We start from the raw sequence: 144,179 nt of genomic DNA, 5'->3' as shown, positions 1-144,179 counted from the left end.
TTGTAAGTGTGACAGTGGTAGTGCAGTATTAAAAGTGCTCTTGTAGTGGTACGACAGTAGTAGTGTAAGTAAAAGATGCTCTTGTAGTGGTAATGATAGTAGTGTAGGTAAAGGTGCTCTTATGTAGTAGTGACAGTATTGGTGTAGGTAAAGTGCTCTTATGTAGTGGTGACAGTGTTAGTGTGAAGTAAAATATGCTCTTATAGTGGTGACAGGGCAGGGTTAGGTAAAAAGGTGCTCTTGTAGTGGTAACAATGGTAGTGTTAGGTAAAAGTGCTCTTGTAGTGGTGACATGGTGGTAGTGTGGGTAAGGTGCTCTTGGCATGGTGGTGACAGGGGCAGGGGTTAGGTAAAGGTGCTCTTGTGGCTGGTGGCTTGAGTGGTGAGTGTTGAAAGCCAAAAGGTGTCCTTGCTGAGTGGTGACAGTGGTAGTGTAAGTAAAGGTGCTCTTATGAGTAGTGACAGTGGTAGTGTAGGTAAAAATTACTCTTGTAGTGGTGACAGTATTGGTGTAGGTAAGGTGCTCTTGTAATTGGTGACTTAGTGGTAGTGTGGAGTAAGAATTATGCTCTTATAGTGGTGACAGGGCAGGGGTTAGGTAAGGTGCTCTTGTAAGTGGTGACAGTAAGTAGTGTGGTAAAATTGCTCTTGTAGTAGTGACAGTGGTATTATGAAATAAAAGGTGCTCTTATAGTGGTGACGATGAAAGTGTTAAGTAAAAAGAATGCCTGTAGTGAATCAGTGGTGAGTGGCAGTAAAGGTGCTCTTGCGTGGTGACAGGGGCAGGGTTAGGTAAAGGTGCTCTTGTAAGGTGGTGACAGGGCAGGGGTTAGGTAAAGGTGCTCTTGTAGTGGTGAGCAGTGGTGAGTGTTAGAAATGGGAGTGCTCTTGTAGTGGTGATAGGAGCAGGGTTGGAGGCAAGGTGCCCTTGTAGTGGTGACAGTGGTGGTATAAGAGTAAGGTGCTCTTGTAGTGGTGACAGTGGTAGTGTAGAGGCAAGGTGCTCTTGTAGTGGTGACAGGGCAGGAGTTAGGTAAGAGTGCTCCTTGTAGTGGTGACAGTGGTAAAGTGTGGGTAAAGGTGCCCTTGTGAGTGGTGTCAGTGAGCGGGTATGAGTAAAGGTGCTCTTGTGAGTGGTGACAGTGGTAGTGTGAGTAAGGTGCTCTTGTGGTGACAGTGGTAGTATGAGTGAGACTGCTCTTGTAGTGGTGACAGGGCAGGGTTAGGTAAAGGGATGCTCTTGTAGTGGTGACGGTGGTGGTATGAGTAAAGGTGCTCTTGTAGTGGTGAGCAGTGGTAAGGTGTGGGTAAGGTGCTCTTGTAGTGGTGACAGGGCAGGGACAGGTAAAGTGCTCTTATGAGTGGTGAACCCAGTGGTGAGTGTTAAGTAAAGGTGGCTCTTGTAGTGGTGACAGTAGTAGTGTAAAAGGTGCTCTTATGGTAGGTGACAGTGGTAGTGTAGGTAGGTGCTCTTTGTAGTGGTGACAGTGGTAGTGTGAGTAAAGGTGCTCTTATGGTGGTAAGCTTGATGGCAGTGTTAGGTAAAGATGCTCTTATGGTGGTGACAATGGTAGTGTTAGGTAAAGAATGCCCACGCCTTAGGCTAGTGTGATGGCAAAGTGTAGGTAAAGGTGCCCTTGTAGTGGTGACAGTGGCAGTGTTAGTGAAGGTGCTCTTGTAGTGGTGATGACAATGTTAATTCTGGGTAAAGGGTGCCCTTGTAGTGGTGACAAGTGTGATGTAGGTAAAGATTAACGCTGTGAGTGGTGAGTAGTGGTGTGGAGTAAAGGTGCCATAGCAGTGGTGACAGTGATGCGTGTATGAGTAAAAGGTGTAGTGGTGACAGTGGCAGTGTGGGGTAAAAGTGCCCTTATGGTGTTGACATTGTTGAGTGTGAGTAAAGGAATTCTTGCATATGAGTGGTGACTTAAGTGATAGTGTGCATTAAAAGGTGTCCTTGTAGTGGTGACAGTAGTAGTGTTAAGTAAAGGTGCCCTTGTAGTGATGACAGTGGTAGTGTTACGTAAAGGTGTCCTTGTAGTGGTGACAGTAGTAGTGTTAAGTAAAGGTGTCCTTGTAGTGGTGACAGTGGTAGTGTTAAGTAAAGGTGTCCTTGTAGTGGTGACAGTGGTAGTGTTAAGTAAAGGTGCCCTTGTAGTGGTGACAGTGGTAGTGTTAAGTAAAGGTGTCCCTGTAGTGCTGACAGTAGTAGTGTTAAGTAAAGGTGTCCTTGTAGTGGTGACAGTGGTAGTGTTAAGTAAAGGTGTCCTTGTAGTGGTGACAGTGGTAGTGTTAAGTAAAGGTGCCTTTGTAGTGGTGACAGTAGTAGTGTTAAGTAAAGGTGCCCTTGTAGTGGCGACAGTAGTAGTGTTAAGTATAGGTGTCCTTGTAGTGGTGACAGTGGTAGTGTTAAGTAAAGGTTCTTTGTAGTGGTGACAGTAGTAGTGTTAAGTAAAGGTGCCCTTGTAGTGATGACAGTGGTAATGTTAAGTAAAGGTGTCCCTGTAGTGGTGACAGTAGTAGTGTTAAGTAAAGGTGTCCTTGTAGTGGTGACAGTGGTAGTGTTAAGTAAAGGTGTCCTTGTAGTGGTGACAGTAGTAGTGTTAAGTAAAGGTGTCCTTGTAGTGGTGACAATGGTAGTGTAGGAAAAGGTGCTCTTGTAGTGGTGACAGTGGTAGTGTAGGCAAAGGTGTCCTTGTAGTGGTGACAGTGATAGTGTAGGTAAAGGTGCTCTTGTAGTGGTGACAGTGGTAGTGTAGGTAAAGGAGTCCTTGTAGTGGTGACAGTGGCAGTGTAGGTAAAGGTTCCTTGTAGTGGTGACAGTGTGACTTAACCCCTCTCTCCTCCCCAACACACACACATATACTCTCTCTCTCTCTCTCTCTCTCTCTCTCTCTCTAGTAGGATTTTGTTGTTGTTGTTGTTGTATAATCATATGGTCTTAGCGGAAAGGTGATTACGCACAGATCGATCGTAGAAGTACTATTCCTTGAGTGCTTCTAGCGGCAGTCTGTGGCGGTACGACGAACGTGATTGGTTATTGTGTTGTGAGAAGATGAACGTGATTGGCCATTGTGTTGTGAGAAGATGAACGTGATTGGTTATTGTATCGGGAAGATAAACATGATTGGTCAAGTATCAGTAAAAGAATGTGAACAAGGTGTGATGGCGGCGGTGTTTACATGAGCTGATAACTCGGCTCTCTCTCCCTCGTGTACTGACAGAATCTCGTTTGAATCATCGCCACTGGTCGAAAAATGTCTCCTAGAGCCGAAAAACACGGCCATTCGTCAAAATACATCTAGTAATCATAATTTAATAGCATTGCTAGTTGTCTAAATACGCCATCTGGTGTTAGAAAACGTCTGTACGAGTATATGGTCGACACGTCAAAGAGTGAAAACAAGAGAAGGTAGAAACTCCAATTGATTCGTGCTTTTGAGTGGCCATTACTTTCCTTGCGCCAGATGTGTTCACCCACCCATGCGTCGCTCTTGTAAACACTGCTCGTGGTTTACTGTGTGTCTGCTTGTGATTGTACTGGTCTGTGTTTGAAGGTTTAACGTGTGTATTTTGATTGCATTTTATTGTATTTGAATTTATTTAGAGTAAAAATTCATGCAGCATCAGCATATATGTATAAATATTTGCTCAATGCGCAGTTCAAAGTACACATACGATTAATTTTAAACACTTAAATAAAATCCGATTTAAAATTTACCAAACATAGTAAGGGCAAGGTTCATAGGTTTAATGGTTTATTAACTTTAAACTTTTTAAAACTTTTGAGAAAAAAAATTGCGCATGATGATTCAGTGGTGCCAACGACAAGATTTCTTTCTGCAACATTCATGCGTAAACATAGCCAAGATGTACTCGGTAAACATTCATAACTTAGAAGTTTCCTCATATGTCGAGTGTTGTGGTCTTGTAAATTCCTTTGCTAGAGTAAAATAGACAATGATCGTAACCTGAAGCTTAAGACAAGTTATATGAAAGTTCTCGTACATCAAGGAACTCGTACTCAACGGTGGCAGGCGGCCATGACGAAGATGTAAACAAAACGCACCGAGAGTTTGAACCGCTATGAACGTTGTTTACACTGTTCTCCTTGCTGATATGTCGACACCTTGTATTTCCTGTAGTGTTAGTGGTATTGATTGTTAAGATGAACCTGTTAAGTTTTTTATTGTATGAAACAGAAGGAAAATATACAAATGTTTAAAATTTCTGAGAAAAGACTGTAAGGAGCCATGGTAACCTATTATGTAGCACACTAATGACAGCAGTGGGAGGTTGTATTACTTATTGTTCCGTGTACAGTTAAGATATATGTCAAGGAGTTACTTATACGTGGCGTCTCGTGCATGACGTGACTCACTGTACGTGTTTGTAGAACCTTGGCTGTTGGAAGTGTACAAATTGCTCATAACAAAGACCTGTAGATATCAATCTTAAATATTAAAAGTTATCTAATGCACAAACTGGCCTTAACCGACCTCGTGTTGTGTGTTTAGTGACCATAGATATATTTTGACAATAATAAATAGTTCTTACATCGTTTTTTAGTGTGTATTGTATAGTGTAATGAGTGATTTAATGAACGATACTAGTGTACTCTCTGTTGAAGCTTCTTAGTACATAAAGCATCATAATTAGAAGAAAAATTCCCCATCTTTGTTTCTGAAAGTTGATGTCCTTTGTGGTAACTTACAGTACACAGAGCTTCAAGGCATAAGCCCCTATTGAAGCACCATAACATAGGTCATTTGGTGGATTTGGGATAAGGTAATTTGTCTCAGTTGACTTTAGAAAAATAATCAAATGTTGACCACGACCAACAACACCTTACAGTAATTAACGCAAACCTTACCTTACCATACCTTACCTTACCTTACCTTACTTTACCTTACCTTACCTTACCTTACCTTACCTTACCTTACCTTACCATACCTTACCTTACCTTACCTTACCTTACCATACCTTACCTTACCTTACCTTACCTTACCTTACCTTACCTTACCTTACCTTACCTTACCTTACCTAAAAATAATAAGATATAATAACCTATTGTAATTAGTTGATGTACATTAAGAAAATAATTTGCCAGGTATGCAGAGTGAGGTGGTGTGTGTGTTTGTGTGTGTGTGTTTGTGCAGGAAGTGGGTGGGGCAACTTGGATGTGCGACATGCCAGGGCGAACACCAACACTGTGTGACTCCCCCAACACCACCACCAACACTGTGACTCCCTCCACCAACAACAAGGTGTGACAACCCCCCCATCCCACGGGCAGTTCCTAGCAGAGGATTGACTACCGCCCTGTTGTGTTGTAGCTTCAGGAAACACCTCTTGACCCTCCAGGCTGTAAAGGTCATAAATCGCGTCCGCTCCTTGTATCGCGTGTTTATTTTAACTGAGTTTCCGACGTAGACCTGTTTGGTTACGTTAGGTTCATCCTACACGAGAGTTATGTGGACGCAGGGACTGTCTTGCTGCACTGGTTAAAGATAATTTACTCATAAATCATCATCAACTGTTTCCACCCTCAAAAATGTAACACAAAAACTTAGATAAAAACATTCCCCTCTCGGCTCTGTTTACACTGACAATGGACGGCCGGTTTTTGGTTGTTGTGGTCATTACTGTGGAATGTACAGGTCGAGGCAAGATCAGACTCTGGCGTCTAGTACACCGCCTCACAGAATGGAAAAATCCCGCGATTTTGATGGGGGGTTCAGGCTCTGACTTATACATTACAAAATTTTTGACCAAAATATACTTTTTTCTCAGAATTTAAATTTAAGGGGTTTAACTGATTAAGTACTTTCAGAATAACACACAAACCCTAAATTACACCTTGGAAACCCATACTTGATGAGTAATTAGCATTGAAAAATGTCAGTAAAATCTTTCAAGGGTTATTTTGGCCACTAATTAATCTGCAATCGAATCGTGGACCTCATATTCATAAGCAGCAAGCTCAGGAGTACCCATACTGTGATTTTCAGCAAAATCTAATTTTTGGCCAAAAACCACCAAAAATGTAAGTCAAAGACTTACAATTTTTGTCATTTTCGGCCAAAAAAATAGATTTTGTTCAAAATCGCAGCATAGGTACTCCTGAACATGCTGATTAAGGATCTGTTAACCAAAATTTGATATCTGCATTATTATTTATTCAAATGACTTGCAAACGTAATTATTATTCAAATGACTTGCAAACGTAATTACAATTTTCTAAAAGCCATATGAACAAGTAATAATCCAGATATCAAATTTTGGTCAACAGATTCTTAAACAGCATGTTCAGGAGTACCTATGCTGAGATTTTGAACAAAATCGATTTTTTAGCCAAAAATCCTGGAAGGCATAAGACTTACAATTTTTGTCATTTTCGGCCAAAAAAATAGATTTTGTTCAAAATCGCAGCATAGGTACTCCTGAACATGCTGATTAAGGATCTGTTAACCAAAATTTGATATCTGCATTATTATTTATTCAAATGACTTGCAAACGTAATTATTATTCAAATGACTTGCAAACGTAATTACAATTTTCTAAAAGCCATTTGAACAAGTAATAATCAAGATATCAAATTTTGGTCAACAGATTCTTAAACTGCATGTTCAGGAGTACCTATACTGAGATTTTGAACAAAATCGATTTTTTAGCCAAAAATCCTGGAAGGCATAAGACTTACAATTTTTGTCATTTTCGGCCAAAAAAATAGATTTTGTTCAAAATCGCAGCATAGGTACTCCTGAACATGCTGATTAAGGATCTGTTAACCAAAATTTGATATCTGCATTATTATTTATTCAAATGACTTGCAAACGTAATTATTATTCAAATGACTTGCAAACGTAATTACAATTTTCTAAAAGCCATTTGAACAAGTAATAATCAAGATATCAAATTTTGGTCAACAGATTCTTAAACTGCATGTTCAGGAATTACCTATACTTTGAGATTTTGAACAAAATCTGCACTTAGCGCTTAAAAATCCTGTAAGGCATAAGACTTATAATTTTTCATTTTCGGCCAAAAAATTTCAAAATCTCACATAGGTACTCCTGAAGGATTATGATTGCTAACCCAAAATTTGATATCTGCATTATTATTAATCCAAATGACTTGGTAAAAAAAATTATTATTCAAATGACTTGCAAATGAACAAAAAATTTGAAAAGCCATTAGAACAAGTAATAATCCAGATATCAAATTTGTCAACAGACTTAAATTAGAATAGGAGGATTTAGCATTGAGATTTTGAAACAAAATCGATTTTTAGCCAAAATCCTGCAAGTGCATAAGACTTACATAATTTTTAGTCAGCTGGCCCAAAAAAAATTTTGTCACAAATCTTCACATAGGTACTCTGAATATGTTAGATGGTTATCTCCAGCAAACAAAATTTGATATCTGCATTATTATTTATTCAGTCGACGGTAAATGTAATGGCTTATTCAAAATGACTCTGCAAAACGTACTCAGTACCTTTTCTAAAAGCCATTTGGAACATGTAATAACTGGGTACATATAATAAATTAACAGACTCTCAAAATGTTCGAGAGCACAAATGGATTTTGAAACAACCGATTTTTTAGCCAAAAATCCTGAAGATAAGACTTGCCAATTTTATTTTCATTTTCGGCCAAAAAAATATTAGATTTTGTTCAAAATCGCGCATAGGTGCTCCCATATGCTAAGATATGATCTGTTAACGTAAAAATTTGATATCTGCATTATTATTTATTCAAATGATTTGCAACGTACTATTATTCAAATGATTTGCAAAACGTAATTACTATTTTCTAAAAAGTTTCATTTGAACAAGTAATATCTCCAGATGTCAAATTTATCAACAGATTCTAAACAACATGTTCAGAGTATCTATGCTGAGATTTTGAACAGTGTCTATTTTTAGCTGCTAAAAAACTGCAAGGGGCATTAGACTTACAATTTTTGTCATTTTCGGCCCAAAAAAATTTTGCTCAAAATCTCAAAGACAGGTTATCTTGAACATGCTGATTAAGAATCTGTTAAACAAAATTTGATATCTTATTTATTATTTATTCAAATGACTTGCAACGTGTAATTATTATTCAAATGACTTGCAAACGTAATTACAATTTTCAAAATATCGGAAATATGTAATAATCAAGATATTAATTTTGGTCAATAGATTCTAACCAAGTGTCTAGGAGTATCTACTTGAGATTTTGAACAAAATCGATTTTAAACAAAATCCTGAAGGTATAAGACTTATGTAATTTTTTATTACTTTTGGCCAAAAAAATTTAAAAATCTCAGCATAGGTACTCCTGAAGATGTGCTGATTAAGGATCGGTTAACCAAAATTTGATATCTGCATTATTATTTACTCAAATAACTTGCAACAAAATTATTATTCAAATGACTTGGTAAATTGAAATTAAAAAATTTTAAAAGCCATTAGAACAAGTAATAATCCAGATATCAAATTTGGTCATCAGATTCTGAATAGAGAATTAGGAGAGTTTATTGAGATTTTGAACAAAATTATTTTTAGCCAAAAAAAATTGGAAGGCATAAGACTTACAATTTTTGTTTATTATTTTTTGTTAGGAAGGATTGAGATTCTTAAACGTCATCTATAACCAAAAAATTTGATATCTGCATTATTATTTTCAAATGACTTGCAACGTAATTATTATTCAAATGACTTGCAAACGTAATTACTATTTTCAAAAGCCATTTGAACAAGTAATATTCCAGATGTCAAATTTTGGTCAACAGATTTAAACAACATGTTCAGAGTACTTTTGCTGAGATTTTGAACAAAATCTATTTTTAGCCAAAAATCCTGTAAGGCATTAGACTTCAATTTTTGTCATTTCGGCCTAAAATGTTAAAATTCAGCTCCTGAACATGCTGATTAAGAATCTGTTAAACAAAATTTGATATCTGCATTATTATTTATTCAAATGACTTGCAAACGTAATTATTATTCAAATGACTTGCAAACGTAGAAATAATTTTTCTAAAAGCCATTTGAACATGTAATAATCAAGATATTAAATTTTGGTCAACAGATTCTTAAACTGCATGTTCAGGAGTACCTATACTGAGATTTGAACAAAATCGATTTTTAGCCAAAATCCTGGAAGGCATAAGACTTATAATTTTTGTCATTTTCGGCCAAAATTTAAAATTAGCATAGGTACTCCTGAAGATGCTGAATATGATTGAGTACCAAAATTTGATATCTGCATTATTATTTACTCAAATAACTTGCAAACAAAATTATTATTCAAATGACTTGCAAAGAAATTAAAAATTTTAAAAGCCATTAGAACAAGTAATAATCAGATATCAAATTTGGTCAACAGATTCTTAAACAGTATGTTCAGGAGTACTCTATACTGAGATTTTGAACAAAATCTATTTTTAGCCAAAAATCCTGTAAGGCATAAGACTTATAATTTGTCATTTTCGGCCAAAAAATGAAATTGTGCTTTAGTAGGTACTTCCTTGAAAGAAGAATCTGTTAACCAAAATTTGATTTCTGCATTATATTATTATTTATTCAAATGACTTGCAACGTAATTATTATTCAAATGACTTGCAAACGTAATTTCATTATTTTCTAAAAGCCATTTGAACAAGTAATATTCCAGATATCAAAATTTTGGTCAACAGATTCTTAAACAACATGTTCAGGGAGTACCTATGCTGAGATTTTTGAACAAAATCTATTTTTTAGCTGTAAAATCCTGTAAGGTATTAGATCATTAATTTTTGTCATTTTTATTCAGTGTGGGCTTCTGTTTCAAAATTCAGTATAGGTATTCCTGAACATGTTGATTAAGAATTTCAGCAACAAAAATTTGATATCTGCATTATTATTTATTCAAATGACTTGCAAACGTAATTATTATTCAAATGACTTGCAAACGTAATTACAATTTTCTAAAAGCCATTTGAACATGTAATCAAGATATCAAATTTTGGTCATCAGATTCTAAATTGCATGTTCAGGAGTACTCTTATACTTGAGATTTTGAACAATCGATTTTTTAGCCAAAAATCCTGGAAGGCATAAGACTTATACTTGTCATTTTTATTAAAATAGATTTTGTTCAATCGTATTCTGAACATGTTGATTAAGGATCTGTTAACCAAAATTTGATATCTGCATTATTATTTATTCAAATGACTTGCAACGTAATTATTATTCAAATGACTTGCAAAACGTATCATAATTTTCTAAAAGCCATTTTGAAATAAGTAATAATCCAGATATCAAATTTGGTCAACAGATTCTAAACAGCACATGTCAGAGTGGTTTCATGAGATTTTGAAATAAAATCTATTTTTAGCCAAAATCCTATAAGGCATAAGACTTATAATTTTTGTCATTTTGGCCTGTTTCTGCTGTAATTGAAGACAGGCATTCCTGAAGATGCTGATTATGATCGGTTAACCAAAATTTGATATCTGCATTATTATTTATTCAAATGACTTGTAAACAAAAAATTATTATTCAAATGACTTGCAAATGAAATTAAAAATTTTTAAAAGTTAATAGAACAAGTAATAATCCAGATATCAAATTTTGGCTCACCAGATTCTTAAACAGTATGTTCAGATTTATACTGAGATTTTGAATAAAATTCATTTTTTTAGCTACAAAACTTGCAAGGCATTAGGACTTACAATTTTGTTTTTCATGGGTCTGTATTTTGTTTCAAAATTAGCCTTGAACATAGTTGATTACACTCTGTTAAACAAAATTCTGATATCTGCATTATTATTTATTCAAATGACTTAGTAAACGTAATTATTATTCAAATGACCTAAAAACGTAAATTACAATTTTCAAAAGTTTCATTTCGAACAAGTAATAATCAAGATATCAAATTTTGGTCATCAGATCTTAAACTGCATGTTCAGAGTACCTATACTGAGATTTTGGAAAATCAAAATTCATTTCTTTTTAGCCAATAATCCTGTAAGGTATTAGACTATTAATTTTTTGTCATTTTCGGCCAAAAAAGAATTTGTTCAAAATTAAAGATAGTACTCCTGAACATACATATCTGTTAACCAAAATTTGATTTCTGCATTATTATTTATTCAAATGACTTGTAACGTAATTATTATTCAAATGACTTGCAAACGTAATTACTATTTTCTAAAAGCCATTTGAACAAGTAATATTCCAGATATCAAATTTTGGTCAACAGATTCCAACAAATATGTTCAGAGAGCATCTATGCTGAGATTTGAACAAAATTCATTTTTTAGCCAAAAACTGTAAGGCATAAGACTTACACTTTTTATTATTGGCCTGTATTTTAAAACAAATTAAAGAGTTAGTATTCTGAATATAAGTTGATTGGCTATTCCAGTTAAACAAAATTTTGATATCTGCATTATTATCTAAATGACTTGCAACGTACTATTATTCAAATGACTTGCAAAACGTAATTAAGCAATTTTCTAAAGCCATTGAACAAGTAATAATCAAGATATCAAATTTTTGGTCAACAGATTCTTAAACTGCATGTTCAGGAGTACTATACTGAGATTTGGAACAAAAATCAATTTTTAGCCAACAATCCTGTAAGGCATTGACTTACAATTTTTGTCATTTTCGGCCTGTGGTTTGCTCAAAATCTTCGAAGATAGGATATCTGAATGATGTTGATTAAGAATTGTTAAAACAAAATTTGATATCTGTATTATTATTTATTCAAATGACTTAGTAAATTGCGGATTATTATTCAAATGACTCTGCAAACGTAATTACAATTTTCTAAAAGCCATTTGAAATGTAAGTAATAATCAAGATATCAAATTTTGTCAACAGATTCTTAAACTGCATGTTCAGGAGCACTTATACTGAGATTTTGAACAAAATTCCATTTTAGCCAAAAATCCTGTAAGGCATTAGATCTCTACAATTTTTGTCATTTCGGCTCAAAATTTTCTTGTTTCAAAATTAGTATAGTAGTTTCCTGAATGATATGATTAAGAATTCAAACCAAAATTTGATATCTGCATTATTATTTATTCAAATGACTTGCAAAAAAATTATTATTCAAATGACTTGCAAATGAAATTAAAAAATTTTAAAAGCCATTAGAACAAGTAATAATCCAGATATCAAATTTTGGTCAACAGATTCTTAAACAGTATGTTCAGGAGTACCTATACTGAGATTTTGAACAAAATCGATTTTTTAGCCAAAAATCCTGTAAGGCATAAGACTTACAATTTTTGTCATTTTCGGCCAAAAAAAAGAAATTTGTTCAAAATCTCAGCATAGGTACTCCTGAACATGCTTATTAAGAATCTGTTAACCAAAATTTGATTTCTGCATTATTATTTATTCAAATGACTTGCAAACGTAATTATTATTCAAATGACTTGCAAACGTAATTACTATTTTCTAAAAGCCATTTGAACAAGTAATATTCCAGATATCAAATTTTGGTCAACAGATTCTTAAACAACATGTTCAGGAGTACCTATGCTGAGATTTTGAACAAAATCTATTTTTTAGCCAAAAATCCTGTAAGGCATTAGACTTACAATTTTTGTCATTTTCGGCCCAAAAAAAAATTTTGCTCAAAATCTCAGCATAGGTACTCCTGAACATGCTGATTAAGAATCTGTTAAACAAAATTTGATATCTGCATTATTATTTATTCAAATGACTTGCAAACGTAATTATTATTCAAATGACTTGCAAACGTAATTACAATTTTCTAAAAGCCATTTGAACAAGTAATAATCAAGATATCAAATTTTGGTCAACAGATTCTTAAACTGCATGTTCAGGAGTACCTATACTGAGATTTTGAACAAAATCTATTTTTTAGCCAATAATCCTGTAAGGCATTAGACTTACAATTTTTGTCATTTTCGGCCCAAAAAAAAAATTTTGCTCAAAATCTCAGCATAGGTACTCCTGAACATGCTGATTAAGAATCTGTTAAACAAAATTTGATATCTGCATTATTATTTATTCAAATGACTTGCAAACGTAATTATTATTCAAATGACTTGCAAACGTAATTAAAATTTTCTAAAAGCCATTTGAACATGTAATAATCAAGATATCAAATTTTGGTCAACAGATTCTTAATCTGCATGTTCAGGAGTACCTATACTGAGATTTTGAACAAAATCTATTTTTTAGCCAAAAATCCTGTAAAGCACTAACCCTTTGAGTCACGTCCCGGGTGTCACCAGGTTAAGTGTGGTGTATTAAATGGTGTCGGGTGTATGTTGTGACTAGAATCTCTCTCTCTCTCTCTCTCTCTCTCTCCATACCTACTGTAAGTGATCACACATGCACACAAAATACTTACACATACACACACACACACAACATACCTATACACACACACTCCCACACACAAAATCTTACCTTCTGAGCAAAAGAATAAAAAATCCCTTGAAGTTATTTACCTCACATCAAAACCTAATTCACTCGAGAGGAAGGTAAACACTAACACTACTGAATCTTGTCTAATTACATTCAGGTGAGACGCTGTATTGAATCCTTGTAGAGAGAATTAGTATAATTTGATCAAGACAGCTGTGTGTGTATTCTTTATTCTACACCTGTGCTAATAACCGGAACCCAGGTGTGTGTTCTCAATATACCTTTGATTAACCCGATGAGAACGAAAGGACTAAGCCATCGTCGTCAAATCTAACTTAACTTAATCTAACCTAACCTAACCCCGAGCTGTACAATCAACTCTTTTATTACAGTAAGCTATGCATCCCGTTTTATATATAGCACTTCTTGTATAGTGAAGTTAATTTCCATCTACTTTTTATAAATAATTTAAATATGTGCCACGTACGAGTGGATAGCCTATTGTTTCAGTGCATTTCTAAATTTTGATTATATGAAAAAATATATATAGAGTGTATTCCTTCATATGAAACGAATTTCCTGTATTTCAAACGTTTCATCAGGAACAAGAACAAAAATAACACTTGCCTGGGGTTGAACAGACATAATACACATGATGACATTTTTCAATGGTAATTTCTCATCAACTATGTGTTTCCAAGGTGTGATTTAGGGTTTGTGTGTTATTCTGAAAGTACTTAATTAGTTAAACCCCTTAAATTTAAATTCTGAGAAAAAAGGATATTTTGGTAAAAAATTTTGTAAGGTTAGTGGGTGTAGTTGTGACTCAGATGTTCCTTGTTTCAGTGACTCACTGGGTAGTGGATCTCTCTCTCTCTCTCTCTCTCACACACAATGCGTAGCTCCACCCCTCAGTAATTAAATAGATGAGCTGTGTACCTCCAGTGCCCTACAGCATGATCTACTGTAACATAGGGTTAGTGTCCATTACACTGTATCGGCCCACCAAGGTTTCGGGACCAATAATTCCATTACTATGATATAATAAATCATTATAACCTAACCTGACCTGACCTGACCTGACCTAACCTAACCTAACCTAACCTAACCTAACCTAACCTAACCCATTGTTTACATATTCTTCCCCTGCCTGTTAACCCGACTCTAATTTCCTTTCAGAAACACTTAATTACTCTGTTTTGTTGTTGTTCTTAATTACTTATGATCACACAACTGATTATACTTTTAAATATGTTAATAATTCATTCTATGGTTTGATAATATTGAACATGTTTTAATTAATGACTTGTGTTGTCCCTGTGTTTATAATATACCAGTGTTGTAATGTTTGTGTGTTATTTACTGTGTTGTCCCGGCCAAGTTAACTCTTTGTTTTCAGTAACCAATACTATCTGTTATTCATCAACATTTTCCAACATTCTCTCGTCTTTTCCGACATTATACACTCTCCTCCAACACCCTGCAACACTCAGCTCATCTCCTGCAACACTCAGCTCATCTCCTGCAACACTCAGCTCATCTCCTGCAACACTCAGCTCATCTCCTGCAACACTCAGCTCATCTCCTGCAACACTCAGCTCATCTCCTGCAACATTCATATCATCTCCTGCAACACCCAGCTCATTTTCTTCATCTCTTGTTGACAGATTCTTTGGGATGACATTATCGGCGAGGCAGAAGGACTGAGGACACCAGACTGTTGCTGGAACTGTTCCATTAGATGTTACGACGGAACCAGGCGCTGCTGTTACGTGTTCCTTGTCATTCTCTTGGCTCCCTTCATCGCCTTCTGTAACGGATGCCAGTTCGCCTGTTTGGCCTTCAACGTAAGTGTCGTTAGGGTTTGGGAAGAATAGGAGGGAGAGATGGGATGGGATGAGGGATGGATGGGATGAGGGATGGATGGGATGGAAGGAATTAGGGAGGGGGGTGCGGGATGTGTGAGGGGAAAAAGATGAGAGGGAATGAAGGAAGGAAGGATGGGAGAGAAGGAAGACAGGTTAGGTTGGGTGAGCTGCATCTGATGGGTTTCTTCACCAACAGCAAGTGTGGTGTGTGGGCCCATGTCTACGTCTGTGGAAGATCAACTTTGCTACCATCAAGAAGTTCTGGGAGGCGTGTCTGTACGCTGTTTGTAGCCCCTTGTACGAGACTATCGGACTGATCTTCTCCAAGGCATACGTCCGTTATCAGAGGGTCCCAGATGGTAACCCTCCCGACACCAGCAACTTCTTCAATGTATAAACCACCTTCGGCGCTGTTGGAGGCGTGGGCTGGGGTAGAACTAGGCTAGATGAAAGACTGAAAGCCCCAAGACGAAATGGATCATCAACCACCCAGCCTGATGACTTGGACGGTGATACTGCCTGACGGATAACAAATAGAGAATAGGTGGAATTTCTGTATTTTTATTGGTTGACTGTCCTTGACTACTAACAGGTGACGAAGACTCATCACCAGTACTACGATCAACACGTTAAGTTAGGGAAGTTTAAGCCGCCAGAGAGCCTGTTGGTGATAATCATGGATAAGGACGACTTGTGCTACACCAAGACCAAACAGGATATATTATATAAAGTAGATAAGATATGTTTCGACTTGTGAGGAACACTGTCTCCCCTCTCAAGACACTCTGAGGATGCCTGTATATAATGCTACCAAACGACATTTAACTACACTATATTTTATGATAATTATATAAGGTTATATATTCTTTAATGTGATGGGTTTTTATTGTTAATTTGATCCTCCAGTATTTGTGAATATACCAAAGATATTATTTACATTATTTGGCAAGTATGTGGCAGTGCTTCGGCTGTTGTCGTCTGTAGAAGCACTGTTGTGGAATGAGGTGGTAAAGCAGAATGTTCTTACCGTCTCTTGCTGGTTGAATGTCCATTTCTTGGTGATCTTTTGCACATTCTCAAACTGCTTCTTCCACTTTTTTTACTTTGCTCTTGACTCATTCTTCTGGGATCGCTTCACTCTTTACCTTCATCGACATTCTATTAACTTCATTCCCTATAATGGAAGTAGGTGGCAAGATAGTTTCATGCATGAGAACCAAAATAATAGAATTTATATATTAATGATCTAAGAACTGCCATGCGCCATCCTCCTTTCATAATGGACTTATAAAATTACCTTGTATTTTGGTAGATGTAGATTCTAAGTGATAATTTACTTTTGAGATTTTAATAAAGGCAGTATATTATTTTATACGTAAGGGATCACTGTTTTTGTGATTAGTATTCTTGTACAAACTGGCTGTCATGTCAGATACAGAAGTGTGGCTTAGTTTGGGTGGTGACTATAGGTGACATACAATTTTCAGTCTTGTAATTTTAAAGACCAATCACATATGATAGGACAGAGAGGGTAAAGTACACCGTTGCTGTCGTGGAATATTGATGGTGAAAACTTACACACATTCAACCATACAACAACGCCAGTGTTATAAAAAAAAACCATATTGATATCTTAAATTTACCTTCAAGTGTGACACCTGATAACTACAACCTTGTGATAGGCATCTCTTTAAGCCACTAACAAAAGAACAAAATAATGTCTTTGTTTAGTACTTTGTCGGTGTACTTCGTCTGTACTGTACTGTATTTTATAGATGAATGTTACCCTGTACGACAGCACTTGTCTTACAGGAAATTTTATACAAAGTTCACAACAATTACAGTAGAAGTATTTCATTTATCAACAAGGAAAACTATTTTGAAGTAATTTTGTAGTTTATAAGTTGTAATTTTGAGATAACATAATTTATATTCAGTAGATAATTAGTATGTTGATATATATTAGTCCTTCTCCCGCCACTGTGATAAATAGTTATATACATACAGTAAACAGTAATGGATCAAGAGTCCAAGAGTTTCCCTGCCATTCATATTACAGAGGACCTCAAGGATATCAGTGACTCATATTTTCGATGCTGTTTTTAAAGTCTTTTGGAATATTGTTTTTAATAAGTGAAATGCAGCAGTAACAGTTGCATAGGTTATAGGAGACTTGTTCAATTATTACCTCATTTTGGGCAAAGATTTGTGGCACTGATGTTAAAATTTAAAGACGAATAGTTGACGGATATTCTCGTGTAACCTGATCTGTTGGGCCTCTATGTACATGACTGTATCACCAGCTTCTTCACGCCTGACTCAAGATCATCAGTGTGGGTGAGTCACTGTCATCAACAACAAGTGAGACTCAGTGTCTTATCCTAAGGTATGAGTCACTGATGTCATCTACAGTTATCAGTCTGGCCTTATCAGAAGAGAAATAATTTGACTTTCTTTGATCGTCAGTGAGGTTAGATTAGGTTTATGTCAGCCTTCAGGATGACTTGTTCAGCCGGACATCAATTTATAAAGACTTAGGGATATGAAAAACCCCTTTACGGCCTCTAAGAAGACGTTTTTCATGGCCAGGTGGGATCTCTCACTTTTTAACTAATTCACATAGAAATTTTCGACACGTTTGAGTAGAATCGATTCGATAGAAAGGTTGAACAGTGTAAGTGTTTGAGGGCTGAGATGAATCTGACTATGGCCGTTTAGGGAGCCCTGAAATCTGTGGAGGCCCCGGGGACTCTTACACCTCAGGTATGGCAGATCTCAGAGTCTTCCCCTGCAGTAAAGATCTCTGGCATCTCCAGAATGAGCGAAGAGGTCCCTGGGCCCTTCTTACCCACGGGCGTGTTAACCCCTACGGTGCTGGCGTAGGACCAAGCATAGATTGAAGTGTTTTCACGGTGTTTTATTTTGTACACACATTTGCATAATAAACTGGTCATCTCGTGAAGAAGATGTGTCATTCTCCCTTTCCTCCCCACCCTCTCTCCTTCCTTCCCACCGTCTATAATTCCTCCTCATCCTATCTTTTTCCTCCTCATCCTCTTTCCCTTTCCTTCTTACCCCCTCTTTTTCCTCCCTATCCTCTCCACCCCCTTTCTTTCCTCCTCATTCTCTCCATTGCTCCTCACCCTTTCCCCTTCCTCCCTGCCCTCGCTCCTTCCTCCTTACCCTCTTCCCTTCTTCCCCGCCTTCATCCCTCCTCCTCAATTAGCTGTCCTTAATCCAGTTAGTGTACAGATCAGCTGGTTCTACAGTCAACCGGTTCTATGCTATCAGCTAGTTCTACAGTGAGTATTACTTTGCTACCAGTGTCTGTGTGTGTGTGTGTGTGTGTTTTACATCTGTGTTAACACTAGATAGAAAAGATAAAAAATTATTTTGTCAATAGTCAATTTACAAATTCTACTTGAAAATTTTCACATTTACATGAGTAATGTATTCATGCATGTGTCTCAGGCGCTCTCAATAGATGGTTAATTGAATAAAAGCTTGTTTCTCCGTCTCTGTGGGGGCAAGAAGTCTAGAAATAAGTGCCTAGTTAACTTCCCAGTCTACAATATTATTACTAACTCAATTCTAAACAACTAATCTATATAACGTATGATGCTTCTGTTTTATATAAGAACACATCAAATGATATAGTTCCAGAATCTTTGAAAACTGAGGCCAATGAATCACTCCTTCGAACAAAGTTTATACAACTGTACCAATACTTGCTGGATCTTTCCAGGGTCAACCCCGCGCTATAAATGGACGGGCACACCGGTCACCAGCCACAACTCCTGAGAACCTGTACTGATAACTCTTGAAGCTCCAAGATGAAGGTGATCGTATGTGCTGTGTGTGTGGTGATGGTGGCAGCCATAGCTTCCGCCGGGACCACAGGAGCTGGCGGAACCACAGGAACTGCCGGGACCACAGGAACTGCCGGGAACACAGGAACTGCCGGGAACACAGGAACTGCCGGGAACACAGGAACTGGCGGGACCACAGGACCTGGCCACGACCACGACCATGAATACAACTGCACAAAGGGGGGCATCTTCTCGGACCCTGGTGAGTGGCAGTGTTTTATGAGATTTCTTGCCCTAATTCTTCTTTCCCTTTGTGGTGTTAACATAAAGTTCACTAGTATGGATTTGAGTCCCGTAGGCGTTAGGGGAGGTGTAAGATATCTGTATATTGTAGACTAAATAAACTTTTTTTCGGAAATTTAGGAACAAGTAGTTGACCACCTTTACCTTCCCTTTATTAAATTAGGTACCCATTCCCACCATGGTAGACTAGGGGCACCATCGGCACTAACCAGCTACCCCTTTATCCTGTTCTTCATCAGCTTAAACCTGACCAAATATTGTCTACTAGTACAGAATCCTTGTATGAACGGAAACCAAACTTGAGAACAATTATTATTAATACAGTATAAACTTAAATTTTGGAGTAATCTATTACAGTTTTGTATTTTCACTTATTTTGAGTTCAAGTATGCAAACGGGAAAACCCTATAGGCCTATATGCTACTAATTAAAACTTTGTGCTTGTGGAGGATCGGTAATACAGTACTAGTTAACTTGTTCAGTGTTTACAATTGTGTTTTGAATATCGACTTTCAAAATCAGTGTTACTTCTCTCTCCATTAATCAATTTCACACAATTTGTTACATCCATAATATCTGGGGTATTTATTAATTTCCTTCAAAATAATCACGCAGAGTCTTCAAACAGTTATTACGTTGATGTAACTACTGTATATTAAAAAAAAAATGAATCGTAGAGTAACTCATTATATTCCCTCCCTCCCTGCCAGCTGACAAGTGTGAAGGTTACCATGTATGTGGGTTCAACGTTTACACACAACAGATGGAACACATACGTTACATCAAGTGTAAGGTCGACATGATCTTCAACGGTCACGCATGTAAGTTCTCGACGAATTTATTGCTCGTATAGTTAAAATGTCTTGGCCAATCTTTCATGGTGTTTTAAGGAACAAATATATTAGTATTTCAAACAGTAATATTAGCTTCCGTAGCCTAGCATGATGGCCAAGTGGTATTACAGGTAAATCAGTCTGTGTACATTCTGGAAATATATTTTTTCGTGAATTTGAATTATATTTTTAAGTATGAAATATAGTTGAAATACACCAACGGGCTCATTGAATTATATAAAATTTATACTACCATGCAATAAGTACGGTGGTGTATTTCATAGATTATTTAAAAAACTAATAATTTTTGTTACAGGTGTCTCGGTTAACGTATATAACTGCCCGTACTAAGAGACCAAGATGTGAGGTAGAGGGGCAAGACCGGCCGGCATCATCAACAGTAACAAGAACACTGTACTATAGGTTAAGAACACCTCGTCCAGCTTGCCCGACCTTTGCCACCAGGACTACCAACAGTATACCTTCACCTACCACACGAGATGGAGTGTAGCGTAGCTTAACTTACATCAGTAGTTCATAATTTATCTTTGAAATTTAATTATTATATTATGGTCTGTTCCGATGTATGGAAACATCAAAAACTGAATATGTACATCGAAAAAATAATGTCATAAGAGGATAAAGAACAGATAACGTTATACCATATACAGCTCATACTCGTTATCGACCAGTAAGTATGACAAAGGTAATGTGAGGGGTGAAGTTGATTTTACACGAGGCATACTACATCACTCGGTCTGCTGAACCCGAGGTGTATGTTGTCGTTCACCATATACAGCGTTATTCTTTACTTTATAATCCTGGAATATAGTTTCTCGGTGTCTTAACATTAAACCTTACGACATTGTATACATCAGAAGCTTGCGTGAATATATAGGTATAGAATATACATCTATTTATCGTGTAGTCAAAACTGTTAACTATTAAGTAGGCACATAATTCAGTCGTATAATGGCGATGTGATTATCCGGAAGTGAATTATTTAGCAACTGATATCGCTGAATAATTCTTTTGGTATTACTGTATATCCAATAAAACATCTCATAAGGATTTGCATTTTCATTTAATTAAATCTTACAACATACCGCCCAAACTTTTTAGTTTTTAAAATAAAGGTATTTCACTCTTCATTACTATCGTTTGATGATAATAGAGATCTGAGATTTTCTTTAATGCTTTGCTGGAAATACCCGAATTAAGTCCAAAATTGTTGCAAAGAGTGCCCCCCAAAAGGAAAATTATTGCAAATAGTTTGAAAAAATATGTATCGTAAGTGCTGATCTATTATGTTGATTAGCAAAACGATAGATATAATGTAAGAAATTGGGTAAATTTTTACTTAGGACGTGAGTCCCTAGGGGTTGAACCAATATGTTTTTCCAGTGTATTTTGGTGCGTTTTAAGCGAATCTGACCTTCATTTTTGTCGGAAATTGCTTGTATCCCTCCCCAAATAATAATAGGGGCAGCGACGCCTCCAGGATCCCTCAGAAGGGCCGTTACGCCCCGCAGGACCATCCAAGGGGTGGTGGAGTTTCCAGGGGCCCACTCACAGGCGGCTGCGCCTCCAGGGACCCTCCCAAAGCTGGTGACGCACCCATGGATACTCGCAGGGACAGCACCGCCCCCAGGGAATCTCGCAGGTATCCTTCCAGGGGCGGCGGCAGAGCCGGATTTACCAATAGGCCAAGTACGCCATTGGCCTAGAGCCCACCGGTATCTGGGGGCCCACTCAAACTAATTTGTCGCGCAGCGTGCCAGCGTATAACCTTGTTTCAAGTGAACACCGAGTATTTCATTATATAATGTATTCACAACCATAAGGGCCCCTGTACAATAAGTATAGGCCCGCAGTGGTCTCCAACTGGTGGGTCATGGGGTGGTTCTCAGGTGGTCCACGGACTAGGCCCTATAGTAAAATGAAGAAAATAAGATAAAATAAGATAATAAAAAATATATATATACATTTTTTAAATGTCCGTGTCCCACCATCTATCTATCTATCTATCTATTTATCTATCTATCTATGCATACATATATACTGGAGAGAGAGAGAGAGAGAGAGAGAGAGAGTAAAGTTCAAGAAACCTTCAGCGCCTTGACGTGTGAAGGACATTGTAAGTCTTATGTCTTACAGGATTTTTGGCCAAAAAATAGATTTTGTTCAAAATCTCAGTATAGGTACTCCTGAACATGTTGATTAAAGATCTGTTAACCAAAATTTGATATCTGCATTATTACTAATTCAAATGAATTAAAATTTTTGCCATTTTCGGAGTATGGCAGTATGAAATATGATGATCTCAAAGCCGAACTGGAATTCGTTGTCAGTACCTATTCCAGTGACCTGGAAGCATCTGTTGTAGATGAGTTATTGGAATTTAAAGACATTTTGTCTTCTGAATCTGACAAGTCAGTGACAAACATCTCCACTTTGCTGAGGTTCAAAGATGGTATTTTGACAACTGCCTTTCCAAACATTAGTATCTTGGTAAGAATTTTCCTTACCATACCCATTACAAATTGTGAAGGAGAGAGGTCTTTCTCTACTCTAGGGTGAAAAATCACCTGAGGTCTACCATGGGACAAACCAGATTAAAGATCACTTTCATTATTATGCATTGAATCTGGCCTCCTACAATCCCTTGACACAAACAGTATCATTGACAAATTTTCCATGAAAAAAGTAGGAAGAAAAATTGATTATGCTTCAAGTTAATTGTATTTGTTTGATTAAAAGTAATGATGTGTCACATTGTGTTGAAATTCTTATTTCTTACATTTATTATTATGCCATAATGTAATATATATATATATATATATATATGTATATATATATATATATACTGTATATATATATATATATATATATATATATATATATATATATATATATATATATATATATATATATATATATATATATATATATATATTGATTATTGAAACATGCAACATTTCTATAAATTTGGGGGCCCACTGATGAGTTTGGCCTGGGGCTCCCAAGTAGTTAAATCCGGCCCTGGGCGGCGGCGCCCCAGGGACATTCCCAGGGACGGCGGCGCCTCCAGGGACCCTCCCATAGATGGTTGCGCCCTCAGGAATACTCCCAGGGACAGCGTCACCCACAAGGACCCTCCCAGAAGGCAGCGGCAACCCCAGGGGTTCTCACAATGGCGGCTGCATCCCCAGGGGTCCTTCCAGGGATAATGGCGCCCCCAGGGGTGTGATCATACAGATAGATAGATAGACAGATAGATAGATATTTTATTGACCACAAAAAACATGCTTTATAAATATACACAATATACATTATGGCACATGATTAAAATCTTAAATATTAGCATACGTCCAGCAATCCCATACTTAACTGTGATTGGTGGACTAAAATGTAAATCCACTGAATTACAGCCAATAGGAGAACAGAGCAATCAGTCAGCACAACACCCCAACTTATGTTTTCCTGTTGGATATTTATTCTCCTTGTCATTGTTCAGGATGCGATCATACTGGAAAAGTGATGGGCGGTGTATTTATTTAACGTCATATCTGCCAGAGTTCTAAATAGTGCAAAAAATACTACACCCAAGGGCCCTACAGGTCTGGTGTTCCCAGGAGCCCTCCTAGGGGCGGCGGCGCCCCCATGGACCATTGCAGGGGCGGCGCATCCCCAGGGACCCTCCAAGGGACGACGGCACGACCAGGAACACTCCCAGAGGCTATGGCGCCAGGCAGGGACCTTTCATGAGCGGTGACGCCCCCAGGGGTCCTGCAAAAGATGGTGGCCCTTCCAGGGCCATCCCAGGGGTGGTGGCATTCCCAGGTTCTCACTTAGGGCCAGTGCTACGCCCCGAGGGACTCTCTCAGAGGCGGTGGCGCCCCCAGGGACACCTTCAGGGTCAGCGATGCCCTTAGGGACCCTCAAGGGAAAGCGGTGCATCCAGGGGTCCTCCCAGGGGTGGTGGTGCCCCCAGGGGCCCTTCCAGGGTCATTGGTTCATCTAGCTGTTCAGCCAAAGGCTTTGGCTCCCCCAGGGGCCCTTCCAGGGGCGGTTGCGCCCCCAGGGGCTTGATCACAGTGTCGTACAGAAAGCATATGTCCAGCAAACCTAATACTTAATTGTGATTGGTGGACTAAAATGTAAATCCACTGAATTACAGCCAATAGGAGAACAGAGCAATCAGTCAGCACAACACCCCAACTTATGTTTTCCTGTTGGATATTTATTCTCCTTGTCATTGTTCAGCATGCGATCATACTGGAAAAGTGATGGGCGGTGTATTTATTTAACGTCATATCTGCCAGAGTTCTAAATAGTGCAAAAACTACTACACCCAAGGGCCCTACAGGTCTGGTGTTCCCAAAGGCCCTCCTAGGGACGGCGGCCCCCCCCCCCCCATGGACCATTGTAGGGGCGGCAGCATCCCCAGGGACCCTCCAAGGGACGACGGCACGACTAGGAACACTCCCAGAGGCTGTGGCGCCGGGCAGGGACCTTTCATGAGCGGTGTCGCCCCCAAGGATCCTACAATAGATGGTGGCCCTTGCAGGGCCGTCCCAGGGGTGGTGGCATTCCCAGGTTCCCACTTAGGGACAGTGATATGCCCCGGGGATTCTCCCAAATGCGGTGGCGCCCCCAGAGACACCTTCAGGGTCAGCGATGCCCTCAGGGACCCTCCAGGGAAAGTGGTGCACACCAGGGGTCCTCCCAGGGGTGGTGGTGCCGCTAGTGGCCCTTCCAGGGTCATTGGTTCCTCTAGTTGATCAGCCAAAGGCTTTAGCACCCCCAGGGGCAGTTGCGCCCCCACGGGCTTGATCACAGTGTCATACAGAAGGCATATGTCCAGCAATCCTAATACTTAACTGTGATTGGTGGACTAAAATGTAAATCCACTGAATTACAGCCAATAGGAGAACAGAGCAATCAGTCAGCACAACACCCCAACTTATGTTTTCCTGTTGGATATTTATTCTCCTTGTCATTGTTCAGCATGCGATCATACTGGAAAAGTGATGGGCGGTGTATATATTTAACGTCATATCTGCCAGAGTTCTAAATAGTGCAAAAACTACTACACCCAAGGGCCCTACAAGTCTGGTGTTCCCAAAGGCCATCCTAGGGACGGCGGCCCCCCCCCCCCATGGACCATTGTAGGGGCGGCAGCATCCCCAGGGACCCTCCAAGGGACGACGGCACGACTAGGAACACTCCCAGAGGCTGTGGCGCCGGGCAGGGACCTTTCATGAGCGGTGACGCCCCCAGGGGTCCTGCAAAAGATGGTGGCCCTTCCAGGGCAGTCCCAGGGGTGGTGGCATTCCCAGGTTCCCACTTAGGGACAGTGCTATGCCCCGGGGACTCTCCCAGATGCGGTGGCGCCCCCAGAGACACCTTCAGGGTCAGCGATGCCCTCAGGGACCCTCCAGGGAAAGTGGTGCACACCAGGGGTCCTCCCAGGGGTGGTGGTGCCCGCAGGGGCCCTTCCAGGGTCATTGGTTCCTCTAGTTGTTCAGCCAAAGGCTTTAGCTCCCCCAGGGGCAGTTGCGCCCCCAGGGGTTTGATCACAGTGTCATACAGAAGGCATATGTCCAGCAATCCTAATACTTAACTGTAATTGGTGGACTAAAATGTAAATCCACTGAATTACAGCCAATAGGAGAACAGAGCAATCAGTCAGCACAACACCCCAACTTATGTTTTCCTGTTGGATATTTATTCTCCTTGTCATTGTTCAGCATGCGATCATACAGGAAAAGTGATGGGCGGTGTATTTAATTAACGTCATATCTGCCAGAGTTCTAAATAGTGCAAAAACTACTACACCCAAGGGGCCTACAGGTGTGGTGTTCCCAAAGGCCCTCCTAGGGGCGGCGGTGCCCCCATGGACCATTGTAGGGGCGGCAGCATCCCCAGGGACCCACCAAGGGACGACGGCACGACAAGGAACACTCCCAGAGGCTGTGGCGCCGGGCAGGGACCTTTCATGAGCGGTGACGCTCCCAGGGGTCCTGCAAAAGATGGTGGCCCTTCCAGGGCCATCCCAGGGGTGGTGGTATTCACCGGGTTCCCACTTAGGGACAGTGCTATGCCCCGAGGGACTCTCCCAGATGCGGTGGCGGCCCCAGAGACACCTTCAGGGTCAGCGATGCCCTCAGGGACCCTCCAGGGAAAGTGGTGCACACCAGGGGTCCTCCCAGGGGTGGTGGTGCCCCCAGGGGCCCTTCCAGGGTCATTGGTTCCTCTAGTTGTTCAGCCAAAGGCTTTAGCTCCCCCAGGGGCAGTTGCGCCCCCAGGGGCTTGATCACAGTGTCATACAGAAGGCATATGTCCAGCAATCCTAATACTTAACTGTGATTGGTGGACTAAAATGTAAATCCACTGAATTACAGCCAATAGGAGAACAGAGCAATCAGTCAGCACAACACCCCAACTTATGTTTTCCTGTTGGATATTTATTCTCCTTGTCATTGTTCAGCATGCGATCATACAGGAAAAGTGATGGGCGGTGTATTTAATTAACGTCATATCTGCCAGAGTTCTAAATAGTGCAAAAACTACTACACCCAAGGGGCCTACAGGTGTGGTGTTCCCAAAGGCCCTCCTAGGGGCGGCGGCGCCCCCATGGACCATTGTAGGGGCGGCAGCATCCCCAGGGACCCACCAAGGGACGACGGCACGACAAGGAACACTCCCAGAGGCTGTGGCGCCGGGCAGGGACCTTTCATGAGCGGTGACGCCCCCAGGGGTCCTGCAAAAGATGGTGGCCCTTCCAGGGCCATCCCAGGGGTGGTGGTATTCCCAGGTTCCCACTTAGGGACAGTGCTATGCCCCGAGGGACTCTCCCAGATGCGGTGGCGGCCCCAGAGACACCTTCAGGGTCAGCGATGCCCTCAGGGACCCTCCAGGGAAAGTGGTGCACACCAGGGGTCCTTTCAGGGGTGGTGGTGCCCCCAGGGGCCCTTCCAGGGTCATTGGTTCCTCTAGTTGTTCAGCCAAAGGCTTTAGTTCCCCCAAGGGCAGTTGTGCCCCTAGGGGCTTGATCACAGTGTCATACAGAAGGCATATGTCCAGCAATCCTAATACTTAACTGTGATTGGTGGACTAAAATGTAAATCCACTGAATTACAGCCAATAGTAGAACAGAGCAATCAGTCAGCACAACACCCCAACTTATGTTTTCCTGTTGGATATTTATTCTCTTTGTCATTGTTCAGCATGCGATCATACTGGAAAAGTGATGGGCGGTGTATTTATTTAACGTCATATCTGCCAGAGTTCTAAATAGTGCAAAAACTACTACACCCAAGGGCCCTACAGGTCTGGTGTTCCCAAATGCCCTCCTAGGGCCGGCGGCGTCCCCATGGACCATTGTAGGGGCGGCAGCATCCCCAGAGACCCTCCAAGGGACGACGGCACGACCAGGAACACTCCCAGAGGCTGTGGCGCCGGCAGGGACCTTTCATGAGCGGTGACGCCCCCAGGGGTCCTGCAAAAGATGGTGGCCCTTCCAGGGCCGTCCCAGGGGTGGTGACATTCCCAGGTTCCCACTTAGCGACAGTGCTATGCACCGAGGGACTCTCCCAGATGCGGTGGCGCCCCCAGAGACACCTTCAGGGTCAGCGATGCCCTCAGGGACCCTCCAGGGAAAGTGGTGCACACCAGGGGTCCTCCCAGGGGTGGTGGTGCCCCCAGGGGCCCTTCCAGGGTCATTGGTTCCTCTAGGTGTTCAGCCAAACGCTTTGGCTCCCCCAGGGACGGTTGCACCCCCAGGGGCTTGATCACAGTGTCATACAGAAGGCATATGTCCAGCAATCCTAATACTTAACTGTGATTGGTGGACTAAAATGTAAATCCACTGAATTACAGCCAATAGGAGAACAGAGCAATCAATCAGCACAACACCCCAACTTATGTTTTCCTGTTGGATATTTATTCTCCTTGTCATTGTTCAGCATGCGATCATACTGGAAAAGTGATGGGCGGTGTATTTATTTAACGTCATATCTGCCAGAGTTCTAAATAGTGCAAAAAGTACTACACCCAAGGGCCCTACAGGTCTGGTGTTCCCAAAGGCCCTCCTAGGGGCGGCGGCGCCCCCATGGACCATTGTAGGGGCGGCAGCATCCCCAGGGACCCTCCAAGGGACGACAGCACGACCAGGAACACTCCCAGAGGCTGCGGCGCCCGGCAGGGACCTTTCATGAGCGGTGACGCCCCCAGGGGTCCTGCAAAAGATGGTGGCCCTTCCAGGGCCGTCCCAGCGGTGATGGCATTCCCAGGTTCCCACTTAGGGACAGTCCTATGCCCCGAGGGACTCTCCCAGATGCGGTGGCGCCCCCAGAGACACCTTCAGGGTCAGCGATGCCCTCAGGGACCCTCCAGGGAAAGTGGTGCACACCAGGGGTCCTCCCAGGGGTGGTGGTGCCCCCAGGGGCCCTTCCAGGGTCATTGGTTCCTCTAGTTGTTTAGCCAAAGGCTTTGGCTCCCCCAGGGACGGTTGCGCCCCCAGGGGCTTGATCTCAGTGTCATACAGAAGGCATATGTCCAGCAATCCTAATACTTAACTGTGATTGGTGGACTAAAATGTAAATTCACTGAATTACAGCCAATAGGAGAACAGAGCAATCAATCAGCACAACACCCCAACTTATGTTTTCCTGTTGGATATTTATTCTCCTTGTCATTGTTCAGCATGCGATCATACTGGAAAAGTGATGGGCGGTGTATTTATTTAACGTCATATCTGCCAGAATTCTAAATAGTGCAAAAACTACTACACCCAAGGGCCCTACAGGTCTGGTGTTCCCAAAGGCCCTCCTAGGGACGGCGGCGTCCCCATGGACCATTGTAGGGGCGGCAGCATCCCCAGGGACCCTCCAAGGGACGACGGCACGACCAGGAACACTCCCAGAGGCTGTGGCGCCGGGCAGGGACCTTTCATGAGCGGTGACGCCCCCAGGGCTCCTGCAAAATATGGTGGCCCTTCCAGGGCCGTCCCAGGGGTGGTGGCATTCCCAGGTTCCCACTTAGGGACAGTGCTATGCCCCGAGGGACTCTCCCAGATGCGGTGGCGCCCCCAGAGACACCTTCAGGGTCAGCGATGCCCTCAGGGACCCTCCACGGAAAGTGGTGAACACCAGGGGTCCTCCCAGGGGTGGTGGTGCCCCCAGGGGCCCTTCCAGGGTCATTGGTTCCTCTAGGTGTTCAGCCAAAGGCTTTGGCTCCCCCAGGGACGGTTGCACCCCCAGGGGCTTGATCACAGTGTCATACAGAAGGCATATGTCCAGCAATCCTAATACTTAACTGTGATTGGTGGACTAAAATGTAAATCCACTGAATTACAGCCAATAGGAGAACAGAGCAATCAGTCAGCACAACACCCCAACTTATGTTTTCCTGTTGGATATTTATTCTCCTTGTCATTGTTCAGCATGCGATCATACTGGAAAAGTGATGGGCGGTGTATTTATTTAACGTCATATCTGCCAGAGTTCTAAATAGTGCAAAAACTACTACACCCAAGGGCCCTACAGGTCTGGTGTTCGCAGTAGCCCTCCTAGGGGCGGCGGCGCCCCCATGGACCATTGCAGGGGCGGCCCATCCCCAGGGACCCTCCAAGGGACGACGGCACGACCAGGAACACTCCCAGAGGCTGTGGCCGGGCAGGGACCTTGGCGGTGGCCTTGGGAAAAACTCCTGCAAAATATGGTGGCCCTTCAGGGCCGTCCCAGGGTGTGGTGGCATTCCCAGGTTCCCCACTTAGGGACAGTGCTATGCCCCGAGGGACTCTCCCCAGATGCAGTGGCGCCCCAGAGACACCTTCAGGGTCAGCGATGCCCTCAGGGACCCTCCAGGGGAAAGTGGGTGCACACACCAGGGGTCCTCCCAGGGGTGGTGGTGCCCCCAGGGGCTGCTTTCAGGGTCATTGGTTCCTCTATTTGTTCAGCCAAGGCTTTTGAAACTCCCCAGGGGACGTTTGCGCCCCAGGGGCTTGATCCGCAGTGTCATACAGAAGGCATATGTCCAGCAATCCTAATGCCAACTTTGTGATTGGTGGACTAAAATGTAAATCCACTGAATTGCAGCCAATATGAAAACAGAGCAATCAGTCAGCACAACACCCCAACTTATGTTTTTCCTGTTGGATATTTATTCTCCTTGTCATAGTTCAGTATGCGTCATACTGGAAAGTGATGAAGTAGGTATATTTTATTTAACGTCGCATATCTGCCAAGAGTTCTAAATAGTGCAAAAACTACTACACCCAAGGGCCCTACAGGTCTGAATTGTTCGCAGTAACCCTCCTAGGGGCGGCGGCACCTATGGACCATTGCAGGGGCAGCCCATCCCCAGGGACCCTCAAGGGGACGACGGCACGACCAGGAACACTCCCAGAGGCTGTAGCGCCGGGCAGGGACCTTTTCATGAGCAGTGACGCCCCCAGGGGTCCTGCAAAGATGGTGGCTTCAGGGCCGTCCCAGGAGTGAGTGGCATTCCTAGGTTCCCACTTAGGGACAGTGCTATGCCCGAGGACTCTCCCAGATGCGGTGGCGCCCCCAGGGACACCTTCAGGGTCAGTGATGCCCTCCAGGGGATCTCCTCAAGGGAAAGCGGTGCATCAGGGTCCTCCACGGTGGTGGTGCCCCAGGGGCCCTTCCAGGGTCATTGGTTCCCTCTAGTGTTTCAGCCAAGGCTTTGGCTCCCCAAGGGGCCCTTCCAGGGGCAGTTGCGCCCCAGGGGCGCTGATCACAGTGTGTACAGAAGGCATATGTCCAGCAAACCTAATACTTAACTGTGATTGGTGGACAAAATGTAAATCCACTGAATTACAGCCAATAGGAGAACAGAGCAATCAGTCGGCTTCCAACACCCCAACATGTTTTCCTGTTGAATATTTTATTCTCATATCATTGTTCATCGTCATACTGGAAAAGTGATGAAGCGGTGTATTTATTTAACGTCATATCTGCCAGAGTTCTAAATAGTGCAAAACTACTACACCCAAGGGCCCTACAGGTCTGGTGACTCCCCAAATATACCCTCCTAGGGGCGGCGGCGTACCATGGACCATTGTAGGGGCGGCAGCATCCCCAGAAGGACCCTCCAAGGAGGGACGACAGCACGACCAGGAACACTCCCAGAGGCTGTGGCGCCGGGCAGGGGCCTTTCATGGCCGGTTGACGCCCCCAGGGGTCCTGCAAAGATGGTGGCCTTCAGGGCCCGTCCCAGAGATGGTGGCATTCCCAGGTTCCCACTTAGGGACAGTGCTATGCCCGAGTGACTCTCCCAAATGCGGTGGCGCCCCAGAGACACCTTCAGGGTCAGCTTGATTCCCTCAGGGACCCTCAAGGAATGTGAAGATTTTTGAGGGGTCCTCCAGGGGTGAGGTGGTGGCCCCAGGGGGGGCCTTCAGGGTCGTGGTTCCTCTAGTTGTTCAGCCAAGGCTTTGGCTCCCCCAGGGACGTTGCGCCCCAGGGGCTTGATCACAGTGTCATACAGAAGGCATATGTCCAGCAATCCCTAATACTTAACTGTGATTGGTGGACTAAAATGTAAATCCACTGAATTACAGCCAATAGGAGAACAGAGCAATCAGTCAACACAACACCCCAACTTATGTTTTCTATTTGGATATTTATACTCCTTGTCATTGTTCAGCATCGCGATCATACTGGAAAAGTGATGGGCGGTGTATGTTGTTGCGTCATATCTGCCAGAGTTCTAAATAGTGCAAAACTACTACACCCAAGGGCCCTACAGATTGGTGTTCCCAAAGGCCTCTAGGGGCTGACGCCCTATAGACCATTGTAGGGGCAGCAGCATCCCCAGGGACCCACTCAAGGGACGACAGCACGACCAGGAACACTCCCAGAGGCCTGTGGCGCCGGGCAGGGACCCCTTTCATGGCGGTGACGCCCCAGAGTCCTGCAAAAGATGGTGGCCCTTCCAGGGGCCGTCCCAGGGGTGGTGGCATTCCCAGGTTCCCACTTAGGGACAGTGCTATGCCCGAGGGACTCTCCCAAGATGCGGTGGCGCCCCCGAGACACCTTCAGGGGGTCAGCGTGCCCTCCAGCAGGGGACCCTCAGGGGAAAGTGTGGTGCACACCGGGGTCCTCGCAGGGGTGGTGGTGCCCCAGGGGCCTTCCAGGGTCGATGGTTCACTCTGGTTGTTCAGCCAAAGGCTTTAGCTCCCCAAGAGGCAGTTAAGCCCCCAGGGCTTGATCTGATGTCATACAGAAGGCATATGTCAGCAATTCTAATGCCAACTGTGATTGGTGGACTAAAATGTAAATCCACTGAATTACAGCCAATGGGAGAACAAGAGCAATCAGTCCAGCACAACACCCCAACTTATGTTTTCCTGTTGGTTGTCTTATTCTCCTTGTCATTTTTCGTATCTTTTGATCATACTGGAAAAGTGATGGGCGGTGTATTTATTTAACGTCATATCTGCCAGAGTTCTAAATGGTGCAAAAACTACTACACCCAAAGACCCTACAGGTCTGGTGTTCCCAAAGGCCCTCCTAGGGGCGGCGGCGTCTATGGACCATTGTGGGGGCGGCAGCATCCCCAGGGGACCCTCCAAGGGACAGCTGACACGACCGGAACACTCCCAGAATGTGGCGCCGTGAAGGGACCTTCCATGAGCCGGTGACGCCCCCGGGGGTCCTGCAAAATATGGTGGCCCTTCAGGGCCGTCCCAGGGGTGGTGGCATTCCCAGGTTCCCACTTAGGGACACTGCTATGCCCCGAGGACTCTCCCAGATGCGGTGGCGCCCCAGGAACTTACCTTCCCAGGGTCAGCCCGTGCCCTCAGGGACCCTCCAGGGGAGAGTAGTTGCACACCAGGGATCTCCCAGGGTGGTGAAAGGTTGCCCCAGGGGCCCTTCCAGGGTCATTGATTCCTCTATTTGTTCAGCCAAGGCTTTGGCTCCCCCCAGGGGACGTTTGCGCCCCAGGGCTTGATCACAGTGTCATACAGAAGGCATAGGTCCAGCAATCCTAATGCCAACTGTGATTGGTGGACTAAAATCATAAATCCACTGAATTACAGCCAATAGGAAAACAGAGCAATGAGTCAGCACAACACCCCAACTTATGTTTTCCTGTTGGATATTTATTCTCCTTGTCATTCTTCAGCATCTTGTTGATCATACTGGAAAGTGATGGGCGGTGTATTTATTTAACGTCATATCTGCCAGAGTTCTAAATAGTGCAAAACTACTACACCCAAGGGCCCTACAGGTCACAATTGTTCCCAGTAGCCCTCTAGGGGCGGCGGCGCCCCATGGACCATTGCAGGGGCGGCCCATCCCAGGGACCCTCAAGGGGACGACGACGCGACCAGGAACACTCCCCAGAGGCTGTGGCGCCGGGCAGGGACCTTTCATCAGCGGTGACGCCCCAGGGGTCCTGCAAAGATGGTGGCCCTTCAGGGGCCGTCCCAGGTGGTGGCATTCCTAGGTTCCCCTTAGGGACAGTGCTATGCCCGAGGACCCTCCCAGATGCGGTGGCGCCCCAGGGACACCTTCAGGGTCAGTGATGCCTCAAGGGATCCTCAAGGGAGGCGGTGCATCAGGGGTCCTCCCAGGGGTGATGGTACCCCAGGGGCCCTTCCAGGGTCGTGGTTCCTCTAGTGTTTCAGCCAAAAGGCTTTTGGCTCCCCAGGGAGGCCCTTCCAGGGCAGTTGCGCCCCCCGGGGAAAACTGATCACAGTGTGGTACAGAAAGCATGTCGAAAGCAAACCTAATACTTAACTGTGATTGGGTGGACTAAAATGTAAATCCACTGAATTACAGCCAATAGGAGAACAGAGCAATCAGTCAGCACAACACCCCAGCTTATGTGTTTTCCTGTTGGATATTTATTCTCCTTGTCATTTTCAGCATCGTCATACTGGAAAAGTGATGGGGCGGTGTATTTATTTAGCGTCATATCTGCCAGAGTTCTAAATGGTGCAAAAACTACTACACCCAAGGGCCCTACAGGTCTGGTGTTCCCCAAAGGCCCTCCTAGGGACGGCGTCCCCATGGACCATTGTAGGGGCGGCAGCATCCCAGGGACAGCCCTCAAGGGGACTGACGGCCGCGACCAGGAACACTCCCAGAGGCTGTGGCGCCGGGTAAAGGGACCTTCTATGGCGGTGACGCCCCCAGGGGTCCTGCAAAATATGGTAGCCCTTCCAGGGGCGTCCAGAAGGTAGTGGCATTCCCAGGTTCCCCACTTGGGACACTGCTATGCCCCGAGGACTCTCCCAGATGCAGTGGCGCCCCAGAGACACCTTCACGGTCACTTGTTGATGCCCTCAGGGACCCTCAGGAAGTGGTGCACACCAGGGTCCTCCCAGGGTGGTGGTGCCCCAGGGGCCCTTCCAGAAGTCGTGGTTCCTCTATTTTGTTCAGCCAAAGGCTTTGGCTCCTGCAGGGACGTTTGCGCCCCCCAGGGGCTTGATCACAGTGTCATACAGAAGGCATATGTCCAGCAATCCTAATACTTAACTGTGATTGGTGGACTAAAAATGTAAATCCACTGAATTACAGCCAATAGAGGAGAAAGCGGCAATCAGTCAGCACAACACCCCAACTTACATGTTTTCCTGTTGGATATTTGTCTCCTTGTCTCATTCTTCAGCACATCGCGATCATACTGGAAAAGTGATGGAAGTGATTGTATTTATTTAGCGTCATATCTGCCAGAGTTCTAAATAGTGCAAAAACTACTACACCCAATTTTCTAGTCTGGTGTTCCCGGTAGCCCTCCTAGGGGCAGCAGCGCCCCATGGACCATTGCAGCGGCGGCCATCCCCAGGGACCCTCAAGGGACAGCGTACGACCAGGAACACTCCAGAAGCTGTGGCGCCGGGCAGGAACTGCTTTCATCAGCGGTGACGCCCCAGGGGGTCCTGCAAGATGGTGGCCCGCTGAAGGCCGTCCCAGAAGGTAGTGGCATTCCTAAGGTTCCCACTTAGGGACAGTGCTATGCCCCCGAGGGACCCTCCAGATGCGGTGGCGCCCCAGGGGACACTTCGGGGTCAGTGATGCCCTCAGGGATCCTCAAGGGGCGGTGCATCAGGGTCCTCCAGGGGTGATGTGGTGCCCCAGGGGGCCCTTCAAGTCGTGGTTCCTCTAGTGTTTCAGCCAAGGCTTTGGCTTTAGGGGCCCTTCAGGGCAGTTGCGCCCCAGGTGCTTGATCACGGTGTGGTACAGAAGGCATATGTCCTTAAAACCTAATACTTAACTGTGATTGGTGGGCCAAAATGTAAATCCAAAATTACAGCCAATAGGAGAACAGAGCAATCAGTCAGCACAACACCCCAACTTATGTTTTCCTGTTGAATATTTATTCTCCTTACATCATTGTTCAGCATGCGATCATACTGGAAAAGTGATGGGCGGTGTATTTATTTAACATCATATCTGCCAGAGTTCTAAATAGTGCAAAACTACTACGCAAAAGGGCCCTACAGGTCTGGTGTTCCCAAATGCCACTCTAGGGGCGGCGGCGTCCCCATGGACCATTGTAGGGGGCGGCAGCATCCCCAGGGACCACTCAGGGACGGCCCGGCTTGCGACCAGGAACACTCCAGAGATGTCTGTGGCGCCGGGCGGGACTGCTAAAAGCGGCGGTGACGCCCCAGGGTCCTGCCACCAAAGATGGTGGCCCAGCCCCTGGGGGCCGTCCCGAGGTGGTGGCATTCCCAGGTTTGCCCAGGGACAGTGCTATGCCCAGTGACTCTCCCGAATCTTGGTGGCGCCCCAGAGACACCTTCAGGGGTCGATGATGCCCTTGCGCCCTCCAGGGAAAGTGGTGCACACCAGGGATCCTCCCAGGGTGGTGGTGCCCCCAGGGGGCCCTTCCAGGGTCATTGGTTCCTCTAGGTGTTCAGCCAAAGGCTTGGCTCCCCAGGGACAGTTGCACCCCAGGGGCTTGATCACAGTGTCATACAGAAGGCATATGTCAGCAATCCTAATACTTAACTGTGATTGGTGGACACAAAATATCATCCACTGAATTACAGCCAATAGGAGAACAAGAGCAATCAGTCAGCACAACACCCCAACTTATGTTTTTCCTGTTGGATATTTATTCTCCCAACTTGTCATTGTTCAGCATCGCGATCATGTACTGGAAAGAGTGATGGTAGGTGTATTTATTTAACGTCATATCTGCAGAGTTCTAAATAGATTGCAAAAACTACTACACCCAAAAGGGCCCTACAGGTCTGAATTGTTCCCAAAGCCCTCCTAGGGGCGGCGGTGCCCCATGGATCATTCTAGGGGCGGCAGCATCCCCAAGGGACCCTCAGGGACGGCGGCCGCGACCAGGAACACTCCCAGAGGCTGTGGCGCGGGCAGGGGACCTTTCATGGCGGTGACGCCCCCCAGGGGTCCTGCAAGATGGTGGCCTTGGGGCCGTCCCAGGAGTGGTGGCATTCCCAGGTTCCCACTTGGGGACAGTGCTATGCCCCGGTGACTCTCCCGGATCTTGGCGCCCCAGAACACCTTCAGGGTCGCGTGCCTCAAGGGACCCTCAGGGGAATGTGGTACACCAGGGGGTCCTCCCAGGGGTAATTGAAAAAGTGCCCCAAGGGGCCCTTCAGGGTCGTGGTTCCTCTAGTTGTTCAGCCAAGGAACTTTGGCTCCCCAGGGACGTTTCTAGCCCCAGGGGCTTGATCACAGTGTCATACAGAGAGGCATATGTCCAGCAATCCTAATACTTAACTGTGATTGGTGGACTAAAATGTAAATCCACTGAATTACAGCCAATAGGAGAACAGAGCAATCAGTCAGCACAACACCCCAACTTATGTTTTCCTGTTGGATATTTATACTCCTTGTGTCATTGTTCACCATGCGATCATACACTGGAAAAGTGATGAAGGTGTATATTTATTTAACGTCATATCTGCCAGAGTTCTAAATAGTGCAAAAACACTACTACACCCAAAGGGCCCTACAGGTCTGGTGTTCCCAAAGGAAAACCCTCCTAGGGGCGGCGGCGCCCACATAGACCATTGTAGGGGCGGCAGCATCCCCAAGGGACCACTCAAAGGGAGACGACAGCTTACGACCAGGAACACTCCCAGAGGCTGTGGCGCGGGCAGGGACCTTTCATGGCGGTGACGCCCCAGGGGTCCTGCAAAGATGGTGGCCGCTTCCAGGGCCGTCCAGGGGTGGGTGGCATTCAAGGTTCCCACTTGGGGACAGTGCTATGCCCGAGGGACTCTCCCGAATGCGGTGGCGCCCCCAGAGACACCTTCGGGTCAGCGTTGCCCCTCAGGGACCCTCCAGGGGAAAGTGAAAGGGTGCCTGGGGGTCCTCCCAGGGGTGGTGAAGGGTGCCCCAGGGGCCCCTTCAGGGTCATTGGTTCCTCCTGAATGTTCAGCCAAAGGCTTTAAGCTCCCAGGGGGCAGTTACCCCAGGGGCTTGATCACAGTGTCATACAGAAGGCATATGTCCAGCAATTCTAATACTTAACTTTGTGATTGAGGTGGACTAAAATGTAAATCCACTGAATTACAGCCAATAGGAGAACAGAGCAATCAGTCAGCACAACACCCCAACTTAGCATGTTTTCCTGTTGGATATTTTATTCTCGCTGTCATTTTCAGCATGCGATCATACTGCTGGAAAAGTGATGGGCGGTGTATTTTATTTAACGTCATATCTGCCAGAGTTCTAAATGGTGCAAAAAACTACTACACCCAAGGGCCCTACAGGTCTGGTGTTCCCAAAAGAGCCCTCCTAAGGAGACGGCAGCGTCACACATGGGGCCATTGTAGGGGCGGCAGCATCCCAGGACCCTCAAGGGACAGCCCGGCACGACCAAGGAACACTCCCAGAGGTGGCTGTAGCGCCGGGTAGGGACCTTCTGGTGAGAGTGACGCCCCCAAGGGGTCCTGCAAAATATGAGGTGGCCCTTCAGGGCCGTCCCAAGAGGTAGTGGCATTCCCGGGTTCCCACTTAGGGACACTGCTATGCCCCGAGGGGACTCTCCCAGATGCGTTGGCGCCCCCGAGACACCTTCAGGGTCAGCGATGCCCTCAGGGACCCTCCGGGAAAGTGGTGCACACCAGGGATCCTCCCAGGGGTGGTGGTGCCCCAGGGGCCCTTCCAGGTCGTGATTCCTCTATTTGTTCAGCCAAAGGCTTTGGCTCCCCCAAGGAACGTTTAGCCCCCAGGGCTTGATCACAGTGTCATACAGAAGGCATATGTGTCAGCAATCCTAATACTTAGCACTGTGATTGGTGGACTAAAATGTAAAAATCCACTGAATTACAGCCAATAGGAAAACAGAGCAATCAGTCAGCACAACACCCAACTTATGTTTTCCTGTTGGATATTTATTCTCCTTGTCATTCTTCAGCATGCGATCATACTGGAAGAGTGATGGTGATTGTATTTATTTAACGTCATATCTTGAGTTCTAAATAGTGCAAAAACTACGACACCCAAGGGGCCCTACGGGTCACGGGTGTTCCCAGTAGCCCACTCCTAGGGGGCGGGAAGCGCCCCCATGGACCGTGCAGGGGCGGCCCATCCCCAGGGACCCTCCAAGGGACGACGGCACGACCAGGAACACTCCCAGAGGTGTGGCGCCGGGCAGGGACCTTTCATCAGCGGTGACGCCCCCAGAGGGTCCTGCAAAGATGGTAACCCTTCAGGGCCGTCCCAGAAGTGAGTGGCATTCTAGGTTCCCATAGGGACAGTGCTATGCCCCGAGGGACCACTCCCAGATGCGTGGCGCCCCCGGGGACACCTTCCGGGGTCAGTGATGCCCTCAGGGATCCTCAAGGGAAGCGGTGCATCCAGGGGGGTCACTCCCGGGAGTGATGGTGCCCCAGGGGCCCTTCCAGGGTCATTGGTTCCACTAGTGTTTTCAGCCAAGGCTTTGGCTCCCCAGGGGCCTTCCGGGGGCGGTTGCCCCCAGGTGCTTGATCACAGTGTCGTGCAAGAAAGCGCTGTGTCAGCAAACTAATACTTAGCTTTGTGATTGGTGGACTAAAATGTAAATCACTGAATTACAGCCAATAGGAGAACAGAGCAATCAGTCAGCACAACACCCCAACTTATGTTTTCCTGTTGGATATTTTTTCTCCTTGTCATTGTTCAGCATGCGATCATACTGGAAAAGTGATGGGCGGTGTATGTTATTTAACGTCATATCTGCCAGAGTTCTAAATAGTGCAAAAGTACTTTACACCCAAAGGGCCCTGGGTCTGGGTGTTCCCAAAGGCCCTCCTAGGGGCAGCAGCGCCCATGGACCGTGTAGGGGCGGCAGCATCCCAGAGACCCTCCAAGGACAGCGGCACGACCAGGAACACTCCCAGAATCTGCGGCGCGGGGCGAGGGACCTTTCAAGGCCGGTGACGCCCCCAGGGGTCCTGCAAAGATGGTGGCCCTTCCAGGGCCGTCCCAGGAATGATGGCATTCCCAGGTTCCACCTAGGGACAGTGCTATGCCCCGAGGGACTCTCCCAGATGCGGTGGCGCCCTAGAGACACCTTCAGGGTCAGCGATGCCCTCAGGGACCCTCAGGGGAAAGTGGTGCACACCAGGGGTCCTCCCAGGGTGGTGGTGCCCCCCAGGGGGCCCTTCCAGGTCGTGGTTCCTCTAGTTGTTCAGCCAAAGGCTTTGGCTCCCAGGGGCAGTTAAGCCCCAGGGGCTTGATCACAGTGTCATACAGAAGGCATATGTCCAGCAATCCTAATACTTAACTGTGATTGGTGGACTAAAATGTAAATCACTGAATTACAGCCAATGGGGAGAGCAGAGCAATCAGTCAGCACAACACCCCAACATGTTTTCTGTTGGATATTTATTCTCCCTTGTCATTGTTCAGCATGCGATCATACTGGAAAAGTGATGATGGGCGGTGTATTTGTTAACGTCATATCTGCCAGAGTTCTAAATAGTGCAAAAAACTACTACACCCAAGGGGCCCTACAGGTCTGGGTGTTCCCCAAAGGCCCTCCTAAGTGGCAGCCCCATGGACCATTGCCAGGCGGCAGCATCCCCGGAGAGGACCTCAAGGGACAGCGGCGACCAGGAACACTCCAGAGGCCTGGGCGCGAGGCGGGGACCTTTCATGGCCCGGTGACGCCCCCAGGGGTCCTGCAAAGATGGTGGCCCTTCCAGGGCCGTCCCGAAGTGATGGCATTCCCAGGTTCCCACTTAGGGACACTGCTATGCCCGAGGACTCTCCCAGATGCGGTGGCGCCCCAGAGACACCTTCAGGGTCAGCGATGCCCTCAGGGACCCTCCAGGGAAAGTATGGGGTGCACACCAGGGATCCTCCCAGGGGTGGTGGTGCCCCAGGGGCCCTTCCAGGGTCATTGATTCCTCTATTTGTTCAGCCAAAGGCTTTGGCTCCCCAGGGACGTTTTAGCCCCCCAGGGCTTGATCTGATGTCATACAGAGGCATATGTCCAGCAATCCCACAATACTTAGCACTTTGTGATTGGTGGACTAAATATAAATCCACTGAATTACAGCCAATAGGAAAACAAGAGCAATCCAGTCAACTGTACCCCAACTTATGTTTTCCTGTTGGATATTTATTCTCCTTGTCATTCTTCAGCATGCGATCATACTGGAAAAGTGATGGTGTATTTGTGCGTCATATCTGCCAGGTTCTAAATAGTGCAAACTACGACACCCAAGGGCCCTACAGGTCTGGTGTTTATTAGCCCTCCCTAGGGGCGGAAGCGCCCCCCCATATGGACCGTGCAGGGGCGGCCCATCCCCAAGGGACCCTCCAGGGACGACGGCACGATGGGAACACTCCAGAGGTATTTGTGGCGCGGGCGAGACCTTTCATCAGCGGTGGCGCCCCAGGGGGTCCTGCAAAGATGGTGGCCCTTCAGGGCCGTCAGGAGTGAGGTGGCATTCCCTGGGTTCCCACTTAGGGACAGTGCTATGCCCCGAGGGACCCTCCCAGATGCAGTGGCGCCCCCAGGGGACACCTTCAGGGGTCAGTGATGCCCTCAGGGATCCTCAGGGAAAGCGGTGCATCAGGGTCCTCCAGGGGTGATGGTGCCCCAGGGGCCCTTCCAGGGTCATTGGTTCCTCTAGTGTTTCAGCCAAAGGCTTTGGCTCCCCAGGGGGCCCTTCAGGGGCGGTTCTTCCCCAGGTGTGATCACAGTGTATGCATTGCAAGAAGCATATGTCCAAGCAAACCTATGCTGCTGTGATTGTTGGTGGACTAAAATGTAAATCACTGAATTACAGCCAATAGGAGAACAAGAGCAATCAGTCAGCACAACACCCCAACTTATGTTTTCCTGTTGGATATTTTTCTCCTTTGTCATTGTTCAGCATGCGATCATACTGGAAAAGTGATGAAGCGGTGTATTTATTTTAACGTCATATCTGCCAGAGTTCTAAAATAGTGCAAAAAGTACTACACCCAAGGGGCCCTAGGTCTGGTGTTCCCAAAGGCCCTCTAAGGGCGGCAGCGCCTGGACCATTAGCCAGGGGCGGCAGCATCCCCAGGGACCCTCCAAGGGACGACAGCCGCGACCAGGAACACTCCAGAGGCTGCGGCGGGCGGGGACCTTTCCAGGCGGTGACGCCCCAGGGGTCTACAAAAGATGGTGAAGCCCCTTCAGAGGGCCGTCCAGGGGTGAGTAGCATTCCCAGGTTCCCACCTAGGGACAGTGCTATGCCCGAGGACTCTCCCAGATGCGGTGGCGCCCCTAGAGACACCTTCGGGGTCAGCGATGCCTCAGGGACCCTCCGGGGAGAAGTGGTGCACACCAGGGGTCCTCCAGGGTGGTGGGTGCCCCAAGGGGGCCCTTCCAGGGTCGTGGTTCCTCTAGTTGTTCAGCCAAAGGCTTTAGCTCCCCAGGGGCAGTTATAGCCCCAGGGGCGATCACAGTGTCATACAGAAGGCATATGTCCAGCAATCCTAATGCCAACTGTGATTGGTGGACTAAAATACTAAATCCACTGAATTACAGCCAATAGGAGAACAGAGCAATCCGGTCAGCACAACACCCAACTTATGTGTTTTCCTGTTGGATATTTATTCTCCTTGTCATTGTTCAGCATGCGATCATACTGGAAAAGTGATGAAGCGGTGTATTTATTTAGCGTCATATCTGCCAGGTTCTAAATGGTGCAAAAACTACTACACCCAAAGGGCCCTACAGGTCTGAGGTGTTCCCAAAGAAACCCTCCTAAGTGGCGCCTATGGACCATTGTAGGCGGCAGCATCCCAGGGGACCCTCAAGGGACGACGGCGCGACCGAGGAACACTCCCAGAGCTGCTGCGGCGCCGGGCAGGGACCTTTCATGGCGGTGACGCCCCAGGTCCTGCAAAGATGGTGGCCCGCTGGGGGCCGTCCCAGGAGTGATGATGGCATTCCCAGGTTCCCCTTAGGGACAGTCTATGCCCCGAGGGACTCTCCCAGATCGCAGTGGCGCCCCAGAGACACCTTCAGGGTCAGCGATGCCCTCAGGGGACCCTCCAGGGAAAGTGGTGCAGGGGTCCTCCCAGGGTGGTGGTGCCCCAGGGGCCCTTCCAGGGGTCGTGGTTCCTCCTAGTTGTTCAGCCAAAGGCTTTAGTTCCCCAGGGGCAGTTGTGCTCCTAGGGGCTTGATCCTGATGTCATACAGAGAGGCATATGTCCAGCAATCCTAATGCTTAACATGATTGGTGGACTAAAATATAAATCCACTGAATTACAGCCAATGGGAGAACAGAGCAATCGGTCAGCACAACACCCCAACTTATGTTTTCCTGTTGGATATTTATTCTCCTTGTCATTGGTCAGCATGCCGATCATACTGGAAAAGTGATGAGTGGTGTATTTATTTAACGTCATATCTGCCAGAGTTCCTAAATAGTGCAAAACTACTACACCCAAGGGCCCTACAGGTGGTGTTCCCCAAATGCCCTCCCTGAGGGGCGGCGGCGTCCCATGGACCATTGTAGGGGCAGCAGCATCCCCAGAAAGGACCCTCCAAAGGGACGACGGCTTGCGACCAGGAACACTCCCAGGGCTGTGGCGCGGGCAGGAACCTTTCATGGCGGTGGCGCCCCAGGGTCCCTGCAAAGATGGTGGCCCTTCCAGGGCCGTCCCAGAGGTGAGTGGCATTCCCAGGTTCCCACTTAGGGACAGTGCTATGCCCAGGGACTCTCCCAGATGCGGTAGCGCCCCCAGAACACCTTCAGGGGTCATTGATGCCCTCACGGACCCTCCAGGAAAGTGGTGCACACAGGGGTCCTCCAGGAGTGGTGGTGCCCCAGGGGGCCCTTTCCAGGGTCATTGGTTCCTCTAGTTGTTCAGCCAAAGGCTTTAGCTCCCCAGGGGGCGGTTGCGCCCCCGGGGGCTTGATCACAGTGTCATACAGAGGCATATGTCCAGCAATCCTAATGCCAACTGTGATTGGTGGACTAAAATCTAAATCCCATACAATTACAGCCAATAGGAGAACAGAGCAATCAGTCAGCACAACACCCCAACCCATGTTTTCCTGTTGGATATTTATTCTCCTTGTGTCATTGTTCAGCATGCGATCATACTGGAAAAGTGATAGGTGTATTGCGTCATATCTGCCAGAGTTCTAAATAGTGCAAAAACTACTACACCCAAGGGCCCTGCAGGTCTGGTGTTCCAAAGGAGGCCCTCTAAGGCGGCAGCGCCCCATATGGACCATTGTAGGGGCGGCAGCATCCCCAGGGACCCTCAAGGGGCGACGGCACAGCCAGAACACCCCCGAAGGCTGTGGCGCGGGGCAGGGACTCATGGTGACGCCCCAGGGGTCACAAAGATGGTGGCCCCTTCCAGGGCCGTCCCAGGGTGGTGGCATTCCCCGGGTTCCCACTTAGGGGACAGTGCTATGCCCGAGGGACTCTCCCAGATGCGGTGGCGCCCCCAGAGACACCTTCAGGGGTCAGCGATGCCCTCAGGGACCCTCAGGAGAAATGGTGCACCAGGGGTCCTCCAGGGGGTGAGGTGGTGCCCCCCAGGGGCCCTTCCAGGGTCATTGGTTCCTCTATGTTCAGCCAAAGGCTTTAGCTCCCCCAGGGGCACCCCCAGGGGCTTGATCACAGTGTCATACAGAAGGCATATGTCCAGCAATCCTAATACTTAACTGTGATTGGTGGACTAAAATGTAAATCCACTGAATTACAGCCAATAGGAGAACAGAGCAATCAGTCAGCACAACACCCCAACTTATGTTTTCCTGTTGGATATTTATTCTCCTTGTCATTGTTCAGCATGCGATCATACTGGAAAAGTGATGGGCGGTGTATTTATTTAACGTCATATCTGCCAGAGTTCTAAATAGTGCAAAAACTACTACACCCAAGGGCCCTACAGGTCTGGTGTTCCCAAAGGCCCTCCTAGGGGCGGCGGCGCCCCCATGGACCATTGTAGGGGCGGCAGCATCCCCAGGGACCCTCCAAGGGACGACAGCACGACCAGGAACACTCCCAGAGGCTGTGGCGCCGGGCAGGGACCTTTCATGAGCGGTGACGCCCCCAGGGGTCCTGCAAAAGATGGTGGCCCTTCCAGGGCCGTCCCAGGGGTGGTGGCATTCCCAGGTTCCCACTTAGGGACAGTGCTATGCCCCGAGGGACTCTCCCAGATGCGGTGGCGCCCCCAGAGACACCTTCAGGGTCAGCGATGCCCTCAGGGACCCTCCAGGGAAAGTGGTGCACACCAGGGGTCCTCCCAGGGGTGGTGGTGCCCCCAGGGGCCCTTCCAGGGTCATTGGTTCCTCTAGTTGTTCAGCCAAAGGCTTTAGCTCCCCCAGGGGCTTGATCAGTGTCATACAGAAGGCATATGTCCAGCAATCCTAATACTTAACTGTGATTGGTGGACTAAAATGTAAATTCACTGAATTACAGCCAATAGGAGAACAGAGCAATCAATCAGCACAACACCCCAACTTATGTTTTCCTGTTGGATATTTATTCTCCTTGTCATTGTTCAGCATGCGATCATACTGGAAAAGTGATGGGCGGTGTATTTATTTAACGTCATATCTGCCAGAATTCTAAATAGTGCAAAAACTACTACACCCAAGGGCCCTACAGGTCTGGTGTTCCCAAAGGCCCTCCTAGGGACGGCGGCGTCCCCATGGACCATTGTAGGGGCGGCAGCATCCCCAGGGACCCTCCAAGGGACGACGGCACGACCAGGAACACTCCCAGAGGCTGTGGCGCCGGGCAGGGACCTTTCATGAGCGGTGACGCCCCCAGGGCTCCTGCAAAATATGGTGGCCCTTCCAGGGCCGTCCCAGGGGTGGTGGCATTCCCAGGTTCCCACTTAGGGACAGTGCTATGCCCCGAGGGACTCTCCCAGATGCGGTGGCGCCCCCAGAGACACCTTCAGGGTCAGCGATGCCCTCAGGGACCCTCCACGGAAAGTGGTGAACACCAGGGGTCCTCCCAGGGGTGGTGGTGCCCCCAGGGGCCCTTCCAGGGTCATTGGTTCCTCTAGGTGTTCAGCCAAAGGCTTTGGCTCCCCCAGGGACGGTTGCACCCCCAGGGGCTTGATCACAGTGTCATACAGAAGGCATATGTCCAGCAATCCTAATACTTAACTGTGATTGGTGGACTAAAATGTAAATCCACTGAATTACAGCCAATAGGAGAACAGAGCAATCAGTCAGCACAACACCCCAACTTATGTTTTCCTGTTGGATATTTATTCTCCTTGTCATTGTTCAGCATGCGATCATACTGGAAAAGTGATGGGCGGTGTATTTATTTAACGTCATATCTGCCAGAGTTCTAAATAGTGCAAAAACTACTACACCCAAGGGCCCTACAGGTCTGGTGTTCCCAAAGGCCCTCCTAGGGACGGCGGCGTCCCCATGGACCATTGTAGGGGCGGCAGCATCCCCAGGGACCCTCCAAGGGACGACGGCACGACCAGGAACACTCCCAGAGGCTGTGGCGCCGGGCAGGGACCTTTCATGAGCGGTGACGCCCCCAGGGCTCCTGCAAAATATGGTGGCCCTTCCAGGGCCGTCCCAGGGGTGGTGGCATTCCCAGGTTCCCACTTAGGGACAGTGCTATGCCCCGAGGGACTCTCCCAGATGCGGTGGCGCCCCCAGAGACACCTTCAGGGTCAGCGATACCTCAGGGACCCCTCCAGGGAAAGTGGTGCCACCAGGGGTTCCTCCCAGGGTGGTGGTATTCCCCCAGGGCCTTTCCAGGTCATTGGTTCCTCTATTTGTTGGCCAAAGGCTTTGCCCCCAGGGACGTTTATATTCTCAGGGGCTTGACCACAGTGTCACAGAAGGCATATGTCCAGCAACTTATTACTTAACTGTGATTGTGACTAAATGTAAAACCACTCAATTACAGCCAATATGCGAAACAGAGCCAACTGGGTCAGCAATAACACCCCAACTTATGTTTCTTCCTGTTGATTTATTCTGTCATAGTTCAGCATGCGATCATACTGGAAAAGTGATGGGCGGTGTATTTATTTAACGTCATATCTGCCAGAGTTCTAAATAGTGCAAAAACTACTACACCCAAGGGCCCTACAGGTCTGGTGTTCGCAGTAGCCCTCCTAGGGGCGGCGGCGCCCCCATGGACCATTGCAGGGGCGGCCCATCCCCAGGGACCCTCCAAGGGACGACGGCACGACCAGGAACACTCCCAGAGGCTGTAGCCCCGGGCAGGGACCTTTCATGAGCGGTGACGCCCCCAGGGGTCCTGCAAAAGATGGTGGCCCTTCCAGGGCCGTCCCAGGGGTGGTGGCATTCCTAGGTTCCCACTTAGGGACAGTGCTATGCCCCGAGGGACTCTCCCAGATGCGGTGGCGCCCCCAGAGACACCTTCAGGGTCAGCGATGCCCTCAGGGACCCTCCAGGGAAAGTGGTGCACACCAGGGGTCCTCCCAGGGGTGGTGGTGCCCCAGGGGCCCTTCCAGGGTCATTGGTTCCTCTAGTTGTTCAGCCAAAGGCTTTAGCTCCCCCAGGGGCAGTTGCGCCCCCAGGGGCTTGATCACAGTGTCATACAGAAGGCATATGTCCAGCAATCCTAATACTTAACTGTGATTGGTGGACTAAAATGTAAATCCACTGAATTACAGCCAATAGGAGAACAGAGCAATCAGTCAGCACAACACCCCAACTTATGTTTTCCTGTTGGATATTTATTCTCCTTGTCATTGTTCAGCATGCGATCATACTGGAAAAGTGATGGGCGGTGTATTTATTTAACGTCATATCTGCCAGAGTTCTAAATAGTGCAAAAACTACTACACCCAAGGGCCCTACAGGTCTGGTGTTCCCAAAGGCCCTCCTAGGGGCGGCGGCGTCCCCATGGACCATTGTAGGGGCGGCAGCATCCCCAGGGACCCTCCAAGGGACGACGGCACGACAGGCACGAAGGAACACTCCCAGAGGCTGTGGCGCCGGGCAGGGACCTTTCATGAGCGGTGACGCCCCCAGGGGTCCTGCAAAAGATGGTGGCCCTTCCAGGGCCGTCCCAGGGGTGGTGGCATTCCCAGGTTCCCACTTAGGGACAGTGCTATGCCCCGAGGGACTCTCCCAGATGCGGTGGCGCCCCCAGAGACACCTTCAGGGTCAGCGATGCCCTCAGGGACCCTCCAGGGAAAGTGGTGCACACCAGGGGTCCTCCCAGGGGTGGTGGTGCCCCCAGGGGCCCTTCCAGGGTCATTGGTTCCTCTAGTTGTTCAGCCAAAGGCTTTAGCTCCCCCAGGGGCAGTTGCGCCCCCAGGGGCTTGATCACAGTGTCATACAGAAGGCATATGTCCAGCAATCCTAATACTTAACTGTGATTGGTGGACTAAAATGTAAATCCACTGAATTACAGCCAATAGGAGAACAGAGCAATCAGTCAGCACAACACCCCAACTTATGTTTTCCTGTTGGATATTTATTCTCCTTGTCATTGTTCAGCATGCGATCATACTGGAAAAGTGATGGGCGGTGTATTTATTTAACGTCATATCTGCCAGAGTTCTAAATAGTGCAAAAACTACTACACCCAAGGGCCCTACAGGTCTGGTGTTCCCAAAGGCCCTCCTAGGGGCGGCGGCGCCCCCATGGACCATTGTAGGGGCGGCAGCATCCCCAGGGACCCTCCAAGGGACGACGGCACGACCAGGAACACTCCCAGAGGCTGTGGCGCCGGGCAGGGACCTTTCATGAGCGGTGACGCCCCCAGGGGTCCTGCAAAAGATGGTGGCCCTTCCAGGGCCGTCCCAGGGGTGGTGGCATTCCCAGGTTCCCACTTAGGGACAGTGCTATGCCCCGAGGGACTCTCCCAGATGCGGTGGCGCCCCCAGAGACACCTTCAGGGTCAGCGATGCCCTCAGGGACCCTCCAGGGAAAGTGGTGCACACCAGGGGTCCTCCCAGGGGTGGTGGTGCCCCCAGGGGCCCTTCCAGGGTCATTGGTTCCTCTAGTTGTTCAGCCAAAGGCTTTAGCTCCCCCAGGGCAGTTGCGCCCCCAGGGGCTTGATCACAGTGTCATACAGAAGGCATATGTCCAGCAATCCTAATACTTAACTGTGATTGGTGGACTAAAATGTAAATCCACTGAATTACAGCCAATAGGAGAACAGAGCAATCAGTCAGCACAACACCCCAACTTATGTTTTCCTGTTGGATATTTATTCTCCTTGTCATTGTTCAGCATGCGATCATACTGGAAAAGTGATGGGCGGTGTATTTATTTAACGTCATATCTGCCAGAGTTCTAAATAGTGCAAAAAGTACTACACCCAAGGGCCCTACAGGTCTGGTGTTCCCAAAGGCCCTCCTAGGGGCGGCGGCGCCCCCATGGACCATTGTAGGGGCGGCAGCATCCCCAGGGACCCTCCAAGGGACGACGGCACGACCAGGAACACTCCCAGAGGCTGCGGCGCCGGGCAGGGACCTTTCATGAGCGGTGACGCCCCCAGGGGTCCTGCAAAAGATGGTGGCCCTTCCAGGGCCGTCCCAGGTGTGATGGCATTCCCAGGTTCCCACTTAGGGACAGTCCTATGCCCCGTGAGACTCTCTCAGATGCGGTGGCGCCCCCAGAGACACCTTCAGGGTCAGCGATGCCCTCAGGGACCCTCCAGGGAAAGTGGTGCACACCAGGGGTCCTCCCAGGGGTGGTGGTGCCCCCAGGGGCCCTTCCAGGGTCATTGGTTCCTCTAGTTGTTCAGCCAAAGGCTTTAGTTCCCCCAGGGGCAGTTGTGCCCCTAGGGGCTTGATCACAGTGTCATACAGAAGGCATATGTCCAGCAATCCTAATACTTAGCTGTGATTGGTGGACTAAACTGTAAATCCACTGAATTACAGCCAATAGGAGAACAGAGCAATCAGTCAGCACAACACCCCAACTTATGTTTTCCTGTTGGATATTTATTCTCCTTGTCATTGTTCAGCATGCGATCATACTAGAAAAGTGATGGGCGGTGTATTTATTTAACGTCATATCTGCCAGAGTTCTAAATAGTGCAAAAACTACTACACCCAAGGGCCCTACAGGTCTGGTGTTCCCAAAGGCCCTCCTAGGGGCGGTGGCGCCCCCATGGACCATTGTAGGGGCGGCAGCATCCCCAGGGACCCTCCAAGGGACGACGGCATGACCAGGAACACTCCCAGAGGCTGTGGAGCCAGGCAGGGACCTTTCATGAGCGGTGACACCCCCAGGGGTCCTGCAAAAGATGGTGGCCCTTCCAGGGCCATCCTAGGGGTGGTGGCATTCCCAGGTTCCCACTTAGGGACAGTGCTACGCCCCGAGGGACTTGATGTGGGTCATTAAAAATGACCCGTGCCCGGGTGGGCTAATGCCCTTAAAAAAAAAAAAAAAAAAAATAATAAATAATAATAATAATAATAAAAAATCCGAGTAATTGAAGTTATTTAAAAAGTCAAGTACGCTGTGCCCGTAAGTTTTAAATCACCTTTACCGTAGTATATATATTTTCTTAAAAATAAACACTGCAGTACTGTCAAAAACGAGAACACAGATGTGATTTAAACACGATAGGTGCCAGGCATTTCAGATAGCTTTGAATACATCGCTTTTGTTAATAACAAGCATATGTGTGCAGCTAGTTTTTTTTCGCACATTTTAATTCTGTATATTTTCCTATTAGTTCATGACTAACAGAAGACAAGATATTACTGAACCTCTGCAAATCTTCCTTACTCAAATTATTTTAATAACTATGTTAGTGATTTAATAGCCCTAATTTTAAATTTTATAATGAAAGTGGTTGACAAGATAATTTTATACTAAAAGTCATATGACATTGGCATTAATGATAACTAAAACATTGCCATTTTCATTTTTTTTTTAAATATTTACAAAGGCTGTATTTTGTATCAGTGCAATTTGTTTGGGGAAACATATGAGGATTTGACATACATATTACTAACTTTCACTGAAGCTTGCTTATCTTCAAAGATTGTGACCCTTATTTTTGGCCATGATTTGGCATTTAGGGACCAGTGTGGTGGTACACAGGATGCCAAATCCACTGAACATTTTGGTGAAGAGTTAATAAGACGAAATGCCTTTGATTCCACCCTATCTAACAGTTGGACAGAAAAAGAGCCACCCCAGATATGAGAGCAGTTCTCCAAGTTAGGACGAATGAATCCCTTACAAACTTGAACGAACTGCTCAAGGGTGAAGTAGCTACGGCATCTGTACAGCGTTCCCAGCTTTTGGGTGACAGCTTTAGCAATGTTGAGGATGTGTGGCTTCCATGACAATTAGAAGAAATGGTGAGGCCTAGCATATCTATTCAATTCAATTTCAATTGTTTATTCCTTGATAGAAGAAGCGGGATCCTAGTGCTGTCACTATGTACCCCTGTACAATAACACCAGAAGCATCTGGCAAATGTCACAAGAAAATGATTTAATTGTTTATAAAATGGAAGGATTGTAATAGGCACTGCACTGTATTGTCTTCCACTTTTATTTGGTAAAACTACAGTCTGTTTGCTGATCTATGAACGTCATGTGAAAAATCCTCACTGTATTTGAATGTGCTATGAGGAGGGGGTGATAGATATTTCTATAAGAAATTACAATTTACATCTTAGTAATATCTGTCTATATATTTCCAACATAGAAATTGAAAGTTTGCAAAATAAAATATCTTGTACATTATATACCATAATGAAATTAGACAACCATTATTAGGTTCAAAGTCACAGGTAAATTTTTTTTATTTATTTTACAAACTTTCTCTGTAGTAGAAGGATACATATTCTTACAACATATTTTATGAGTGTTGGTTTAAATACCACTATGCACTTCACATAAGTCACACAAATATTTTAAACACCCATTAACTAAATCTAATCAGGTTACATTTCATTTGATGAGATACAAGGGTAATATTACCAGATAAAAATTAGAAATGAGAAAACTAAAAAATGGGATGAAGACCTCGTGCACATAATGTGTAAGGTGCAAGTGACAGCAGCTCATAAGTGAAAGAGGTGGCGAATTACACACTTAGGGCCATCAATACACCGTACAATAGAGATGGAGACATTTATAATACATTCTGTGTTTGCTAAACAACACAGAAACTACACAACAGAGTGACGTATTTCCTAAACATTATGTTCTGCTGGTATATTTTATTTGACAATAATTTTCATACTGTATAGCACATTAAACTTTCTTCTTGGCCAGTGTAGTGTAGTTTCAGAGATTTACATAGAAATTTTAAGTTTTTTATATAAACCTGATACTAGTGAGTTGACTAGATGTTTAGACTGTATAAAAAAATAATCAGTGTACTAGCTGAAAGATCGTGTTTGGTGTAGTCAATTGCTACTAGCAAAAAGTAGTATTTATTAATGTTCACTCGTATTAATACAGGCATTCCTCGATTTCCAAAAGGATTCTGTTCCTAAACCTTTCATGAATTCATTTTTCATAAATCAACACACATTTTCCCATAGACTCCCATTATATAAGCCAAGCTATGTAAAAGAAAAGCCTTAAAATGCTACAGAACATGTTTTTAATGACAATTTTTGGAGTAAAAAAATTACTGCAAGCCAATAATAAATATAATAAGTTCATTATGTGCAGTATAGTGCAGTGCAGTGCAGTGCAGTACAGTACAGTACACTAATAACTTTATACTTACGCAACCAGATGGGAATGGAAACGGGGTGAACAGTAAGAAACGCTAAGCCAACATCATACAGTATTGCCTTAGAAATATACAGTATAATAATTACAAATTTACATAAAATCTTAATAATATGCAAGCAAAATATAAAATACTATGCACAGAGGTTTAATACCTGTAGGTACAACACAAAGAGAATGGTTCAAACAAGCACTTTAAGATACCGGTATGTCATTTACAGTAATGAAAGCTCAACTTTTATCTGTACTGTACGAGGCTTCTAGTTGTGTTTCTTCACATGTTTGTACTGTTGCTGTTTTCTTTACTCTGATTCATGATGGATAAACATTGAATAAGTTAGAATATTGGTAGAAAAAACATCTGCATTATTTTAGCATAGTGTACTATAGTCATCATTACATGGGAAAAAATTAAGAAAATAGCAAAACAACAAATAATTTTGTAACTTTGGGGATTTTGTTCATAGATCTGAGCATGGGAACACATTTTTCATAACTTAGAATATTCATAAATTGAAGCTTTGTAAATTGGGGTCTACCTGTACAGGTTACAATACTGTACTGTATTGTAATCAAAGACTTGAAATCCATTTCAACATTTGCTTGCCAGTACTCACTTAACATGCAGACTTAAATATCTGAATTTTAATCTGATGACTCAATTTACTTATGTACACACTAGACAATGTATTATTGTAGGCCTATAAAAAGATATTTTGCTCTCTGAAAGAAAAAAACAGTTTTGTAATTAAAAACAGAATTGTCATAATCATAGTTGTTTACAGTATACAAAAAAAATCAGCAATTTATCCATTTTATCTCAGGATGCATAAATGAGAACACAAACATTCATTATGGTACAGTACTGTACTGACTGGCATAAGAAACAAGAGAGGGTCAGTTGTTATGATTTGCAGGTGCTGACCATAATGAAATCCACTTAAAATAGTTTCCTTTTTAACATACAAGTGGCACTTCTGTCTATCTGTATCCACAAGTTGCTACCTATATGGCACATGTAGCTACAGCTAATATAACCATGAGTGATACACAAATATAAACATTAACTATACACTGTAAAACACTATGTGATGAAACTTCCCCAAATGTAATCACATTTATAACATAATGGAATGATTTGCATTAGGAAATCCATACTTTTTTCCACATTTTGGTTTTAAAGGACTGATGATGAGTATAGAGCTTTAAAGGTTCAGGATATAAAATTCTTATAGATATACAGAAAATGAAGACTGGTGTGTACATTTGGAATCAGTCAGTAGAAATACAAACATTATTGAAAAAATATGGAGCTTTGTTAGTGACAATGATGGTGATAGTAAAATGGTAAATGTTAAGTAATGCATTGAATGAAGGAAGAGCTGCATAATACTCGAAAATGTTATATGTATAGTGAAACATTTTATTACATAATGCAGTAGTAAGCCAGTCAATATATCTAGTTTTGAAAGATTTGGGTTTACTCTTTATTATATTATTTTATTGTGGAGGTGGTGCATCAGAGCGCTTTTCCTGGAGTATTTTAATTTCTTTTCAAATGTCATCCTATATGTATTCATATGTAATACACTTACTGACTATTTTAATTTCAGAAAATACAATCACCAAACATATGATGATGATGGGTATTAGGTTACTTCACACTAAATCCAAACAAATGATACAGTACTACAGTATTAAAATTTCTGGGTCTTGTCCATTTAACAAATTCCCCCAAAAGACTATGTATAGTTCATTTCATAATTATATAATTACATTTCACTTATTATTTTTCATGTATTTATATAATTACACATTTATTTACAGTCATGCAGTAAGGGTGTAAGAATCCCATAGTGGGTACACCTCATAAGGGCTCAGTATAACATACTTGTTTACTTGTTTCTTTCAAGTGACACCCCCTCACAGATCCCCAGCTGCTAAATGGACTACTGTCAACACTATATTTACTTAATGCAGGAACCCATCCTTAACAGTAAAGACTCTTCCATTAGTAACAGAATGACCGACATACAGTAATCAAAACATCTTAATTACTGTCCAGGTATATACCTGTACAGTACTAATCAGCCATGCCCAGAGTTTACCTTTGTCCCTAAAATTTTCATTCTAATCCATAGTTATCTAACAATAAAATTTACTGTGCTTTTTCAGTTACAGTATTATTATTATTTTTAAATACAGCATCACTGACTGTAAAGTTAATACAGTATTCATATTCCACAGAGGGGAGTGGGGGGGTATCTCATGAGTGAGGTCAGTACCTCTTATAATATAGTTTTCTTCACTGAACGTACACATTTTATCATAGAGTATGAAGTAGTAGCTCTGTATAACTTGCTTTATATGCTATAGGTACACTAGTTCTACTAAATTAATGGTAATATTAAAACATATAGAATAAGATAGTAATATATCTTAAAAAATATTTGTATTACATGAAATGTTTGAGGGATTTCATCTTATTCTAATTATACAAATATCTGAATATAAACTTTATATGACTTGTCCAATTTGCAGGAGGAAGGAGACAGCGACATGATATGCGTGACGTGGCAAGCTCTTGCCAGCCCAAGGAGAGATGACCATGCAACCATGTTCCTCTCTACCTCACAAGGAAAAATTTACCTTTCCTTTGTAAGACTGATAACATCTCGCCTGGTCACAAGTGGAGCATTTTCAATACGGATTGCTAAGATTATGCTCCATGATCCATGCTAAGAAAGTTCGAGAACAGCATTGGGTAAACATTTATGGTTTGCAGCAAGCACTAATTTTAAAAGTTATTATTTTCCTATTTTTGATACCTGTTGATTTATATCATAATTCCACTAATTTATTGCAGACCCAAGACTATCAACGAGTTAAGAGACTATCTTTACCAAGGTCCCAATATATAATAAAATAAGATATTCACAGTTCAGGTATCAGAGTATAGTTTGAATCAGAATATTAGATATGTTGCATTATATACTAGGCAGCATCTTAGACAAAAATATTAATATTATATATGTTAAACAAAAATCTTGAATAAGAATAAATGTGAAGATATTACCGTAGGTGTCAAGACCATCCAATAAATATCCAATTCTCTAGTTACTATTAAATATCAGTGATGTAGCAGCAGTTAATTTTATAAAGTGACAAGGAATTTTTCTAGAAATACGACAACAGAAGATAAGTGAACATCATCTAGTAAATACATTACTGTATACTGTTAATTATAATACACAGAAGACTATGATGCATTATACAACAATCTGATAGAGAATATGTTCAGATATCAGCTATGATGATTCAGTTTTGCAAGTATTACAATTAAGAAAATGCAAACTGTGCAGAGTCTAAACTAGAATTTTCACTTAAATTATAATAATGGACGTAAAGAGCCCCCATATATGCCTGGACATTTCTACACTACACTAGGTCCTCTTTATTTCCTCCCCCATTAAATCTAATTACCCTCCATGGCATCACTACATTAAACTCAAGAATTGTTACTTTAAGTCAAAAGTTCCTTCAATTCATTGCAAATTAACAGCTCACAACATTAGACTGTATTGGAAAAGAGGCTTAGGAGTTCCTGAATATGAGTTTTGACTACTGTATAAGTATTTGTCCTGGTACAGTATACCGTACCATATATTGTACAGTACAGTACTGAATTGGAAGCAGTCCTTAAATCAAATTGATTTTATTGTATTAATATTGTTAAGTAAATGTAAGCCACTACTCATGTCTTTCATATAGCAATTACCTTTTGTATTAAAATAATTCATTACCTACTTTAAATAACAGTTTCCAAAGAACAAGTTTATATACTGTATTGTGAATGGTCTCCCTGGAGGACAGCTTCTCTACACATACAAGTTTTAATTAATTTTTCCAACTCACCAGTTTCATATAAATTGTAAAGAATATTACAATAACACTTATTTTGGGTAATAGGAAAGATTCAAACATCACTTGCCATATGTAAAGTTTGTCACCTCAGGCCACCGCAGTCCTAAACTAGCCGACTCTTTCATGACATGCCCTATGTCTGCTAGAATGGTGATCAGTTTTACCCTTGTACCCTTCAAAATAAATTGTACAATAACAACAAGGAGTTTCAACATACAGTACTCTGTATTAAAAAATAATCAATACAGTATAACTAGAAAATATACATTTGCAAAACTTTTTGGCTTGTAAAACATTTGGCACAAAAATTACAGCCCTAAAATCTTGAAAAGACTTTTAAGTCAAAATATACCTTGCTTAAAATTCCAGGGAATTACCATCTTTTTAAGGGCATCTGTAAGTACCATCAAAAAAAAAAAAAAAATATATATATATATATATATATATATATATATATATATATATATATATATATATATATATATATATATATATATATATATATATATATATATATATATATATATATATATATATATATATATATATATATATATATATATATATATATATATATATATATATATATATATATATATATATATATATATATATCGGTATTTATAAAATAATTATTATAATGAGTACCTCCTCCCCCCCAAATAATGAATAATGGTAATCATGAACAGCAAAGAAAAAAGAAACAAGCATTCACAGTACAATACAGTACAGTAATTACACACAGGTTCAGCCAACTTTTGTCCTGCATGGCTGAATTTCAGACAACTGGACATCAACTACACCAAAACTAACTACTGTATACTACAGCACATTCATTCATTCATTAATCATGTACAATACTTGAACAGTTGTTTGGATGCAAATTAATAATGAAGTTAATTAAACTGTACTAATGCACTTGGCTATAGTCAGCAATATACGATTTGGAAAGAATAATTAAATTTTGAAAAACAAACAAAACAAAACCGTATCATTCTCTTGGTAATAGGATGGCCAATTGAGCTAACAAATGTTAATTTTGCTAAGTCACTAACTGTTATAAGAAAACCACAGTAACGTACAGTACTGGCGCAGCAAATTTAGTAATTCATTAATAAAACAGCTTAGACAAGTGATTTATGACGATGAGCCTTTGTCCAGAAATTACTTAATTTTTCTAATAAGTAATACCCCTGTCATATGTGTTCATTATCCTTATCTTATAATTATCATATTTAAATATTTTTCTTCCATAATTTTAAGTCACCTGACAGGACTAAACTTCATCTATCCAAGCTACTATATTGAGAAATTATTCTTACAGCACAGGACTATGTTGCTTTCAACTGTGAAATTGTAATTTTAATGTTTTCTTTAACATGGTGTATATTACTGTGCATAAGCCACCAATTAATAGACATCTTGATTTATATACCATTTCTGGCTATTGTCCACACTCACACACACATGTATACACAAATAAATTTGTTTTATAATGATAAAAAAAAAAAATATGGAAATGTCCAAAATTGCACACACTGCACCCTGGAAAAAAGATGACTCGGACATATTGAACAAGCAAAATGCGTAAGTGGCTAAATCTCTTCTCTAATCTTTTTCAAACAACTTCAGTTTTCCTTCAGTTTTGTTTAAAATATTGCAGTTATCTCCAAAGAACCTCGGTTATCAACTTATTCTGTACCGTTGATTTACTGTACTGCATTTATAATGGAAAATACTTTTATTCTTTACCCATTTCTAAGAATATGCTGTAACTTTTCTCAGTTAGACCTTCAGGATTATAAGAAAAACATTATTCCTCTGTCCAATGTTTTTTTTCCTCCAGCAATTGCTATTTTGTGAAAATTATTTAAAACACATCCATGACTACCCATTCTTCAGCAGCTATGTACTGCACGTTTCTTTCTCCCCATTTTATTATGACCCCCTCCTAACTGACCCTTCTATAGAGGCCTCAGTCCCTCTGCAAGACAGCTGCTCAGCCATCGTTCCTTAATGTTCTTTGGGGCCATGGCTGGGTTGCCGGAAGCCACTTGGTTTCTGGCCGCGTATGGGAGTGTAACCAGCTGAAAGGCAAGACACAGAGTTATGTCCCAAAACACTGAAGTAAAGCTTGGTACTGCATATTACAACTACAATTAAACATCAGGAGAGCAATACTCTCAAGACCGATGCTCTAATTACAGGTAAAGTTGGAGACAGGATTACGAGGCTAAGGTAAATTCAGATTAAGGATGCACCAATAAACAGGTTACACACAAAATTACTTTGAAGTCCACAAATCCTCATAGCTGGTATGACACTTCAAAGTGACTAGATAATAATCATAATGTATAAAGTAACACATAAGTAAACCAGCATTGTCCGGATCATCAATTCATTTCTTGGTCTATGACAAAAACAAAAGTAAATCAGTCCTGTGTACAAGTAATTTATGGGATAATAATTATAACTCTACACATTTTTAGTCACTGAAATAGGTAAACGTAATTTCTAAATGATGAATCACAAGAGATATGTCAATACAGACTTCATGAGTAAGTGCTAGATTTGTAATAATAGTATTTTGCATTTTTAAGTACAATACCCGATAATATTGAGGAATTAACCTCGTCTATTCCAATCATGAAATGTGTGTAAAGTTATATTTCTTTTCTACCTTTACAGAAAGCACTGGACTGACAATTGAAATCTTTAAAATGTCTCGGAATGAAAATTTAAGATTGTATTCCTGGCAGTGATGGTTGTACTTGATGTGACTCTGCTTCCTTATTGGGGAAAAAATTACTACGATCACATGTATATAGAAATTAGTCACATTTAATGAAGCCAGTCAAGGAAATGCTAGACTTTCACAATAAATGTTTCTTCGCCCGTTTCTGATATAATAACGTCAACCAAGCATGATTACTCTGCAATACATGTAAGTTTTGTAATTCCCAAATACTAAATTACTTGAAAAACAACGTGTATTAGACAATGAATGTAATCCATTCAAGCTTAAGAAAGCAACATAATTACTGTTCAGTTTTCAGTCATAAAGAGAAAGAAAGTAATCATATATATCTGTTAGTGGACCTCCATCATTAGAACATACTGTCCTGTACTATATCATTCTATAGTCACCTAAAGTTTTTCATTTTAAAGATGTGATTTATTGCCTACAGGTAGACTTTTAATATTTATACATATGCATTCTACTTTACTACACCTTAAAAAATAAGGAAAAAGGCTTTTCTTGTTCAGTAAATTTTCTTTCTTCATCTTTGTCAACCCTTTTTCTTCCTCCCCCCTTCTCTCTCTCTCTCTATGCCTGCCCCTACATGTAAACACCCACCCATGCATCCCGCTACACCCTCACCCAAATGCATTATCGAGTAATGCATACACAAGTTCTCACACTAATATGCATACAAACATAGGCAATACAGTTAACTCAAAGCTCACACTCGCATGCTCTTCAACTCACTTCGCACATACAGTACAATATTCAAACTTACATATTTTAGTACTATACACATGCACTTGCACACACATATGCAAATATGGATTACATTAAAGATAACACACAGTTACCAGCAAGTACAAACCTACAGTATATGAATAAAATACAGCTCCCTTTACTTTCAGAATCACATATACAGTAGGTAAGTGTGCATATGTCATTAATCTAACTTGTGTTATACAGTAAGACCTCAATAGCTTGATTTTCAATATCTCTGACTCCTGAAATCTTGGACATTAATAGACGTGCTTGGACATTTTTTTGTATAAGTTGGAAAATGTTAGCATGGTCATTTATAAGTGACCTGACAAATTTATTAGTGTTGTTGATCACCCAACTACTGTATAACATATATATATATATATATATATATATATATATATATATATATATATATATATATATATATATATATATATATATATATATATATATATATATATATATATATATATATATATATATATATTTGTTTGCAATATATTTAAGCAAAATGAAATAAGTCAGTCACTTGCTTCAAGTATATTATGAAGGGTTTGGTAATACATATGTATTTTGTTTTGTTAGTTAACTTGGTGATTTTTTTCACTATTAAAAAGTGTGTCTGGTACCTAAACTTTCACAAATAATAGTATTTCAGTATGATATGGCTGCAACAACACACAATAAATCTTCTAATTGAATCTTCTATCACATAAACAAGGTTCATCACTCTATAAATAACAATTGTGTGTCCCCACCTGCAGTGCTGGGTCCAGGTGTGATTACTGCACATTGAAAAAGGTGGATGATTCTTTAAAGTGTTCAAGGTCATACCACACAGCTAGTGCCCACTTTCAGCTGACTACCCTCCAGTTACTAAACATCCCAAAGCTGTCACACAGGATACTTGGTGACAACAAAACAAAGGCAGCCCTATAAGCTAAGAACTTGGTTAAACGACAGAAAGTACCGATTCATTTATCGAGTTATCGGTTCTGGGATCAATCTGTCATCCAGTGTCATTAATTCAGAAGCTGTAGATAGCTTTAAGAATGGTTATAACGCTCACAGAAGAGTGATAGAAAATGAATGAAGAAACAATATCTAAAATGTAAAGAAAATGAATGCATATCTGTGCATTTTACTGGTAAATCTTATTGAGTTTAGAATTTTTATTAGATAAGCTAGAAATTAATTCACAGAAGACTGACAAATGGAGTGAGAAGTATAGTTAAAAGGTAGATGAGCGACTTAATGATGTTTGGCAATGTACAATCAAAGATTATACAGTATTCTTCCCTGTTCTTTTCCATTCTACTTCCTGACCACCTTTCATACTCAAACCATTACAATTAATGTTAATCATAGAATGAATACTGTGCTGCTCATATCCCATTCAACTTTTTTCTCTTGACTTACAGTTTGATCTGCAATTCACACCATTCTTATTTTCAGGTGTGTTGGTCTGCTCTATAAAGATCTTTCCTAACTGAGCAAGTGAGTGAGAAAAATTAGTTTGTACTTTCAATCTACTCTTACTACAATGCTACAATTCCTTACTGCTTACATGTACCTAGCTCTCCTCACTAACACAGCCGGTGATCAATTCTACATCGCCCTTGCTAGAGTGTACTTACTGCTCACAAAAGATTTTTTTTATTTCTATGACTTATAAATGAATTATGAACAAGGGAATGAACGATACATCATAACCGACTGCAGGATAAGGACTGCCCTCCGCCTTCATGTCCAAACATAAAACTACCATTTAAGAGAACCCCAACACACAATAAGGTAGAACTATATACATTACTCCTTTTGATAGTATCTTTATCAAGTTAAGTTATATAATTATTTAAGAAATCAGTTGTATAAAACACGGTTTTACATTAACTGACTTCCTTTGTATCATGTTTGCTATTTATCAAATCTTTAATACTCAATGTTAACAGTCGAGTTTATGAATATTTTAGATGGTCACACATGGTGATCCACAACTTCTGATTGGTCACACATGAGCATTAAACAAGTAACGCTTTCCTCCACAATTTTAGAGAAAAATTAGTTAAAGTTTTCTAGTTAAACTTCAGGCACATTATGTATGGGAGGGTTATCTGGGGTTTACACCATGGAAGGCTCCACTAGTAAAGTAAGATACTAAAACATTACAGTATATGAAAAAGGAACACATTACTTATAGCATCAAATTTGAGATACCAACTCTTTCAGGAGACTTTCCTCCTTGTATTGAAGCCTTGCTAACTATATCCTTTAATTCTTAGTCTCCCCATGTTTAATACACTGTACTGTACTATAAAACCAGAGTTTGGTTAAAATCTGCACAGTCTCATTTTCTTAATATCTAAAACTGACAATTTGCTGATTTTTCAAAGACGCAATAATTATTAACCTCTGATATACTGTACAACTTTTGACTAAGAGTAACATGAACTGGTCATTAAACCATCAAGTGTTCAACTACTTAACCCTGGAAGGTGCTACAGTATCAGCATACACCACTATACTGATAATGAACACCTCCACTGCTAAATTATCATATTTTTCTGTCACTTGAATAAACTCTCTACTTTTATTTAGACCAACTTAGATACAGATTCATAAGTAAATATGCCAGGTAAACACACCCAAATTAGAGCCAAAAATACATGCAGTTAAGTCCCCCAACTCTTAAAACAATACAGAACTGTAGTGTACACAACATAGATAAGAGAATTAAGTCATGCAATGAGGAAGTCGTGCATAGTAACATCATTTTAGATTTTACATACAGTACTGTATACTGCTTGTAAGTACAGATATCAATATATAAAAAAATCATTAGCTATCCATTACATATAGTATTTTTTTTCATGCTGATATCACAAAAGAACTCATACAAGTTTACATGTTTATCTGCATTAGCAGAAATATGAATAAATTCTATTTAGGTAGTACATTAATATGACAACACACTTAGAAGCTTCACACTCACATTCATATGTCTTACACCTAGAGTAAAGTCATGTTATGAAGTTCTATGTAGCTTATAATTATCTTCATTAAAAGGACTAATTGAAAGAGACATGGACACATTAATTCATACATATATTGCTCTTCTTTTGAGGTTAGAGAAGTATAGGCCTGAGACGTGTGTAAGACACTTCCTCTATTGCCAAGTTATGGGAGATGTAATTCACACATATACAAGGACTGTACTGTATACCTCTACCTGATAAGGATCCTTCTGGGTTATATCATTATGTATTGACTATTATAAGGAAATCAGAAGAGCAACGGATGTACAATGCCAACTACATTCTAAGTACAATTACATAGTGTACACACAGTAAGTGTTGATACTAACACCTAATATCTAAATAAACATCATTTATAGAGAAATTAATTAATCTTATATAAACAAACCATAAATAAGGTCATTAGAAATTATATAAGATAACTCAATGTGTGAGAAGATTCACAAAGAAACATAAGACTATCTACTGGTATAAATATTAAAGTAGTGTGTATAGAAAAGCTGATTATTATTGTCGAACAAGAAATCACGTTAAGAATACAAAGAGCAAAACATTAGGTAAAGAATATGTCTAAATAAACCTCTATGAGCAGTGTACAGTATTACAATTGAATACTTTGTTGGTGACATTTGCATTTTTAGATTAATAAGGCAAGTGTACGATATATGGCCACCTCACCTCCACAGTGTTAAAGAAAACCAATAATTTGACTGAGATTCCACAGTAGCTTAATAGCACCTCACTACTATACTGTATGTGAATATTCCTTCTTTACTGATGGGTGATTGTATGCATGATAATGGTAAGAACTGAATGTTTACATCATTCGGTATTAGAAAGCAAGCAGTAACAATAATAGTTAGTTGGAACAAACCAGTACATTCTAATTTATAAATCATTATTAGCAGAAATCAAATCCAGGACAAACAGCAAGAACATTATTATTTCATATATAATCAAATATTGTATACTGTTAGAGGTTACACTTAATCTACGACAATCCATCCCTTAGTGAGATGGTTATTTTGGTCAAGAACACAACTTGCTTGTAGGCACATCGCATGAAATTACAATGCAGCATAAGAGAAAAAGAAGCCAGATATAAGTATAATTTACTAAACAGGACTGGTCAGAGTGGGAGATGACAGGAGAATTTACAGAAAATGTGGAAAACTGTAAAGAGACAATACAGCTACACAGTGTAGGGTGATGGACTACTGTACACAATATTAATGACAATTTAGAGAGGAAAATGTTAATGGTTGATACAGTATATTGTGTGATTATTAATTAGTGTAACATCTTGTTAGCTGGGTGGTTACCTTTGGTTGTGGATAAATTTTCTGTCAGTAAATTAACCAATAATATAAACATAACCTTTTTGATATGATAAACTAAACACAGAATGTCTCTCATTGTATAGTACAGTATATGTTTATGCAAAAAAAACCTAATGATCAGATACTGTACTGTACTACACTGAATGGAAACTGATTTACTTAGATGACAGGTTTGTACAAGGTTGTGGAGAACCTAAGTATATACAGTAATATGTAATTAGTGTACTGTAACTTGCCAGGCCTCCATTCTTGTAAATACAGGTAAAAAGAAATTTAAATCACCAACAAAAGGAGAACAATAATTTAACACTGTATACAAAATGAAGATAAAACTGTACCTCCTCTTCTTATAATTTCTACAGCTGTGTTAGCAGGACAAAAAATTACTGTTTGGTCCCATGAATATATTCTTCCTTCTTATATACTAACCCTGCATACATTACTCGGCAACAGACTGTGTGTGTGTGTGTGTTGATGACTGTAGACTAGCATCATGCCAAAGGGGTTGGGTAATGCACTGGCTACTGAATGCTAAGAACCTAGGAATTAGCACCTATCTGGCTACCCTATATTATAGCAGCAGAAAAATGTTTTTATGCATAAACAAAAGAAATAAATATAAATATACAGTAAATCTTCTTACATCCCAGCCAAAAATTGATCAAGGAAGTTTAAAAAGATGTTCAGTAACAAAATAATACTGTAAAGATGAATATTTTCCATTCTTCAACCCGTCTACAGTATGAAGTTGACAGGGATTCCTGTCTCCTGTCATATGAAATTTCTTTTGCCATTACTATAGTTATTATTGATAATTTATTTCTAAATACATAAATCCTTTAAGCGTCATCAGACAACTGTCATTTTTAATCTTAACAGTGATATGAAATAATTTATTAAAAAACTGACACCTAAATTCTTCAGTCATATTAACTTTACTCGGTCCACTGTCTTCAGTAACTTTCTTTCACCGTAATCATTACTGTATTGACTTCTCTTACTCTCTCTCCCATTCTCTTGGTCATTACAGTGTGATTCTCATTCATTACCTTGTTTATTTTTGCATAACTTACCATAAAGGCCTCTCTTTTCATTCATATTAACACTGTAGGGCACCGGACACTACCTTTAAGTAATGTTTGCGCTCCATTAACATCCACATACCATTAACAATGTCTTTGAAGATCATTTAAATCTTTTGTATGTGCTACTAACAGTATTTACTTACAGTATTTATTTACTATGCATTACTTGATTAATTAATATGCTTTTAATTAGTCTCACTAAAGATATGGATGAATATATAAAAGTTACTGATTAAAATTCTCTTAGTCATAAAAAAATGTTAGTAAGTTTTTCTTTCACAGGATACACTCCATATGAAGGGTAACATTATATCAAATACTGTACTGTAATGTCCTAAATATAAATTATCTGAAGTAAAGGGAAAATGGGTTCCATATGCCTGATGGCCCATTAGGGACCATGTGGATACAGCACACTGAATACTGAACTGAATTTCCATTACACATGGAAGTAGTGTGGCTAGCAATGCCCTCAACTGCCTTCACTTCTCCCAACTATGTACTACATTGAAAAGTACCCTTTCACAAATGGGTCAAATGGGTTAACTGAGGATACTTCTGGGTGCAAATAAGCAAAGTAAGTGATGGATGTATCTACTCAGCTGCTGCATCCTTCACCTAATGAAAAACTATTTGAAGCAGCAAACTCTATTCCTTTCCTTCTTTTCAGTAAATTTATCACAACCGACTCTTCCATTATCAACATTTTACGGGCATTTTCCACACTTTTAGACGTGATTACCTGATACAGCAGCAGATTTTGGGTATAACCAAACTGGGATGTCCCTCCCCATCCACTGCTGCAAATCCAGGTACTGTACTGTACTGTACTGTACTGTACTGTACGAGCCTAGAAAATGCAGCAGAGATCAGGGCAGGAACACAGCTCTATTGACCTGACTGCCATCGGGCACATTGAAGAAAATTTTACAGCTGCATGTCTTTCTTAATGACAACCGACAGGGTGTGATAAGTTCACATGATCGAACAAATCTCAGGCCACCAATCATAAAAATTAACTAAATTAAGCAATATTGAAGAAAAAAATTTAGTGAAATAAAATAAAAATCTTATAAAAGTATTAATTACTACAGTACATCTATGACAGATGCCTTCTTAAGGTACACACTATATAGACCACTATATTTACACTCACGTAACATACAACATAAGTTTTTATTTAAGGTAATGTCCAGAGTTACGTTACTAAAGTTAATGTTACAGTGTGTAACAGACCTGACAGATCGCCCAGGTGGCTAACGAGCCAACAAGTGGGGAAGAGGATAAAGTAAAATTACATGCCAAGATAACAACCTGATAGTATGATATTAAGTAAACTACCCTGTACTTGTGTAAAGTACTTGACTAAATTATCTGAAGGAAAAGTTCACCTGCCATCTTTAAATAATTTAAAATTTGCATTAAAAAATCAACATATATTAAAAAGTTAAAGTCTGATATCTGTATACAGTACTGAACAGTATTTGGTATTCTCGTCAACAAAGTTCATGTACAGTGAACCCTCGAAGATTCGGCCCCTGTATATCCGGATTTTGTAAGATTCGGACAAAAAATTTGGGGGTTCTGGGCTAAGAAGCCTCCCTAAGAAACAATCCCAAAACAAAACATAGAATATTTTAGGCCCGTGGGCGCTGGTTGACCAGTCGGTGGCGCTGGACACAGGTGGCCGAGGAGGTGGGAAACAAGATACAGTATGTATTTCTCCCGTACGTATTTTGACTGTACGCCTGGCTGCGGGTGCGGGTAAGGGGAGTGAGTGAGTGCTGCTAGTTTAGTGTCATCTGCACTTAACTCTCCCCCCTCCTCCCTGCCATATTTCACTGGATTTACTGTTATTATTAGTGTTTACTGATATAATAATGCTCAATAGTGATTAATCATGGGATTGTAGCCAGTTTAGACTCATCACTGTAACCACCAGGCTACTAGGCCAAGCTGTGAGGTGTTATGGTTGTTTTTCAACTCATATTTTTGGGTAGATATACATAACTTTCTTCAACTATTTTTACTCATTTACATGCACACACCATCCTAAATACATATTGTGAAAAAAATTAAATAAATAATTGTCATAAGAGCAAACCTGTACTCAAATGTATTAAGTTAATTATTAAAAAATTTATGTCAAGTGCAAACTATGGGATGTACATACTGTACTCAAATTAACCGCTATCTTGTATGAATTCCAGCAATATAAGTTATATTTTGCTTACTCAATTCAGTGACATTAAGTAAGTGAACGAGGGGTGGTTTGAGAATTGCAATTAAATGCCAGGTAGAGACGTGTCCTCCTAATATTACTCATTAAGTAATTATTTGATGTTTTAATTGCCTGTATGTTGGCCTGGCGAATTGGCTAGGAATTAACATGCCTAGGTAGCATTTGCTGACGTCGCATTCGAGCTATATCACAAAAACTGGTTTTTAGAAAAAAACGTCTTTTTTTAATTATTTATCGTTTTTATATATTTAGTACATTCACCGGAAGATTGGGTCAATCGGCTTTCTTGGACAGGTGGTCCCCCCCCATTTAGTCCAGACCTTCAAGGGTTCACTGTACAGTACTGTAGTATATAGTAATTACACATGGCACGGTCATATTATCTGGAATAATTAAATTTTTACTTAACGCAGTACAATGTATTTGCCTGGCATACTTCCAAAATTATTTGTCAAAACTTTTAAGTAAACTTATTCCTTTATTCACATAATCCAATGAGCTCCAGCAATATCTGCTGTTTATAACTCATAACCATGTGAATTCTTTGATGGCAAATTGTGTGTTTGCTGATCTAATTCAGGAATTTCTCTATGGCATTATAACACTATCTTAAATATTCAATACAGAATCAATTACAGAAACTAAGGCGATTTCTATAACTTGTTCTATACTTTGTTTCAACGTACAATACTGTATTTACAAATTCAGTCATAAAAAATAATACAAAGGAAGGTTCTACCCTCTGAAGTACAGTACCTAGACCAGGGAACCCTAGCAGTACTTTGACTTTTATCTGTTTCTATGATTGAAATGGGTTTTATCAATATTAAATGAGTACTATTGTTGATTGATATCAGAGCTTCTCCTCTGACAGTACAGTACTGTACTGTACAGTTTAATATTAAGCTGCACAGTGCTCTAATACCCCTGAAAAAATCACTTACAGTATTCAAATACTTTTTGCCGCGAACAAAAAATATCTTGCTATAAAAATAAAAATAAAATGTGCACAGTACGTATAGGTTATTTTCTTCAGTCTCCCTGTGTAATTATTGTGAAGACCATGATTGTCAATAAAATTCCCTTAAAATAAGTAAAATAAATTAGCCATTAAGGTGTGCTAAATATATACAGTATTAAGTACAATACAAACTACTGCCAAAATGTTAGAAAGAATCAGATGAGAATCATAATCAAGGAAAATATTGGTTTAAGTGAGAGTCATTAGAATAAATAAAGAAAAATAGGAAACTGTTAGTCAGCTATGATACAACTATGAAAAAAGAAGGAAAAAATGCAGTCTTAACATCCACAGTTAAATAAGGATGAAAATATTATACTATAGATGTCAAATTAGTACAGCTGCCAATAGAAATACTAGATTCTTTAACCTAACCTCTGAAAATAATGATCTTCAATAAAAAAGTTATTGTTAGAATTTGGTTATACCGTATAGATAGTTACCAAAGTACAGTACAGTACTGTATATAGAGGTACTGTATGTAACTTCCTCCATCTTTAGGTTCACTTATCTTTCTTACTTACACACTTTTATTGCTGGTAATGTGAGTTGAAAGATAAGTTTAATTTACCTCACCTGTACTATGCTTGCTCGGTGGCACCCAAAGATCGGTCATTGGAATTCGACTGAAAAAACTCATTATCACTGATCTTTCTCACTAAGGCATCAGTACAGTACTATGGATTATTTACACTGTAAGCCACATACAACTGTGTTAGTAATATAAATAATAGCAGAGAATTTTTTACATCATACAGCATTAGTTAAATATCTTATGCAAAAATAAGTGGGAAAGGTTACAGATTCTTCACTATTTTTGAACATGCAAATATCTACTCTCGCTGTAGCTGTGTGAAATGCCATCCATTTATTCTAAATTTATAAGCATGTTTTCAAGGAGAATTGTCATTTAAAAAGCACTAGTGTTATGTAGCATCCTTCATGAATGTGTAGGTGTTATCTGTTAGAGCTGAGAAAGACAGTAGGAGAACAAGAGGAAGGTGTTAAATATCCTTCTTGCACTCGTCCTTAGCCAGATCCTTGTATGAAGTAGACTTGCGTATTCCAAAGGTTGGCTCACCGATGGAGTAGAAGTAGGCTAAACAGATCACACACATCACCGCTCGCATGGCAATAATCATGACCAGGCGACTCTCAAATAGTGCTTCACCTTCATTCTGTTGGAAAAAAACGTCTTAAAATATCACAGTTCATTAAAAAAAAAAATGACAATACAATATGTACTTTACTTTACTTTATACTTTACCATCAATAAATATCTGATTAAAAACGTGAATAATTATAGTACAGTATATGTATAAGAAATTTCTGTTCTTACATGTTCTGTACTAACCACTCATATATAAAAAATTACAAGGTCAAATACTTTAAATTATGTAGCAATAATTCAATACTTCCACAAAATGCTCATAAACATAGCTGATGACTTAAACTTCATTATTTAAAATCTCACTTAATTTCTATTGTTGAACCCCAGCAATGTCAACATTTCTCTTCAACAACACATCAAATAATACAGTACTTGTACCTTTCCTTATTTACAATAGTCTACTCTCAAGACTTCATTATTCCCAACACTCACTCACTCTGATTCCTATCATCAGGATTCTATAGATCTCTCTCTCCTCCAGTTCTCAGCATATCTTTACACCCTGACATTCCTCTATTATGTTTAATACATCTCAAATATCCCTGTCACATCCCAACTAACCAAAACATTATCCAGCTATCTAGAACCATCACACTGCCAACACAGCTCCCTATAATGTCTCCTCCTGGTCTTACCTGTTTCGTGAGGGCCGAGGCAGCTCCTACACAGATGGAGAGTATGTGGTAGGTTAGCATGGAAAGCAGCATAGTGCGGGCATAGTGCTTGTCCGACGTGCCCAGCAGTGACCACACGAACACACACAGACCTACAACAGGAGGCCAGTTATACATGCTGTCACTGTCAATCTGTCACGGATATTTGTTACACAGTTAGGGGTAGTACAGTTAAACAATTACATGGGGAGGTACAGTTAAAGAGCTATGGTTTGTATTGTGCATATACTGTATAACGTGGTATAGTTACTATCCTACATAAGGTGGTAGAGTTACTGCCCTACACAAGGTGGAACAGTTACTGCCCTACACAAGGTGATACAGTTACTGCCCTACACAAGGTGGAACAGTTACTGCCCTACACAAGGTGATACAGTTACTGTCCTACACAAGGTGATACAGTTACTATCCTACATAAGGTGGTAGAGTTACTGCCCTACACAAGGTGGAACAGTTACTGCCCTACACAAGGTGATACAGTTACTGCCCTACACAAGGTGATACAGTTACTATCCTACATAAGGTGGTAGAGTTACTGTCCTACACAAGGTGGAACAGTTACTGCCCTACACAAGGTGATACAGTTACTGCCCTACACAAGGTGATACAGTTACTGCACTACACAAGGTGATACAGTTACTGCCCTACCTAAGGTGATACAGTTACTGCCCTACCTAAGGTGATACAGTTACTATCCTACATAAGGTGATACAGTGACTGTCCTACATGAGGTGGTACAATCATTGGTCAAAGGAGAAAATGCACGCTGTTAAGGGGAGAATAGATGCTGGTGGGGAGAGAATAGATAATGTTTGGGAGAAAATGCACACTACCAAATGGAAGATAGGTGCTAGTGGGGAGAAAATGCACGTTGTTTGGGGAAGAATCCATGATGCCAGGGAGAGAATGCACGCTACTGGGGTGAAGACGAGGAAGAAATAAGGGGTATTCACTGGCCTGACTCGTGGAGATATAAGAACACAGATACTACCTTGAATAACATAGACAGTGAAGTAAACTCTAGATATATACTCAAGGCCGAACCCATCAGCTCCAGGACTGCTAGGAGACCATTACACCTCAACCACGTGGCGGTTGATAAGGTTAAGAACAAATCTCAGAAGCAAGAGATGGGTTGTGATAGAAGGCTACATGCCAGGTCCACGAACCAAACTAAGTCAGAGTGTAGAAAGGGTGAAAAAAAAGTTTTATAAGCTAATTGCAAACGAGGATAAGTCAAACCCTAAGGTTTTCTACTGCAAAATCGAAATTAAAGATACGTGTAGGCGTATCAGATCCGTGACTTGAAGATGGTAGTTACGCAGAGCCAGAACTGAATAAGGCAGAGGGGTTAAATAAGATTCTTTTTTTCAGTTTTCAGGATCCGTTTCAGGAAAAAACAGTTTGACACAGCATTAATGCACAGCGAGTTCTCAGAAGAGTGTATTAGAAAAAAATGTCAAAACTAAAGGTTGACAACAGCGAGGGCACTGCTAGTGTGCATCCTAGTGTTAAGAGAGTTGTGGATCAAGTTTACTGAGCCCCTTAATATCCTGTTCTGCAGAGGCACGGGTGAGCGAAGGTCCCCAGCAACTGGAAGATGACATATGTGAGCCCTATGTTCAAACAGGGTGATCACCACTGCACGAACAATTATAGGCCGGTGAGCTTGACCAGCATAGCATGTTAAGTAGGCCTACTAGAGAGCACTCAACGAGATGCCATAATGGAACACCTTGTAAAGTAATGCAAACAGGGCCGGATTTAACTACTTGTGGGCCCCAGGCCAAACTCATCAGTGGGCCCCCAAATTTATAGAAATGTTTGCATGTTTCAATAATCAATATATATATATATATATATATATATATATATATATATATATATATATATATATATATATATATATATATATATATATATATAGGTACTCCTGAACATGCTGATTAAGGACCTGTTGACCAAAATTTGATATCTGGATTATTATTTGTTCAAATGGCTTTTAGAAAATTTTAATTACATGTGCTAGTCATTTGAATAAGTAATAATGCCGATATCAAATTTTGGTTAACAGGTCCTTAATCAACATGTTCAGGAGTACCTATACTGAGATTTTGAACAAAATCTATTTTTTTACCAAAAATCCTGTAAGGCATAAGACTTACAATTTTTGTCATTTTCGGCCAATCACGGCATATCAACTCCACCTTATTTTTCACAAACCTGATAGGAAACAGACCCATCCAATCAAGTGTGAGTTCGTTTACTAATAGCACGGCGGCAGTAACTTGCGACTCGGAAGGCCATAGGTACAGAGGGCTAAAGTGTGGTATAACGTAGTGGATGACTGATGACGAGTTCAAAGACTGGGTTAAACCTGATGCAAACAATAAATATAGCCAGTGGTATTGCTAGAAGGTACTGATTGGAGGGAAGAGTGAAAGCACATGCAAGTACCCACAAGAACTTATGTGTACTCATAAATTCAGCGATGTAAGTGCAACTGTTCTGTGGGTAGATATGTTTTTAAGGGGTATACATAATTTTTACTCATGTGGGCACCATTTGCGTAATTTTTTGAGGATTCTGGCCAAATTTACTCTCATCTTTTCGTTTGCACTCATAGTCACAAGCCATTCTTATACTCACAGGCAGAATTATTGGAGTGTTGTCATAACCCCACTCCCTCCCCTATGCAACGTTACTGAGTTATAGTATATTGTACAGTGTGTGAAATAGTAAGATGAAGAACTGTAACAGGTCTGGCCTTATGAATCATAGAGTTTCCTCACAGCACACTAAAAACTTTGCTGCAAAGAAAGATGGCATTGTTAGTGAGCACTTCACGAGAAAGACAAAGCCAGATCCTCAACATAAAGAGAGTAGAGCAGTCTTGTTATTGACAGGACTTATGGCAGAGAATGGGATCCCATTTTCACCTGTTACCTGTGCTCAAGAGAATATCCTCATATTGTGACATCACTCAAAATATGACACTGCAAGAAAAATGTACTATAGGCTAGTATGTCCTGCAAGATGCCATTACAAGGGAGAAACCTCGAGAAATAGTCAAGATATGTCAGGGAAATAAATCTTCATTAGTGATTGATGCTGCACAGACATCTCAGTGTCCCAAATTCTTGAGGTCATGGTGAAATATTTTGATGAGAAAAAATGTAAAGTAAATGATGTTTTGTTGGACAGTTGAAATAGAAAAAGCTAGTCCGGAAGGCCTCTACAAAGCTGTGAAAGAGTTCCAACATACAGTAATTGGGTTTGCGAGTGACAATTATTCTACCATATTAAGAATTAATAATGAATTCCAGGCTTGTCTGAAGTAAAATATGTCATCAGTGTTTATTGTAGGATGTATACAGTATGTAATTCTTTTGCGTTATGTTTCAGCCGTGCCTGCACGAGCTGGCATTCCTTCTTCGAGCAATTCTGGAGAGATATTTGTTGTTATTTCTCCCACAGTAGTAAAAGTCTGCACAAGTTTTAGTTCATTCAAGAAATTGTTCATAGTCCTTAAGAGAGAATGTGAAAGTTATCCCAAACCAGGTGGCTATTGAGAAAAGTTGTCATCTCCTGAATCGTGGACCAGTAGGGTACGGAGTCAATGAAGCTTGATGGAGCAGCTGAAATTTATAAAGGGGTGGAGGTAGGCAGGTGGTGGCCAAGCCCAGGTGAAGTTAGTAAGATAGCAGACAATGTTGTTCCTGTGCCTCAGCTGCTTCAGAGGTCCCGGTCATTTGTACCATCTGGACACTGCCCACCAGATACTTGTACAGTATACAATTGTCCAAATATTCGTATATTTGCTTAAATAATGACGAAGTTCTATTAATGAATTGGCAACTCAACTACAACCACAGCTGCCACAAGATTCTAACATCATATTTCTTCATTATTTAAGCAAATATACGAACATTTGGAAACTTCTCATGAAATTAAATAACGATGAATAGTTTATTATTATAAACATTTTACCTTTGGTTTGTTTAATATTTATCCTGACAGTGATACAGTCGAAAATAGATCCACCAATCACAATCCATATTACACACAGTCTTACTTCACCAAGCATTGCCAGGTAAAATTACAAGCACGAGGCACGAGAGCTAGGGTGGGGTCGATGAATCTTTGGCTGACTGTACCTGCCAGGGCGGCGCCGGCGACGCGGGAGGCAGCAGTGTCGTCGTCGTTGTCGTCGTCGTCCTCCTGGTCACCGTTGGGAGGCATCACCCCAAGGTGTGAGGCGAGACCCGGCATGAGTAGCAGCAGTAAGGTCTCCATGGTCACCCCAGCTCCCATCAACACATGCGCTGACCAGAACCCCCGCGGCAGCCTCACGTACAGGTGCTCATTGTGACCCAGCACTTGTGAGATCTGCAGACACAAAACATATTACTTAATAACAAGGATCGGGGAAGAATAATAGAAGAAAATTTAATAGGACAAGGTTGTGGTGGTCAGGACAAGTATAGAGAACTGAAGAGAGGCAGACAAGGAGAGGCAGATAGTTATTCAGCAAAATCTATGGCCTTTTCAGCGGAGTTTGATGCATCTGTAGTAGTAATAACAATAATAATGTACAATGTTTATGACCTTTTAAGTCTTAGTTCCCGCTACTCGTATTCGGCCACCAGCGGCTAAGCGTGTGTGGACCTCGTGACTTAGTGACATCACGTCTGTCTTCCTTTGTCGTCGTCGTGACTGATATAAATCCCTGTCTACCACCACCTCATCAGTGTTAAACTCCTGAGCTACCTTCTATGAAACAGACATAAATCAAATATTGCAATTAATACGTAATTTACGGTTCAGGATTAAAAAAAAAAATCTCGTACATTCATCATCGTCTAATAAGTAATACGTATGAAGAAAGTGCAATTTTGCTCGGGTTACTGAGCCAACAGCAGGCACAGCTGGGTTATGGCTATCACAACACACATCTCCTAAAACACACTTTTTATTTATGTAATCCTTGGGGAACGACAATAAACCAAAGACCCGACAAACAAACAGGTGAGGAGAGGCCACACCTGGCGGCCAGTTGGACCAGCGTTTACGGAAGTGTCACTGAAAACATCATGACCTCATCCACTCCCTTCCTAACTCTTACCTCCCATCCCGTCCCCCCGTGCATCAAACTCCGTCGTGCTCTAGACCAGGACATTAATCTTCATTTTGGGATACACGCACACAATAAATCACACAGGGCGAGTTAAGTAATAAAACAGCGCTCTCTCTCTCTCTCACGCACGCACTGGGAGTAAAGTCATACATGATGCAAACTTTAAATTTTCTGATCATAAAATCCTCCCCATCATCCACAAAGAACGTAAGAGCCAGTTGTCTCAAGCGGCAGGAAACGAAAACCTTTGTCGTTCTTACATTACAAATAAAGATCTCATGACACAATTATAATCTTAATGTGAGAGCCATAATGTAAATAAGGGAGATATGCCAAGATTCACCTCAAACAAAGCGACCGCCTAGTTTCCCAGCCTAGGTGTTGCAGCCATTCGCTATAAACAATCTCTAGTCGTGTGTTACTGTGTGTTCCTGGAATTTCCGCTATAATGTGACTTTAGAGAGAATAAGGAAGACAAATAAGGGTAACTCAGACCAGACGCTATTCTCAGATGACAATACCCATAGTTAGAGATATAATAGAGCCATATTATTATCATTAACATCATCATCATCATCATTATTATTATTACTATTATTATTATTATTTCTTGTAATTTTCGAAGGTCATTATGTAGGGAGGTGGTGGTGGTGAGGAGAGACGACAGTGAGTGATGGTGGTGGTGGCCGTCAATTCATGTAGGGAGGTGGTGGTGGTGAGGAGAGACGACAGTGAGTGATGGTGGTGGTGGCCGTCAATGTTTCACTCTGGTCACACACCCACACACAGTCACCCCGTCTCACACACCTCCCCGTCACACACACCTCCCCGTCTCACACACCACCCGTCTCACACACCTCCCCGTCACACACACCTCCCCGTCTCACACACCACCCGTCTCACACACCTCCCCGTCACACACACCACCCGTCTCACACACCACCCCGTCACACACACCTCCCCGTCTCACACACCTCCCGTCTCACACCTCCCCGTCACACTACGATAAAGTAAATCCTCAAGTTTATTACTATCGTTATATCTATCAAAGATCTTATCAACACGAACAAGGTGAAAGAGATCAAGAGAGAAAGAAACTTAGGAACCTGCACACTGCAAGCTGTGTGTCTGCCAGTCTGTCGTGAGTACTAAAATCGCTGCCAGTGTTTAGAACTGTACTGAAATCGCTGTTATATGTTGGTAAAATAGGGCGGCTTAAGCTGTTGACGATCATCAGTACAGGAAACAACGTTGCTGAAACATAACTTTAGTGGTAGCTGAATAACTGCATGTATGTGTATGTGTGTGGGGTTAGTACAGTAGACGTTTTAAATAAGTTGTGGCTTTACCAAGTGTACCACATCTAACGACAGAAGTAATATTTTTTTTAAGTTTTCAAAAGTATTAAGTCATATTTCTATTTATTTTTTTCTAAAGTTTTTCCTAAGTTTTGATTATTTTGTTTTACCTAAGAATCAAGTAAGATATTTATAATAGTGAAACAGATTGATAAGATATATATATTTCCCTTCACTCTGTTGGGTACTTTTTCATGATATTGTTAATACATTACCTGATATATATTTACCACATTCTAATATATATTTTGAGAAACTATATTACTGTTAAAATATACCGGAAATGTAAATGCAGAATACATGATCATAACAAAATTTCAGTACGAGGTAAGGGTTAACCCCAAGCTGGATTATGGAAAGAGACGATCCAAGAAGAACGAAGAAAAAAGGAAGAAGAAGAAGAAGAAGAAGAAGAAGAAGAAGAAGAAGAAGAAAGAAAGAAAGAAAGAAAGAAAGAAAGAAAGAAAGAAGAAGAAGAGGGACAGGCAAAAAAAATCATCCTGACACAAAGTTAATGTTTACGTGGGACTAGTGAAAGAAGAACGAAATTTCAATATACGGGAAGGCGCTCAAGAGTACACACACACACAGAGAGAGGCAGGCAGTAAGGGGAGTGGGTATGGGATAGTGGAATTTTCCTGACGGTGCATATAATTTGGGTATCAGGGAGATGCCGGTGGTGGGGTTTAAGGGATTTGTGTGTGTGTAGGATGGTGGGGGAGGGGTGGGAGTGGGAAGGAGTGTGGGAGGGGTGGGAGTGAGGGAGAGGGTGAAGGTTTTAAGGGAGAGTGGGTAGTTTGAGAGCGGCCCGTGGTGGATGGGTCGTGCATGTGGTAAATTGGAATGTGCTCAATTTTCTCGAGCTTGTATTGTCTCAGGGGGGAGCGGGGAGGTGTTCTCTGGGGGGGGTGTCTGTTGTCTGTCGTTTTCTGGGAGTGTGTGTGTGTGTGTGTGTGTGTGTTGCTTCCTGGGGGGGGGGTGTTTCTGTTGCTTCCAGGGGGTGCGTCAAAGTCCTTCGTCTGTTGTGTTATATTTTTTTCAACATAATTTGGTAATGATCGTTTTTGAGCGACTCTGAGCCATGACAAGTATCACCAAAATACATAATATCTCAATTTATATCGTCACTGTAATTTGTTTTTCACCCGAGTCAATATTCTTATTTTTATCTTCATGTATGACGTATCAACAGACATATACAGTACAAGGTAAAGAATAAACACATATCATCTGATGCTCCATGGCGGACTACAGGAAGCTTCTGGGAGCATTTAAGTGTGTTTAAGAGCATACAAGAGCATTTAGAGGCAACCTGGAGCATTTTCTTCACGCTCTTAGTGCTGAGAACGCCACCCGTGAGGTCTTGGGGTTATATTCTGGAAGCCACACAAAGTCCCGCTACTTTAATATCCCTCTTAGAGTAGAATTTTAATGTTTACAACCACAGCTGACAGGAAGAATTTAAGACCTATGTTTAAAGATGCTTAAGACTTAATCCCTCTCTAGTGTGTGTGTGTGTGTGTGTGTGTGTGTGTGTGTGTGTGTGTGTGTGTGTGTGTGTGTGTTCGCTCACTATCAGTACGAAGACTTCTCCCTCAGATAGACCTCCCATAAAGCCACCACTATGTACCCTTCCTTTACGACCTTCCCTCGATCCCCGTGGTGTATCCCCCTGCCTGTGTTGTTTGTCCTCTACACTACCAGCTCGCTCTCCCTTGCCACATACTCGACTCTCAAGATCTGTTCACTTCCACAACAAAACTCTTGACCTTTAATAATAGGAATACACTGGACGATGCTGAGATAACTTGGTCATTATTTCTCCCTCCTATGATAACTTGGTCATTATTTCTCCCTCCTATGATAACTTGGTCATTATTTCTCCCTCCTATGATAACTTGGTCATTATTTCTCCCTCCTATGATAACTTGATCATTATTTCTCCCTCCTATGATAACTTGATCATTATTTCTCCCTCCTATGATAACTTGATCATTATTTCTCCCTCCTATGATAACTTACATAAGGAACAACAATACCCAGTGACAATGACCCTCAAAGTATAGCCCAGAGACATGGGTTAATCTGTCTTGCGTTGACTTCCTCACTCCACGATCCTCCCCTCTCTGTTCTCCACTGATCTCCTCACTCCACGATCCTCCCCTCTCTGTCCTCCACTGATCTCCTCACTCCACGATACTCCCCTCTCTGTCCTCCACTGATCTCCTCACTCCACGATACTCCCCTCTCTGTCCTCCACTGATCTCCTCACTCCACGATACTCCCCTCTCTGTCCTCCACTGATCTCCCTCCACTGATACCCCCCAGTCCTCTGTTCTGATCTCCCCACCCACGATACTCCCCTCTGTCCTCCACTGATCTCCCCACTCCACGATCCTCTGTCCTCCACTGATCTCCTCACTCCACGATCCTCCTCTCTGTTCTCCACTGATCTCCTACCCACGATCCTCCTCTGTCCTCCACTGATCTCCCCACTCCACGATCCTCCCTCTGTCCTCCACTGACCTCACTCCACGATACTCCCCTGCTCTCCACTGATCTCCTCACTCCACGATACTCCCCTCTGTTCTCCACTGATCTCCCCACTCCACGATACTCCCTTCTCTGTCCTCCACTGATCTCCCCCACTCCACGATACTCCCTCTCTGTCCTCCCACTGACTCCTCACCCACGATCCTCCCTCTCTGTCCTCCCACCTGATCTCCCTCACTCCACGATCCTCCCTCTCTGTTCTCCACTGATCTCCTCCATCCACTGATCTCCCCACTCCACGATACCCCCTCTGTTCTCCACTGATCTCCCTCCACGATCTCTCCTCTCCCTCCACTGATCTCCCTCCTCCTCCTCTGTCCTCCACTGATCTCCCCACCCACGATACTCCCTCTGTCCTCCACTGATCTCCTCACTCCACGATACTCCCCTCTGTCTGACTGATCTCCTCACTCCACGATACTCCTCTCTGTTCTCTGACTCCCACTCCACGATCCTCCCCCTGTCCTCCACTTATCTCCCACCCACGATCCTCCCTCTGTTCTCCACTGATCTCCTCACTCCACGATCCTCCCCTCTCTGTCCTCCACTGATCTCCTCACTCCACGATCCTCCCCTCTCTGTTCTCCACTGATCTCCTCACTCCACGATCCAGGGAACTACTTAGGAGTGGGGATAAATGCGCTGTTTGCATGTCCCCTCAGTCTCTTAATCTGTCTGTCTGTCTAGTCAAGAGTCTCCTTCGACCGTCACGCTCGACCTGGCTAATCTGTTATATACGTGACAGTTATCTTCCCCCTTCCTTCCCTCTCCCTTCCATCCCTTCCCCTTTCCGCCCTCTCACCCCACCTTCCTCACGTTACCTTTATTTAGGGACCTGCCCACTAACCTCCACCCAGTAACCCCACTTTCACAGACAACACCCACCGGTTCCCCACCCACAGGTCAAGCAATTAGTCCCATCCACCCAGAGTACAGCTTACAAACACCGCCCACAGGTCCCGCCCACCTGTTAGCTCCCCCCTCCTCCCTCTATATCTCACATTCCTTCGCATTTCCTCTCCTCTTCCATTCTTTCCTCATCTCTTCTTCATCTCCTCTGTTCTCCTTCCCCTAAATGCCCTCTCGACTATTCTCTCAGGCAACTTTCCCTCCTTTATTATTTTCTTCCCTCTCCTCTCATCTCCCACGTTGCCACTTTTTAATCAATCGTCGAAAATGTCATTGAAATTGAAGGTTTATCTTACGAAAATAATACAAACGAGGTGCGAATAAAACCAACAGAAATATCGACACGCTTGGCCCTTACATCTGCTGCAGCTGCCATGAACATCACCTTCGCCTCTCTTAGTTTCTTTCTTTCCATTTTCTTCTCGTCTCTACTCCCTCTCCTGCTTTATCATCCACCGTGATCCATCCCCCCCCCCTCCACCATCCCTCCAACGTCTCACTCCTCCACTGACCCTCCACCCTCCACAGTGACCCTCCCTCCTCCACTACTAACTTCCCTTCCTCCAATTATCCCCAATTCCCTCCCTCTCTCTCCCTCTCCCACAACACAAACACTTCAGTATGCCCCCTCCATCTTCCCTCCAGTCTATAAGGGGTCACGATTTCCCTCCCTCCATCCCGCCCACCTCTCCATTTATCTTCCAACATTTGTTCCTCCTTTCTCTACCTGTTCCACTTTCCACCTCCTTTCAGACTTGAGGACGAAGTCGTATAACCGAAGCCAGCTACTCGAAAAGTTTCAAAGTTGAAGCCAAGTCTTTTCAAGGCTTCTCGACACCTTAACACCAATACTCATATGATATGTCGGGTCACTATACATTTTTATGGGATTATATATGATTTTCTAAGTTACATAAAAACTTTAAGATAAGTTAATTACATTTTACGTTTATTGTTCTTGGGCTAAGTTAGGTTAGGTGAGGTTAAGACTTCCTATAGACTGATAAAGGTTATTTATAGGAAAAAATTATCTTTCTAATTTTATTTTCCCCATTTTTTTTACTTTATTTATTATACATCACTATTCATTCATTCTTTAATTCATTTTATTCATTATCCAACAACTGCGGTGCTCGGGGGTTGATACTCTTAATGTTTATGGAGGAGGCTGCCCAACTATAGCTTTTACAGGTAACATTATTCAGGTATCTCACTCATTCCTAATTAAGTAAAGAAATAAAGATAAAAAATACCGTATCTCTAAGAATTCTGGCCCAGTCGAGTGTCTTCTGAACACGTGAGGATTGGAACAGGAGGCCCTCAAGTGTTTGCTTCTACAGGAGGACTTTTCCCTCCCCCTTCACGACCGCTGCTTCACCGTCACAACATCTCCAGGTTGGGTTGGTGACTTTAGGGTTAGTTTGTGCTAAGAATATCTATAGGACACGTGTGAGGTGAGGGGAGGGGAAGGAAGGTAAGTGGGAGTGTGGGGTGGTGTGTGTAAGGAGGGGGGGGGTGTTGGGAGGTGAAGAGAGGTGAGTAGGGGGTGTTGGGAGGGGATGGGGTGAGGGGGTGGATGGGGAGGCAAGGTAAGGAGAGGAGAGCTATGGTTAGGTTAGGTTAAGTACAGTACCTTAGACCTGTGGATGTCGCCATTATCAGTCTCTCCCACGCCGAGGATCTTGCGGGTCTTGAGACGGGAGTGAAGGTCTCCTGACGAGTGTTTCCTGAAGGAGGGAGACAGAAGGTAATGTTAAGTCACCATCTTGATAACTCGGCACATAAAACTAAGGTAATGTTAACTCACCATCTTGATAACTCGGCACATAAAACTAAGGTAATGTTAAGTCACTATCTTGATAACTCGGCACAGGAGACTAGTTAACCATCTCTCTTTTCTTTCCTCTTCCCCACCTCTTGAAGTGCTCCTCTAACACATTCCCTGCTGACACACATCCTGACACCCTCACTTCACTGACACACACATCCTGACACCCTCCCTTCACTGACACACACATCCTGACACCCTCCCTTCACTGACACACACATCCTGACACCCTTCCATCCACACATCTCCCTAAAACACAAACACCTCCGCCTCTGACAAATTATTATTATTATTATTATTTTACAAGCTGTTGCCTCGTTTATTAATAAGTAATAAATCCTAACATATACTTTATAATGACTAGTAGCTGGTACATGAATACCTTTAATACATCCTAATTTACTTTTTGGTCCACCTGTAACAATTAAACAAAGAAATACAATACAAGAACAAAAGTATATAGTTGTTACAGGTATAAATACAGTTGAGTATACAGGTGTAATTAAAAGAATGTTATAACGTGTAGTTTTTATGTTAATTAAAACTGTAACACAACTCTATGTTATCTTTTATAAGTCTAGCTCATTCACTATCACTTACTCACTCGCTCGCTATTGTTCGCTCGCTCACTCAGGTTAAGTTAGATACTGTAATATTCTCTTGTCACACCAAGTGGTTAACGTGACGATAGCGAAACATTGCGACGATTGCGAAACATTGCGACGATAGCGAAACATTACGACGATAGCGAAACATTACGACGATAGCGAAACATTACGACGAAAGCGAAACATTGCGACGATTGCGAAATATTGCAACGACAGTAAAACATAATGGCTTATAGGTTGAAAATACTACTAATACAGTAATTCCGTCCATCTGTACAGTAGTTGCAAAGCTAAAACGTTTTTCATATCGCTACGTTATCCACCAGTTAAAACAATTTACATTTGATTAATCATAAAAGGTTTTAATCCTCAACCGTATTAACCTACATTTTAACAGCTCTCGCTCTACGTGGGAGGTGACCTGTGTTTTTACTCGATTATGTTAGGCAATTGATCTCTGTAACATAATCCCGTGACATTTGCTCCACTCCATTAGGCTGATGAGGTTAGGTTAGGTAGACACACACACCAGAGATTCATAACTTGAAATATTTTGGGTTAAGAAAGTTGGAGAATTTACCGAGACTCCTTAATACAAGCGTGACCTAACCTAGCCAAACATGACCTAACCTAGCCGAGCGTGACCTAACCTAACCCCCCCACCCCACCCCAACCAATAATGGCCAGGTACGATTGAAATATCATATTACAAGTACAAGGAAATTCAGATACGACTCATTTTTTTTGTAAACACAGACAGACGGGAAGGAGACAGTCAGACAGACAAAAGGAGACAGACACAGACAGACCCGTAGATTTTTTTGTAGTTTTCGCTTCACACACGTACAGTCCCCTTCACTGGTGCGTTTACAGGGGCTCGCCATATAAACATTCCACAAATCATTATTATTGAGATATTTATTTGAATATTGATTGACTTTGATTCCATAGTTTGTTTACTATTGCGAGTTTCTTTCTGTAGGAATATACACAAACACAACGCTGCCAGACTGCACAAAACCTGACAAGTCCCTGTAAACGCACAAGTGAAGGGGACTGACTGTACATATACTGTAAAGAATGTAGTTTGATATTTCGCATCTATCATTAGTCTGAGCTGGATAGAGAATTTATTTTTTGACGGGAATCATTTCAATAGAGCATAGTCCAGAACAACTGCAGCTTTGGAACAGCTTAACTTGGCTTTATGTATTTTGTATTTACAGTTTATAGTTGAATTCATCTTTTATTTTCTCTCTTTATATACAGGGAGTTTATGCAATACATTATGATATTACAAACTGGCTGGGTATCTAGGCACACCAGTTTATTTCACTTGATGATTAAAGACTCCAACCTAACCTAACGTAACCTAACCAAACGCTAACATAACCTAATATAAATACCTAACCTAACCAATAATCTAATTGTACAGTAAGTTTCTGAGGCGATGACGTGAGAGGAACACAGAGGAAGAGGCACTAGACAAAGAACTAAAAGTAATTAATATTAACGACTAAGTGGCTCAGGTCAAAGGTCAATAAACTCTTGGTGGGAGTAAACAACCTCGGTACATCTCGGTACTCCTAAAATACTTTACCTTGATGTGGAGTGATATTAATGTGAGAGTGTCTGTAGGTGGAGGTGTGGGATGCGTCTATTACTGCCACCATTACCTAGCTATCACCACCGCCCGACCACCACTACCACCTGGCTGCCACTACCACCATTACCTAGCTATCACCACCGCCCGACCACCACTACCACTTGGCTGCCACTACCACCATTACCTAGCTATCACCACCGCCCGACCACCACTACCACCTGGCTGCACCTAGCTATCACCACCGCCCGACCACCACTACTACCACCTGGCTGCCACTACCACCATTACCTAGCTATCACCACCGCCCGACCACCACTACCACCTGGCTGCCACTACCACCACCCGGTCACCACCCGGACTCTCCACGCCTCGCCAACTTTTAACCAGTAACTTGTATGTACAGCGCCTCTTTATGGTATAATGTAAACAAGACGAGTTTTCATGTTTGCCGTCTGCAGGAACGAAGAAGCAGTGTGCGTGTGTGTGTGTTTGTCTGTTTACGTGTGTGTGCGTATATCATGCAAAGGGGACCATGAAAGCTGGGGTTGTTCCTCTTAGAAATCAAGAACCTCAAAAGGAATGTCAAAGTTATATTCGAATAGGTTGGTGACTGATCTTAGAATAATTACCTTGTACACACCAACAAATTTTTCCACGTGTTGGGGGGAACGGCTTACTCTTACCTGTGATCTATTAAACTCAGGTAAATCTGGAATGGAGTTACCAGCAGAAAATGTAATGTTGCTTAATGTATACTAGTCCTGATTCCAGTCATTACATACAGATAATACAATAGATTACAGCAGATACATTGAAGATACAAAAATTCTACACGATTACATTATTAAACATTACCCAGTACAGTGTTACAGGGATTTTGGGGGGAGGTCGTTAGTCTATACATATCCAGACTCAGGAAGTAACACAGCCTGGTAATAAGTACAATATACACCGTCACTACACCCACGGGCAGTGTACTATCGAGGGTGTGGCAGAAGGACATGCCTGAGGGAGTGTATGATGATGAAGTTCACCTACACCCACACAGTCTGGTAGGAAGGTTAACAGGAAAGACCTATAAACACACATACTAATAGGTAGGTGGGCTATAGGCAGACACACAAGCACACAGAACTGAGATAGTTAGCTTCGTCACCAACTGTTGTATTGTAAACCATTTATGGCCATATAATACATACATACATACACCCTAAATTAAAACTTGCCTAAAGTTTACGTTCCTGTCTATTTAGGTCTCTCACCCCTTCCACCCACCAGTAGCACACACACACACACACACACACACGCGCGCACACACACACACACACACGACGAAACAAGAGGACAAAAGAAAATCCCATTTATAATTCAGGTCATCCTCGTGAGCAACTTGTCCTCGTAGTAGAGTCCTGTCTTTGAGGTCGCTGTTCCTTCCCTCTAAGATGACGTGGTAGTTTGTGTTTAGCGAGAGGCCACGATCGTCTCCAGTGCTTGACTTCTTCCCTCGCCACAACACTAAGACACTCAAAAACCCAATTTACAAGGATTATTTACGTCACCGCAGTTTAACGTGTGAATCATTCCTCTCAAAGACTTTATTTCCGGGTGAGTCTAGACCGCAAGCGACCACTACGGGGAAAACAAACTAAGATTTTCCACTCGTGTTAGAAAAAAATAGTTTCATCCAAGGATTTACAGTCTGATTTACACGATTTACAGGGTATATTGTGTAAATGAGAGGTGAATTAGGTTAAGGCCCAGCGGTGCTCCTACACACCTGGACGTTTCCTACTTTTCTCTCCTCCTCTTGCCTTCTATACTGTCTTACACCCTCATCACCCCTCTCACCCTCCTCCTACAACCCTCACCCCCTCCAACACACACACCAACACCCACCACCAATACCCCTCACCTCCCCCCTACACCCCTCACCCCCTCCAACACACACACACACCAACACCCACCACCAATACCCCACCCTCCTTCAACAACCCTCACCCTCCAACACACACACACCAACACCCACCACCAATACCCTCACCTCCCCTACACCCCTCACCCCCTCCAACACACACACCAACACCCACCACCAATACCCCTCACCTCCCCCCTACACCCCTCACCATCACCCTTATAGCCAAAAACGCCTAAAAAAAAACTGAGAGGAAACTTTAATTAGTTAAGACATGTTCCCTGGCCACGGAGCTGCCCTCACTACTGCCTTACTCTTCACCTTTCTTCAATCCTTGTTCATCAGTACACTCAAGTTTGTTATCCAGTCACTAGTTTGTGTTCTCTTAATGTATTGTTGTTCTTATACAGCTCTTTATAATATCATTTAGGCAAGAGTCTGTTTGCCTGGTATATTCGTCCGTCATTCGGGTGGTAGCTAGAACTAATAAGCATACTGGTTGCTTGAGGGAGAGAAACGAAATTCCCCTGAGATCTGCCAGTAGTCCCGCCCCAAACTGTCGTACAGTATCACAAAAGGCGCTATTTTTAAGTGACGTTTCATCAAAGTAACAAATAAATCAGCGATCAGAAACAAGTCCTAATAGATGCCATCTTTTCATCTCAAGAAACAACTAAGCTATTTTTCTTTTTCACAAATTTCTTTTGGTATTCTATTTTTATATCATCTTCCTTCTCTATCACCTGTTCAAAAGAGGACATTATTTTGTTTTGTTTTCTCATTTTTCATCTCTTTCCCTTCTCTCTACTCCCTGTTGCTAGTGTTACCTCCTTCCCTTGTTTATTGGATCTCCTACTTCGTTTATTGCGGGTTTACATGTTCTCCCCTCTCTGTTTGCACCAACATTTCTCCCCTCCTATATCTTTCTCCTGCGTTTATTCATTCCACCTCTCTCCCCTCTCCTTTCTACCTCATCTACCTCTCTCCCCTCTCCGTGTTGATCTCTCTCTCTCTCTGTCTCTCTCTCTCTTTCCTCCCCCCAGTCTTTAAGTCATTCATTTACCACATTCCCTTTCACCCTCTTTATCTTCCTTTACCTTTTTCCTTTCCTTGCCTTTCCTCCTCCTTCCTCTCTTCTCCCATCTATTACACTCATCTTCATCATCTATCTGTCTCTTCACAGTTATCAAATTTTCTCTATCTTTCTCACAGCACCACTCTTACTTCATCCCGTCCTTCAAAAACCTAAATAACTTCTTTTCTCTCTCGTCACTTTGCTGAGTTTAATGAATTACTACATATTTTACATTTCATTTTTACCTACAACCTTACCTGTCGTGGGTTTGTTTTTCCTTTCTGTATATTTACGTTCTCAGGTATATACTTTTACTACTACAAATATAAAATTATTAAAAAGTGGAGGTCTTTTAAATTGCCTTGAAATAGCCTCGAGTAAATCTTTTAATTAAATCTTCACATCCATTACATCCGCGTCTAAAACTTTCTGAAATTCCTGCCGACCTAAAACCTCAATATACTGGTAAGGGAGACTGACGCCCCTACCCCCAGAGGCCGTGTTTGGAAGCTGTTGTTGTTATTATGATATTATTACTTCACTTTAACCACTAAGGGGCTTCAAACGCGTTACAAGGTTAGTCATTCCACTATCCCACTGGTTGTTAGAACGGATAGATGCAGCGGAGTGGATACGTGAGGATACAGGAGTAGGTGTGTGGATATACTGTAAGGATAGGTGTGGAGAATTGATAGTTATGGATAGTCAGATAAGTAATGTGATACAGGTGTTGTAGTAGTGTATCGTTGTAGCTGTATTGGTGACGTAGTAGTGTTGTACTGGACACACCCACCCACCCATTCCACCCACCCACTCATTCTCCACCTCCACCCACTCCACCTGCACCCACCCACTCCACCCACCCACCCACCCACCCACCCACCCACCCACCCACTCCACCCACCCACCCACCCACCCACCCACCCACCAAGACCCACCCACCCACCCACCCACTCCACTCCACCACCACCCACCCACCCACCCACCCACCCACCCACCCACCCACCCACCCACCCACTCCACCACCTCCACCCACCCACCCACCCACCCACCCACTCCACTCCACCCACCCACCCACCCACCCACCCACCCACCCAACGCACCACATTCCCACCCACCCACCCACCCACCCACACCCATGCACCCACCCACCCACCCACCCACCCACCCACCCACCCACCCACCCACCCACCCACTCCACCCACCCACCCACCCACCCACCCACCCACCCACTCCACCCACCCACCCACCCACCCAGCCCACCCACTCCACCCACCCACCCACCCACTCCACCCACCCACCCACCCACCCACCCACCCACCCACCCACCCACCTTCCACCCACCTTGCACTCCACCTCCACCTACCCACCTACCCACCCCACCCACCCACCTACCCACCCACTCCACCCATTAATAATAATACACACACACACACAATGTCAATACCGGGTCAATACACACACACACACCACCAATACCACACACACACACACACACACACACACACACACACCACACACACACACACACACACACCATCTCGTCACCATCCAATTTAAAAGCTTCAACATATGTCTTAAGAATAATACCAGATTACTGACACAAAGTTATCCAGATGTCATAAAGTTATCCAGATGACAATTTAAACTTACCTAAAGTGTCAATAATCCCTAAAATTACTTTAAAAAGGGTATACTTAGAACATTTTAATTACTTAGAAGGTATTTATATTACTTACAATTTAAGGAAGTGAATTCAATTATCTTCTTAGATAATGAATTCATCCTACTGTAACACGTTCTCCACCCCCAGCACCCCGTCTCCCCCCACCAATAGAAAAAACACCAATATCCCCTCCACTCCCCCACAGAAAAACACTTCCCCCAACGACCCTCTCATCTTCCCCCACCAACAGAAAGACACTTACCCCAACACCCAGCTTGACTTAGTGAGGATAAATCAAACAGCACAGACGATGGATATTGTTAAATGCCATATATCGCTGACCAGACATATAGACACACACCCTTACACTACTTCGTCCCAAACTGTGTGAAGGTAGTAACTTTTAGGGACAGGTGCCAAGTACACTGTGTCAAAGAGCACAATATTTTACCTCTAATGGTTGAGTTATCTGACATATTAAGATTGTATCCACTTTTTTGGACTTAGTAGACAAGTCAATTCCCAAGTATAGAACCAAATACACAATGTGCTTGAATACTTCTCACGCAAATGTGAATAACAAAGTGTGAGGCTAGACATACTGCCTCACACTCCTGTACTCACGCAGTTGGGAATAAGTTACCTTCTATGTACAGAACTAAACAAAGAATTCAGCTGAAACACTCTGTAACATTCGGTGCCATAATAACCTGACCACGGGCGTTAGTTATGCTGACCCTTAGTAAACTCTACTGTGTAATCCTTTTGCGTTACCGCTCACAGGATGAGTAGGGGGTGCACGATAAACTAGCCGTTATGCAAATCATAATTAACAAACTCACACACAGAACAGAGAGAGAGAGAGAGAGAGAGAGAGAGAGACTACACTCAACTTCAGCGGCCACAAGGCAGCTGCACTCAACTCCCAGCGGCCGCAAGTCAGCTGCATCATTGGAAGAGTATTACTAAAGCCATTTCAATTACGTCTTTGGACACTTTTAATGAGTTCTCCCTTATTTTTTTTCTCTCTACAGAATGAAGCAACAATCAGCAGCTGAAGGAAGGGAGGGAGGGAGGGAGATGTGGGTACGCTCCCTGCTAAGGTTAATTAACACTGATGCCCTGAAGCGCTCCTTTCTCTCTCTCTCTCTCTCACTTTCTCTATCTTCTTTTCTTTATCTGTCTCTCCCCCTTCCTCACCTCTCCTCCCTTATATCTATCTATCTTTATCTATCTATCTACCTATCTTTATCTATCTATCTATCTATCTTTATCTATCTATCTATCTCTATTTCTCTAGGTTAGGTTAGGTCTAGGTTAGTTTAGGTCTAGGTTAGGTTAGGTCTAGGTTAGGTCTAGGTCTAGATTAGGTTAGGTCTAGGTTAGGTCTAGGTCTAGATTAGGTTAGGTCTAGGTTAGGTTAGGTCTAGGTTAGTTTAGGTCTAGGTTAGGTTAGGTCAGGTTAGGTCTAGATTAGGTTAGGTCTAGGTTAGTTTAGGTCTAGGTTAGTTTAGGTCTAGGTTTGGTTAGGTCAGGTTAGGTCAAGGTTAGGTCTAGGTTAGTTTAGGTCTAGGTTAGTTTAGGTCTAGGTTAGTTTAGGTCTAGGTTTGGTTAGGTCAGGTTAGGTCAAGGTTAGGTCTAGGTTAGGTCAGGTTAGGTCTAGGTTAGGTCAGGTTAGGTCTAGGTTAGGTTAGGTTAGAATAAAAGATCAACCCGGAGGTCTGAACAGCCTCACGAGGGCAGGTAATCGGGTGAAGGAGAAACGACAGAAGAAAAAAAAATCCTTAAATCTCAAATTAATTAAGGAAAAAAAAGTTAAATCCCTTGACGTCAATTAAATGAGAAAACCTTCGGGAGGGAAAAAAGTCTCTGATTTAACCGGGAAAGGTTTAAAGTTACTTACCGGGAAAGGTTTAAATTTACTTACCGGACCTACCGGACGTTTAATCAGTCACAAATAAATAAGGTCAAATCAAGCTCAAGTAGGTACTGGAAATAACAAGTACTAATAAATAATAAATCAATTAATAAACCAATAAAAATAAAAACCACTTGATTAAAGACCTTGAAGGAAGAAGCCACACGTGAGAAACTCTACTGCAGGTACACAAAGGAATCCTGACTTAATGTAACCACCAGGAGATAAGGGTTGAGTAGTGGAGGGGCCTGAGAAGTTAGCTGAGATCAGGAGGGTGAGGGAGGGGTGAGGGGGGAGATGGGAGGGGTGGGGAAGGGGAGGTGATGGGGGAATGCTGGAAGGGGTGAATATTGGGTATCAAGAATGTGGGTCAAATGATAATCCTCTTCTGTTGATGTGGCTGGCGGCATTTAATGAAGGTAAATACTCTTCTTATTATACGATATGAATGACATTTTTTATGCCACTTTGTATATAAACTTAGCATCAAGGGTCAGGTACTAACTCTTGGCCAGTGAGTGAGTTCGTTGTTTGATTTCTGTGACTCGTGTTACTCATGGGAAGAGATGATATTTATAATTTGTATCTGGTAGTGTGTGTGTGGTGTGGTGTGGTGTGGTGTGTGGTGATGGTGGTGGTGTGGTGTGGTGTGGTGTGTGGTGATGGTGGTGGTGTGGTGTGGTGGTGGTGGTGGTGCAGGTAGTGTGGTCTGTCTGTCTGTCTCTCACACACACACACACACACACTGGTTACCCTCCTTCCTGCCTCAGTCATATATTACTCAGGACAAATACTTTAATTATATACATTATAAACAAACAGTTGACAGAATATTAAAAAAATCAATTATCAATTTCCTTAAACTTATGCAACAAATTGAGCCAATGTGTAACACCGAAAAATATATCCCAAGATCGAAATGTATTGAGATCAGTAACTCCTTCCCGTCTTGTACACCTCGAGCACCTGTGGTCATTATCCCTGAGTTTCACAAAAAAGTTTATTGCCAGTTTCTTCTCACTCTCCTTTCCACCTTAGTCCTCTCTGTTCTACTTCTTAATAGAATCAACCATCAACTGTAGATTTCCGTGAGGTCAATTGAGTTAGGTTGGCATAACGGCAGAAAACATAATGTATTCTGGAGAGCGAGTGATTAGCCATTGTAGTAGTAGTAGCAGAAGAAGTAGTAGTAGTAGAAGTAGTAGAAGTACTGCACACAGGAGGAACGAGAACGACAAGATAAGGGCATATGGGGAGAGAATTCAAAACGTTGACCAAGGCAGCTTCACTCCTCTAGTGTTCACAACCTCTGGCGGGATGGGACCAAGTGCAAGATGTTTCTACGCCAGACTCGCGGAGGTGATCTCCGAACAGAAGCAGCAGCCCAGAAGTTATGTCACAGCCTGGATGAGATGTCGACTGTCTTTCTCTCTCCTTAGGTCGGCTTTGCTCTGCCTCAGGGGAACGAGAGCTTCTGCCCCTACTCCGACAACTGCTGCAGATATTGACTATGAGGCTACAGTCACTGAATGCCGCATAGATCTGCGGCTCAACTAACTCAACACTGATAGGATAGCTACTCTTGTATTAGGATATTCAATATTAAGGTAATAAAATGGCGGCGAAGGTGTGGCTATTGGTGGAGGCTGGAGGCCACGTAGAAAAAAAGTAGTAGTAGTAGTAGTAGTAGTAGTAGTAATATATTACTGTAGTGGTAATGTCATGTTTGGATTTTACTTTTTACACACCAGCTCAAGTCAATTACATTTTAACTTACGAGAAAAAATTCACCAAAGAACCTTTAATCATCTGAGAGAGAGAGAGAGAGAGAGATTACTGGACGTGTATTTATATATATATATATTCCCCACACAATCTTTCTGCCACACTTGACACAGAGGAGCTCCCCCCAACATCCCACCCGCCGTTTCCTATTTTCTGCCTGGCCTGGCCTCGCTTCTCACCCCGCCAGCCAAAATAAATGTCGGGGCGCAACGTCTTGACACACACGTACACGTTAGGATCCCCCACACAACCACGATAAACAACAACAAACTCGACAAAAAAATCCTTCGTTGTGGCTTTGTTATGGATGAAAGGGATTTTATTTATTATTATTTAAGGGTAAAAAAAGTAACTGGAGTTTGATTCCGGTTTGGTAGTTCAAATCTCTCGAGGTTTGTGGTGGGAGAGGTGGACCAAGAGAGGACGCGTATGCTAGTGTGTAAGAAAGATGACCGTGAAGTGTGTTGACGTGCAAGATACCAGTTGACCTGATGCTGTCCTCCTCCTCCTCCCAAAACACCTGACCTGCTAACCACCACCTCCACGACCCTCTCAAAACAACACTCCCCCTATCTGCTACGTACAGTTACATTTCAAAAGGAACAACTCTCAAAATTATCGATTATCAGAGGAAAACTTAATCCTCCCGAGGCATTAGTAACATTGCGGTCATCAAGTTAAGAAAAAATCAAATCTACATTACCCGCAACACTACAGGTAGCTTCATATACCACCATAAATCAGGGTTATTTTATGTAGAAGTAGTAATCTTTGTCAAGTTACCACAGCGATTGTATTTCTGGTAATGGGATTTATTTATCCAGTTATGTTCTGCTCCTCATTACATCTTCAGGAACCTAGCTCGTGTTCCATCCAGGCCCCTATCACCACCTTCAGGCCCTCATCACCACCCTCTAATTCTCCATCACTACCCCACCACATATACTTCCGTCACCACCACCCTCATCACCACCTCCCCCACACCACCGTCACCACCACCCTCATCACCACCTCCCCCACACCTCCGTCACCACCACCCTCATCACCAACTCCCCCACACCTCCGTCACCACCACCCTCATCACCACCTCCCCCACACCACCGTCACCACCACCCTCATCACCACCTCCCCCACACCTCCGTCACCACCACCCTCATCACCAACTCCCCCACACCTCCGTCACCACCACAGCTCCACCTTCTATGCGTACAGTTGCGGTCAAAATTCCCTGAACACTGCAATATCGGGCATCTACTTGATGGGTCATAAATATAATTGGTTTAGATCTAATAAATAGGTTCTTCACCACATACAGTACACCGTAACCACTGAATGGAGAACAACAACAAAATCCCTAATACAAAGAAAAATCTGACAAAATCTGGAAAAAAATACGTTAAAATTCCAACCTCCTTCACCTACGGATCCTCAGGTACTCAAAAAAATCGGCCAAAATCTGACGAAATCTGGAAAAAATACGTAAAAATCCAACCCCCTTCACCTACGGATCCTCAGGTACACAACATGTCAGAGACTGCCAAGTATCTAAAAGGAATTTCGTTCACAACTAAACAACCTTTATGTTCCTGTTCTGGCCCCAAGTACAGACAGGAGTTTAAACACCACACACATTCACTGTAATTGTACCCCGCCCCCCCCCCCTCACGTGGACTGTACCGCTGTTTGAAAGGTTTTAATTAATTCCGCTTAAATGGAGACCAAATACAGATTTACTCAGATTTCATTATTACGACATACAAATAAAACGTTGCAAATTGCTGTTTTAATGACCGCCTCAAGGAAATCTGACTTGTTATTGAAAGCTTTTAAAAATTTGGTTGTGGTATAATAGCGGCAGTATGAGGATAAGGTTAAGGCAGGTGCTAGTATAAGGGGCAGTATGAGGTGTAGTAGTATGAGGGTGAGGCGGGGCAGGGGGAGGTGCTAGTATGAGGGTGAGGCGGGGCAGCAGCAGGGGGAGGTGCTAGTATGAGGGTGAGCAGCAACAGGGGAGGTGCTAGTATGAGGGTGAGGCGGGGCAGCAACAGGGGGAGGTGCTAGTATGAGGGGTGAGGCGGGGCAGCAACAGGGGAGATGCTGTATGAGGTGAGGTGGGGCAGCAACAGGGGAGGTGCTAGTATGAGGGTGAGGCGGGGCAGCACAGGGGAGGTGCTAGTATGAGGGTGAGGCGGGGCAGCAACAGGGGAGGTGCTAGTATGAGGGTGAGGCGGGCAGCAACAGGGGAGATGCTAGTATGAGGGTGAGGCGGGGCACAACAGGGGAGGGTGCTAGTATGAGGGTGAGGCGGGGCAGCAACAGGGGAGGTGCTAGTATGAGGGTGAGGCGGGGCAACAACTTGTGGGGTGGGAGAGGTGCTAGGTGCAGTAATAAAGAGACGAGTGTTGACCAAGGGAGGGATGTGAAGCACCTCCCTCCTTCATATCACCTCCCCATCACCAGGCCCTTCGCTTCCAATCACCCCCCTCCCTCCCCATACTCTCTACCCTATTCCATCCCAAAAGGCAGGGTGGGAGGGGAGGCAGAAGAGGATGGCAGGCAGTTGGTGGCAGGAAGAATGGCAGGTTAGATGGTGTTGGCAGGTAGGTGTAAGGCGGAAGGTGGTGGAAGTAGGCAGAGGGCGAAAGGCAGAAAGACGGTGGTGGCAGGCAGAAGGAAGATGGTGGTAGTGGCGTGGCAAACAGTGTGGCAAGAGGCAGACGGTGGTGGCAGGCAGACGGCGGTAGGTCCACGTCAGGCAGCGGGCGAGACAGGGGATGGAGGGTAACCTGACATATCGGGAATTGCCTTCTCTTTAAACGACCTTCAAGTTGAGGTTCTGAAGACGACTTGTGGTGCAGAGGGTAAAGACGAGACCCACTCCAGCACTACAAACCTACGGACTCGTTCTTTAAAGTGTCTCAAACTTACACACTCGATCACTCCTTAAAGTGCCTCAGTCATTCGTTAATCCAATATAAGTTATTGTATTTTCACCTTATTTCTACTTTTAGAGTTGACAGCTTCTAACCGCCTCAGATTATCTTATTTTCTGGTCTAGTTCAGTCACTACCCAACCTAACCTAACCTAATACCTGGCCTAGATATAAACCTAATTGAGTAAAGAATTCATCCCAATCTTTCTTCAGGACGTAATATAGAGAACAGACTGGCAGGTAAAATTGATATGAAAAAAAAGCTATCGATTCCGTTTGATTGGTGGACGGTTTACCTTTGTTTTCATTGGCTAGTTACTATAATTAACAGCACGTAGGGAGCAACGAACAAGCGGTAATAGAGATATATATTCTGTCATGGTAAGTCAGGGCGTGTCTTCAATTACCGTCAAGACTCCGCACCCAGACCGCGCGGATATCATTTACCAGTTACCCGTGCACAGCCTCAGATAATGGTCGTGTCGGCGTGCGGTCAGGGAGAATAGATGTACCTCCTCACATTTTATTTAGATATTTTGAGTGATATAGGAGTTTTAACGAGCTGATGGATCTATATATAACTGATCTGAGATTGGGCTCTCACATTAATCTCACGAATGTCTTAGAATCTGGGTCTATTTTTTATGACTTCTACCCCGTTCTCAGCTGGCGGATCTGACTAGGTAAATGATAAAAAAATGGTACATACTGTAAACCTTTTCATAACGTTAGGGCTTAAGTAAACACAACGTTATATTGACACACTAGTAATATTCCTGTTAACTTCAAATATGTGACGTGAAGTGTCGTGTTACTATCATATTACACAATGGTTTAGTTACATATGTAAATGTCAAGTTCTTTGAAAAGTCAGATTGGTGGAGACGACAAACTGTACCGGATGGATGACTACTCAACATCCGGTAGTGTAATCGTTTATCTACTGCAGTTAGGCTGTTCATGTATTCTATTAAAATAAGTCACTTAATCTAACCTAACCTAATCTAACATAACTTAACCTAACCTAACAGCAAGACTAAGGTTAGGATATAAGTACCTCTGGCAGTATGTCCCTCAGGCAGATGTGAACAAGACTAAATGTAAAGTGTGTGGCCAGACATATGGCCTTTTAGAGACAGACCCAAGCACACTGTGTATGCCATGGCTCAACACTCTATGTCTGATGGCAAGAGTATAGGGTGCACAATTAACTACCTGTTGTACGCTACAAAATCCCCCCCTCCCCAAGTGATGATATTATCAACACATTTCCCGCTTCCAAAAAATAATTAAACGGGTAACCATTTTTTTTTTCAATTTTAATTATCAACTTTTACAAACTGTGACGTGACGTGACGTGACGCCTCTTATCGCGGGAGTGGGTGTGACATCACTGTGTACACGAGGGGAGGAGCGGCTCAGAAATAATACACACACACACACACACACACACAAGGTAGTCAGGGGTCAGAAATAATTAGTCGACATTTTAATATACCGTTTAATTCACATGAAAAAATTTACGTCGTATGAAGTTGTTGAAATGAAATTGTGGACCCATAAATATCCCGGAGGAACTTTATCCGTCATTTATTGGTTGAACTCTGTGCTTTAATGACGTCACGAATTATGAGCGGAGAGGTCGTTTTTAAATCGGCTCTCACTGCGTCTCCCTCCCTCCTCGGCTCTCACTGCGTCTCCCTCCCTCCTCGGCTCTCACTGCGTCTCCCTCCCCCTCGGCTCTCACTGCGCGTCTCCCTCCCCCTCGGCTCTCACTGCGTCTCCCTCCCTCATCTCCCTCCCTCCTGGGCTCACTGCGTCTCCCTCCCCCCTCGGCTCTCACTGCGTCTCCCTCCCCTCGGCTCTCACTGCGTCTCCCCTCGGCTCTCACTGCGTCTCCTCCCTCCTTGCTCTCACTGCGTCTCCCTCCCTCCTCGGCTCACTGCGTCTCCCTCCCCTCGGCTCTCCTGCGTCTCCCTCCCCTCAGCTCTCCTGTCCCCCTCGGCTCTCACTGCGTCTCCCTCCCTCGGCTCTCACTGCGTCCCCCTCGGCTCTCACTGCGTCCCCCTCGGCTCTCACTGCTTATCTAACTCTCATAGTGCTGGGCATGTGAGTACTTTTCGAGGTTTATTATGTTGTCAATAGTTCCCTAGCATGAGTATATAAGACTTGATACACAGTCCGTCGTATACGTAAACTAGATGTTGTCCTTAAGTTAGGTTAGGTTAGGTTAGGTTAGGTTAGGTTAGGTTAGGTTTAAGGCCATGGACCTCCTCTCCTGACACTGACAACAAAATTAATCATACAAACAGGTTAACCAGACGCTGAACGAGGGTAAAAGAGGTTCAGTAATTAAAGCTAGAGGCGACTTGGTGTTGAGTAACTAACACACACACACACACACAATGGTTGTCATAAGCTGTCAAACTCAACAAAGCTTAAAACATAAAACTTTAGTATAGGATGTTTCATTTCCCATTGATGTGTCAGAGTCCTGGGATCATAACACTCTTCTTCCTGGCAGCCGCTGGCGAACATTGCCGCTGAACGAGACCATCCAAGTCACCCTGCCCAGTGATGGCTTGTGACCACGAGATATAAGAAAACACAACTATTGACGCAGTGGACAACATAAGTCACAAGCAATAATAATAATAATAATAATAATAATAATAATAATAATAATAATAATAATAATAATAATAATAATAATAATAAGGAATATAACGTAAGCAGGAGATTGACACTTACCCCCATGACTGGAAGGATCAATATTCCACAACTCTTCATAACCTAACTTAACTGGAGGTGTACTTAACTTAACTACTGGTGTATCTAATTGGCTCATTTAAACTCCAATATATAATTAATTCTATGGTGCTCAAAATGGCGTCAGCCGTGCACTGAGACTCCATTAAACACACAAACTTGTACAAACTGATAACACAAGGAAAACAAATGTAAAACGCATAAAACCTACTTTGGGTCTTGTACGAGGCCCTCCATTGTGAGTCCTTCCCCGATCTTAGCTACTTGATAACTGTGACACAACAACATCGTCACTGGACTGGACACGAAAGGATTTATTAATAGTTCTTGCTCATTTTCCTTCTCTCAATACTCCTTCATAAATACCAAGTTTCATCATATAATTACCGTGGAATTAAACTTGAGCAGCAAATTATAAGTTAGATTTGTTTTTTGGTTTTTTTTATTTTGAAACTTCAATTACAATTACTAAAATTATGTATTTATTTACATTCAACTTCACTTTGAATTATTAGTTAATCCAAGACTTCCCATAGGCATCCCATGCTGACCTGCCAGACGTAGGAACAAACACCCTTATGTAACGCAAACAATCTAATAATTTACAAGACAATATAAATCAAAATATTCACAGTATAACTAAACAAAAGAAAGAAGGTAAACAGCTCTAAAAACGATGAAAAAAGATAAACAAAAAATAAAAGTTATCGTGCAGGAAGCTCAGCAAGCAGTATGTTTCCTTGGCCCGCCATATGCGATTCACTTCAGTCACACGCGTTGGCAGGAACCAGAGATAGGTAGATAGATAGGTAGGTAAATAGGTAGATAGATAGGTAAATAAATAGGTAGATAGTTGGGTAGATAGGTAGGTAAATAGGTAGATAGATAGGTAAATAAATAGGTAGATAGTTGGGTAGATAGGTAGGTAAATAGGTAGATAGTTGGGTAGGTAAATAGGTAGATAGATAGGTAAATAAATAGGTAAATAGGTAGATAGATAGGTAGGTAAATAGGTAGATAGTTGGGTAGATATAGCTTACGTCAAATCGCTATCATTCTTACCATTAATGCCGAATTAGTTATATAAATTACTTGAAAAAGACATTAATTTTTCTTTACATAAAACAGAAGTTAAAAATATCAAATGTTGATAAATAGTGAGAAAAAATAATCATGAAAAATCCAAATATTTATCGTTCAATTTGATATTTTAATGAGGTAATTTAGAGACACAGGTCAGGTCAGGTCAGGTCAGGTTGAATAATGTTGAATAACTTTTGTATATCTGTTGACCATTTTGGAGAGGTGATAGCCAGGAGGGACAGAAGAAGTGGTAAGTATACATATATTTTGTCTCCCCCAGGACACACAGTGGGGAGGAGGGGGCGTGGGGTGTGGGGAGGAGGGGGCGTGGGAGGGAGGAGGGGCGTGGGGTGTTGGGGAGGAGGGGGCGTGGGGTGTTGTTGGGGAGGAGGGGCGTGGGGTGTTGGGGAGGAGGGGCGTGGGGTGTTGGGGAGGGGGCGTGGGGTGTTGGGGAGGAGGCGTGGGGTGTTGGGGAGGAGGAGTGGGGTGTTGGGGAGGAGGGGGCGTGGGGCGTTGGGGAGGAGGGGCGTGGGGTGTTGGGAGGAGGGGCGTGGGGTGTGTTGGGGAGGAGGGGGGGGGTGTTGGGGAGGAGGGGCGTGGGGTGTTGGGAGGAGGAGGCGTGGGGTGTTGGGGAGGAGGAGGCGTGGGGGTGTTTGGGAGGAGGGGCGTGGGGTGTTGGGGAGGAGGGGCGTGGGGTGTTGGGGAGGAGGGGCGTGGGGTGTTGTTGGGAGGAGGGGCGTGGGGGTGTTGGGGAGGAGGGGCGTGGGATGTTGGGGAGGAGGGGGCGTGGGATGTTGGGGAGGAGGGCGTGGGGTGTTGGGGAGGAGGGGCGTGGGGTGTTGGGGAGGAGGGCGTGGGGTGTTGGGAGGGGCGTGGGGTGTTGGGAGGAGGCGTGGGGTGTTGGGAGGAGGAGGCGTGGGGTGTTGGGGAGGAGGAGGCGTGGGGTGTTGGGGAGGAGGAGGCGGGGTGTTGGGGAGGAGGAGGCGTGGGGTGTTGGGGAGGAGAGTGAGAGCGGATGGAATTACCGAAGGCCCAGCCATGACCTCTGTTGGTTCAAGATAATGAAATTCTGACGTAAATCATTATACCATTTAGGTGACACAAGGCGAGTAGGCGGAGGGAGGAGGGGGAGTAAGGGGAGGAGTAAAGAAGATCGGAAGGGGGGAGAGGAAGAGAAGGATACAGAAACAGGGAGAGAGGAAGGAAGGAGGGACAACGAACACAGCACACGAAAGCCTCAGTACACGAGTCAACATTATGGACGGCATAGCACTATACTCCACCGTCTTCACCTCCCTATTTTAAACTAATTACCTAGGTCGATTGTAGGGTACCCAGGCCATGAAACAATGACCCTTATGACGAGAGATGAGCACTGTATTCCCCGTGTACTAACTGGCGAGTCACATAACCAGTTTATAAGATACTGTTAACTACTGAATGTATTGTTCGATTTCGTTCATTTTTTTCCGCAGGTGTTCTTTGGATTATAGTGCGACGATACGACAATGCAAAGAACCTAACCTAACCATGGAAACCTATTTAACCTTACATAGCTTTCTAGCCGGACCTCCGATTGCCATATTAAACAGAAAGTATTGATTTAGATATCTGGTACCAAGGTAAGAAGTCTTGTTGAAGTATCGTGGTGTATTTTTACGTTTTTATGTGGACGTGAGAGTGCGCTTGGGCCCAGCTGGTCGAGTAAACAATGACAACATGGGCTGACACAACAGGTTTTTTTTTTTTTTAGGAATATTTACGGTAAATAATTAATGTCTTCGCGTACCAATCACGCAGAGACATCATATTAGTGTCACATGCTAAATTTTTCATCGCGTTTTACCCCTTCATACTCTGCCCACCGGGTGATTTATGATTGTAGATGGAGGAAAACTAAAAACTAAAAATAAAAGTTTTCGTGTCGTTTTTATTACTTACGCTTATCCAAAGAACACACATGAAAAAAAAAATACGAAATCAAACAACTCCTCCTGGTGTTAGCCGTCTGATCCAGTATTACCAGGAAATCTTGTTTAAAACCTGAAATACTTGGTATTGTTATCACCTGGGGTCACGGTCACCTTAAAGACACACAGTTGACTAGACAAGTAGACATATTTGGTAATATAAGGCAACAGACGTAGTATTGCCTCTCCTCTCAACCCCTGATGTGACGCTGCCATAATCTTAGTGACGTGTTGTTCCTTTAGGACTAAGCCATTATTAAACCTGGTTATGTTACGACATGTTATTCAGCTTCTAAAGGTTAAAGGTTATTATCTCTTTGGGATTATAGGTAATCCAGTTGACATGACATGCCCTTCAAAGACACCGTCACGTCGCTCATCTGACGTGACCTCATCATCCACATCATTAATTAAGCCAACTTTAATGAACAATACATTCCGACCACACAGCCTGGTTGGAGAGATCTTTATGAACGGTTAGATACAAACATGTTAAGTAGCTTGTCCCTTGATAAACAACAGCGACATAATTAAGTTTCAACGTGAAGTAACTACAGGATAATTAAAAAGATGAAATAAGTAAATAAATAAGACTAAAAAAATCACTGGTGAGTCAGTCGTTAATAATTACCTTAATAAGATCAACAAGTGTGCAGGGAGCCGGCCAGTTGTCGTGTTAAACTCTCGTATTCAAGTTCGAGTTCAGCTACCTTCACCCTCCCGTAACTGAGGGAATAGTTGACAGTCAGGGAATGTAACTACGATTGACAGTCACCGGTAAAACTACGGCTGAGGGCGTGGTGGTCAAGAGACATCCACACAGCTGACCTCTGAACAACCATAACAACAGCACATCAAGAGGTCAACACTCAGAACATTTCGATAATATTAACGACGGGAGACACAGTTATGTATTACTACTAAAACAATTAGGAAGTGAAACCATACAACCACAAAAACGAGATCTCTTCCTCTTTGGCAGTCTATCTCTTACAGCAATACCAAGTGTGCCCCTCTTCACCATACTGACAGTCTGAATCTCACCTTGGAACTAGACTGAAGAACAACAGGAGTCCTAAGATGTCAACATTGCAGCTTCTTCCTCAAATACTCGATGAACTGAACACCAACCGGCCAATGAGCAACCTTCTAACACAAACGTCAACATCCAGATCTTGTGTTTGATGCTTACGAGTATCACCTAATACCCAAACCTCCACTGATTGGTTCACAAGTATCACGTGACATCCAAACTCCGACTGATTGGCCGAGTAATAAGTAAACAATGTTCCCCCGCGAACTTATAATTATTAAGTTTAAGTGAGATAGTAAAGTCAAAATAACTTGTAGACTATAAACTTCTGACGGAGACGCTATAGAAGGTCAACTGATATCGCTTTTGGGGATCATTGACACGGGCAGTGGGGTGGCTCCTGGTCGCTGGGGAGTAGTTACCTCCTAAACGACGAGGCGGGTGGGTGGGCGGGTGGGTGGGTAACGGATGTATTGATATTGAAACAGTTTATTTAGCCAGGAAAATACAGATGAAGAGTGGACATTAGTAACAATATTAACATGGCTGAAACGATTGAGATCCTGAGTTCTCTTAGTGGCGCCTGATATATACTGTAAATTTATCTCAAGGAAGTATTATGTAACATTTAGTATCATCTAGAATAGTACACGTAACATGGTGGTAATAAGAACATATCAGAATATTACTACGGTTATCACTTCAATATTTATTTAATTGTTTTATTTTTGTTCGTTTTTATAATATAAGTATATACACATTTTACAGTGGAGTTGATATACATTAATATGATAAGGGAGGGAAGCAATATAACATGAGTTGTATTAAGGTGAAACAAGAGGAGAGAGCAGTCAGTATCAGGTCTTGACGGCAGATATACAATTATTGCAATGGTAATTTCGATATATTTACATGACAATATATGATATAATGGTTTTGGTGGTACAGTAAGAGTATGAATTGTTACAAAAATATTAATACTAAAAACTGTGGGTGAGGGATGGTGGGTGATGGTGGGTGGGTGGGTGTTGGTGGGTGATGGTGGGTGGGTGGGTTGTGGTGACCATAAATTATAGTAATATTTAGGGGTGTCACCAGGAGCCACACACAGGAAGTATACCATTAGTCGTGCAGTGAAGGTCTCAGCTGCTGCCGCAACACTTGGAACATTTTACTGGGGTTTGGTTAGGTTAGGTTAGGTAAAACATGCTCAGTTTGGCATCATGGTACATTATGATCCACTACCCGATCCCTCCTCGTTAACACTCCACCACCACACATAGTTCATCCTCGTTGGTAATTAACCTCAATACACTACTGGATTCGTTACCCCGGGGTCGTCTTCTCTCATGAGTCATCAATAAAGTAAACATTTGCCACGTTAGATCCGGGTTAGCAGGCCGAGTTGGGAGTGATGGCATTCATACGCTACATTACCTTCGTACCATAAGTGGGAATTAGTAAACCATTAGAAGGTGAGGGAGAGTTTGTTTTGGTCTGTAACTTTTATTAAGGTGTTGTGGATGTGAACGCCAGGCTCTGTTTACTGCTAGTGCTGGCGACGAGTTCATGTTAAGATTTGGGGAGAGAGAACAGGAACACTTGTACTTAATGGCGCTACAAGTCGTTAATATCACTGTGGTTAGCCTCTAAGACCTGTAACCTAACCTAATACGGCCACCTGGTCTCTCCTACACCTCAAAACATTCGAGTAATATAATAGAATACCCGTGGAGCCGTTCCTGACATTATTACCTGAGCTTAAACGTCGGAAAAAAGGTCAACACCATGAGGGTATCTCCCCCCCCCCCCTTCGTCACCCACCGCCCACACCCCGTCACCCACCGCCCACACCCAGTCACCCACCGCCCACAGTGTCCCCCACCCCTGTCACCCACCGCCCACACCCGTCACCCACCGCCCACACCCCGTCACCCACCGCCCACACACCCCGTCACCCACCGCCCACACCCCTGTCACCCACCGCCCCACCCCGTCACCCACCGCCCATCCTGTCACCTACCGCCCACACCCCGTCACCCACCACCCACCCCGTCACCCACCGCCCACACCTGTCACCCACCGCCCACACCCCGTCACCCACCACCCATCCGTCACCTACCCACCTCCCGTCACCCACCGCCCACACCCCGTCACCCACCGCCCACACCCCGTCACCCACCGCCCACACCCCGTCACCCACCACCCACCCCGTCACCAACCGCCCACCCCGTCACCCACCGCCCATCCCGTCACCTACCGCCCACTCTGTGACCTATAACACCCTCAGTCTGGGTTGATGTGATCTCTGAAGACAAGGTGAGGGGGAAAGACTTTAGTGAGCTCGTGAACGACATTAATTAATACATCACGGGCGTCTAATTGAAATTAACGAGGCGGATATGAGAGGGCGAGAGGGAGAGGACGAGGGTGAGAGAGGGGGCGAGGGAGGGGGAGAGAGGGGGTGAGGGAGGGGAGGGGCGAGGGGTGAGGGAGGGGAGGGGAGGGGGGGAAGAGTGACGACAAGAGGAATGTAAACACTCAGATGGCAACAAACGTCAAAGGAGACTATTTGATGTTCCTTCACCTGGCTAATGAAATATCCATCACCTCCACTGTTTACTAATTCCAGGTTGAGTAGAGAGCGTTCGATTTTTGTCTCTCTCTCTCTCTCTGTCTGTAGATCTGTCTCTTATATGTCTCTCTGTCACACAAACACCCGTCCTGTCAATAGCTTGAGTCATAGGGGAGGGTTACACTACTGACCCCTTGATCTTGCAGGAGTAATTACTGATCTCTCCCAGGAAGCGTGGACATCACAACACTGTCCAGGAGCAATAGTGATGGTGTTGGCTCCCAGTCGTCAGGTAACACGTAGCCGAACCTAACCTAACACACACACACACACATACACAAAAAACACAGACATATAAATAAACAAACACACACACAAACACACACATAGCATTAACTTGTATACATCATTCAAGGATAATAAATCAGTCCGGCCAAACACATTATGTACACATTCGTTATCCGGATTCACAACACGTACACATTCGTTATCCGGATATATTTATGTGTTAGATGTTGCTTCGATAACGGGGTTCACTTTACCATCAGCAAGAATGAACCCCGTTTATGAGGATTCGAATAAATTACTGACGCGGGTTTCACTTTCAGGTGTGTGAAGAGATAATTAATGGTGTTACTTCTTCATAAACGCAGGTAAACGCAGGTAAACGTATCTTAATAAGGGGAGATACAGTAGAGCCTCCTGTAACGTTACTGAATATAGGTGGTGGTGGCTAAAGACTCTCTGACAAGTCTCTCAGTCTCCCACACAGCTGGTCTTAGCAGGGTGTGGCCAGGAGACTTAGTTCCTCACAAAGCTGGTCCTAGCGGGGGTGTGGCCAGCATTGTTATCAGGGATGTGGCCACAGCCTCACCATTCACACACCTCAGGCGCTTGTCATAGTGGCTCGCTGTTTATTTTGACCAGGTATTAGGTCGACATTGTGCTGAGAAAAAAGGACAGATATACACATGGAGATAGATAGATAGATAGATAGATAGATAGATAGATAGATAGATAGATAGATAGATAGATAGATAGATAGATAGATAGATAGAGCAGGAAGCTGTATATGTGGTCCTACAGGAATAAATTTGACCCTCCTCCCTCCTCCTCCCCCCCTCCTCAATTATCACACACTCTGGTTTATTCTGGTGTAGAACCTAACCTAACCTTAACCTAACCTAACCAGTCACGCTTTACATCCTATACCGTGAGATTCCAGACCCCCTTAAAAATGTGCAGCACTTTGAAATACTCCTGTCCTCTCTAAATTGTTCTCTCACCTTAGAAATTGGCTAACGACCTGCCCGGACCAGACTCCCAAACTTGGACTTTTTCTCTTGACAACTTTAGCGAACCTGATCTTGATGCTCTTGATATTTCTAAACTTTTCGGCAAGGTCTAGTTGGCATAAGGGAGATCCCTGACAAAATTCCATCTCTCAAATTTCCCATTTTTCACCTTTCTCTACCATGCAGTAGTAGACTATTTCTATCCTAATTACTTCCCTACTAATGCTGGAGTACCCCAAGGCTCAGTTCTTGCCCCCGTTCTCTCCTTACTCAATCTTTACCTCCGTCAGAGCCTCACAGTGTTGAAAAGATGATACAGCCGCCAGTGTGAAGGAAGGCTTAGTGTGATCGTCAATATTAACCGCGAGAACAAAAGAGGATCTACTGTACCCACGACGCTTAAAAGAGGATTGAAATGTATAAGTAACTTGCTGTATAGATGATGAGACTGGGAGTATTTATAACGCCATTCTACTCGTATACATTAGGTTAGGTTGTGTAATTACTTTATTGGGAATTGTGTTTTTTATCGATGTAATGGATGTAGCTTCCCTATTTCACGGTATTACGGGAAGATAAATCACCAAACTAACCTAACCTAACAGAATAGTGTTCAGTGGAATTTTCTCTAATGGTATTTCGTCCTCAGGAATTTTGTTTGTGAAAGTACACATCATTCAGCACAAGCCAACAAACACACAGACATACGACACCACAACAAACAAACAAACACACCCGCCCTCTCCACCACTCTTAAGGCAATATTAATGGCGTTAAATCGGAATCGGAAGTACTATAAAATACATCAGGTGGGTGATGTTAATGGTGGATAATGGTGTCAGTGGTGGGTAATGGTGTCAGTGGTGGGTAATGGTGTCAGTGGTGGGTAATGTTAATGGTGGATAATGGTGTCAGTGGTGGGTAATGGTGTCAGTGGTGGGTAATGGTGTCAGTGGTGGTGGTAATGGTGTCAGTGGTGGGTAATGGTGTCAGTGGTGGGTGATGTTAATGGTGGGTAATGTTAATGGTGGATAATGGTGTCAGTGGTGGATAATGGTGTCAGTGGTGGGTAATGGTGTCAGTGGTGGGTGGTGGTGTTACAAGATGTGGTGATACTTGACTTGTTTATTGCGTCAACAAAGCAAGCAGGACGCTGGGAGCTGTCTCAGTGGCTGTCTGTCTTATCCTCCCCCCCCGTCTCTCCCTCCTTGTCTCTTCCTTCCTCCCTTCCTTCTTACCCCCTCCCTTCTTTCTTCCCCTTCTCTCTCTCCCTCCTTCCTGTCTTTCCCTTTGTTTCCTTTCCTTTATCCTTCCCTCCCTCCCCTCCACACCCCACACAGTATCGAGTAAAAAAATCCCACCTGACAATTTTCCCACAGGACAATATCACATTAGGCAATACTCTATTGGACAAAACACTGGACAAAACCCTCAACTCCAGGGGTTCAGCTTTACCACAGACACACAAGAGGCCATAACACAACCCCAGAATATGGAGGAAAACAATGGCTCATCGACTTAGCGTGTGCGTGTGTGTGTGTGTGTAATATTCACCTTCTGAGTAATGATGACATTCCTCCCTATTTCATTCGGTTATAGTGGACATACACATTACCTATTTCTCTTTCACATGTTGTTTGAAGCTCATTCATTATCACTATTATACTCTACGTTCACCTCACCTTCTCAGACCTTGCACATACCCGGCATGATATCGAACCCAGGACGTAGTATCGTCATATGCTCTACCTTTGCTCCATCGATGAACTTATAATTATTACTTAAAAGCCATTACTGCATTATAACTTCATTAGTAGTTTGTTAGCATTATTTGTATCATCCACAGAAGTACGGTATATATCAACTTGTTTACATGATGAGTTGTTTAGATGATGAGTTGTTTACACGGTGAGTTGTTTACACGATGAGTTGTTTACACGATGAGTTGTTTATATGATGAGTTGTTTATACGATGAGTTGTTTACACGATGAGTTGTTTACATGATGAGTTGTTTACATGATGAGTTGTTTACACGATGAGTTGTTTACATGATGAGTTGTTTACACGCTTCACTGCTTGTGTCCCTCCTTCATCAATTTCCCATTTTTCGTTGATGTTCACACGGGGTCATTTTTCTTTCCACTCAATCGGGTTATCACACTCAGCAGGCCCACTCTCCTACACTCTCTGGTTGTCTCTCCCTCTCTCCCTGGTTGTCTCTCCCCCTCTCTCTCTCTCCCTGGTTGTCTCTCCCCCTCTCTCTCTCTCCCTGGTTGTCTCTCCCTCTCTCCCTCTCTCCCCCTCTCTCTGGTTGTCTCTCCCTCTCTCCCTGGTTGTCTCTCCCCCTCTCTCTCTCTCCCTGGTTGTCTCTCCCCCTCTCTCTCTCTCCCTGGTTGTCTCTCCCTCTCTCCCTGGTTGTCTCTCCCCCTCTCCCTGCCTCCCTCACTCACACACTCCAACAAATAGTTACGCAGGGGATAATTCACGTACTAATGGAGACTACGTGCTGAAGACTACTACTGGGGGGCTGGAGCGACGACACTTCACTCCTGATGGGGGAAGGGCTGAGGCGATGACACTTCACTCCTGATGGGGTTCCTACACTATCCAACACTCGCGTGACCTCCGGTGGTGCACAACACAGTGACCAGCTTGTGTTGTGCTAGAACCATTGCATCATGGAGCAACACATTTCTTGGTCTCCTTGAGTAACCACACCAAGTAATGCCTCTTAAGACTTAAGAAATTCGTCCATCACAGTGGGTTTGTTTTGATCTGTGGACTGGGGTGGCGGTTCTTTTTGGGTTTACTCTGATGGGTGGGCGGCCTCAAACTAGTCTAAATATTTGCCCAGTGCAGGTATGTCAGTGGCTAGTATGACCCTGTAGCTTTAGTCAACCTTGTTATAACGTGTATTGTATATACAGGACTAAACAAAGTGAGGGTGCTTGATAATGAGGGTACCTTGGTGGTTAGAGCTCTTCACGCACCTCACACCTCACAAACACACACCAACAACACACCTTACACCTCACAAACACACACCAACAACACACCTTACACCTCACAAACACACACAACAACACACCTTACACCTCACCTTACACAGACACACCCACCTCACCTCACACAGACACACACCATCACCACGCCAATGGCTCACCTTATACCTGTACAACACCTGTCACCAGGTATTATTGTACTGCATCACACTAACCAAACGACAGAGTACAGTGGATACCCAGTAGTCGGCATCTGTAGGGGCAACACACTAGTGGGGTCCAGGGTTGTAGTGGGTGTGAGGAGGGTGACAGGGTGTGGGGAGGGTGACAGGGTGTGGGGAGGGTGACAGGGTGTAAGGAGGGTGATAGAAGGTGGTGGGGGGAGTTGTTCTTTTTTGTAGAGGAAGGAGGGGTGAAAGAAGATTAGAGGTGGGGGAAGGAAGTTATAGTTCGGAAATTGAAGAAATTTAGGAGGAGGTAAGAGAGGGCGGGCTGACCGCCTAGCTAAGCTAATAGTGTGTTAGGGTTGTGTCATGGGTTATTTATTGTCTGCCGGTACAGGCACTAGACATCCTACCCTATCCCATATATGGGTGTTTTAAGGGCCTTATTTCATATTCCGCCGACCCCACTGGCGGATGCTGGTCTAGGAAGGTTGTCTATTGCCTGGCCGTGTAGATCGGGGGTGGTAATGGACCTTTTGAGATTTGGTCTTTTTGGGAACCATGTATGGTTGTTGTCGTTGTCTGGTGGGAGTTTTTGAAGGAGTTCTTGCTCTGATCGGTCTATCTTTTGCCAGACTCTGCTGGGGAGGGTGATAGAGGGTCTGGGGAGTGTGATAGAGGGTGTGGGGAGTGTGATAGAGGGTGTGGGGAGGGTGGAAGAGGGTGTGATGAGGGTGGTAGTGGGTGTGGGAAGGTGGTAGAGGGTGTGGGGAGTGCAACAGAGGGTGTGGGGAAGGTGGGGTTTGAAGGCTAGGGGTCGGGGAGGGCTGGGTGATGAATGGTTGATGAGGGCTGGGTGATGGGGGGTAGGAGAGGGTTAAATGGGATAGTAAATGAGGGTAGAAGTGGATATAGGAGGGTTGGGGTGTGGTAGGGTGGGTGGTAATGGATGGGAGAACGTTGGGGGTGGGTGAGGGTATGGCGGGTGGGAGATGCAGCTGGGGTGACTGACTCCCCAGAGTGAAGGAATCAGTATAGGAAGGTGTCATCAACTGCGTGTTAAAACAGTCATTTTCAGTTTATTTAACATTCTTACTCCACATCAACCTAACCTATCCAAACCTAACCCAAACGAAACCTAGCAGAGTTTTGTGAGTTGAAATACTTTGATCTCGTGGGATTTGGTCCAGTGGGAAATTAACTTTACGCGTCAGTAAGATATTAATAAACTCACTAGACCAACACGGTGATCACTTATGGCTAATTAAGACAAAAAGATGAAGTGGTAAGACCTGTAGAGCGGGAGGCACCTAGCAGGCCGCCATGCGATCCTCTCCAGCATACACTTGACCAACTTGACCCTCTACGAATATAAACAAATGGAACAGAATTGAAGGGTAAACCAGATATCTCGTACACACACACACACACACACACACACACACACACACACACACACACACACACACACACACACACACACACACACACACACACACACACACACACACACACACACACACACACACACACACACACACACACACACACACACACACACACACACACACACACACACACACACACACACACACACACACACACACACACACACACACACACACACACGTACGTTTACTGTACTGTACACAAAATGATTGACACTTACACCACTCTAGAACAGTTAAATGAGTCGCAGGTTTGCTAGTTTAGAAAATCACCGCAATACTTACACCAACAACTACTGTGTATCACTCGTCTGAACACCACCTCATAACCCGCTACCTGGTCACAGTACACGCCGACCCCCCAGACATATTTTCACTGGACACAAATACTCCACAACGCAGAGATGCAGAGACTTGCCAGCTGAACCTCTGGCCGTAGGTTGTGACACTAACCAAACACTGCACGACCCTAGCTGCTGGGGTCATTAGAACATAAGAGCGTCTCACCTCTGCGGGTACACGAAGTCACCTCCCGTAACAGGAGGTCTGGTGTCACTGGTCTTCCTAAGTACAACCTCACTGTCCGTCTCGTCTACTGCCTCACGCTCCAACATGTTATCAGTCAACAAGAAGTAACAGCGAGCAAAGGGTCGTCACGGCACTGATAACACGTGAAGCTGCAATGACGGTGGGCAGAGCACAGCCTCGTGACCCACACCTGCACGCTCATGGTACTGGTGGTGCGGCGCCCTCACTCACTCACTCTCCTACTAACATTAACAACTTCCTTATATGCACATTCTCGCCACGCTGCTGAGTCACACCACAACACACTGCCTCGCTGGATCCCCTCCTTGCCTACCCCCCACCAGCCAGGCACCAGCGGCTCTACCAACAACACCTTCGCATAAAAAATGACCCTGGTAACTGTTTATAGAGGACGAACAAAACTATTTCACGTCTGAGATAAAAATTCGTCATCATCCATCCCTGAAGGACGAGTTGTAGTGGCGGGCAACACGAACCTCCCGCCGCTTCATCGCCCTCTTCTGCTCCTCAACACCTCCTCACCCCCCTCCCCTCCCTCCCTCCCACACACTCACTCTCAGTCCTCAAACCAGTATTTCATCTTGATCCTCTCTCCCCCACCTCCTCCTACCTCCATCACTCTCCAAGTCCAGTTCCGTCCCTCATCCAATAAGCACCCTCCAAACCCTCCCATCCCGCTGTTCCTTTTCCATTCTCCCTCCCGATACAGCTGCTCTCTACACCTGCCATACATGTGACGCAGTTCCCACTCCACACACACACACACACACACACACACACACACACACATATTATCATGAATTATTATTATTATTATTATTGTGTGTATTATTATTATTATTCCTCCATACTTTGTCTTCGTTCTCTTTCTCTCTCCTCCTCACCTGCTCCCCCCCCTTCCTCCCCTCCCCCTCACCTGCCCTCCCCGTTACCTCTCACCTGCCCTCCCCATTGCCTCTCCTCACCTGCCCCTCCCCACCCCCTCTCCACCTACCCCTCCCCACCGTTACCCCTCCCTGCCCCTCCCCGTCCCCCTCTCCTCCACCTCACTCTCCCTGCCCCTCCCCGTCCTCCTCACCTGCCCTCCCCCTCCCCCCTCTCCACCTGCCCCTCCCCCTACCCCCTCTCCCCCTACCCCTCCCCACCGTTACCTCCCTGCCTCCCCAGTTACCCCCTCCCTCCCCCTCCCCTTACTCCCTGCCTCCCCATTACCTCTCCTCACCTGCCCCTCCCCACCCCCCTCACCTCCCCCCCCTTACCTCCTCCCCCTCCCCACCCCTCTCCCCTCACCTGCCCCCCCACCCCCTCTCCCTGCCCCTCCCCCCTCCTCCTCCCCTCCACCCCCTCTCCACCACCCCCTCCCCACCTCCCTCACCTGCCCTCCCTTGCCCCTCACCTGCCCCCCCCGTTACCTCCTCACCTGCCCCCAGTTACCCCCCTCACCTACCCCTCCCCATTACCTCCTCACCTGCCCCTCCCCTTACCCCTCCACCTACCCCTCCCCCCTCTTCCTCCATCCCTCACTAGTATCGACACAATAAACCCACACTGTACCTGGTTTTTACAGTGGACCATTAAGGGCGAGCCACAACCAAACACGCTGATTACAGGGTATCGAACCCACGTACCTGCAGCTTACTAGTCACAAGTAAAGTACCTCTAACCCTAAGCCCTAGTTATCAATACACGACAATGATGTAAATAATATAGGAATTGATGATTTAGTGTTGTCTAGGGTGGTATAGCATTCTACTGGCACCCTATTGGTACTCTTTATAATGGTAAGGTCAATGCAGAAATTATTTACCATGTAGTTGTTGTCGTTATCCATTTTAAGTGGTCACACACACACACACACACACACACACACACGTAAGAACGGTTTATCATCTACTTGAGAAAATATCTAACCTTACCTATTCATGAATGATTTATAGTTCCTGTGACGTAATACTGTAAGGTATACCTGTGGTGATGGAAACCTTTAATAGATCATCACTAAGGGGTTAGGTTGGGTTAGGTTAGGTTATGGATTGGTTGGGTTAGGTTAGGTTATGGATTGGTTAGGTTAGGTTAGGTTTGGTTAGGTTAGGTTTGGTTAGGTTTGGTTAGGGACTGTAATGGAACTTTCTGACTGACTGATTCTCCATGCTATTATAAATGGTGTTTCTATATGGCCGCTGTCACCTAACCTAACCTACATCCCTGAATCTATATGCCTCTCACTCAATTAGTCCAATCAACTTTTCATACACACGTAACTAAATCTTTCAGCTCGAGTCACAACATCTTCACTACCTATCTATCCTATCAAGATCTGTCCATTTATATATAACTCCTATAATTAAATCCTACTAACTTTCATTCAGCTTTAAACCTTTTCTCTATTCATTTGGGTTTAATTTCTTCAAACTGAAAATGAATACTGAAGTAGTTTGGGTAAAGTGGGTTTTTTTTATTTAACTTTGATACTATATTTGGAAGTTGAGTTTATAGGTTTAGGTTTAAGGTTAGGTTAGGTTAGGTGAGGTGAGGTGAGGTGAGGTGAGGTGAGGTGAGGTGAGGTTAGGTGAGGTGAGGTGAGGTTAGGTTAGGTTAGGTTAGGTTAATTCTTACATTTCATAGACCAAGAGAAAGAGCACAGTACTTCTTAACTAACATGGCATCTTGACCTGCACAGTGTTTAGCCAGTCTTTTCTCCAAGGTCAGCATATTTAATGACGTGATCAGCAGCCCAGGTAAGCTAATGTCTCAACCAGGTGTGAATACGTGTCTGCAGCAGCTTCATAACCTAACCTAACCAAAATCTAACCTAACCTAAGCTAACCTCCTTACACCACTTTCCCCATCCCCTACCATCCCTCCCTCCTTCTCTTCATCTATCCTTCCCTTCTCTCTTCCCATTCTCTTCTATCCCTCTCCTCTCCCCAGACCCAATATATAAACAGTGAAGTTCTCTTTTGTCTCCACTAGCAAGAAAGTGACGTCACCTCCGGAGTCCTTATTAGCCAGCAAGACGAGATAAACGAGGAAGAGGAGGAGGGGGAAGAGGAGGAGGGGGAAGAGGAGGAGGGGGAAGAGGAGGGGGAGGAGGGGGAGGAGGAAGGGAATAGATGGGGGAGGATGATGACAGCATTACAAAGATCTCACCTGTACAATAACACACACACACACACACTTGGTTAGACAGGAACGACGTGTTAACAGTCATCAGTAGTTTACTTTAATTACTAGATCACTCACCTACACTAAGCCATTGTACCTCTATAGAGTTACGAAACTTAATGCTGTCTTGAGTCTGTGATCAATTTCGTAAAACTTGATGACACTAAATCTAATGTTATTCGATTTCTTACTAAAGAGTTTATGGTCCAGGCTAAAGATCTTCCTGTGGATAAGGAACTAGTTGTTGGGGATGTAAAATCTTTGAGAATCTTGTATTATCATCACCAGTGTCCATGAAACGTTTGTATTCCTCCCATGAAAGAGGCAGACACTTGGTTGGCCCTTCATGGTGTAGATGCTGGACAGAACGACCATCATTCACTTTTTACTCACTATATGGTAAGTGGTGTCGATGCATGCTGGTACACCAAGGAAGAGCTTGGGGTTATTCCGGTATATAAAGTAAGGCAGTCTATTCTCCCCGGTACTTATTGACAACTGGGTGTAACACTACTGATCCATTTAGTGGTCATGGAAAGACGTCAGCCTGGGAAACTTGTGTCTTCCATTTGGTGATAATTCTGAGAACTCAACAATCCATGTATTCCAACTTAATCCATGTAATCCATCTTAATCCATGTAATCCATCTTAATCCATGTAATCCATCTTAATCCATGTAATCCATCTTAATCCATGTAATCCATCTTAATCCAAGTAATCCATCTTTCTCTGACAGTGAAGAAGAGGAATCAGGTGATGAACGACAGACATGAAGGATTGTTCTCATGATAAAAAACTTGCCCACACGCCTCTGATGCTGTTTTATACTTGGTAAAGAAACTGAGCTATCGTAGGGCGGTGAGGACGTATTGGTAGTGACTCTCTGTACATAGGCCGTCCCTCACACCCCCACACCGTTCCTTACACCCCTACACCGTCCCTCACACCACTACACCGTCCCTCACACCCCTACACCGTCCCTCACACCCCCACACCGTCCCTCACACCCCCCACACCGTCCCTCACACCCCCACACCGTGTTCGACTCATCAAACACTCACTCGAGGACCAGCATCACCTACAGACACTCACTCTCAAGATCTCACTCAAACTATAATAAAAAAGGACGAAAAATAGAAGCCCCTTAATGAAGACAATCTCACACAATTAGAATTTGAGAAAGTTCATTAAACAACATTTAGATGTGCTTAAAGGACAGACAATCTCTGCCAATCAAAACTCAGAAACTCCATTACACTAAATTGGATAGGTCGAGGCCCATCCCACAACGCCGCTGTGTGTTCATCCCAACATCAATCGAGTCAAGTTTGATGAGAATCTGGGAAACCAAGAGTCGCTCAAAGATGATGTCTCCCCAGGGCCCCATAGGAGGGAGAGACGGAGGGAGAGACGGACGGAGAGAGGGAGGGACGGACGGAGAGAGGGAGGGACGGACGGAGAGAGGAGGGGACGGACGGAGAGAGGGAGGGACGGACGGAGAGGGGGAGGGACGGACGGAGAGAGGGAGGGACGGACGGAGAGAGGGAGGGACGGACTTATATATTATATGTGTGTAACAAGCGCCGTGAAAACCCCCTGGAAATTTGATAAACGAGAGGAGTTTCCGAGAAGGCTGGACACTAGGAAGGACGGACAGACAGACGAACATATATTACAAATTACAAATAAACCTGAAAGAGAAAACTTTTTTTTTTTCACCAAACATCAAATTACAAGACTGAATTTCACCCTCGATCTGAGACTAATGGTGATAATGGTGATAGCTCAGTAGCGACGTATTTATATCACCTTTAAATACACCATTACACAGTACCCCGTCAACACTTGGCTCTACATAACACCATTTAAATCCTGTTGTTACCCAGATTTGGTTTTTTTCAGTTCAATACTTAACAGATTTCAAGAGCATATTACAGACCAGTTACCAGTACTCAACAGATTTCAGGGACATGTTACAGACCAGTTACCAGTACTCAACAGATTTCAAGAGCATATTACAGACCAGTTACAGCAGCACTCAGCCAAGTTTTCATTCCTTACAGTATATTAAACGTCGGTGTATAAGATAAACTTTATATCATCTGAAATTTAGGCATCCACACAGAGATAGTGAGGTGAGAGATAGTGAGGTGAGAGAGATAGTGAGAGGTGAGAGAGATAGTGGGAGGTGAGAGAGATAGTGAGAGGCGTGAGGAGATAGTGAGAGGTGAGAGAGATAGTGAGAGGCGTGAGAGAGAGATAGTGAGGTGAGAGAGATAGTGAGAGATAGTGAGGAGGCGTGAGAGATAGTGAGAGAGATGGTGAAAGAGATGGTGGGGTGAGAGAGAAGAGATAGTGAAGAGATAGTGAGAGGCGTGAGAGAGAGATAGTGAGAGAGATAGTGAGGCGTGAGAGAAGTAGTGAGAGGTGTGAGTGGAAAGTGTGTGTAAGCGACCCAAGGGAAGGAAGCGGGGACGGAGGGGGGGCGACTCAAGTGCGTCTCCACAAGGGTCAGGAGAAGCAACTAACTCAAACCTCAATACCCGCCAGGTAGTGACTCACCTAGTGACTATATTACCCAGGTAGTGACTCACTCCCTGGGGCGTCTCAACCAAATAACTTGTTAAGTGAAGAGTATATTAACTTTCAAATTATTTACTTATACTTAAAAATACTAACACACACACACACACACACACACACACACACACACACAGTAAGAGGAAGACAGCCACACTCACCACACAGCGCCACCATCCTGCTGTTCCATATCTTCCTGAAGGAGGTTTGGGAAGTCCTGCGGTAGTCCTTCAGCAGAGGCGTCAAGGAGGTCCTATGAAGGTGGACAGGAGGCAGGCGAAGTGGGGGGGGCAACAACTGTCACCTGTGTTACCTGGTTGGTCTCACTCAGGTATTTACTCTTGTTTAATTTACTTATCCTTATCCATCACAAAACAGTAAATCAATATGGACAAGTCTCTGGGGTTTTATTTTTTCCCAAGTGGATTAAAGTGGATTAATCCTCTTCTTGAAAGGAATTAAATACGTTTCAATAATTTTCTTCTTATAACCTCTAAATCATGTACAGGTATGAACTAATAATCACTCTTAATTTTTTAACATTATCAAATTAATTAACCTGGATTTTTTTTTCTGTTTATTTATGTTCAGGTAATATTTTCTGTCATCAATAATATCTTTTATTTTAACTATGACATTGCCTTATGAGTAAAGTCTGGGTCACATCATAATTAACATTACCTACGTTACACATACACCTGGAAGTTAAATACCAGTGTTAAATACAGGTAATTGAGGAGATATAGTCCCCTTTAGCTACGCCACGATACCCTATACCACACCACAATACCCTATACCACGCCACGATACCCCATATCACGCCACAATACCCCATACCACGGCACAATACCCTATACCACGGCACAATACCCTACCACGGCACAATACCTATACACGGCACAATACCCATATCACACCACATATTACCTATATCACGGCACAATACCCCATACCCCCTGTACCCATACCACGCCACAATACCTATACCACGCCACAATACCCCATACCACGCCACAATACCCCATACCACGCCACAATACCCATACCGCCACAATACCCCCTCCGCCACAATACCCCATACCACCACATACCCTATACCACGCCACAATACCCCATACCACGCCACAATACCCCATACCACGCCACAATACATACCGCCACAATACCCCATACCGCCACAATACCTATACCACGCCACAATACCCCATACCACGCCACAATATACCGCCACAATACCCCATACCACCACAATACCCTATACCACGCACAATACCCATACCACGCCACAATACCCATACCACGCCACAATACCCTATACCACGCCACAATACCCATACCACGCCACAATACCCATACCACGCCACAATACCCATACCACGCCACAATACCCTATACCACGCCACAATACCCCATACCACGCCACAATACCCTACAGCACAATACCTATACCACGCCACAATACCCTATACCACGCCACAATACCCCATACCACGCCCATACACACTACCCTATACCACGCCACAATACCTATACCACGCCATACCCCATACCGCCACATACCCCCATACAATGCCCCATACCCGCCACAATACCCCATACCGCCACAATACCCCATACCGCCACAATACCCCATACCACGCCACAATACATACACGCCACAATACCCCATACCGCCACAATACCCCATACCACGCCACAATACCCATACCACGCCACAATACCCATACCACTACAATACCCCATACCACGCCACAATACCCCATACCACGCCACAATGCCCTACCACGCCACAATACCCCATACCACGCCACAATACCCCATACCACGCCACAATACCCATACCACGCCACAATACCCATACCATACAATACCCCATACACCACAATACCCATACCACGCCACAATACTATACCACGCCACAATACCCACCACGCCACAATACCCCATACCACGCCACAATACCCATCCACATACAATACCCCATACCACGCCACAATACCCCATACCAACCACAATACCCATACCACGCCACCATACCCCTCCTATACCACGCCACAATACCCATACCACGCCACAATACCCATACGCCACAATACCCCATACCACGCCACAATACCCTACCACGCCACAATACCCCATACCACACACAATACCCCATACCCGCCACAATACCTATACCACACAATACCCCATACCACCCACAATACCTATACCACGCCACAATACCCCGCCACCCCCACATACCCTCAATACCCCGCCTATACAATCCATACCACGCCACAATACATACCACGCCACAATACCCCATACCACTCCTTACCTATATCGCCACAATACCCCTATATCGCAACAATACCCTACCACGCCACAATACCCCCACGCCACAATACATACCACGCCATCCCATATCACCCCCCCATACCACGCCACAATACCCCATACCACCACAATACCCCATACCACGCCACAATACCTATACCACGCCACAATATTACCCCATACCACGCCACAATACCCCATACCACGCCACACACTCCTATACCACGCCCATACCCTATACCACACCACACACACAATACCCTATACCACGCCACAATACCCAATATCACGCCACAATACCCCATACCACGCCACAATACCCCATCTCCAGCTATGACTCGCTTCGCCTGGCGTGCGAAAAATACGGTAGGAACATTGTCCCGTTCACCAGCCGAGCGTATGGGACGTAGCGAGTGTACAGCCCAACTGAACGCTGCCCACCCTCCGTGAGCTAAGGGACCACAGGAGGAAGCGGCCAGAACTGTCCTTGGCACCCAGGCTTGAATTCTCTGGCCGTCAACACCTGGGTCATTACGGCCATGGCACCTACAGGATAATGTGTCGTGGGGTGGTTCTTATCGGAGCCTATTAACTCCTCACAAGGTAGTTTACAGGACCGGTTCCTTTATAGAATACTATCAGAGCCATGTATGACTCCCATTATTATTTATTACTGGATATTTTCAGGTTTCTGGGCGCCATGTTCTTTAAATAAACAGTTTATTATTATTATTATTATTATTATTATTATTATTATTATTATGTGTCACTCCCGATGTTCTTTCCATCCATTGCCACTTCTCTCTCTTTCCTCTCTCATCCATATCCTCTTCCCCCTCCCATCGCTATTCTTCTCCCTCTCCACTTATCCTCTTCTTCCTTATATATTCCTCCCTCCTCCACATCCTTCCCTTTTCTCATTTCTCCTCTTCCCTCTGACACTCCATTCCATTCCTCTACATTTTTCTTCTTCCTTTCTTCCTAACTCCTCACGCAAATTCCCCCAGGGTATTATTGACTTTTCTCCTCCTCCTCGCCCTCTCTCATCACCCTCGATCCCCCCACCAACCAAAGGAACTTGTGTAAATATGGAGATGACGGTCCCAGGGGTGTGGTGGTGGGGTGTGAGGGTCCAAGGGTGTGTGGTGGTGGTGGTGAAGGGTCTCAAAGTGTGTGGTGGTGGAGGGCCAAGTGTGTGGTGGTAGCGGTGGAGGGTCTCAGTGGTGTGGTGGTAGTGGTGGAGGGTCTAAGTGGGTGTGGTGGTGGTGGAGGGTCCCAGGGTGTGTGGTGGTGGTGGTGGTGGAGGGTCCCAGGTGGTGGTGGTGGTGGTGGAGGGTCTCAGGGTGTGGTGGTGGTGGTGAAGGGTCCCAGGGTGTGTGGTGGTAGCGGTGGAGGGTTCAAGTGGGTGGTGGTAGCGGTGGAGGGTCTCAAGTGGGTGGTGGTGGTGGTGGGTGGGAGGTCCCAGGGTGTGTGGTGGTGGTGGTGAGGTCCAGGTGTGTGTGGTGGTGGTGGAGGTCCCAGGGTGTGTGTGGTGTGTGGTGGGAGGGTCCCAGGTGTGTGGTGGTAGTGGTGGGAGGGTCCCAGGGTGTGTGGTGGTGTGGGGTGGAGGGTCCCAGGGTGTGGTAGGTGAGGGTCCAGGGGTGTGGGGTGGTGGGGTGGTGGAGGTCCCAGGGGTGTGTGGTGGTGGTGGTGGTGGGGTCCCAGGGTGTGTGGGTGGTGGTGGTGGAGGTCCCAGGGTGTGGTAGGTGGAGGGTTCCAGGTGTGGTGGTAGTGGTGGAGGTCCCAGGGTGTGGTGGTAGTGGTGGAGGGTCCCAGGGTGTGTAGGAGGGAATACAACAGGCCCAGGAGAGAACAATGGGGAGATCTCTAACACGCTGCATGAGTCCTAGACACGGGTGAGAGGAGGACCTGACAGTGTGAGGGCAATGTGTAGGGGAGGGTGGCTGGCCTGAGGGCTCAACACACACACACACACACACAGAGGGAGGGTAGGGGAGGGAGGGAGAGAGGGGGGGTGGAGGGGTGGAGGGAAGAAGAGAGGACGGCTGGAGAGAGAATGGATGAATGGAAGGATGGAGGGAAGGAGCGAGGATGGAGGGACTACCTGGCTCACCTCCTCTGACTAGTGGATAGACAATATACCTAACCTAACCTAACCTGCCCTAATGCTCAATTTTTACTTATTGACTCAGTACATACAACAGGGAGAGGAGGAAGCGTTTAAGGAAACCTGTATGATGATGATGATGATAATGATGATGATGATGATGATGATGATGATGATGATCTTGATGATGGCCAAGAAGTGTACACACATGATATATTAAATGATGATTACCCCCCACACGCCGCCTCGTTATACAAGAATCGATTAAACACTTCATTAGTCTAAGTGGCGAAAAAAATATGTTTGTTTTCTCTTTATATGTATGTATGTGTGTGTGTGTGTGTGTGTGTGTGTGTGTGTGTGTGTGTGTGTGTGTGTGTGTGTGTGTGTGTGTTTCACCTGGAGGAGGGAAGGCAGGTGTGGTGATGAGATGACAGGTATTAATCTGCCATGTGTATATAATTGATGATGCACACACACACACACACACACACACACACACAACATGGCCATCCCGTGAGTGAGCTGAGTTACTATGACAACCACATGAGTTCCTCCACAACAAACACTGGACAATACAGGTCATAAAAATGCTACCAAACAACAACCAACCGCCCGAACCGCTAATGAGCTGATAGTGTAGAAGCGTTAGGTTAGGACCACACCTGCCGCTTAAGTCTTACACTGTGTTCATGAAGTGTAAATAAACAAGCAACTTCACCAGTTTTCTTCTTTCTTGTTATTTTTATCATAGTTTATACTAGAACTTGCGTCTATACAACTGACTTATTCCCCAATTATGTAACTGTATATTTTCAGGCTCCCGGTTGCCATGCTCTTTCAATAAACCGTTAATTATTATTATTATTATTACACACATACTTTCTTGTACACACGTGTGATATAGCTAAAGTCTGTTCACTCAGCGCTGGACGGGAGTGTGTGGCCAGAAGCTTCCCTTTGTCAACCCAGTATTTTGCATTTGTTTTATTGGATCGTTTTAATAAATACAAAGACAATAAATAAGTCATTCTATAAAACGAATTTATTTTTTATGGTCAATACCGTGAACTTTAGGAGCCTTGTGTCATGTCCACCCTCAAGGCTATATCAGGTTCAGCTGTGGGCAACTCATTTACCAAACAATTTGACTTATCAGGTAACTTTAGGTAATTTATTCAAGTTTTTAGCTGGCGTGTCTTTACCAGACTCGCGTGTTTCGAGCCAGCGTGTGTAAAGGAATACACCGCCGGTACACCAACCACACGAGCCTGTGTTAACCCCCGTCTAACACACAGTAATACTTATATAAATGTGGGTTACATACATAAGGTTTATATAGTTACATCACCCACCGTAACTTTCCTATGAGACGTGAGTCGTCATGTGACTAATCACACCTACGCTTCGTCCTTCATCCATGCTCACAGCTCAAAGTTAATTACGGTGATATTCTAGTAACTGTGGAATAGTTTATTTTCTTAATAAATGGAGAAAAGACAATTTGCGGCTGAAAACTTAACCCATAAACATTTATGAATGTTGCTTCCACTTCACCTCTAATTAGTGATTCCACAGGTAACCGGAAACTGCAACATAAAGGTGGCAGCGGCTCTTCTTGGTGCTGGGGTGCTTCTGCTCGCTGGGGGAGAAGGATTGCTGACTTGTTATTCTTAGTAGTTGAAAACAGTTATGAGAACATCTTGAAGACAGTTGCAAAGACGTTCAGGATGTGGTAATGCTGCGTTGTAATGCTGCAGTGTTGCCACGTATAAAGTGATCAAATGTATTAAATCACTTATAATAATATAGTAAGAAATTTGTACGTCGAACTGGGACGTCAAACAAGTGTTCCACCCAATGTGTAATGTCTCTCACTAAGGCAGATATCCAAGTGCAGCAACGGAGAATGTCAAACTTTAACCACAATCGTCAGCTTTTGTATAAAACACTGATTTCTGTACACAGCTTCGTAGAGCCGCTGCCACCTTATGTTGCAGTTTCCGGTTACCCGTGGAATCACTAATTAGAGGTGAAGTGGAAGTAACATTCATAAATGAAGCAGTGAAGGAAACAGGCTTACCAACCCAACTCTCGAAGACCTCGCACGGGTGGAGAAGGGGGGGAGGGGTGCCACTACCGCCTGAAGGAATGACTCTTATTTACGGATTCTTCGTGGGAGGGATAAGAGTTGTTTGCGACTACAGGTGAAGGATGCTAATAGAGGACTCAGGTCAAATGGGCCCTAGCAAACCTTAACCAACCATTAGAAATAGGGCCCATAAAGACAGAGGCCCATTAGAACAAGAGCCTCCTTGACCTATCACCTTGGTATCGTCAGTGTCAAGAGAAGAACAACCAATATTCCTTGCGATGAGCCCCGCGCCTCCACCCAGAGTAAACACCAACCTACACACACTCTCCTGCTATACAACATCGCCACTAAGAGAGAACGTTCGCCTGGTGAAGGACTCATTAACCTGTTACCGCGGGGTTGAGGGTATAATCAGGCGCCACTGATTGCTCTTGCTGGCGTTGTTTTTATGGTGAGGCGAAAAGGACTTAGCCACTTTGATCAAGAAACTGATGCGTAACCTAATATGAAATACTATTGAAGTTTATAAGAAATACATCAACAAATTCAGTTCAAGAGTTCCAGTGAATAACCGAATCACCCTTGAGTCACAGTCATTGCTACAGTTACAGTTAGCAGTTACAGTCACCACTACTAAATCACTCCTTTGGCTATACAGTTATCAGTAGTCACCAGTTAACCAGATTTAGACACCCAGTTAATCCCAGTTACCCAAATCTAGACATTTAATTAATTCCAGTTACCTAAATCTAAGACTCCCAGTTAGAACCCATTAAGGACTCTAGGAGCCTCATATTAGACTCCCAGCACCAAGTTTCACCCATAAAAGTCTGAAAGTTACAATTGTGAGTCTTTAAGTGAGAGAAAGTAAGGCTATTGTCCTAAACTTTGTCGCTGTGGTCTGAGAGATACTAAACCCCCTCATTATTATTCGTTACTAACACACACACACACACACACACACACACACACACACATCAGCGAGAGAGAGAGAAAAGCTGGAAGAAACTGTGGGCGGTTTTGTGTGTGTGTGTGTGTGTGTGTGTGTGTGTGTGTGTGTGTGTGTGTGTGTGTATGTGTGTGTGTGTGTGTGTGTGTGTGTGTGACAGTATATTCCCTCTGACACAAGACCCTATCAAACTCCTTCCTTCCTGTCTGTCTGTCTGTCTGTCTGTCTGTCTGTCTGTCTGTCTCTAGTTTTTGGCTACTCCTCACACTGTCCTTCCTTGATCTCTCTAACTTAACCTATTCCTTCCCCTTCCCTCCCTTCCCAACTCCCCCTTTCCATCTTCTAAGGTCTTCCCTCCCTCCCCTTCCGTCCTTTCCTATCACGGTCACTTGACAGCTTCCGTCTCAGGAGTGGTGTAGGCGGCTGTCTCTCCCTCTCCCTCTCTATTTCGTCACCTCCTCTTGTCTTCTTTATTCTTTTCTTTCTTATTCCTATCTTCGTCATTCCTGTCTCTCTTCTTTTGTTATTCTTTTCCTTGCCGTTTATTCCCTCCTCTCGTGTTTATTTTCATCTCTTTTGCTTATTTTCTGCGGTTGAAAAACGGGAAGGAAATAGCTATCAGTGTGTCTGTCTGTCTGTCTGTCTGTCTGTCTGTTTATATACGGTAGTTTCCTTTTCTCATTATCAGTTCGTGTATCTGTTTATCGGGCTGTGTGACTGTCAACTTGTTGTTCTGTTTGCCTGTCAGTCTGTCTAGTTGTGTGTGTTGCTCTCTCTCTCTCTCTCTCTCTCTCTCTCTCTCTCTCTCTCTCTCTCTCTCTTTTCCACCACTGACTCGACACCGTGTCCCCCTGTCCTTCTCTGTCGACACATGAGAAAGGTCAAGACATTCTGAGGTCAGTTTTGGGATCTTAATCTAAAGGTCAAGAGAAGCCAGACTGTATATCATCAAGGTTCTATTTAACGAAACTTTATATCAAACAAACCATTAAAACACAAACTCCGGGTTAGGTTAGGTTAGGTTAGGTTAGGTTAGGTTAGGTTAGGTTAACGTCGTCATATTTCTGTTGACAGGGGATGATCATCTAGTAGACGGGCAATAGTAGGTCTTCATCCCCTGTCTGTTGTATAGAATAACTGGGTATAAAGCAGCAGACAGGAGGAAGGAGACAGAAGGAAGTTGACCTTCTGCAGATATCGTGTAGGGTGACAGTGGCCGCGACACATCCCTCACACACCACCTTCAGGGACCATCCACCTCCCCCCACACAGGGACCCTCCAACTCCCCTCATAAACCCTCCACCTCCCCTCACGACACTCAAGGAGCAGCCTAATAGACACCTCTACCCTTCACCACCTCTTCCCATTACCACTTTCGACGCTCCAGCCCTCCACTTACGACCCTCCACTACCTCCATTCACAACCCCTTAAAACACCCTTGGAAGTCCTGTCACTGTCGCTGTGGTCGAAAAAGAAAAAAATAGTGAAACGACCCGAACAATACAGTGAACCTAACCTAACCTAACCTAACCTAACCTAACCTAACCACACAGTAACCCTTCAACACGAGACGGTCTCTTATTTCAGCCCTAGAAAAAACCAGTTGATACCGTGGCTTAAGTCTGGAGGTGTGTCAGCTTACCACACGATCCAACATCATCTCCTGCCCCCCCCCCTCCTCCTCCTCCTCCTGCTGCTGCTCCCCCTACTGCTGCTGCTCATCCTCCTGCTGCTGCTCCTCCTCCTGCTGCTCCTGCTCTTCCTCACCAACAACAAAAAGACGCCAGATGTCCACCGGGATGACCTACAGTTTGGCTCTGGTGAGGGCGGGCGAGGCAGCTGGACTGTGGCGAGACAGCTGGAGTGTGGCGAGGCAGCTGGACTGTGGCGAGGCAGCTGGGGTGTGGTGAGGCAGCTAGGGTGTGGTGAGGCAGCTGGGGTGTGGTGAGGCAGCTGGGGTGTGGTGACAGGAGCATCACTGCCTCGCTATAGGGCATTAAGAGTCGACTTGTCCCCGCCCACACGACTGTCATGAATACGTGTGTGTGTGTGTGTGTGTGTGTGTGTGTGTGTGTGTGTGTGTGTGTGTGTGTGTGTTTGTTTTGCAGTTGTTGGTGATCATAAGCAAACTGTTCCCTTAGTGTCAATGTATATCTATAAAACCCCATCAAACTGAACCAAAGATTAAGACAGACAGACAGACAGACAGACAGACACTTTGTTCTCATTTTCACCGTCTGTTCAAGAAAGAGACGATACCATTTAAACTGTTGTGGTTAGCTTACGAAAAATTACTATGTTATTATTGTCCATCGAGAGATGTACCAGGTAAGGCGGCAGTAGTTCAAACAAACAGGTAAGGGACAGATGGCAATTAGTACAGGTAAGTACATCACATAACTATAATTACCTGGCGTGACACTACCTCAATTCACTGTACTTGGGTGACCTGCTTAATATAAACTCGTAAATCAATATCCTCAAAGAACCAAATAAATAAATATAAGATTAAATGGAGCAGGAAACTTAATAAGCCAAATATGCCACCAGGAGCCGTGATGGTGAATATCATGACGACAGCTGCTGTAATATGATCTTCTGGAGACTAATTACTCAGAGAGGAGCTGGTGCTGGCGTAATCCCCCAGCTCCCCCTCCCCCCAGTCTCCTCCAGTACTGTCGTTGAGTTATGAAATACACGAGTGGTTGTAAGCCCCTAAGTGCGTTTTGTTGTGTACTTAATGTTTTGTTGTTACTCCTGTATTTTAACATTCGATGTGATAATTTAATCTTGGTATATTTGTGCAAAATTCTGTTCGACTAAGATGGCCGCCAAAACAACACTAATTGTATTTATATCCGCAGTATTTGTTTATAGTATATTCATATAAATACAGTTTTCAATGAATAAATGAATGAAATATGTATATACAAATAAAAAAAATAGAATGAAAATAGAATAAACTTAATACAAATACAAAAAACTACAAAAATAAATTATGTTTCGTATAATTTTCGTCTAACTTGTGTTGGGACAGAGGCGCACCATCAACAGTGTGAGACAGTTAACAAGGGTAGTTTACCGTGTTAAGCTGACGTCATTGGTTATCTCTCCTGGAACAAGTTGATAGACTTATGTCACTCAACACTGGAAGAAGAATCCATTACCAGATGAAGATGACGACAAGATTTATGATAACCGAGATCAAGAATGACCTATGTGTTGTCGGCTCAGGAGAATGTTAGTTGGCATCACGAGGAACAGACAGTATAAGACCCCGTGTATTTATTCTACTTGTACAATATTACTCACGGGAGAATGTACAGCGTAACTATGGTTGGTCCAGCACAACTGTTGCTTACATCAGGTCAGAGGTGAACCCGTACACAAGAGGTTAACGAATGTGTTTTATTTACATGTATCAATATAACTTTTGAGTTGGTGTTTATTTAGATATTTTTTTTTACAATAAATTATGAAAATATAAATGAAATATATTTCTCTTTACTGTTTGTAGAACACATTTATAAAATACTGTATATCCTGTCAGTGTTCCACGATTGGATTACTGACGACGCTAAAAGATACAAATTATTCGTCATATCCAAATTAAAAAAAAAAAACACTGATTAATAATATTACCCGAGGAATATCAACCAAGACATCATGAAGTAAACAGCAATAAGATGTCAGGTGGACGTCAGAACACACCTTGTTGATCCACAGTTGGACCTTTATCCCCTACAGCTACACGAACCCCCTACCTCCACTCTACTGATGCTCCAAATGTTTCCTGGGTCTCGTCACACCTGTAGGAATCCACCACATCAACAGAGCATCAGCCCAGGTGAACACACATCTATTATAAACACAGTGACAGACAGATGCTCGGAGTCAGGTGTGTGGTGGTAAAGTGACGCAATACAGTGTAGTAGTATTCCGGATTACGCAAAACCTCGAAATTTTCCGGATTTTAGAGATTGTCTTGAAACTCACACGTTGTCCAGACACCGTGAATCAAACAAACCTTCAGAGCAGTTTGTTGCTGGTCCTTCTACCTCCACACAAACTTGTACCACTGATAGAGTTGACTTCATTATCTCAACTTATAATGTTTCCTCTCCAGTGGGTAGCGTTACCATGGCGACAGGGATATACTCTGAATCTATCCGCTTCACTACAACCCACACACACACACACACACACACACACACACACATACACACACACACACACAATACCGTAGCAGCAAAAAATTCATCCATTAACAATCTCGCATACTGATAATTATTTCCTCTCACCGCCCAGCCCCCTCCCTTATCACCCCAGCCCCCCCCTCCTCCTATCCCATGAACGCGTGCATTATCTATGATCCTCAGAAGGTCACCACCACCACCACCACCACTACCTGTTAATGTAGTCTCTCCCAAGTCTCACCACCACCACTATTACCATCACCATCGCCAAAATCACCAACATCACCACCGCTGCTACCACCACCATCATCACTATCGTCATCACCACCACCATCGCCATAACCACTACCATCACCATTATCACCACCACTATCACCACCATCTCTCACCCAGACATTCATAAGGTTTAATTTACAAATATAAACATCAATACAACTCGTCACTGCCAAGCTGACAGTGACGAGTTGTTGTAGCAGGGTGTACAGCGGCCTGGAAATACACTACAGAAATAGGTCATGACCCCGACAGCCAGTACCTAACCAGCTGCTGCCACTTTTTCAGGTCAGGTCAAGTCAGGTCAAGTCAGGTTAGGTTAAAATAACAATAATAACCATATATTTCGTTGATTCATCACCCCAGGATATCCCACCTGAAGAATTGTCACCCTGCCAAGCTCTGGGGTGACAATTCTTCAGGTAATCCAAATTAATTAACACCTGGAAACCACAACCAGGTAACCTAGGAAACGTGTGAATAAAAACGAAATAACAGGTAGAGAGAAAATATAAGTAAATATTATAAAAAAGAAAGTGTGATAAGTGTTGTGTTAAGTAGGATGAGTGTTTTGTCACACACACACACACACACACACACACACACACACACACACACACACACACACACACACACACACAGAAGCAATGATAGTGGCGTGTGGCTGAGAGAGAGAGAGAGAGGCGCAACATGTTGGATTACCGCCAGGCTCCCTCCATCCCTCTCATTCCCTCTCTCCTTCCCTCTCCATTACTCCCTCTCCACGTGTTCCTTTCATTAACGCTCAGAATCCTCCCCTCCCCCTCCATCCCCCCCTCTCTCCCCTCCCTGATATGACAGTGACTGCCATAGGTTAGGTTAGGTTGGGGGGGAGGGGTGATGGTGAAGGGAGGGAGGGGAGGGGAGGGGAGGGGAGGGGAGGGTGAGTTAGGGCATCTGAACATATAAAGTAAGATACAATATCTCAACTCCTTTCGACCTTATCACCTAAATGTTCCTACTTCACCTACTCCTCCCAGCCTTCTTTACCAGGTGTGTAAACAAATAATACACCTTTCTTTCTTTCTTTCTTTCTTTTTTTCTTTATTTCTTTCTTTCTTTCTTTCTTTCTTTCTTTCTTTCTCTCATTCGTGTCACTGTCCCCATAAGGTTGAGGGTAGGAGGGACACAAGGGGATAGGAACGTGACGTGAGCGGTGAAGCTTGTGTTTAATCCCTTGTGTAAGATGAGACTCAGAGAGGCTTTGGTGTAGTCATGGTGTGCCGACGACCCCTTCCCTCTCTCTCTCTCCCTCTCCTTCCCTCTCTCTCCCTCTCTTCTTCCTCCTTCCCTCTCTCCTGTTCTGCTACTGACACCACTTTCATTATTCGTACCCTACCTTACTATAGTTCTGATACCACTACACACCACTAATACCACCACACATTCCCCACTCCAAAACCACTACACACCTCTCTCTAATCCCTCCCCACTCATACACACACACTCACACACACTCTCACTCACTCACTCACACACACACACACACACACACACACACACACACACACACTCCTTTGATAGTCTTGAAGGCAGCCAAGATAAAAGGCGGCTGGAATTATGTTGATGCTCTTGGTAATAGCTATTTGGCTGTGTCATGTGAGAACCAGGCAGTCAGGAATTGCCTCGTGTCACATAACATAGTGTCCAATAATAACAACAGCAAAAACGATAACGACGATGATGATGATGATGATGATGATGATGAGGATGATGAAAAATTTAGAACCTCAGATTACAGTGCAGAGAGAGAGAGAGAGAGAGAGAGACTGCCGTACAAAAAATCACATTTAGTATTCGACTTTTGTAACCTGTAAAGAAACCATGATATAGTATGGCACTCTCTTCTATAACATGGCACTCTCTTCTATAATATGGCACCCTCTTCTATAATATGGCACCCTCTTCTATAATATGGCACCCTTTTCTATAATATGGCACCCTCTTCTATAATATGACACTCTCTTCTATAATATGGCACCCTCTTCTATAATATGGCACCCTCTTCTATAATATGGCACCCTCTTCTATAATATGGCACCCTCTTCTATAATATGGCACCCTCTTCCACAGTATGGCACCCTCTCCGTCAATTCACAAGTGACCTTTCTCATATATTCCTCAGCTCTCCTCTCCAGAGTGGTGGCACGTCCCTCCTCACTCACCCCAACAAGCGTCACTGCCTCTCTCTTCCAGGCCCTCCACACCGCCGTCCCATTAATGCCTCGCTCACCAACGCCTAGGTGGGGTAACTTACACAACCAACAGGAAATCTTTCTCGATGGCACAACATTTAGTGGCGTTTACCTCAATACATTGCGGTGAATGGTGGTTAATGGAGCAGTTAATGGAGCTGTTAATGGAGGTGTTACTGTATTTAAATCCTGCACCTCTTGATCTCTAGACCCGTCATTACTACGGCCTTGGTTATACGAGCACACACACACACACACACACACACACACACACACACACACACACACACACACCTGCTTAAATAAATACAAGCTGTACCATCTACTCATAATTCAAAGTCACTTAAGATTGGCCATCGTTGATAGATCAGGTGAGGTTGGCTAACAAGGCGTTACCCCCCACAGGTGAACGAGGCACACTAGTGAGGACTGACCTAACACCGCTACCACATACGACCCACTCCCCACCACATACGACCCACTCCCCACCACATACGACCCACTTCCCACCACATACGACCCACTTCCCACCACATACGACCCACTTCCCACCACATACGACCCACTTACCACCACATGACCCACTCCCCACCACATACGACCCACTTACGACCCACTTCCCACCACATACTGCCCACCCATACGCCCATCCCCACCACATACCCACCACATACGACCCACTTCCCCACCACATACGACCCACTGCCCACCACATACGACCCACTCCCCACCACATACGACCCACTTCCCACCACATACGACCCACTTCCCACCACATACGACCCACTTCCCACCCATACGACCCACTCACCACCCACTGCCCACTCACCACAGGTTACCACACTATTTTTAGAGGGTATTTTTACCCTCCTTGACTACCTGTTAAGATGTTTGAACCTGTGCTTGAGACCCGTGACGAACGAGCAGATTCAAGCACCAGTTCTCTGCTTGTGTGTGGCTGCCTGGTTCTTTTACTCTGCTTATACCTGCTTAATTTTTCCACCCTACTTGTTCCTGCTTACATCCCCCTCCCTGCTGATGTTTGTGGGTTCCATAATGATCTGAGCGTGGTGGAGCACCGGCAGGACACACACACACACACACACACACACACACACACACACACACACACACACACACACACACACACACCACACCCCCGTCCAAATAAACAGGTGAACATTAATAGCGTCTTACCTGCAGGCGGGCCGATGGGAGGAACACGGTGAGGAGGGCGGACGGTGGGGGAGGAGGAAGAGAAGGAGAGAGGGAGGCAGAGAGAGAGAGAGAGGGAGGTAGAGGGAGAGAGAGAGGTAGAGGAAGAGAGAGAGGTAGAGGGAGAGAGGGAGGTAGAGGAAGAGAGGGAGGTAGAGAGACGGAGGGAGAGGTAGAGAGAAATGACTGAAAGGGTGTTGAGGAGGTGGTAGTGGTGTTGGGTGGTGGTAGTGGTGTTGGGTGTGCTAGTACTTGGTGGCTTAAGCTATGTGTGCGTGTGTTGATGGAGAGAGAGAGAGAGAGAGAGAGAGAGAGAGAGAGAAAATTTCCCTCCGTATAAGAACAGAGACATTAATCAACAAGTCCTCACCTGTAGAGAGACTCTCATACACCTGCATACTGCCTCTCTCACCTGGACGACACACCAGAGGAAAGTTTTGGAACACCTGAAGCTTAGGTTAGGTTAGGTTAGGTTAGGTTAGGTTAGGTTAGGTTAGGTCTCTATGGCAGTGCTGATACGAGGGAGCTGTACACGAGTCGCAAACAATCAATGGTAATATGAGATTGAATACCACGGGAAACCTGTATACCTTGAGCTGCGTGGAATCCAACTCTACCTGAATGTGATGAGTTTACCTGTGGGTGTAAACTGTGTGAATAATGTATATAAGCCCCATCCATCACCTTCACTACCATGGTTTATCTTCACCACCACGACCCACCATCACTATCACCACTACTTACACCACCAATATAGCCCACACACACACACACACACACGCCACTACCATAACCCCGATAGCGTGAGAAGAAACGATAACATTTAACCTAACCTAACCTAACCTAACCTAACCTGACCTGACCTGACCTGGTAAATCATTAGGTTAAGTATGAATAAAAGGTGAACAAGAGTTTAATCCACCAAGAGAGAGAGAGAGAGAGAGAGAGAGAGAGAGAGAGACGCTTACCTTACGTCACCGTCACAAAATTCGTCACCACCATTATTTTACGTCACACAAAAGTCGTCACCATCACCGTCACACACAACACCATAATAAAGGAGCTCCATTGGGTTTTTCACAACTTCTTTGAACATTCTAATGGCGCTGTCACACACACGTCATCAAAACAGCGACAATACATCATTATCGTATCATTAATGAGATTCGTTCGTGTGTGTGTGTGTGTGTGTGTGTGTGTGTGTGTGTGTGTGTGTGCGCGCGCGCGCCACCCCCCCCCCCTTCCCGAGCGTTAAAATGTAAAAAATTAATTAGCACGAAAAGTCAGTATCAGTTTAAATATATTAAAATTAATTACTTCTAAATTAATTGACATCTATAGAAGTTCCTCTTATTACAGACCTGGGTCAAATAGGGGCCCCAATTTTAATAAGTCAGCCAGTCAATCAGCCAGCCAGCCAGTCAACCAACCAGCCAGTCAACCAACCAGCCAGCCAGCTAGCTAACTTCCAGCGATCCAACTGTTGATAATACTAATGCTGAATCGCTGTTCGAGTGAGGCAGGTAGGTGAGTCAGTCGTCACTACAGCACGCCTGAGTCAGCTACTGTGAGTCATGCCAGAATAACAATATACAATCCCAAGTCACAATACCTGGGCTCACCTAGGCTACACTCCCCTGGTTAGTTAATTGTTATACCACGGACAACACGAATTACGTAACACCTTGGGAATGTATTTTAACCACAGTAACCTAACTACCCACCGTGTTGTCTGTGGTTAGGTTAGGTTAGGTTAGGTTAGGTTCTGTGTGCACTGTATATCACTATTGTCAACAAGTCATACAGTTGAAGGACACTACTATCATCACCACTCACCACCACTATCACCACCACCCCCATTATCATCACCACCACTTCCTCAACTAGGCTCCACTCTACACAGATCCAATTTCAAGACTTTCCTTTCTCACTTTCTAGGTGTGTTTACCACGCACTTCACACACAACCAGACAAGTGTGTGGGGACGGATACCTTATACTCGGACCTTCCTATCCTTCCTGGGTGACCTGCCAATAGAGGTTTGTTTAGTCCTCATGCATTCGTTAGTCTATTTCTCATCACATCATCAGGAATACTGAGGTGTTGTACTGCCAAGACAACAGTGAGACCGTAGCAACATCCCTCGACGGCCAGTGTAGTACAGCACGTCTCTTAATACCAAATTTATCCTCATTACCACAAACTCAATAAGTGAATTGATCCCAACTTTTACGGTGAGTTAAACTATTGTACCATAATTCAAGATGAACATAAATCTACTCTTGTTTACTAATAATAAAAACCTATATTGTACTGTACCTTTTTCTTGTCTCTCCAGAATAATACAAAGCAGCAGCAGCACTCAGGGAGAAATGTTGTGAAGTTAAACAGCAACAACAGAAGAATATTCAACTTAATTTACAGACGGCTCCCTCCCTCCTTCCTTCACTGTACTGTGCCCCTCCCTCCTTCCCTCACTGTACTGTGCCCCTCCCTCCTTCCCCCACTGTACTGCGCCCCTCCCTCCCTCCCTCACTTTATATGTCAAAAGTGTTTATCAAATATTAACTTACATTTACAAAGGACTCAGGACGCTATGGTACAAACTTATGCTAATAATTTTAATAATACCTGAATGAGGAAAATGAATTATATTACTACATCTTACAATCATTGAATGGAAGGAAAATTAAATATAAATTGGATTGTTCTTCATTAAACTGCGAAAGTGATGTAGTCAAATAAATTAAATGTATTGGAATGAAATATAGCGAGTAGTGTCTGTCTGTCTGTCATGTTGACTCTTAAGTGACAACCGTCCAGACCTTCCCTCCACCCCCACCAGCTACCACATGGATGGTCGTCAACAATAACCTTACACACTTCAATGACAGGTACCCCAGTTTATTTAACACCCTAACCTAACCTAACTAAACTTAACCTAACGCTAACCTAAACATCACCACTAAATCAAGCTGTTATAAACATTCCAATATTTAGATAGACGATTATTATTTAAGATATAGGTCGATTCATACATCACACGTTGTCATATACACAGCGATATATATATATATATATATATATATATATATATATATATATATATATATATATATATATATATATATATATATATATATATATATATATATATATATATATATATATATATATATATATATATATATATATATAGTTTCCTTATATCTTCTGCTATCATCCGTGGGGCGCCATTTATCGCTATATGTTATCAATCTAAAGCCTTCTCTGATAACATGTTATCTTTTTATAGCTCACCAGCAGACTTCTCTTGCTAACCTAACCTAACCTAACCTAACCTAACCAAACCTAAACAAACGCCGCCGCTCTTACTACCTGTTGTAAGCTGTCACAATATCTGTCATAACCTGTTAGGGACCGGCTATTACCTGTAATATCTATCAAGGTGGAGTTATCACCTGGTGAGGATGCCATTGACTTTACCTGTCTATTATCTGCTGCAAATCAATCAATCGATGAACGGACGATACACCTGGTGACGTGTTCGTAATTGAACCCTCACTCTACCTTGGCCTAATCAGCCCCCCTTATATCACTCCATAATCAAAACTTCGCCTCCGATAGTGATCAGCCCCCTCTCACCTGGCTTTGATCAGTCCTTAAAATTCAATCGTGAACAGCCCCCAGCCCTCTCACAATCAACCATTATCAGCCCCCACACACCATTTCATGATCAGCCCCCACACACTAGTTTTTGATCAGCCCCCATACACCAGTCAAAGATTAACCCTTACAACAGTTGATGATCAGCCCCCATACACCAGTTCATTATCAGCCCTCATATGATCGTTAGCCATTCCCTTACTCGTGGTCGTAATCGGCCCCTTGTCAGTCCCCCTGGGCAGGCGTAATTAGCCAATGTTGTCAAGACCCTACACATTCCGGTGGTGATCACTCCCTCACACTAACGGGAGTGATCAGTCCCTCACACCAGTCGTCACAGTGATCAGTCCCTCACACTAGTCGTCACAGTGATCAGTCCCTCCCACTAGTCGTCACATGATCAGTCCCTCACACTAGTCGTCACATGATCAGCCTCTCACACTAGTCGTCACAGTGATCAGTCCTTCATACTAGTCGTCACAGTGAACAGTCCCTCACACTAGTCACAGTGATCAGTCCCTCCCACTAGTCGTCACAGTGATCAGTCCCTCCCACTAGTCGTCACAGTGATCAGTCCCTCCCACTAGTCGTCACGGTGATCAGTCCCTCTCACTAGTTAGGGTGAAAAGTCCTTCACACTAACTGTACACACTATTCACATGATCAGCTCCTCACACTAGCGGAGATAATTATATAATCAGTCACTCACACTAGCGGAGATAATCAGTCACTCACACTAGCGGAGGTAATCAGCCCCTCACACTAATTAGGGTGAAAAGTCCTTCACACTAACTGTACACACTATTCACATGATCAGCTCCTCACACTAGCGGAGATAATCAGTCCCTCACACTAGCGGAGGTAATCAGTCCCTCACACTAGCGGAGGTAATGTCCCTCACACTAGCGGAGGTAATCAGTCCCTCACACTAGCGGAGGTAATCAGTCCCTCACGCAGGGTAATCAGTCCCCTCACACTAGCGGGTAATCAGTCACTCACACTAGCGGAGGTAATCAGTCCTCACACTAGAGGTAATCAGTCCCTCACACTAGCCAGTCCCTCACACTAGCGGAGGTAATCAGTCCCTCACACTAGCGGAGGTAATCAGTCCCTCACACTGGGAGGTAATCACTATCTGGGGGAACACAGCCCCACCTCACTCAACCACCACGCGTATACTTCAACCAGCCTTTGGTCCCTCACTCTCTCTCCTCCGTCGTGCCGCGTGTTGCCTCATCTTCCCCTCCTTGCCCCATACAGCCTCCCCACGCCCCCCTCCGCCTCTCCTCACGATCCTCCCTCTTCCTCCCTCACGACCCCCCACTCCGCCTCTCCCCCCTACCCCTCCAGTATCAACCTGTTACCCCCCCCCATTACTCCACACATCTCACCCTAGACCACTGTTTAACCTAACGTAACCAAACATGTAGGCTGAGTGAACCTTCATGGAACACCTCGCCTACACTAAGCCTGGTGGAGCCGCCTCAGTAACCCCGTGACGCAGGTAAGCATGACTCAGAGCACGTAAGCAGCAGTACTACACAACAGAGTCCCTTCCACTACGCTCCTCCCCTTAGTGTAAATATTTTTGTCTTCTCCTTTATCGAGTGAGTAAGATCTAATAAAAGTGTACAGTACATACGAATAGATCTGTATAGAAATAAGCAGAGACGTCTCAAGGGGGAGAGGGTGAGAGGGGGGGGGGGGCGAGACAGGGGGAGGGTAGCCAGGGCCCCACGGTTCTAGGGCCCTCGCGCTCCCCTAGTTATTAATTATACGGTTCAAACACAACACATAAACTAGTATGAGAAAGCGGTGCTGATTGGAAGTTTTTTAGTTCAAACTTAACCTAATGGAAGGAAGCGTAAAGAAGGTTGTGTTCAATGATTACCATAGACACACACAAGACTTGAGTAAAGAAAAGGAACAGTGGTGATCGGTTCTAACTCGTATTATAGCAGCTGTGCAGTACCGAGCTGAGCACAACCCTGCTTTGAACAAGTCACTGAGTGGTAAAAATTCTCACACTATTGATGAAGCCAAGTGGTCTTCAGAGCTTCGAGAACAATACTCCGACAACTTATTCCCTTAGAAATAAAAAATGCACTTCAGGTCCTTCAGTTTCTAGAATCTCTCAATGGTTCCTTTTTTAATGCAGAAACAGTGTATAGGATTTTGTTGATAGTTCCAGTCGCTGTGGCATCAGACTTCTGGGGTCTGATAAACACCTTCTGTAACCTTTTTTGCGCTAACACTAACATCATGAGCATAGGGTGCACAATAAACTAATTGTCAGAGGCATAATTAAAAAAAGAATCACACACACACACGCACACACACACACACACACACACACAGAGGTGGGCACTGACGTGTCATATGCTCAGGCAAGTGTACTTGTGATACTTTAATACTGACAAACGCCGAATTATTTCATCCAGCTCATCCATCCTCTTCATCCATTACCTAAAATATTCCTTACCCTCCGCCTCCTCCATTACCCCCCCCCACCACCCTATCCTTAACTCTCCTCCTCCTCCTCCTCCTCCAGCATCCCCCCCCCGACAACACTTGGTCACCATCTGTAGTCTTAATATATACTGTATTTTTACGCTTAACAAACCCTCTTGATATCTTGCCCTTGCTAACTCACCCACCATTTTTTTTCTGTAATACTTAAATTTCCACAAGTAATTTATCCCCACACTAATAAGACTCTTAGAATAATGTATATATAGTGCTTGAGTGAAGGCTGATGTCACTGGATTTTTTTTAAAGACAATGGTGCAACTCGGTCAGACTTAACAACAACAACAACAACAAAACTGTACATACTTTTAACGGTATATCCATCACACTGTTATCTGAAGCTTGTACACCCATGAGTCATATATCCATTTGACACACTAACACTTGATACAACTCTCATATGCCACCTGATATTTGACACTGCTCCCAGATGCCACTATCACTTGACACAGCCGTCACTCACGACACACTACCACTTGACACATACGACACACAGCGACGTTTCATTGACATGTTTCTGGAGGTCGTTATCAATATTCTATATATAGCAGAGGTCACCTGTTGACGAGCGAGGTGGGGGGAGATGGGGGGAGATGGGAGGTGTCATGTTATCCCCCCTTACAACCTCTCTACCTCCTAACTACTACTACCACCACAACTACCAACCCCACATCCCTCTTGTACTGCTGTGTAGACGACCCATGAGCCTCCTACTGCCGTGCGAGTCTACCAAGGTGATACTTCCCTCTCAGTCTCAACAGGATCCTAACCTAACCACCAGAAATGACACCCATTATGATAGGGTTTCTTTTGGTAACTTAATAACTTCAGTTTGGTAGGAAATCGTTGAGGTGAGTGGGGGTCCACCTGGCCAGCCCACCTGAGAGATACTGTCACAAACCAACTCCCGACCCAGCGAAGACGTCCACCACCGACTGACACAGCAAATGAAAAAGAAAATATATATTCCCTAAAACAAAAGTGACACCTGCCTCTATTCATGAAGGGAACAGGAAAGCAATGCAAAGGCTCAGATAAAAAAAAATAGAGACATTCATTAAAGTAGTGTGCACAGGAGCCCAGGACACAATAAACAGGAGGGGAGGAGTAGCGTCTGGGAGGATGGTTCGTGGCTTGTGTCGCTCGCCCCATGACACACCACTTGAGTTATTACCGAGGGTCTCTGTCCTCGTAACGTGAGTGGCTGTGTTGTGACGTCTGGCTATAGTGTGTTGTTGTGTTTACTGTCTGGCTCTCCTCCTGCTGTCCTGTCACCCCTCTACTCCTTTGCTGTCCTACCACCCCTCTCCTCCAGTCAGTCCATCACCCCACACTCCTGGATACTCAGGATCGCTGGTGCTAACTAGAATCATCTCAGAGCTCACCAACGAAGGTGACATCTTTAATAACTCACAACATTGTATCATAGCTGGATGATCGTCATACTCGATTCCAAGTGACAGCAAAGTAGTAGTAGTGGAGTAAACTAACATACAGTTTATATTTAAGTTAACATAACAAATTGTATGTGTAACTTAGCATAAACAGAGCTATTAGACTAACATACACGTGGAGGTACAGACTGACACATCCCCCGTCACCTCAGGGCCACGGAGATAACAAGTAAAAGCAAACGACTTTCAACATTATATTTGGCCTTATGTTCTTGAAGTAGAACCACACATATATAAGGCACACGTCACCATCACATACACCATAAACCCAAGTGTTAGGGCGAGGGACAGGAGGTGTCGAAGCGTGAGAGATAAATGGATGGATTAAGTCATTATGTCACTGTGTTGTCCACCAGAAGGGCGGGGCAGTGTCGTGTTACAGGTGGCGCCCCCCTTCATGACTCCCCCTGCCTCTGTGTAAAGTGATCCGACAAGAAGTGCATCACACACGAGTGGTGGCTCTTGTGTGCATAGCGGCGGCGCTTGTAGGCAACCAACACGGGGAAGAAGAGGACCGGCGGTGTCTCAAGGACCACCTCTTGTGATAATACTTACTGGCTTCCGTGACACGATAACAGGCTGCCGACAACAACACCAGGATGAAATATTTACGGCCGGAGAGAAAATATGAAGCGAACAACAAAAAAGTCTAAATCAGGAAGTCACTCAGTAGGTCAGAGACACCAAGTGTGGATGGAGTTGTCTCATGTGTGTCACTGATCCTCGGGGGGGCAACATGTTGAAGATTACTGCCAGTGGGAGGGAGGGAGGTAACTCTTGTAGACTCTTACATGGAAGGGGGGTTGGGAGGGAGGGAAGGGGGTAAGGAGGTGACTCTTGTTATCTGTTAGGAAAAGGGAGGGAGGGAGGGAAGGATGGGACCCTCCACCTCACCATCTTGTAGGCACAAAAGGCAGCGCCGGGAGGGACGTAGCTGCACCTGCTGTATTCCTCATTAAGGTGACAGAAGAAAAATGTGACAACGTCCATTCAGAAAGGAGAGACCAAGCGAAGGTTCCCCATTATGTCGACTATGGCCGCCCGCTGCTATATTTAGAGTGATGACGTGTAGGGTGAACAGCGAGGAATATACTGGAGGAGGATAACAAGGTGTACAAATGTGGTGGTTGGGTGATTAACCGGCCTCTTCGGACGGAACGGCCCAAGTGCTCATGGATGCGAGTTACTAAGTGTCTTTTTGAGCAAACGATTCGTGTGGTGAGATGACCAATATCATTCAATATAACCTGGCTGTTATTAAATAATTTCAATACTGATTTCCTACTTATATTAATACTACAGTTAAACATATACAGTGTTTTACATTATTATTCATCTTTAGGAAGTTAAAATATTAAACAGGTTAATTTTACTCTTAACTCTGTCAATGATGGCAACAGACGGTTCTCTCCATCGTTATGTTAGACCAGACGAGCACTGAGCTGTGTCCTTCTATAGCTTAACCACGTGTTTGTCGTCTACACATTATAATTATCCCCGCGTCCTAGATGGCGGGAAACAAATTCTTACACCCTCAGCAAGTGTCGGCAGTCAACTCGCTGTAACACCAAATATCGAATGACGTAATACAGTGACACATTACTGAGACACTTTCATCAACTTTCATCTTTTACTTCCAAAACTTTACTTCCTTTCTTTCATACTTTTTTCTCCAACCAAATTGACTTCAATATTTATCATGGTGATTGAAGATTTAATATAATTTCTTGGATCTTCCGAAAGCCCCAGAGAGCTCAAAATAAAGATCTCATTCACTAGTACAAATGTAAATTACTAAGAAGATAAACACTTAAAAGATCAGAGGTGTGTTGTGGTGTCAGTGACTCACCTGGGGACGAGAGTCACCTGTTGACGACTCACCTGGGGAAAGAAACGCGTGTTAGTACAACTCATAACATAAGAATGGAAGAAACTACAGCGATCCTCTTAACCCATACTGGGCACACTAAGCTCTTCCTTACATTCATTTAATACTCTGGCAGATACCTCCTTCGGACCTGGTGACTTAGGAGGTTTTAGTTTATTTATCTGCTTACTAATATCATTACTAGTCACTACTATCTCGCTTAATCTATTTTATTCACTATCTCTGTTTATAGTCAGTGCCTCGGGTATCATATTAAAATTATCGGTGGTGATAACTGGTGAAAAATTATGTTCAGATTATTGCTCATTTCTCCATCGTTTTCAGTTAGTATCAGCGGACAACCTCCCTCACGTCTCACAGCGGACAACCTCCCTCACGTCTCACAGCGGACAACCTCCCTCACGTCTCACAGCGGACAACCTCCCTCACGTCTCACAGCGGACAACCTCCTCACGTCTCACAGCGGACAACACGTCTCCCTCACGTCCTCTCCCTCACGTCCCACAGCGGACAACCTTCCTCACGTCTCACAGCGGACAACCTCCCTCACGTCTCACTACATTACACCACATCCTCCCTCGTGACCTTACCCCCCTCCCCCCCTCCGTGGTTCTACAGGAAGTGACAGTATGATTATTTTGACTATCATTATATTACCCATGACCTTACCCATGACCTTACCCATGACCTTACCCATGTCCTTACCCATGACCTTACCCATGTCCTTACCCATGACCTTACCCATGAACTTACCCATGTCCTTACCCATGACCTTACCCATGACCTTACCCATGACCTTACCCATGACCTTACCCATGACCTTACCCATGACCTTACGCTACCCATGTACTTGAGTCATCTATTTACTGGAACAAACTTGTGTGAAGTATAATGACCTTAGTCTGTAGCTTTCATAGACGACAATAATATTCCAGATGGTGTTAACAGCTACTGAAGGCTTCCTCTCTACTGTTTACTGAAGACTTCCTCACTACTGTTTACTGAAGGCTTCCTCACTACTGTTTACTGAAGGCTTCCTCTCCACTGTTAATAAAGTTCATCCAGCTTTACAGAGTGGACTAGTTAGGTTACAATGTATACTTATTATTTCCGTATGATCTTCAGTGTATGTTGCCTGTAATCATACACCTAATCTTGTAAAGGTTTGAGTGTGTGTGTGTGTATGGGCGATGTGAACTTTTAAATTCCTATACTGAATTAATTCCAGTCAATGTAGTGTGGAGCTCATGATACATTAGTACATTAATACAATTAATAACAGTTTTCATAATACATTGTCCTGGCGTGAATACATATGTATGGGCGAATGGTTATTTTCCTAAATATATGAAACAATAGATACAATGGACTTGGCCTATTATCTACGAAGTACACCATGACAAAGAGTAAAAAGTATATACTGTACAGGTATAAAAAATAATTTAGTTTAGCCTCCGCTGCAGCTATTCGTTTTCTCTGGTTAAATTTAAACCTCATTTTCTGTGACAAGAAAAAATAATAAGGTATACAACAATATTTTTGATGATATATTTAGAGTGTATTATACTACTACTTATAATAATAATAATAATAATAATAATAATAATAATAATAATAATAATAATAATAATAATAATAATAATAATAATAATAATAATAATAATAATAATAATAATAATGGGGTAAATTATTGTTTCGGTCATCCAGCTACTTTAATTTTAAGTTTTGGAATCAATAGTTCCATAGCGTTTCCGTCGAAAATTTATATACTCTTTAATTTTTATATATTTTTTTGATATTGTAGACCTTATGGCAAGTTATGGAGAGTCAGAGTGAGTCAAGTCCAACAGGTAAGACGTGGCTGCTGAGGAACGAAAATATAAATAAGTACAGGTGAATATCTATTAAGTAGAAGCTACGTAAGATATTAGATTTTTGAAGGAATGTAGGCGTGGAGTTAGCCAAGCCAATATGCACAGAAATAAACAAAAATCTATACTATC

At 43.9% G+C, this 144,179-nt stretch overlaps 5 protein-coding genes across 8 annotated transcripts; 4 read left to right on the top strand and 1 right to left on the bottom strand.

The window, feature by feature from the left end:
• Nucleotides 1-19,029: 19,029 nt before the first annotated feature.
• Nucleotides 19,030-21,265, top strand: LOC121869197 (merozoite surface protein 1-like). Of its 2 annotated transcripts, XM_042370433.1 has the most exons (4): nt 19,030-19,167; nt 19,204-19,320; nt 20,072-20,182; nt 20,511-21,265. In XM_042370433.1, exons 1-4 carry the CDS (start codon nt 19,083-19,085, stop codon nt 20,543-20,545), a joined length of 348 nt encoding a protein of 115 aa, XP_042226367.1. In that variant the 5' UTR covers nt 19,030-19,082; the 3' UTR covers nt 20,546-21,265. The 2 variants fall into 2 exon arrangements, with proteins under 2 accessions (XP_042226367.1, XP_042226366.1); XM_042370432.1 differs by having other exon boundaries at nt 19,030-19,320.
• A 4,828-nt stretch (nt 21,266-26,093) lies between these two features.
• Nucleotides 26,094-26,513, top strand: LOC121869200 (basic proline-rich protein-like). Its single transcript, XM_042370436.1, has one exon. It carries the CDS (start codon nt 26,094-26,096, stop codon nt 26,511-26,513), a length of 420 nt encoding a protein of 139 aa, XP_042226370.1.
• A 320-nt stretch (nt 26,514-26,833) lies between these two features.
• LOC121869199 (collagen alpha-1(III) chain-like) lies at nt 26,834-31,542 on the top strand. The gene is made up of 8 exons (XM_042370435.1): nt 26,834-27,089; nt 27,530-27,680; nt 27,815-28,009; nt 28,268-28,566; nt 28,997-29,341; nt 29,736-30,072; nt 30,755-30,976; nt 31,260-31,542. The coding sequence occupies exons 1-8, from the start codon at nt 26,834-26,836 to the stop codon at nt 31,540-31,542; spliced, it is 2,088 nt and encodes a 695-aa protein (XP_042226369.1).
• Nucleotides 31,543-40,985: 9,443 nt separating this feature from the next.
• Nucleotides 40,986-44,947, top strand: LOC121869198 (collagen alpha-1(I) chain-like). Its single transcript, XM_042370434.1, has 6 exons — nt 40,986-41,184; nt 41,651-41,987; nt 42,419-42,693; nt 43,092-43,422; nt 43,777-44,167; nt 44,510-44,947. The coding sequence occupies exons 1-6, from the start codon at nt 40,986-40,988 to the stop codon at nt 44,945-44,947; spliced, it is 1,971 nt and encodes a 656-aa protein (XP_042226368.1).
• Nucleotides 44,948-58,066: 13,119 nt separating this feature from the next.
• Nucleotides 58,067-117,961, bottom strand: LOC121869201 (tumor protein p53-inducible protein 11-like). Of its 3 annotated transcripts, none has more exons than XM_042370438.1 (6): nt 117,411-117,961; nt 81,917-82,010; nt 74,484-74,715; nt 70,288-70,418; nt 69,563-69,659; nt 58,067-58,337 (listed from the first exon to the last, which is right to left on the bottom strand). In XM_042370438.1, exons 1-6 carry the CDS (start codon nt 117,437-117,439, stop codon nt 58,264-58,266), a joined length of 657 nt encoding a protein of 218 aa, XP_042226372.1. In that variant the 5' UTR covers nt 117,440-117,961; the 3' UTR covers nt 58,067-58,263. The 3 variants fall into 3 exon arrangements, with proteins under 3 accessions (XP_042226372.1, XP_042226371.1, XP_042226373.1); XM_042370437.1 differs by lacking the exon at nt 117,411-117,961 and adding an exon at nt 111,462-111,705; XM_042370439.1 differs by lacking the exon at nt 117,411-117,961 and adding an exon at nt 98,595-98,670.
• Between the last annotated feature and the right edge of the window lie 26,218 nt (nt 117,962-144,179).

Source organism: Homarus americanus, unplaced genomic scaffold (assembly GCF_018991925.1).
Source record: "Homarus americanus isolate GMGI-L3 unplaced genomic scaffold, GMGI_Hamer_2.0 scaffold32091, whole genome shotgun sequence".
NCBI classification, from domain to species: Eukaryota; Metazoa; Arthropoda; class Malacostraca; order Decapoda; family Nephropidae; genus Homarus; species Homarus americanus.
Note: the sequence above shows the minus strand (reverse complement) of the source record. Positions and strands in the feature narration are given on the sequence as shown.

Excerpts from the sequence above, each read along its gene's own strand:
- LOC121869200 (XM_042370436.1), top strand. The coding sequence starts at position 26,094 with ATGGACCATTGTAGGGGCGGCAGCATCCCCAGGGACCCACCAAGGGAC.
- LOC121869201 (XM_042370437.1), bottom strand. The coding sequence starts at position 111,568 with ATGTTGGAGCGTGAGGCAGTAGACGAGACGGACAGTGAGGTTGTACTT. Across the intron at positions 69,660-70,287 it reads CCTCGGCCCTCACGAAACAG|AATGAAGGTGAAGCACTATT; the intron begins GTAAGACCAGGA and ends TTTTTCCAACAG. Across the intron at positions 58,338-69,562 it reads AGCCTACTTCTACTCCATCG|CTGGTTACACTCCCATACGC; the intron begins GTGAGCCAACCT and ends CTTGCCTTTCAG.
- LOC121869197 (XM_042370432.1), top strand. The coding sequence starts at position 19,083 with ATGAAGGTGATCGTATGTGCTGTGTGTGTGGTGATGGTGGCAGCCATA. Across the intron at positions 19,321-20,071 it reads GGGCATCTTCTCGGACCCTG|CTGACAAGTGTGAAGGTTAC; the intron begins GTGAGTGGCAGT and ends CCTCCCTGCCAG. Across the intron at positions 20,183-20,510 it reads GATCTTCAACGGTCACGCAT|GTGTCTCGGTTAACGTATAT; the intron begins GTAAGTTCTCGA and ends TTTTTGTTACAG.
- LOC121869198 (XM_042370434.1), top strand. The coding sequence starts at position 40,986 with ATGGGAACACTCCAGAGGTATTTGTGGCGCGGGCGAGACCTTTCATCA. Across the intron at positions 41,185-41,650 it reads CCCAGGGGACACCTTCAGGG|GCCCTCTAAGGGCGGCAGCG; the intron begins GTCAGTGATGCC and ends GTGTTCCCAAAG. Across the intron at positions 44,168-44,509 it reads CACCAGGGGTCCTCCAGGGG|TGCAAAAACTACTACACCCA; the intron begins GTGAGGTGGTGC and ends AGTTCTAAATAG.
- LOC121869199 (XM_042370435.1), top strand. The coding sequence starts at position 26,834 with ATGGACCATTGTAGGGGCGGCAGCATCCCCAGGGACCCACCAAGGGAC. Across the intron at positions 27,090-27,529 it reads GCCCCAGAGACACCTTCAGG|GTCTGGTGTTCCCAAATGCC; the intron begins GTCAGCGATGCC and ends AGGGCCCTACAG. Across the intron at positions 27,681-27,814 it reads GCAGGGACCTTTCATGAGCG|AGACACCTTCAGGGTCAGCG; the intron begins GTGACGCCCCCA and ends TGGCGCCCCCAG.